Below are 143,446 nucleotides of genomic sequence, written 5' to 3'. Positions count from 1 at the left end.
ATGAGTGGAGAAGCAGTGAAGCATAAGGAGAAGAGGGAGAGCACTTATAGCATACACTCAACTGTCCAACAGGAAGGGGTGGGTGGGTGAAAGCACAAATTCCCTTCTCTCCACTTAACTCATTTATTCATCTGTTTGTACACTCTCCCGTCTTTATCTCACTCCTGCCCTCGTCTCTCTTTCTGCCTCTCAGCATCCCAGGCCTCCTTATATAATTGTTCTGAATGTGTTGAGACAGGGATTCACTGACAGAGGTCCAGACTGCGCCACTCCAGACATTCGACATCAACCAGACAGAATCTTTGACCTGTTACCAAAAACACCAGCACACAAGACACCGTAGGGAAAACGCAATGGGCTCCATTGTGTGCAGTATTACTTGGCTTTACAATTTCAACAAATTAATGTTTGTGAAAGGTAAATTGTGAGGAGGTTTTAGCAAAAATCAGGAAAAGAAAGATTAAACTTGTCACAAACTCTAAGACTAAATGTATAGCAGTTATAGAGAACCTGTATGACAGAAGATAGTCAGATCACATCCAGAAAAATCTCTATTAGTTCAATGTCCAAGAGTTCTCTCCAGGTCGCCTTCTGATTGTGCTCCCTGACCCCAGCTAGCATGCAGCCATCACTGGTTTCATGGTTGATTACAGCTATTCCTGGATTACTCCTGTGTTGTTTTTGGGGCTAAAGGTAAAACCAGATTAACTCGACTTTGGATCTGTGAACTCAGCTGGAAGGCCAGAGGGCTGGTTCTCATGGAGAGAGCATGGACACACACATACATAGAGCAAGAGTGCACACACTTCAATAAACAGACAGACGCACACAGGCACAGGATTTATGTTTCCATTGCTTCAGAGGACAATCAGTCAACAGAAATCGATTAAAGAATCGTCCCTTTTTAATCAAAGCCTAATCTTGATAAACAAATATCTGCATGTGAATTTTAAGGATGTGGGCAGATAGTATCCTCTTGTGCACCACACAAATTAACTGGTTTTCATAAAATGCAGTTTCAAAATTTCCAGTCTGAAAATTCTTTTTGTGTGTGTGTATTTGAAAATGTTGATAGTCACAGAATAGAATGGCTTTAACAAGTCAACTGCTGACTGGATATTCCACTATGTGGATAAAATTGTACCCACAGGCCTGAAGTCTGAAGACTAATCAACTGGTTCCAATCAAGTCTTCATCCACAAAACATTTGTGCATTTGTTTATTAGTCCAAAAAAACAAAGACTAAAAATTATACTCCCACACTACATGTACAAGTAGACAACAGACATTCATACACACAGACACAAAGTAAGTTAAGGAAAAATAATGGACACATGAAACCACCAAAATGATGGGAGGAGGAACAGAAAAGGAACAGCTCATGAGCCGAAGGCAAAATAATACAGAGAAATCAACCCATGAGTTTCACAAGGCAATTTTCAATGGGGTATTTTCAGTGACCAAGTCAGTCACCTGATCTCAGCCCAACAGAGAATGGATTTCACTTATAAAATATAAAACTAAATGAAGAAAGACCCACAAACAAGCGGCAACAAGAATGGGGTACATTAAAGCCCCGGGGAGAATATTTTGCAAGAGCACATGGGGACAAGACATGAGACAACAGGCATTCATTAATTGCAAAGGATTTCTAAGTATTAAAAACAATCTTTACATCTAAAATTATGTTAGTTTGTCCAGTTACAATGTGATAGGCTGGCTACCTGTCCAGGCTGTACCCCGCCTCTCGCCCTATGGTAGGATAGGATCCGCTCCAGCCCCTCGCTAGCCGGGTAAGGATAAGCAAGCCTATACTGAGCCTCTGAAAGTGGGTGTCTATGTATAAAAACGTGTAATTAACCCAGAAAGTCTTCATTTCAAACATGTCTTGATTAAAATGTATTATGTTAGAACCAAAATGACAAGCAGTTGCTCTTTTAAAACTTGGGAAAACATTCAACTTGCTACCAATTAAACTAATTTTGGAGGTTTTTGGTGCACAGTGTTTGGCAGATGGTCATACTTGTTAGAAGGTTTGACATTATTATAATTAAATCTAAATAAATCATTATCTTTACCATATACTGGACTTTTTTGAGGCTAACTTTACTCATGTTTTGGAACTAGCTTATCCAAAACCTACTGCTATGCAGGGTTGATACTACTGTAGCATTAGCTGTATTATTAGCATCTATTATGTACTAATCATACGTTGCCTCTGTTATTTCTTTTACTTTTCTGATTGAGACCACATCTCAATTTTATTATATTTTGTCAGATTTTTTTAATTAAACAAAATTATTTTTATGATACAGACAACCCTGGAAAAAATTAACACATTTAACTTTTATGGATCTCTGCAGGTAATTTTGATATCAAGTTGTGACTTCCAGTTTTTCCCCTTTTTACTTACCAATCATCAGCAAAGCTTAATGATTACACTATGTTTCATAAGGAGTCTTTGGTCCTCAGATCTGAACCCTTCTGCATCACACTGACAGGTTACCTCTGCTGCGATGCTCAGTGGAGCCAGCGAGTCCTGGGTCTTTTCTGGTTGACAATGTCCATGGCTGGCTGCAGCTGTTGACATTTCCTAATACTGACAGCAAAGCAGTCTGCAACTAGAGTCCTAGATTCATCATCTGTATGTGTGTGTTGTACATGCATGTGTGTGCATTTAACTCAGTCAACTGACTTTTAATTTTCAATCTCCATCTTTCTGTGTGAAGATGTAGAGTTATTTTAACCCCAAGCCCCCACCACTTATATTGGAGCTAGGTTTGTAAAAGGGGTGGTCTAGGGTCTAGGGTCTCAACTAGATCAAGTGCAACTTAAACATACATTTATTGATTTTTTTTTTTGGTGTCATCATCATGCAACATTACGAAAAACAAGTTCAAGTTAAATTTTTAGATTAAACTTAAAATGTTGTTTGAAAAAAAAAAAAAAAAAGGTCAAAATTAGAGATTAGAGTTATCGTTTCAAGCCAAACAACTGCTACAGGTCCTATACCCTCTACAAATTACTTTGTGTAGATGAGTTAGTAAAAAGCAATCTGCTGTCCTATTGTGTATATGCATCCTAATAACTAAAACGGACTCTGAAGTATGATTTCACCATGTCATAAAAATAAGGCATTTTGTAGAGAATGTAGCACCCGTGGCAGTTGTCTCCACATTTTGACTGTTTTCTCAAAAGAGTATTTTGACTTTTACTTGAAATATTTTTTCCAACTTTAATTATTTATTCTCAAAATGATCAATAATATATTGTTTTTCTTAATGTGGCCCTAATACTCCTTTATAGCAGGGCGAATGTAACCTACTCCCAAATAAAGTCTTAGTCTGGCATTATAGACATCCTCATCATTTCTGAGTGTACAAGATGGCCTTTTGGTCACAGAGGACTCATGTGAGTGTGCCATCTTGGCAGTCACAGATGTCATTAACCACTATTTTAGTCTAAGGACAGACAAATAACATAAGATAAAACTGACAGGTTAACCTTTTCAATTATCTCGTACCCATGAGGAAAAACAATGTAGACTGCTAATACAATGTGGCATGGAGGCAATTGAAATATCATTGCTCTCATATCCCGGGGCCTACGCACGCATACAGTGTAGCTCCATGAGATACAACACAAAAATGCTCAAACAAAACAGCTGGAATTCTATTCTGTGCATCTTTCCAAAGTTCAGCTCGCCAGTGTCAGTGGGCTCTCTGTGTCGTATGCCTCAATAAAACAATCGCCCACATAACACGAAGAACACACACAGACACGCACAAATCTGAGTGAGTGGCCTGCTAGACACACAATTTCCCCAATCCTCCCACAGGCACCAGTCCAGCCCATGAGGTCATCGCCTGCCGAGACCCTGGATTATAACTCCAAAGGGACCCTTGGAAGCATGTGGTTATACGTTCTGACAGCCCAGCAGCCTGATTAAGCCCCCTGTTTGCTAATGCTAAGCTAATATTAGCTTTGTTGTCCGCCTAAAGGTGCATTTTTCAATAGCTATGGGCAAAGCAGTGGTAGGCTAAGCTAAATCTATGCTAATTTCACTGGGCACACCTACGTATTTTGTCATCCAAATGACTTAATGCAATGTGAGGGATTCATCACTGTGTAATGAGCTCAATGCACCAAGCTAACACTGGATCACTTTTGTCTAACACAAGATTAAAGGAAGGTCATATGCAGAGGATTTGGCTGCAACTAGTTTGAAGTCTCAAGGGAACAAATCAAGAAAAACTTAAGTGGAAGGTTACAATAATAATAATAATAATAATGGATTGGATTTATATAGCGCTTTTCAAGGCACCCAAAGCGCTTTACAATACCACTATTCATTCAAGCATAATACTGTTAGCTGCATTCAGTATAATAACTCCTTAACCAACTGAATGAGCTGAACTGTATAGCACCTGTTCTATAGCATAAATATGTAACCTTAAATCCAGTAAGTAAGATAATAACAGCAACTCTCAGAAAATTACTGTTTTTACTGTAGTCCGGTTCTAATTGAAGCCCATATGTGACAACTGACCTACATGAGAAGACAATCATAGTTTTCAGTTTTAGTCCGAGTTGTTTATTTGCACAATTGTTTTTCAGTCAAAATCTAGAGGCACACTACACTAAACTCTTTTGTTATCAGATTCCTAAACATTCCATGGTAGAACTTGTTTGGTTTTTCCATAAAAAGAACTTTACTGACTTCATCTAATATGTGAATCAATTGTGTGATGGCATGTCTTCCAAGTACAGCTGAATACAAACAGATTGAGAGTTTCTAGATATTTAATAGTATTATAATATCAAGACAGACATTCACATATTTGGGATATTAAATGTTATAATACCTTGCTCATTTTAACTTCTGAAAAGCGATAATCAGTTAAAAGTAAATAGTGACTATCAATATATTCTATTAAAACTTCTGTAAAAGAAAGAAAAAAGTATTTTCATCTTAACAACAAAAAACCCCCGATCAATTAAGATTTTTTCTGTCTGCTTTAAAAGAATCCTGCCCTCAAGTAACATAACTCATCAGCGCTTCAAGTACTGGTTTTAACATCAATTAAAATCCCAGCACCACTTGCTGAGCTGCACTGTGCACTGTCACATCGTGTTGTGTGATCCCGCCGGGTGATGATCTGTGACAAAAAGCTCCATCATGTTTGGCTGCACCACACAGATACAGAAAAAAAATACTCTCTTCTTAATCTCGTATATGCAACTTTCAAACATGTGTCTTGTTCCAATAAATGCACTTGTCTACAATTACACTTAAACTGAATATTCACACATGCCTGCACAAGCAAACACAGCTACCAGATAATAAGAGCTGGCTGCAAAAACAAACAGATAGTGTCATTGAATACAATGAGAAAGAGACACGCTTGTGTGTGAGAAATCGCCCATTATCATCTCCACCCATACGAGTTCTCCGCTTCATTCTCCCTGTCCTAACACATTGCCCAGTAAACAGGCTGAGGCCAACGGCTCAACTCAATGCCACCACGTGTTATCCCACAGTGCCTACTTTTTCCTCCATGAGTGTAATCAGCTCAGACAAACCAAATATCTGTGGAGTTTAAACCACTTTGACTCATTGGTTGACTTCTAACTATGCAACAAATTACAGTTGCTTTCTAACAGCCTTGTGATACTGAATTAAATTATAACAATAATAAATGAAGCTGGAAAAAGGCAAATAAAATAAAAAAAGATTTGTTTGTCTTTGTTGTAACAACATTTCTTGGCAGTACAGTTTGGCAGTAAACTGCTGGAAAGCCTTAAATGGTGACCTATTTGTATGGGAAATGCATTCGTGGGTTAAGCAGCAGAGTTGAGTATTTGGGTTACCAAATCTTCTCTGCCTATCCCAAACACCTTATTATGTGACCAACACAGCACTGGTTGAAGAATGGAATGCCATCCCACAGCAGTGATTGACCAAGCTGGTGATCGGCAGTGTATGTTTCTTCAACATACTACTAAGGCCCATGTTTGTTGAGTGAATAAAATGTTAAATTGCCACTATGTCTTGTATTTTTAGACTTCAATAATCCAATCCAATAAACTACAACAATCAAAAGTAAATTCCAGAATAAGCCATTTGGCATTGGCATTGAAGATTTGGCAAGTTGTTAGTGAGCACAACTCATGTACTCAACCGTGCTGCTCAACCCACAAATGCAGGGGAACTCCACTTCCTCTCAAAGGGGAAATAAAAAGGCAGTGGGGTATAAGAATTATTCCCAATAAAGCAAAAAGAAATAACTGACCAAACACAAATTTCCTTTGTTCTTCTGCGAAGTTTATTTGTGTGTTCATATATCCTGAACTCTTAAATGAGGACAGCCTTGTAGATGTTATTTTTGGGACTCTACCTACACAAATGAACTCTGGATAGACAAAACATATTACACATTTGTGTAGGAAGAGGAAATGGTCACTGAAAATCAGTGCAAGGTTGTTCTAAGTGATGGGAGTGGTATCTTGATGGGAGTGGTATCTTCCAGGATGATACTGTCCTATCCATAGGGAATTAAGGTTTACTGAATGGTTTCATTAGTATCAAAATTGTGTCAATTGCATGCTGTAGCTGTACAGTTATCAAATCCCAACCCTAATGAACACTTTCAGGAGATTTTGAACCAATGCGTGATGGTGCACACACTAAATGAGTGACTATACTTTGGAAAAACTATTTTTAAAAGTTTGGAAGATCTCCAGAGACTTGAAGGATCCAAAGAAACACTGTGGCCCAAGACTTTGCAAACCAATTTAATTTTTTTTATTTAATTTGTCATCTGTCTAGATCTTCAAACATACTTCTAGAGGATCTATAACAGGTAACGTTAAAAGTGTAAAGGTTTAACCTCCTGGGACCCGAACTCTTCCACAGCATGCATTTTTAATTTCTCTTTGATATTTGGGCATATTGGGGCCCGATGAATGTTAAAACAAAGAATTACCAGATTTTTTTTTTACCTTATTTTTGTTTTTAAGAAAAATAAGAGCCACATATGAGGATATTCGTTTAAAATTGTGATAGAACAGTAGCAGTATAATGTCCTCGTAAGTGGATATCAGGCCCTTGTAGAGCAAAATTGAGTATTTTGGTCTAAATAACCCAAAATGTGATGTTCCCATATGTGGACGCCAGGTCCTAGGAGGTTAAAGCTGATTTGATAAACTGTACACTGGATAAGCCCAGCTGCACATTTTATTTTTATTTGTGCAACTCCTTTTCTTTTCGATACGTTTTAAATAGCGTCGTAGCGTAGTATAGTAGTAGGTTTATTCTAAGTGTAATAAAGCTAATTTAAACATAGGAAATAGCTTGGCATCATCACCGCCACCAGGGCTATTTGTGTGCTCAGTGATGCTGACTCTGTGCGTTCAGTGGTGCGTTCACATACTCTTGCATGACAGCTAAAGTAGCTCCGTCTAACGGCACTGATGTTTCCTGCCATTTGCCTTTAGGGCTTTTCCTCTTTCTCTGCCTCTTTCTAGCTGACTTTTAAAGTGTTTTTCTGTTTTGTTCTCCCCGAGGAAATATGATCAACAAAGCCTAGCTTTAGAGAGAGCAAGGACAATGATCTTAGTGTCTGTTTAGTGCGTTATCATGGCCCTGCCAAAGGCTTTGGCCAGTTTACATGTCATTCAGTAAAAGTCAGGTTGGGTTGAGAATAAGTGAGGCAGAGGTTTAAACCATTATACCCCGAGTTCCTTTTGTGAAATAAGGCAAAAAAAAGCTGCATAGATGTGAAAAAGAAAGTCGAAAAAAATCGAAATTCTGAATTAATCAGGACATTCACAAGTGGAAAACCAATCAAGACAGCTACCAATCTTCCCAGGAGTGGACGTCCCAGCAAATACACCTCAAGGTCAGACTGTGCAGTGCTCAGAGAAATCTCCCAAAAGCTACGTCTCAGACTTTATAGGCCTCAGTTTGTGTGTTAAATATTCAAATCCATGACAACACAATTAGAAAATCTGCAAGAAGGTATGGTTTGTTGAAAGCTTTGCCAGGAGAAAGCCTATTCTCTCTAAAAAGAGCATTGCAGAATAGCATAAATTTATGAAGTTGGATATGTACACACCACAACACTTCTGGTACTTCTTTTCTTTGGATGGAGAAGATCAAAGTGGAGATGTTTAGCTATAAATGCCGAGCAGAAACAAGGTGTTGTGATGGTTCAGTCAAAGTTTAGACTTTAATCTGACTGAATAAATGCCTGCAAACCTCAACAAACTAAAGTAACGTTATAAACGAAAGTGGAACAGGATTCTTCTACAACGATATTAGAGACAAATAAAGCTAGAAAAGTTCTATTTCAAGTCATTGCAGCTAAAGATGGTTCTTGAATGATGGGGGCACTTAGTTGTTCAAACAGTGCTTTTGCGCTGGCATAGATTTTATTAAATAAATAACAATTCAGTGTAATATGTGTTTAAACTGATGTATTTAAATAATATCAGAGATGTATTGTTTAAATACATATGTGGTTGCATTTAAATAATTTTAGAAACTTGGCAAAGACCAGATTAGGGTCTTTACCAGGTTCTAACGATTTTGTTACACTGTTGATTGTATTAAATCAAATGCTTTTTCAGTAAACACGCTTGGGTTTACTATTTTACAGCAATGTATAATAATAGCAAAAAATACCGCATGGTCTACATCTCAACATTGCATAAGGAATAAATGGGACAACCACTTGAGCAGAGGAAGAAAAGGAACACCAGAGGCCTCGGGTTAACAACCACTTAATTCAACTGCATTTTACTTCACTACTTCCCACAAAACCAAAAACTAAAGGTTACAGAAAAGATGAAAGAGGAAAAAAAAACTGTTTTACCTGAATGGTGCAAAGGCCAGTTCTCAGCACTCCCTGAAAGGAGAGATACAAAAGATGTCTCTGCACACTGAACAGTCTCAAATGTTTAGTTCAAGTACTGACATTAATTTTGAATGACATTTCAACTTTAGCATTTGACTTCATCGCCCCGATTCAACATCAGACAGTGAATCAGACATATTTTAAAATATCTCGAGTGAATCTTTTGACTGATCATCCATGAGGACATTTTAGACACTGTAAGAACTCCACAATAAATAATCCCATTAGCCGGATGAATGGTCAGACAATTTTACCTCCATAAACTCTCAAATACACAAAAAAAATCACCTTGATTTTGAATGCATTGAAGTGAAAAATAATTGCATTGACCTTTTTTTCTCCTCATTAGCTTTGCTCACTTCTACCCTGAATCATGATGAGTAATTCTAAAAATGCAGCTTTCCATAGGGTTGCATCTTCCGCTTTTATATTTGTCTCTGTGTTTGTGTAGCTTTAGGGCATTTTCCTGACAGAGAAACAGTTAGAGTAGGAATAGTTTGGGGAAATTCTGTCTTCACATCTGTCTTATCTTCTGCCCAGCATCCTTTGGTAATGGTAAGTGTAATGGTATGTGTTGCAGAGGTGTGGACTCGAGTCACATGACTTGGACTCGAGTCAGACTCGAGTCATTAATTTTATGACTTTAGACTTGACTTGAAAAAATGTTCTAAGACTTGTGACTTGACTTGGACTTTTACACCAATGACTTGGGACTTGAATTGGACTTGAACCGGTTTACTTGAAAAGACTTGATATTTTACCCCAAATATAAAATTTAACATGCATATTATATAGAGATTGAAAATGTGACGTCATTCACGGGTAGAACCGCAAAGGATTCTGGGAACTCGTGGCAAGCGGTACTAGCGCACGCAGGCTTTCAATTAAAATCAGTTATACAGCGATAAAAAGAAACACAAAAATGGCAAGAAGCTGTTGTATTATTAACTGCAATAGCCGGTCGCATGACAGCCACGGGAAGCCGACGGGTAAAGAGATCGGTTGTTATCGGATTACGTCGTTGAAGAGAAATTGTTCGAGCCATGTTTCCGAAGTAACAAAGACGCGACTGGATTGCAGCCATTCAAAGACCAAATATAACGTCCTAGAACACTCCAGCTCACAGGTTAGTCTGCTCCAAGCATTTACACAAAGGTCAGTGTTTTTTAGTAGTTAATACGTCATTTTCATAACATAATTAGTGATATAGGTTACAAGCAAGTCTGGCACTGAACAGAAATGGTCGCGCTATGCTCCTTTATTTATTGTGCATAAATAGTGAATTGTCCTGACACAATATTGCGTTTCGCTTCTGTTATTATGGTACATTGACAAAAACATATACTTTTATTCACAGGATAAAACAGGTTTTTTGTATCACTAATTGCCCAGTACGATTACAGCATACAGTATTATTGTCACTGCTACATTTCTGTGATGGGTACCAGAAATTATTTCCACTACTAATTAATTACCGTTGAGCTCAAAGGTCCTATTAATAAACGGTTAAGGAATGTGTATTTATGACGACAATTTGTGAGACTGGTAAACTTATGATACGTACGATGGTCTTTCGTTCTACACGGTGCATTTCAAGGTCCTGCACCCATCCGTCGGTAAACTGTACCTGGGCTTGTTGCAGTGACCTGAAGTTACTAAACTTCATGAGTGTATGCACTCACTCCAAGAACCGTATGATTATAAATATGCATATAAATATGCTACAATGAGATAGCTGACTTCATCTAACTAGCAAATGTTGTCCAGGCTACGTTGGTGATACAGTTTTTTTTAATGTGTATGATATTTTTGTCATGCGATTTTAAAGCTGGTCCTACAACCGCATCCAAGAATGACATGCAGCTTATCTCAGAACTGTCGGTGAAAATTATTCTTGGAGCTCGGTTTAATTGAGCTGCATTTTAAAGAGGTGCAATTTCACAATTTGTGTATATTTTCTAAGTTCACTATTTTGTCATGTGTTGAGAAAAACACAGATTTAAAATTACATGGTCTAATATTTACATTTAGCATAACTGCAACATTATTTTTTCGTTGTTTTTTTTTTTAAAGACTCGAAAGGACTTGAAATTCAAAGTTTCAGACTTGTGACTTGACTCGGACTTTTACACCAGTGACTTGAGACTCGACTCTGACTTGCCTGACATTACTTGAGACTTGACTTGAGACTTGAGGATAAAGACTTGAGACTTACTTGAGACTTGCAAAACAATGACTTGGTCCCACCTCTGATGTGTTGTTCCTCAACACTTCAGAGCAGGGCATTGTGTTTAGTTCATGGCCCAGTTTAGTAAACCTTCTAATTTGTTAAAGTTCTGCAAATGAACATTCTTTTACATCAGCAATGGATCAGATGACCTCTTGTAGTGTGAAAGTTATCACTCAGGAGTTAAACGGCAGAGAATTCAGAGAATTACCACCCTGCCATAAAGTTTCACTTTTTACTGTAAGCCACTTTCAGCTCTGATTAACAAACTTGCACTGCCTGTCCAGCATCAAAAAGCAGATTAATGTAATGTAACTCCCAACCCCCACACTATTTCATTTTGGGCTGGAAAATGAAGTCAAAGGAGACTTGGCCACAGCTAGAGACCCGGCTCTTATCACCAAGGTAATAATAGCTATAAGCTGAATTTCTGGAATTACTTCTAACTAAAAGTTTGAGTATCTTTAATTTTACAGCATGAAAAACCTAGTCGTCACAACAAATATTTATCTATTTCATAGTATAAAGTCAGATGTGAGCACACAGCTTTTTCTCACATCATAAATTCGTAATTGTGCATGCTATCGGTCTGTGAGAAGTTGCCGACAGAAGTTGCCCTAGGAAATCGACATAATCACAAACAAATGGTGCATAGCTGTGTCATGTTTCACACATATTGTTGCTGCTTACGGCTACACCGCCCCAACCTCTGACCCCTGAGAAACAAGACACTGGTTGTTATGGTATAATTCTACAACAAAAGTATTATAGGAAAATGAAAAGCAGATACTGTCTCTTAACAAATCTTGAGCAATGAAAGCCAAGTTTCCGAGGAACACGCGAGATTTTTACAAGGAAAACCAACGTCTCAATTTACTAAATGAATGTACAATACTGGAATTGTCACAATCATACACTGTAATTTTTATCTTGTCATATTAATGGTTTGAAATCACAGGAAGGTTTAAGATATAATCTCAACTTCCAAATACAGGACAGATTTAATGAGAGTGGTTTGAGAAAGCAGATGATGGGGGAAGCCCAGAAACTTTTTGTTTTTTTTAATTCCATCCTTTTAGCTTTTCCCTTTTATAGCTGTGTTCATAACAGTGAACAAAATCATAACATATAAAGAGAAGAATGAGGGGTAAACAAACTGACTAGTACTGAAACTGCCACTTGTTCAGCGAGCGTAAGCTGGCAAATTAGTTTTGGGGTCAGACCCCGAGTCTGTTCTATTGTCTGCCACAACACCAACTCGTCATGCTTCTGTGGAAAAAATCAAATAAAATAATAGCAGTCCAACAGGAAAGATCAGTTGATGTTTTAGTAAATCCGTGTGACGGGCATTGTTGAGGTCACAGATGGGTAGCCATGAGAGTGTTTTGTAAAGGAAGTGACTCAGAGAAATCTCTAAACGAGTGCTGCTCAAACAAGGTCTTGGTTGTCACACAAAACAGGTTTTGACTTGAGGGAGAAAACAGACACGTTAATAGGATGTTTCAGTTAATACCACTACAGCAGTTTCCTTTCACTGCAAGACATGGATAAGTCCTGCCGTGTAATTTTTATGGCATCAGGTGATACAGTAATCTTGAATAGAATGGAAAATGACAGTCACAGCAACAGCAAATGCTGTGAGCATATTTATGCATTACACTTGGATTCAACAAAGAATGAATCACTTACTAACACTTCCTATTACATCATCGCTGTTTTTGTAAACTGAGGAGCTGCCAGTTCAAGTCTGAACTGTTTTTTCAAAGTTTGTAATAATTTATGCAGCTTTTAATTCGAGCTTCTCTGTAACCTACCACACACACACACACACACACACACACACACACACACACACACACACTCAACTGTTCCTCTTCCCTTGCAGTGTGCAGTGGCAGGCCCGAGTCTGTAATTGCTGCCTCTGTGGCGTGGACAGACAGGCGAACTGGGGATTGGAGATGACACGCACCCATTATTAGTGGACCAAGTGCTGTTTTTGCAATTACTGAGGATTTGGCTGAACACGCTGAATCAGACTCTGGGATTCTCTATTCAGAAGCCATTTCAACTCCAACTGGCTGCACAGCTTCTGTTGGCCCCGGCCTAAACAGCACTGGGCTGGGCCTCTGTGCGGGCCTGAAAATCTGTTCTGGGGAAACACATTTTGAAGAATATGAACTTGAATTTGTTTTACATTGTGTTTATTTGGTTATCCTATTGGATCTACCCTTTGACTGGAAAGCACTTATGGGTGAACTCCTGTAGTTGTTTTGTTTATTTGCTTTAGTGTGACTTGATCTGAGTTTTCTTACATTTTTATCTATGAGATAGCACCAAAAGGGCAGGCAGGCAGAACCACACAGAATTATGAAAAATACTTCAGAATAGGAGCACTGAACCTCTATTCTACCCATCTACCAACCTCTTATTTGCACTAAAGTGTTGTTTATATGTTGGGCAATAACTGATGTAACAGAAGAAAAACTACACAATAATAAATAAATCTTCTTCTTTATTTATTTATTTTTTTTGCTTTGCCTTTTATTTGTCAATTAAAAATACTTTTGGCTTTTGGAAAATGACTTGGAAAATGTAGTAAATAGATGCCCAGCACCTCTGAAGGTCACTTTAATCAGTCACTCCCTACAAGAAGTGGGAAGTAACTAAGTACAAAAATACTTTGTTACTGTACTTGAGTAGAATTTCCAGGTCTCTATAACATGTGACATCTATGTTTCATACATTTCATTATTTTTCATATTGTGAAATGTGCTGCAAAACAATCTGAGGTAGACTAACTGTGTTAAAGGTTGCATGAAGAATACTCTGCAGGTGAGTGCAGGACAAACAGGTTAGTTTGCTGCACTGTGATGGATTTCGATCAGCTGTTCACAGCCTGTACATTAAGAAAACCTGAAGCTTTCAATAGAAATTATTGTGCATTATGATTATTTTACCCACACTGAGACATTACAACTAATTTTAGGGTTCCCCACCTGCTGACTCTCACTTTGACCTCTTCCCTACACATTTTCCTGTTTAGAGGCAAAGTCACACTCTACAATGTAGGCAACAGAAAAGAGAGCTGTTATTTTATTTTCCTTATTTTTCTCTGCTCATGTTCTACTGATATAAGCCAAATACCTTTATTAAAATAAAAATGTAGGCTAAAATGAAGTTTGTATTTCTATCTACAAATAATATTTTAGTATTACATTAATATAGCACTAGGTTCAGTTGCCTTTGCATATAAATAAGTGGTAGGAATGTTCTTCAAGAAGCTTCTTTTGCTTTCTTACTTTGAATACATTTCAGAGCCGGTACTTTTTGACTTTTACTTAAGTAAAGAAGTCAAATCCGGACTTTAACACTAATATCTGTGCTTCTACTCAAGTACAGAATGTCTGTACTTTTCAAATCAAATCAAATCAAATCAAATCACTTTTTATTGTCACATCACATGTGCAGGCACACTGGCACAGCACATGCGAGTGAAATTCTTGTGTGCGAGCCCCACAAGCAACAGAGATGTGCAAACACAACAACACAAACGAGCAAAATACAAGAATGGCCAACCTGAAACTAATAAATATATGTACAATATATAATAGTGTATGCATTTCTGGATGTGTATACTAAATATTTTTCTACGTGTGTGTGTGTGTGTGTGTGTGTGTGTGTGTGTGTGTGTATACACATTTTTACAAATTAAATAGTAAAAAAATAAAATAAAATAATAATAATAATAATAATAATAATAATAAAATATATAAAATATACAGAGTTGAATATGTGCAAAACAAGTGGCATTTATATACAGTGTGGAGTGCATAATGTTGAAGTTCCAGTAGTGAAGCTGAGGTGTCTATGACGTGTTCAGCAGTCTGATGGCCTGATGGAAAAAGCTGTCTCTCAGTCTGCTGGTACGGGACCGGATGCTGCAGAACCTCCTTCCTGATGGAAGCAGTCTGAACAGTTTATGGCTGGGGTGACTGGAGTCCTTGATGATCCTCCCCGCTTTCCTCAGGCACCGCTTCCTGTAGATGTCTTGGAGGGAGGGAAGCTCACCTCCAATTATCCGTTCAGAGCACCGCACTACTCGCTGGAGAGCTTTGCAGTTGTAGGCGGTGCTGTTGCCATACCAGGTGGTGATGCATCCAGTGAGGATGCTCTCAATGGCACAGTGATAGAAGGTCCTGAGGATGCGGGGGCTCATGCCGAATCTTTTCAGTCTCCTGAGAAAGAAGAGGCGCTGCTGCGCCTTCTTCACTGTTTTGTTTGTGTGTACTGACCACGTAAGATCCTCAGCCAGATGTACACCAAGGAACCGGAAGCTGCTCACTCTCTCCACAGCAGCGCCGTTGATGGTGATGGGGGTGTGTACTTCTCTGCACCTCCGGAAGTCCACTATCAACTCCTTTGTCTTTGCGACGTTGAGGGTGAGATGGTTGTCTTGACACCAGTGGGTCAGGGCGCTGACCTCCTCCCTGTAAGCCGTCTCATCACCGTTGGTGATAAGACCCACCACTGTAGTGTCGTCCGCAAACTTCACAATGATGTTGGAGCTGTTAGTGGCTGTGCAGTCGTAGGTGTAGAGTGAGTACAGGAGAGGGCTCAGTACACACCCCTGTGGAGCACCAGTGTTCAGTGTGATGGGGGATGAGGTGATGCTGCCCAGTCTGACCACCTGGCGTCTGTCAGACAGGAAGCTAAGGATCCAGCTGCAGAGGGAGCTGCTCAGTCCTAGATCCTGCAGTTTCCTGTCCAGCTTCGAGGGAACGATGGTATTGAATGCTGAGCTGTAATCTACAAACAGCATCCTCACATACGTGTCTCTCTTCTCCAGCTGTGACAGGGCAGTGTGTAGTGTCAGGGCTATGGCATCATTTTGCCACCTCTGCTCCCTACGATACAGTATAATTCATCATTACTGATTTGGTAGAGACATCAAGCTACAAAACACCTGTCCCTTGATCCACTCATGAGCAGAAAGCACAAAATACAGGCGTAAACAATCACGATGATGGATGGTGAACCAGAACGATGTGTTCTGATGCATCTGCGACAAGTTCGTAACAGGTAATGTGTCCCGCATTGCAGCAAATAACCGTTTCCTGTCAATCTGAAAGGATAGTAAAACTGGGACATGTATTTTTGTTCTCAAAACCTTTAAGCAAATGTGGTACTTGACTGCTGACAGACAGATGTTATAACACTGCAGACTTAGTAGCACAAGTGAAAGTGTTAAACTAGAAACCCTGGAGATACTTGATATAAAACTAACTATACTAGAAGATTTTCTTCAAGGCACAAATCTGCACAAGCCACAATGCAGCACAAAAGTAAGCCTATCAGCAAAGCTAGCCAAAACAATTTGGTAGAGGGGTCCTAGACATACATATTAGTTCTGCCCAGCAGATCAGTAAGTGAGGGGGAACGACTAGAAGCCAGCCAGCCATTCAGGCATAAGGACAGCTTGAACTTGGCTAAGTCTATATGGCCTGGTTCTAGGGCTGACGTTGTGGCGGTTGTGCCAGCAGCCAGTGGCTGCTGCGTACCTGCAATCTCCCTGATGATAATGCAACATGGCAGCCCCGAGGGCAAAGCCCATACAACTTTCTCAGCCCTCTCAGAGTAATTGGTGACCCCTGAACTTGCCCTTCATATAAAAGGAGGGTAAAGGAGAGACAAGAAGAGGAGGGGGGGACAGGACAAGCGATAGTCAACGGAGACACTAGAAAAGGGGAGACAAGGTCATATGAAAGAAAGGAAGACAGAAGGCAAAAGAAAAGAAAACCCAAGAAGACATGAGCTGGGAGGAAAAGGTTAATCTCTTTTACTGTGGATAGTTTGAAAGTTCATCAGACACACAAAAGTCTGCAGCCCAGTTGTGTGTGTCCTATATTGGGGGCATAAGAGGAGACCAAACATTTCCAGTGTATTCTATAACTACATACTGTCTAATAAATAGTTACAGAAATCATGTTTTCTCATTTGTTTATTAGAGCTTTAACAGTGCTAAAGCAAGACTGCCACCAATTTTATTGGCATTTATTCGTATTTTTGGCGTATTTCACCAAGCCAGCAAAATAAAACTCTTCTTTCTGTTGTTTATATATCGCTATGTTATCATTGTTCTGTATGAGCTAAACCTTTTTGGCTATTTAGTCTCATTAAGCAATACAGAACAACAGGCATGTGTTTTCAGACTAACCAAACTGGAAACAATTGCTGGCTACCTGACTTTACAAAGCTACTTCAAGCACGGACTGCTTGATTCTTCACTGAATGTTCAAACTTTACTGTTTACTTAACTGTTGATATTTTACTTTGGGAGAATTGTAGAGATGCTACAACAAAGCTTTGTTGACAATTTTTCTTATTTAACCATGGGTGACCATGGTTAAATAAGAAAATTTTCCCAGTGATGCCTACTGGGAAAATTATTAAGAAGAACTTAAACATCTCTCCCCCCCCCCCCCCAATCCCCATTTTCTTAACTGCTTATCTAGTGAATGCTGGTATACCTCAAAACTTATTTTTTAAAAGTGCTTGTTTTTTCATATTTACATGTTCACAAAAATCAAAAATAAAGAAAAAACATAGATAACAAAATTGATAAAAGATTAAAAGTATTTGAACAGTCTTTGTTTTGTTGAAGAAAGATGTTGAATCTATTTAATATTTCTTGAAAAATAATTGATTTCTGTGCATTTTTTTTCACACTGCATCAAATTAAGGTTGATTACGTTGATTAAGCATCATGAGGTGGCGCGTGAGGGGTGGTTCCCTATTTTTTATTTACTTATTTTTGTTGTTGCTGGGAGTTGGAACCCTATTAGTTAGGTTGCTTAATATTTACGCTAAGTACTCTTTAAAATACCAGAATAGGGAGGATGGTGTAGGTTTAAGTTTATTAGATTGATCAGTATTGCTGAACTATGAAATATTTTTTTGTATACAGGTATAACAGAATAGCTTTAGTGTAGTTGTTGTTTTAAACTTGAGTATGAACTTGCAGACTTGCAAAATGCAGCAAAATATTTTAAAAAACAGTTTTGTTGATTAAAAAACACTATATCGGATTCATATCGGTATCGGCAGATATCCAAATTTATGATATCGGTATCGGTATCGGACATAAAAAAGTGGTATCGTGCCATCTCTACCACTAACCAGTTCTTTCAACCAAGTAAGTAAAGAAATGCGCTACAGGGCCTTTTTGTGTCCAGTGACTTGCAGACTGAGTCTTGTGTGTGTAGCATGGTTACTTGTGTTTCAGCTTGGCTCACTACAGACATTAATCTTCATAAAGTTCAAACTTCATCTGTATCAAAAACAATAATTAGAATCAAATTCATTTGAAATATCACTTAATTCTATGGGGTTTTTTCAACATTTGTAAAAAGATCATCCAGGAGGCATTACTTTTCATTAAAAATTATTTTTAATTGCATATGAGCAGTGCAATAATATATTTTTAACAAAGTTACGTGTAGGTACAAAAGCCTACATTTAAATAAAAAGAGCTTCAATCCAAATTAGTACTGCTAGTAAACTTATATACACATTGCATTTTGGGGTTACAAACTATGATTTAGAATAGCACAGCAACCTGTCACTTTAAAACATTATAGTGCATTTACTTGTTGCGGCTCACAGTTATGCATTTCAACACACAGCACAGTCTTAAGGAAGTGAGATATTTTTGGTCCCTCAATATGTCTATAAAGTTTACCCAAGGATCCCTATACTCCTCATCTCACCTCTTTATCTTTGGGCTATACATATTAGTATGTTCCATGGTATTCGTCACTCCAGCCCCGTCTGCGTGCATTTGTCTATGCAGTATGAATCCATTTGTCTCCACTGACGGAAAATAATTGCAAAGCAAACAAATCATCTCTGCCACATTGAGCAGGCCTCTACTCCTGGGGCATAGCTAGATAGCTATAGGAATGAAAGACTGACTGACGCAGAGGGAAAGGAAGGCGAGGACGAGAGCAGGATAGAGGAAGCTCAGAGCAAAGTGGTTTGGCATTTGCATTATATATGCAGAGTGTTAAAAAGTGTTATGTTGAAGAAACTGATGCAGTCAGATTGAAAGTGACTACATGGTGCACTGGGAAAGCCAGAGAAAGAGAGAGGGCCAGAGACCTTAGTGGAAGACTGCCAGCTGGAAACTCACTCCAGGAACATAAGGAGGAGGCATCTGGGAACACACCGCCTTGGAAAAAGAGAAAAAAAAAGATAATTATAGCATGATGCAAATATGGCCTTTTCAAAAAGAAAACCTACATCTAGTATAACCGTGTTCTTGCTTTAATATCAGCAGCACGGTTCAGTGAGGACTCAGAAGAAGAGTGTTTCTAAAATCTACACAGCCCAACTCAGGTTGCTTCACTGTATTAGTATCACTAGTACTTACTATTTCTACTTTATAGGCTATAGGCCCGAACAGAAGAGCAATGGAGGGGAAGTGCACGCTTAAACAACTCTTCCCACAAAACCCACAATACTTCAACCAAACTACCCAGAGGTGAAAAGCATTTAACCTGGAAAGGGGAGAATTAAATCTGTTTTGAATTAAATATGCCTACAAATTGTTAGGAATTGCGCAACTTACCTCTGTGTGAACATAGCCTATATCACCTTAAAGTTTGCACCTGAAGGAAAGTCATGTGTCAAACTGAAAAATAGCATTGTTGCGCTGGGCTTTTCTCGCAGATACAAGTCAATAACTTGCCAACTGTCAGTTCACATTCTCCTTTCAGAAACGCAAAGAGTAATAATGTACGGAGCAGCTGGCAGCATTAACTGTGGTACTACATATATGACTACGGAGTTTGTTAGCAAAACAACTGTCGTTCAATGCTAAAAATCACAACAGAGCACCTGGATAAGGCGCAAGGATACAGGACGCACTTGCACACCAGCGCTACATGTTCTTCCGCTGGATAGCTTAAAAACATAAGAATAAAAACAACTTCACTGTGACAGCTTATCCTCTCTTCTGGGTATTCCTGAGATTCGCATGGAGCTTTAACTCAACGCAGAAAAATCAGAAAAATCAAAGTGTGGAAATTTAATTGAACTGTGAAATGTTTTTTCTAACATTTAACAAATTACTAAACACTAGGATAAATAAATGTATAAACTCTTTAATGAAGAATACAAATGGACTTTACGCTAATTAGAGAATTCATTGTTGAAGTCGACGAAAATGCCATTATATGTTCTCTTGCGCCCTCTAGTGACATAATGCGAAAACCACTCCCCGAAGTTGATTCATTGAAACAAATGAGTGCCAGAAATATTCACTGTTTATTTGTTATGCTTGTGGGGGAAAAGCAAGGCTTTCTACAGTTTTGAGATGGCACAGTGTTGCTGCTAATCCAAGCTCTATGTCACATGCTGTTACTGATCCAGTGGGCTTACATTTTTGGTGTATTGTATGAAATATGGATAAATGTTACAAGAAATTTACTTGTACATGCCCATAAAAAAATAAACATAACAAATCCCAACTCATTTTTTAATGTACACAAATGTGTGCAGATGCAGTGTTGTAAAACTGTAAGCAAAATATCAAGTCCCATTCCTTCTATTGTGTTCTCTATTGTGATGAGGTTTTAGGGGATGATTGTGGCATCCATATTTCATTCATTATTCAGTAAATGCTGCTTCAAAGCAATGCTGCCCCCAAATCTCACTCACAGCCCAAAATTAAATGTGTTGCCCCTTGGAAAAAATGCTAATTCACATCCTTACAGGAAGTACTGCAATGTGTTCAGTTACTGCTGGTTAGTGTCACAGCTCCTGCTACATAAACGCCTCTGAGAACACCAGTGGGACTGGATGTAAAATGGTCCTTCACCAGTCTCCTTATGTGGTGGAGGTGGTAATCAGGATCTTTATTGTCCCAAATGTGTCTACACATTTCTCAGCAGCCAGGTTGGAGGTGAGATACCAGACTGGGAGAAGTAGTTCCACCACCATGGTTTTTCCTCCCTCTCTCTCCCACTATCACCCACATCTGGATCCCTGTATTGCTCAAACTGGTTGTAGGGGTCAAATCGATCCCATGTGTCTGATGTGGGGAAGAGGTGGTCATCAATATCGGGCTCCACGGGAACCTGGATGCAGGACATGAGTGAAAATGTTAGAGCAGAGGTGAGGAAGGAGGTAATATTTAAAAGAAGGTGGTACAGAGGGTACAGCGGGACTTTGAAGACAAACCTTCTGCAGGACAAAGTCAACACGTCCAGCCTTGCTCATGGTGTGAGGCAAATAAACTCTCTTGCTGACCTTGGAGTATCCTTTGGCTGTGGCTGTCACGATGTGAGTTCCAGGGTTAAGCAACCTCCAATAGTCTCCATCTTCAGCTGGAAGAAAGGCAATAAGTAGACGCAGAACGGTGGGAGGGAAAGTGAAGAAAGTTAAAAGAAGAAAATCAGTAAAATGTGTATTGTCTAAGGTTAATTTACACATTTACAAAAGTAAGACTCCAACACATCAAATACTGACATAGTTATGTATACCTGTGGTGACATCTTTTCTAACACCCCTGATGGAAATTGTTGCATCTTTTATTCCATTACCATTACCATCCTTAACTATTCCCTTTATTCCTCTGTGGACCTGTTTAGAGAAAAGGAATACAATGGCAAGATTTGTCAAGCGTAGTTTTTTCCTGAACAGAGTAATTATCCATGCGTTCAACATTATAATTTAGCAATTCACTTACCATCGATGATTTATAGTATAGTATAGTATAGTATAGTATAGTATATATATATATATATATATATATATATATATATATATATATATATATATATATATATATGACATATAGATTATGAACATGCTACTATATCTTGTTTAACTTTGAAATATTATTATTTGAACAGATATTTCTTTTTATTCACAGTTAAGAAAAAAAAAGTGGCACTTACAGATTCAAGAAAACTGAGGAGAGCTTCTTTATTCCTCTTCCATTCTGGGTAAAGCTCAGCCTCTGAGGGGAATTTGTCGCATCCAAGCTCCACGGTTATCTCAAGACAGTTAGTGTGTAAATAATTAAAGTCTGACATACCTGCAAAAAGTAGGAGAGGTGCACACATTGTGGGAAACTTGGGGGAAAAAAATTTACGCAAAGAAGTTTGATTTATGTCTTTTGCTGTGAGAATTAAGGAGTGGAGTTAAAAGTATCTCACCACCAGCAAAACTGTACCACAGTGCCCCATTGATAATCCCCCGAGTTCGATAAAAGGAGGCACCACACCTCTCTGTGTCATTGTTTGACATAGTGGCATGAGCATCGGCATATGTGCGAGCCAGCTGCTTGAAGACCTGAGCATTGGCAGATTATTGGCCAAGGTAGACATTGATTGTTATTAGAAATCTGCTATCTATAAAATTCCACTCCCCTACCTGTTCATCTGGAGTGGGGGAGAACATCCGCTCCTCAAGAGGATGTCTAGAATAGTCAAATGGATAGGAGATCACCAGATCCCCTCCGTGGAGGCTGGCAGACTGAACAAAAGGCAGAGACCTGACCCACTTCATCACTGCGTAAGTCTCTGGTGCCACCTACAGTAAAAAGAAAAGATTGAATCATTTTTGGAAGCCAATATGAAATAACTGCTGGAGATTATTTCTGGTAATTGTTAGTAAATTAGTACTACCTTCTTAAGTCTTGATGCATGCTCAATCATCCATGTACAGAAATCCTAAAAAGTTGCTTCTGGTCATCTGGATGTAGCATTTTCAGTGTGAGAAACTAAAACTGCTAGTTTCAGTCATTATGCAAATGTTCTGGTAATAAGTTTGGGGAAACCTGCAGTCCGCTGGGACTGAAGAAGTCATTTGGATGACTGACAAAACGTTTCTGCCACTGAAAAATCTCTACGTCCAGAGGAACAGAGTCAACTTTCTGGTACTGCCTTCTTACCTTCCCAAACCAGTATGCGTCGGGAATCGGGATGTGGTCAGTACGGTAGTGCCTGCTGCGTCGATTCCGGTACAAGACAGACGTAAGGTCCGGAAAGTTCCGGTTCAGGTCAATATTCTGGGCATTGGTTCGACCATTGGTCCAACCATTCAACAAGTGACCCTGAAACATTTAGATTCACACTAAAAGCATTAAAATGTGTAAGGCTGCTGAGACTGATGACAACATTAACTGTAACGATGTCATGTCCAGACATTAGTAGGTGCCGTGACTATATTAAGAGCAAGATATTATGATTATTAGTCAGGAATCCAAGAAGGAACATGTTAGACTATGACTGTTAATTCTATTGTTAACATGAAGACAAAATCATATATCCGTCAAGAGAAAGAGTAGCGAATAGAAGCAGAAACCATTAAGTCTTAAACATAAGATGAGATGAGATAAGCATTATTGTCATTGTAAGCACAACCATGCAATAAAATTGGAATGAGCACAACAATTTCTTTATCTCATCCAAATAATCAACAAAGTTATTTTTTTGGATTATTTAAATTGTTACATGCTGTAAACATTTATGTATATGTGTCCATATACAGAACAAATATTTCAACATTCTGTTTTAACTCTCTCTCTCTCTTTTTTAAATAAATACAAATGGAAAGTTACCACACTACATGCAGTACATAACATTTAAAATATGGTCATATTGATATAAAATGTGTGATACACTCTAAACTGTCATTTGTATTTAAATCATGCTCTCTGGATAAATCACTCAGAGCAGTAAATGTGTTTGTGGGTGCTGCTGTATTTAAATTACTGCACAGTACATGCAATGACAATGGCAGTTCTAACAGTGGACTTCATAATCTTTTTATCAATCCTGTATCAAACAGCTGATACACACATTAAAGCATGGAGACAGTCAGTGTATTCTTTTTATGCAGAGGCACAACATCAAGGCTGCATGCCTATGCAACATTTCAAATAAATGTTCCACCACCAGTGTTGTTATTCCGAGTATTCATTAAGAGATGCCAGCACAGAAGTCTCGCCATGTTTGAGAATCCAGCATAATGCATGCCAGAATAAACAGAGCTCAGAGACTTCTACAACTGCTCAACGGGCTAGATAAGTGAAGCAAGGTACATGCAGATTTCCCACTGCCAGCTATGATATGTATGCACACTTAATTTCAGAAATGTTGAAACCCTGGCAAATTCAAATCAAAGTTTATGCATTTGTCTGGGAGTAGGTGGACTTGCCCTGGGCAACAAGACTATGTAGACAGACAAGCAGACAGGCTGACAGAGAAAGAGGTAGGAGGTGGAAGCCTGGAGTCATTTCGTAGAGCTTCTGTGCTTACACGGTTATGTATTAAATAGTTAAAAGTTTCCTCTTAGGTTTCAAATTTCACAGTCCACAATCCACATTGAAAAGCTCTGTGCATTAGCTGTTCTTAGCAGATTGACCCACTCTTCCACCTTCACACCTGAAGCTGAGCAGACTAAATAGACCAAGATCAATTAATAAATTGAGATCGGATAATGACAGTTTGTCTTTTTTCTGTTAACAATATTTACTTCATGGTTGATGAGCTCCGGGTCATTGTTATCCTCTACCTCTGAGGCGGCTAGCTCATAGCCATCGGGGTTCATGGAGGCTAGAATATGGATGCGAGTGGTGTTGATGATGGTCTGAATTCTTTGGTTTCCCAGGATATATTCCGAACACAGGTACTGGGCCAAATAGATGAGCAGCTGGCGGCCCAGCACTTCGTTGCCATGCATGTTGCCCACCAACTTGATCTCTGGCTCTACTACAGTTCGTGGACAGAAGTGCAAATCATTAAATCTGCATTCTCTTATTTATTTTTTTAAACTTTTGCCATTTTGAGCAGAACAAGCAATAAACACAAATCAAATTGTGTATTTAGGTAGTTGTTCTGATGAATTTAATAAATGTGTGTGTATGTTTAAACAACCTAGGAGGGGAGGGGGTCAAAATAACCTTTCAGGTATGTTTGTGTCAATTATCTACTTTTAAAGAAAGCACCTGGCTTGTTAGCTGACACTATATTGAGAATATATATATTTAGTGTAGAAAATCTAAAGCTAGAAACAATTTTAAGAGGGCTAATATAAAGCCAAACGAATAAAGATGAGTAAGGGATCTTGCATTTAAGACATCAAGCTAAATAATGGTAAAACCCTGCAGAGCTGATAGGAGGTGCTATTCGCTGATAAGATCACAAATAGCAATGCTGTATGTAAAATATCTGACCATTTGTTTTCCCCAAGTCTTAGAGAGGTAAAACCTTTTTTTTTTTAAATAACATCATACATTTGCATTAACCTTCCTTACTCACATAGCTCATGTTGTCCTGGGTTGTTGGTGAACTCAATCACCAGTAGATCCCTGCCCTCAGTGCTCCGTCCAATGCTGTAGACGTGGGAGATATGAGAGCACTTGGCTGCTGTTCTCTTCAGGATGCTGTACATCTGTGCATTGGAGGTGTAGGTGAACTGAATGATAGTACTGGGCTCCTGAGGAGAGAGACTGGACAGTGCTTGCTCCTGTCTGGCTGGAGGAGGGACACCAAGATTTAGGGGAAGCCAAGAAGAGTGCTTCAAAAGAGCGTCAGACTTACTCAGGCAGTATACAGTGCATTAACATGACCTTTACCTTTCAGCCCTGCCAGAGGATCAAAGCAGCCTTCTTGGTCACTGGCAAAGAAGCGGTCACAATCCAGGAAATAAGGCCAGGCCATCTCAATGGCCTCAAAGGCATGTGTGCAGTCCTTCCTCAGTGCCTCACATGTGCTCCGGCAGGGTTTGACCATCTTGTCATCTCTGCAGGGTGAGGCCAGTACTGAGCAACCTACAAGACGAATCTCAGGGGAGCACTCCCCATTCAAAAGGCCATGGATGACACTTAGGAGGAGGTACTCTGCCCCTGACTCTGCCTCCAAACGAGTCCGATGACCAAGGATGTTAGGGAATATGGTTCTGGATATAATGTATACATGATTTTTAACAGCATGATTTACATCAACATGTAAAACAATAAAAAAAACAAAAACAAAAAAAAAAAAACAGCACCTTATGAGACCGTTGTGTAGTTACAGTTTTTGTTGGCACAGATTTCTTGGCCAAGCCCTGTTACTTACCTAGAGTATTCCATATCATTACAATAGCCCAGGTTCAGCTCTGTGCATTTAGCTGTTGGAGCAGAATAGATGTAAAGAAAGATAAGGAGTCAAAAAGAGGACACACATGGTTTGACTAAATCATTATTTTTAAGTATTCTTTACATGTTTTTTTCCCCGCCAGTGCTCAAATATAAAGACTATACTGTAAATCACATATTTACAAGTAGTTTGAAGATAATGCCTTATCTCTTTGGATACAGTTCATATGGATTACATGGTTTGAGTTTTTCACCAGCCTTCAGAGCTCTGATGTTGTATGGTTATGTGCCATTAGCCCTGACTTGTTATGACTTGTTCACTGTCTCTTGGATGAGAGTCAATGGGACTCACTTTTTTTTTGGGGGGGGGGGGGGGGGGGGGGAAGCACCATTTGCTTTTATAAGATTTTGTGGGAAAACTGCTAATTTGTCTGATATAGTACCTCATCACAGAATAGACAAGCACAAATCCTCCCATACAGGCTGAGCCTTGGTACTGCATTTTTTTTTCTTTATGTCAGAGATTACAGATCTGTCTCATCTATCTGGAGCAGATGCATGCTGCATCTTCTAGGTACAGCTCTTCTGTTTTACCTGACTCAAAGGTCAGGCCATGCTCCACGGCTAGGTTTACCCAATCGTTATTCAATCCATGCAGTTAAAAATTTGTCCAGTAAAAAAAAAATTCACATACGTTTTTCTTCATATGCACTGTTGCTGCATCTTCCTGTGAAAAAAATAAATAATACAAACTCAAAAATATATAAACATCGCTCATTGAACGCTAGATGGAGACATCGTAACAACAATCCAAAGAAGAAACTCCATTTAAAATCACCGTTTATTCAGAAACAAACAGCAGCTGGCCATGAGTCTGTCACACACATTTATTCTTAAATCTCCCTTACACGTCTCTGCAGAGTCTAATTTGGCTATTATGTAATAAAACTGAGAAATATGCAGACTAAAAAAGCGCCTATTAGCTGTCTCGAAGCAGAGAATTAAAATGAATAGGTAGGCCTTAAAATTATTTGAATTAGTATCCGGGTAACTTAACATCGGAAGTCGAAAGCAGTCTATCAGCTAAACCGTGTGGACGTTAAGTTACATGGTTTAACTCCCACGGACTCTAAGCATGCATCACAGGTTTGGGTTTGCACGGTACGCGTATTTGTTTGGACCAGATGACCTTACCTAAATACTCGTCTCCTGGATGGCAATTCTGCTGCGGGACGCACAACGAAGTTTTCGCCCAGAAAAGAAACATTACCAAAAGTCCTAGCTGCATGTTGGAGTGCTTTGCGCTGCCAGAAAATTCGGTGTGTGATGTGGCAGTGTGTGTTTGAAGCTGCCACTTTTCGTTTTCTATGCTGGATGATAATTACCACCCACAGGACGGAAACCTCCTTCCTTTGTTTTATCGGTGCATCCCTGACCTGTAAAAACTGAGGCGAACCAGGAGCGCGGCTGTGCCGATCATATTTCACTGCACAAAGTGCTGTGCGCGTATGTGTGTGTATGTGGGGTGTGGGCACGAGGAAGAAACGTGGCTTGTGGGGGTGGGAGTAAGAAAAGTTTGTGTCTCTGCCTATTATTTGACATAATAGCGCTGCAGAGGCTGTTCACACACCAGTGTATGGATAGATTTGCACCATTAGGGTAATCTGAAAATCTTCACCGACCTTCGTATTCCCGGCTTTGGTAAGAATAATAAGCCATTACCAAGCTGTAACAGGGATTTAAAGTGCTTAGCAGCAGTTTCCATGGGCTTAAGAGGTAGCAGCAAAAGATTCAAAAATAAGTATGATAGCTTCACAAGATTCTAGATCACAGGTTTCTAATTTTTTCGTTTAACCGTTCAATATTGGATACTTCTTGATTTTTATGCATGAACAGAGACACGTGGAAATATAAGTTTAAAATATGTTCAGTTCATATCAGTTAATAAAAGATCACGATCATAATATTTGACTCACTAGTCTAGACTGATGCAGTATTGCAGTATACACTCACTTTAAGTACTCAAATAGAAGACTCGATTTTCATCTGTGGCAGTGGAGTTTATTTTTGAAAGTGCTCTGATATAACAATTTCACACATCTTCTTTGTATCTATTTTTGCACTCTATTTCAGTCATTAACACAAACAAAATGTAAGCATAAAACAATAATAAATGAGCAAATGGACAAATCCAGTGTTATCACACTTTATAGATACATTTCCACAGTACTAAACATGTTGCAGTTTTCATGTGGTTGTGCATCTCCAGGCAAACTAATGAGCCCTATGGAAACAGCAATCTGTAGAGGCTGAAAAGGCTTCGGCACACATCGGACGTGAGAGGTGCCGTTCAGTATGAATTGTTATGTGTCCTTCACAGCTCTCCCAGTGGAAAATAATGTTCCTTTAACAGTCACATGACACAGTTCTTTGTTAAAAAGTCCTTGAGCAAGGCATTGACTTCTTTCAATCTGCTGACCTTTTTGACTTTAAAGACTGACCTTTTACAAAAAAGATCAAAGCATTAAATCATTTAAAAATGACCACATCAAGCTCAAGTAATCCTGGCAAGACAGCTGTCATCTGTGGTGTCAAATGTGCTGCTTGCACTGGTCACAGACAGTAAGTAGTGATCTTTTCCTACAACTCGGCTGATAATACTAACCAGGACCTTCCTGTACTGCTGCCGCAGAAGACAGTAGACGAATGGGTCACTGGAAGCCTTGGCATAGAACAAGCATTTGGTGGCAATGCCCCAGTAACGAGGGATGCGCACAGAGGGCAACAACTCCACCAACCTGTGGGAGTAAGACAGAAAAAGTAAATTCCACTTCCCCGGATGTGTATTTATAGCATGGAAAGTTATGGAAACAACAAAAGGCATCTGTTGCCTTCATGGGGGTTCTTCCCCTGTTATATTGGTTCAGAGGCAAGTTGTTTTATATTTTTACTGTTCAAATAAAGGGTCTAATGCAATCCACTGCAACATTCATACAATGAATGAAACCTTATTAGGGCTAATTATGATGCTGTGTTACAGAAGTAATGACTCAACTTTAAGGAAGATGTATACATTCTAGATATATTCGCGACTTAATATTATAAAATATAGAAGACATTCACATTTTAAAACAAAGTTCAGTCAAATGTCACAACGGACTTGGTGCCATGCTGCCATTCCACTTAACTACACTGGAAGGCTTACCTGGTGATAACATATGGTGAAAAGCAGAGGATGAAGGAGCCAATGAAGACGCAGATCTTTTTAGTGGCGCGCTGCTTTCTCTTCTTCCGTTGCGCTAGGCACCTCTCCTTCACACTGATAAAAAAAACCACATTAATTTCTGACATTAATAATTAATAAACTCATTAACATGTTACCTAATATTACGCAACCGTTTTTTTCAGTATGGCGTAACTGGTAGAGATTTATTTTATCCAATTAAGCTGTTTTGAAATCAGAGGCATGTCAAACTTTTTTTTTTCAAAGAAAACACTCTACCTGGGGTGGATATCAACCAACAGAAGCAAAGTCTGCACTGTAATTACATCTATCCTCTTGCAGTGTGACTTAGCCACTCTCAAAACTTTCAGGTAAGCGAAGCACAAGACGAGGAGGCAGAGCGCAAAGCTGCTACCGTGGAACAGCGCTGTGAAGGTGGCGTAGATTCCCAGCTGAGACACCTGGTCCAAGTCCAGGTGAACTGTGCATGAGGCGTAAGTGTAGCTGTAGCCTCCCCAGTTCATCATCAGCTGAGTGAGCGAAAAGATGAGAGAGTGAAGCCAGGAGTAGGCCACGATCAGAAAAGCGTCCCTGTAGCGCATCTTGCTGGAGTATCTCAGAGGAAATACTACCGCTATCCACCTGTCCATGCTCAGCGCCGCCATGCTCAGCATGGCATTACTGGTGATAAAAGTCTCGGCAAAGCTGACGACGTGGCAGAACAAGTCCCCCAAGGGGTTTGCGCCACTGACCACCCCCAGAAAAGTGGCAGGCATGTTGATAATACTGAGGAGGATGTTAGATAAAGAGAGATTTATCATAAAGATTCCTGGTACATGGGCTCTTAAATCGCTGCTCTGAACGAAACATAGCAGTACCGACAAGTTGGTCAGCAGAGAAACAACAGCTATTATCACAATGGACACTTCCAGAAGGAACTCCGGTATGCTCATATCTCGTGGTTCGTGTTAGCAGCAGCTGTGGGGAGGATGTTACGGAGAGTCCGCCATGCTCTCTCCTTTTGCCCCCCACCAGCTATGACGGATAGTCATTGCCACGTGCCAGACGCGCACTTGTGAGCCAAGCAGAGAGAAAGCGCTGTCCGGTGCTGAAATGCCTCAACAAACCTTCACGTCAGTGTTGAGATAAATAACTTAAAAGTTGTTTAAGATTTCTAGGAACTCAAATACTACTGATCGCGCCGATTTCTCCACTAATGACAGTAGTTTAGTCCAAATTGAAGAGCTGAGCAAAGGATAACACGAGATTGCCGGGTGGTCTCAGCGCTTACTCGCGATCATGCGCACTATCCGGCGCCTCCTCTCTCACTGGCAATGCCGTGCGCCCTGCACGTGCGGTCGGTGACTGGCTCATGTGACGCTTGAACAATATCCATGCGGGCAAGAGTTAATGTGAGAGATGAGGATGTTGTGTTTGCATCCAGCTCTAAGTTTTTATCCCAAAAGAAAAGCTCAGCTGTGCTGTCTGTAACTATGGAAGGAGAGCAGAGCTTTTCGTGTGTGTGTGTGCGCGTGTGTGTGTGAAAAGCTTGACTCATCCTAACCACAGCTGCTTCATGCCTTACTCTAACCTTTTATTCTAGATATGAAACACATACTCACCTTATAATCGAATGACCTGCCTCAGCAAACAACCCTTTGTCACCATGATGTAACTGTGAAAGCAGATTTGGGTCCCCATAACATGAGTAATATCGGGACCACACACACATGCACACACACACACACACACACACACATCTCCATAGCAACAGAAGATCTCTGGTGTCTTCATCACTCTTTGAACTTCATCTTACTTAGCACTGATTTGTTTTTGATTTGTCCTCAAATACCTTCAAGAAGTCATTTGCCACCGCATGTTCATTTAAGTACACTTCTTGAAAGCATCATATGCTGTGTTACGGATCATATGGATTACAAAGGCAGGTTGAAAGGACAGAAGAGCTGGCAAATTAAGAGAAGACGGATGGAACCTGAAAAGCTGAAGGGAAACTGGATTGAGGGGGAGGAGGAACACGTGTGGGAGAAATGAAGAAAAAAAGATGCTGGTTGTTGTTTTATATACACAGTGCAGTTTCAGATTGCCTTTACGGGCAGTGTATTTCCATTTGAACTCTTTGATAGATTTTAATCATCAGTAAAAACAGAAAAATATTACCCCTTTAACGAGTTGGTGGAAATAAGCTTGACGTTACATTACTGTGCCTGATGTTAACTTTTCAGTGTTACATATTCCTACTCAGAGGCTGTAACTGGGGCTTAGTTTGTTCTCATTTTGGCAATAATGACATGTCTCCATCTTGACATAGAAAAAAGCCCTTTTCACTTCAGTGAAAACCAATAACAGTGCTTTAAGTGCAGTATTGACAGGTCTGTTGCACTGAACTGCAGTATTCTGTTTTCTGTGCTAACATTGATTTAAGGTTACATGGATAATTCCTGTCACATGTAAAATCTAATGCCTGCACAGTTAGTTCAAACACAATGTGTTTGAAGCCTAAAAACATGCGCGGGCTTGTGAGTGTGACTGATGGACATCTTTTTCCTCATTATGCACACATTATTCAGTTTATGTTATCTTAGGGCATGCAAGTGGGCTGTATTTTATTTCCTATTTTCTTCATGTGTTTCATCCTCTGTGTCCCCAAAGGCTACATTTATATTCAATTATTAACAGGTTTCTAGAAGATCATATTTACAGTATGTGCTGCAATAGCCCCAGTGATGTACTTTTTCTTCTTTTGGTGTTTTGTCATGCTGCTTTCAGTGGTATTATTGTTATTGAGTGTGTAATCGAATGGCTAAACTGCTGTGAAGAAAAACCAGCACCTCTCAGTTGCTAAGAAGAAGGAAGAAATATCGGGAGAAATAGCAGAAGAGAAAGAAGGAGAAATTACCTTCAGAAACAACCCTCTAAGTGATCTCATATTCTCACTGGGCTTCTGTGGATGGCGAAGCTGTTATGCCAGTATCAGAATAGTGATGGGGAAGCACTTAAGAAGTCCCACTGGCAGGCATCCCACTCAACCTTGAGCCACTGCCTCTGGCTGCTATGTATATATATATATATATATATATATATATAGAGAGAGAGAGAGAGAGAGAGAGAGAGAGAGAGAGAGAGATGCTGTGAGTATCTGCGCCATTACGTAACATCACAGTTCCCACAGTCAACAACATAATACAGAGCTCTCTCTTCACCTTAACTTCATCTTTATTAATTCCCCATAAAATATGACAATATTTTTAGTTTCTGTCCATGCATCCATCTGTTAATGTAGCCTTCATTATTACTACTGCACACAAGTCTTTTGTATATATGAGGTATGTATTCCTTTCAATATTTTTTATTCAAGTGTTTGAGAGTTTGTATTTATATTATTTAAGAGTTTTCGCTTTTTTGTTTGAGTACGAGTAAATTTCATTGTGATGCCGTGACAGTGGTTTAAGGACAGTCTCTTATCTCTTATGTTAGGTTCCATCATTCTGATATATGGATCCTTGTAGGTGTACTTGGCCTATTTTAAAATGAAACCCATTGGTTTTTATACATGCTTATTCCATTATGTTTGGTGTAGTACTATAGGCTGCTAGTGACAGAGAGAAGAAGATTGCTCCTTTTTGACAGCTATGACCCTGATCTGTCTGCTCTATTAAAATCAGTTCTACATTAGAAAGACTAAGAGGAAGGCGCTCTGTGGTGGTGTTGGTAGCATGCCCCTGCTTTGTGATAACTTTTCAGCAATGATGCTGATGGTCATGAGAGGAGAAAAAGAGATGGGCTGCCAAGAAGACAAAGACTGTAACCAAATGTCAGGGTGACTGTTTCTGGAGTGTGAGATTCTGGGTGAATGAACAGGTCGTGACCCTTTGAGCTACAGAACAATCACAAACACTAACTCACTCAGACACTCACATGTCCAGATACACACAGGCCATCAGTTTCTCCAAGGTTCTCTGTCAGTCTTCCTGTTCCTTCCTTCTTCTACCTTCCTATTTATTTCACTCTGAGTCACATGTTAACAGTGACTCTACGATACTGTTAAAGGTGTCACTCTTTTTACACTTGTTAATGAAAGGAGGGGACAGGAGTGAAACTACTTCTAATGATGTGTATCCAGGTCAGAGCATACAGACTCAGGTGAAATCTATGATCTATGTATTCATACATAAGTGTAAAAATGATGCAGATATTTATTTATTTGTTGTTTTTAGATTTCACCCAACAGATAGATGATAGACAGATTGATACTTTATTGATTCTACAAGGAAAACTGTTGTGTTGTAGCATCATAATTAAGAGCAAAAAAATAGTACAGTCTACAATAAACAACAAGTCAGTAGCACAGTTAAATAAATGTGCAATCTGGCAACACATCAGCTAATATAGTGATGCAGCCTCAGGGGGCCAAAGGTGATTTTAAAGGCTTCTGGTGCAGCAAGCACATATTCAAGCCAAGCATCCCCATTCAATCTGAAAGCCACTGTTTACAAATAGAGATAAATGAAATAAAACTAATAACAGGCTAAATTTTCATATGACTCTGTATATCATTACAGTAAATAATAAATAAAGTTGTTAGGTGATTGCAATGCAAGTTTTCAGCTTTAATTCAGAAGGTTTTAAAAAACTATTGAATTGCAGTCCTTCTATGTATGGTTCCCCATGTTCAGTGGCTCAAAAGTAATGACAAATGACCAACATGATCATTCATCATTGTATTGTATTGTAAAAAAAATTAAAGAGATTAAAGATCAATCTGGAGTCGATTTTGAGTGTTGAATTAGCATTTTAGAGCAGTTCACTAGAAATATCGATATGAGGTGCAAAAAGATGTCAATGCAAGTGAAAGGGGCCATCATGTCACAGTACTGGGTCTGGGACTCAGTGTTTTTTGATCAATTTATATTCTTGGATTTGTTGTTTCTCATGGTTTTTATTCTCACTATTGTTTTCTGCTTATTTATAATTCAATTCAATTCGATTTGATTTATATAGCGCCAAATCACAACAACAGTCGCCTCAAGGCATTTTATATTGTAAGGTAGACCCTACAATAACACATACAGAGAAAAACCCAACAATCAAATAATCTCCTATGAGCAAGCACTTTGGCGACAGCGAGAAGGAAAAACTCCCTGGTTGGTTCTGAGAGGGGCGGACATCTGCTGCGACCAGTTGCGACTGGTCTTTAGGTTTCTGTCTCTGTGCCTCCCGTGTGTTCCTTGTGTCACGTCTAGTCAAGTTATGTTTTCATGTCTGTGCTTCTCCTTGTTTCAGCGTCAAGTCCGTGTTTCTGTGGCTGTCTACTGTTTCCTGTTTTGCTTTGACGGTCTCATGTCCCATGTTAGTGTTTTCAGTTTTGCTTCTTATCGGTGTCGTTGTGTGTGATTGCTCCCAGCTGTGCTCTCCTCCTGTGTCTCATTCCCTGATTATCCCTCTGTGTATTTAAGCCCTTTGTCTTCCTCTGTTTGTTGCTGAATCATCTGTGTGTCATTTGCGGCATTCCTCACATCTTAGGCGTCTGCTTTCTTTTTTTACTTGTTTCTAGTTTTTCTCCCAGTTTAGTCCTTGCCTTCCTCAATTTTTGTTCATGTTTTGCGCTATCATAATTAAGTTTAAGTCTGTTGTATATTCCTTACTGCAGGGGTGAAGGGAGTGCCAAGCATCGCAAAGACCAAAGTCGCTCATATACTGCTTGATTATATTTGTGGACTGCCAATTGCACTGAGTTCCTGCTGCATTGAGCCTATCAATTTTTCCATTTAGCCCCAGGTTGAAGTCACCCCCAAGAACGATTATGCAATCTAAGTGTTCAGAGAGTGTACTAAAAAATCAGTGGAAGAATGAGGGGTCATCAACATTTGGACCATTTATACTCACAATACATAGCTTTTCGTTAAGTATAGATAGTTTAACGATTAGGAATCCGCCCTCTGGATCTATAACTGTGTCGAGTATTGTGAAATTAATATTTTTATGTATTAAAATTGCTACTCCCCTTTGTCAAGAATTATAACAGGCTGAAAACACATTAGGAAACATCATTCAAACCTGTTACAGGCCCATGAGTCTCTTGTAATAAAACAGTCTGCCTGTAGGTTTTTAAGTTGATTAAGTATTTTTAACCTTTTTTCTCTGGAGCATAGCTCGTTCAGAATAAAAAAGTCAATAGTTTATTTATACAGAAACACCAGGTGAAGACATATACAGTGCGACGGGTCAGGAAGTCCAGGGAAGGAAAGGAAAGGAGTCCACAAAACACACTCCACTCCCACACTCTCCACACTTTGTTCCAAACTCTTCTTCGGGCACTTACGCTCCAATAAACTCCACGCCACACTGCCAGACTCGGGGACAGGACAGGAAACAGGAACAGGTCTGGGAATCTATTCATAAATAGAGCACAATCAGAAACCACTGTAGGGTTGCAGAAACAACGATTACTAAGGTTACTCAATGATCCAGCTAAGAAGCGCACTGAGCCACTGTTTTAAATAGTGGCTCGGCAATCACACAGGTCAGCGGCAGGTTGATTATGCCAGGTGCGTGGGCCAAGGGCCGGAGCCCAACATGAGCTCTGCTCAGGCAGACAGAGGAGAGGAAGGAGAGAGAGAGAGAGAAAACAATAACAATGCAAACATATGGCCCAAAACTAGGTCAGCCAGGAAGACACGGGGACCAAGACAATAACAAAAACTTTAGGAGTGGTCAAATCAACAATATGTTACTTTCTTAAAAAGAAGGAATGCACTGATAAATTCAGTAATGCCAAAAGGTCTGAAAGACCACAGAAGACAACTACAGTAGCTGATAGTGAATTCTTTCCGGGATTAAGAAAAACAGCTTCACAACATCTTGACAAGTCAAAAACACAGTCAAGGAGAAAAGCATATCGCTGTCACAGTCAAGAACATGCGCTGCAAATTCACAACACGGTGGATACGTCTGGTTACACGCAAGAAAAGACCAGATTAGTCATTGCTAGAAAACATTTAAAAGAAGAATCTACTGTGGTGGTTTAGAGAGGCAAAACAAAAGTTGTGCCGTTTTTCAAAGCCCTAATTGTATATATTTTCTCTCTACTGGCACTTTGACTCACTGCCTTTATGTCATTAGATTATTTTTGGGGTATCTTGAGTCATCCCAAGTCATGTTAGAATTCTGTATAATTTTAATGTGTGTACAAAAACTGTTTGTATGCTTATATTTACAGACTTAGTTCCTCGAAAGTGTCATTGAGGAAAGATTTTAATTGCTTTCAATCATTGCCATCTGCACAGTGTTTGCATTTCTTGCCAGGCACCAAAAAACTCTGACAGGAAAACTGACAACTTGATGGGTCTTTCGACTTGGCATCACCCTGTAGGTTTAGGTTGTGATAAAGTCAAACAGTGCTGTTTTGGCTTCCAGAAAACTAAACGTGTCAGGCCCATGGCAGAGATAAAGTCAATTTGTGTCCTCTTGTTGAGTGTACACTGAGCACATTTTCTGATTTCTCTCTGCTAACACTCTGCCAAGGGTTAGCTATGAAAACTCTATTTGAATCCCAGACCATTAGAGAGCATATGTTTCTCTTCTTTGCAGTTATGCAAGATTATAGTTCCCGTTTTCCTTGGCTGACTAGTAGTTTATTTTCACAAAGATACACTCCAGATGTTTCTTATTTGGAAAGGGGATTTCTAGATGCTGCATCCAAAAATTTACTTCATTACTGTGCATCTTGTCAACAACATCAGTGATGCTTCACAGATGATAAACACCTATAACAGAATGACCATGCTAAAAGCTAAACATTCAGTTTAGAGGATTTTATTTTCAAACAGCAGTAAAATGTTGCCTTAGGTATGTACACCAACTTTACCCACTGAACTCTGTGCCCAAACACAGCAGGCATTACTCTCATTAAGCGATTTAACCAACTATCCAGCTACAGCATGACGCAGGAACACAACGACTGATTACACACATAAAGATACCACATGGCATTAACCACCACATACATTGCCAGTATGAAAGCGCACACTCACACCCACACAGAGGATGCAAGATGTGGAAATGTAGCTGAATTATTCAAAATCCAGAGAAATGCTTGTGCAAGAGGAGACAAGGGAAAAGTCCACTGACTAGATTTACAAAGAAACAAAGAAAGACAGATAAACACACAAAAAGAGAACGAGAGGGGGAGATGCATGAGTCAGCAGTCTGCCAGAAAACAGGAGTTGAGAGACATAAAAAGAGCTCAGAGGATTTAGCTCTCACTGGAGTGCTGACAAAACGCTCACTTTACTGTGGCTGTTTTGTTTATGCGTACTTGTATTGCTTATGTTGTGGGGACCTCAGTGTGCTACACGGTCACATTTTGGAGACCAGCCTTCATACTGGGACAATTTCTTTTGATTTTAGGATGAATTTTTGGTTTCAATTAGGGTACAATGAGACAAAGTCAAGTAATAGTATGGTTGGGTTACAAATGAGCGTAACTCAGTGTTTGTGTGTGCGGCAGTCTGTTTATGAGCAAAGTCTATTAAACATAGGCAAATAGTTCCTTCTATATTTCTTTTAAAATATTTTTTCTTACAAGCATGAAGTGAAATTGTAACTTGTAGTAGCCTTAAAGAGACAATTCAACATTGTAGAAAAAAACGCATCGTAGTCACAAATATTCAGCCACACCCAGAAAGCGGGTTAGCCTAGCATAGCATGAAAATGAAGCAGAAAAAGCACAATGTGTAGCTTTTAACACATTCATGTGTGGAAATATAGATATTATAAAAGAGGCAGCTTCACAGTAATGGCAACACTGAAGTGTCTATGTTATTTTTCTTTCTTTAAAAAAAATAACAGTGAATTATAAAGTGAAAACACTGTAACAATGCTATAAGTGTTGGTTTTGATAATAATTATCACCTAAACCTGAACGCTACATGGAAAAAGGCACTGAGTCACACCTCTTTGTCAGGTGTTTTCAGTCCCATTGTTACATGTTTATAAAATCAAGCAACTACCGACACAGTCTGCATTTACTGTTGGGAATACATGTACTGGTGTTATGTATTTAAAATACAAAATATAAGTAACTGTATTCTGTTACAGCTACTGGTTAAATAGGTGATAATTAGAACAAAGTTACTTTGTTGAAATAAATAGATTACACGGTAGCGTTTTCCTGTTTCATATGTTAGGCTATCCCCTCTCTATCCCTTCTCTAATTTTGGAAATTCCACACTGGTGGAAACCCAAATAAAACATGCAATGAGAGGCTCTAATGTTAGTGTCCTGTTAATGTTGGTAGTGTCAGTTACACAATGGACCCGGAGCCAGGACATCAAAACCAGCAACGCACGGGCAGGAATGCATTTCTTACTTAGAAATTCCGACACCACTTTATACTTTAATTGAAAGGAAGGTTGTGTATAGGAAATGAATTACTGCTGTACCATGTGTGAAACTAAATAAATAAATAAATGAATGAATAAATATTTAAAGAAGAAAGGGTTGGGAGAAATCTGACAGTGCAACGCAAACTCTGTTTGCCAGCAACCAATCTGCTCTCAGCGTCAAAAGACTCCACCTCCAACATCTGGAAGTAAGTTCTTTTTTTAAAAAAAACAACAAAAAAACAAACAAACCTAATATTAGCCTGCTGCAACTATCTTGTTTTAGTTGTTGTAGCTACCTGGTTTATTGCCACTTCACACAGTATCTTCAATGTACGATTTGTGATTTATTACTATTACTGAAGGCCACTCAGCACCGAGCTAACATTGTTAGCTGGCGTTAGCTGAGGTTAGTTCATATATGTGCAAACTGTTAGACTTGATGGATAGCATTAACAACCTGCTAGCTGCAAATAATCACGTGCAGTCCTGAAAGCAGACAGAAAGAAACATATTACTGATACAGAAATAGTTTAAAAAGTGGAGCCTTACCTTATGTTCACCCTACTGTTACTCATTTTATATTAAGATTTAAAAATCTAGTAACCATGTAAACCTTTTGGAATACAAGCATGCTGATCCACACAGGTATGCACACAGGTGTACACACGGGTGTTCACAGACGTGGACTACACCTTTCTTGGCGGCTGCCTCAAAGCACATTGTGCGCTGTCTATCTTGCGTGCTGCACAATATCGTTTATTATTTAGTATCTACTGTTATCTACTGCTAGCTAATTTTTTGTGATGGTGCTGTTTTTTTGGGGGTTTTTTTATTATGTTGCTCTTTGTTGTTTGCTTTCTCTTCTGTTTTTTTTCTCCATACAGGTGATCCAGGTGTTTGTTTGTTTTGTTTTTTCTTTCTTCCCCCCCTTCTCACCGTCTCTTCTCCCCTTTGGTTTTCTTTCTCTCCCTCTCTTTCTTTCATTCTTTCTCCCTGTCCTATCCCCCAGTCATGTCTGTCCCGTTTGTAGCAACTGAAAATAAAATAAATTCATAATTATAATAAAGGTCAATCAAATGGACCAATATGGCAAGGCCATGATGATCCACTTGGTAAAATAAATCCGCTTGGCATCTTTCTTGGCCTTAAGACAACAATTCTGATGGCTAAAGATCCTAAAGGGACACAAAAAAAAAAAAAAAAAATCTAGTTGGTATTTGTAGCCTTCAGTAATAGTAATAAATCACACAATAGTACATTCATGTAGTTGTAAAAAGCTTGATAATATATTAAGTAATCCAAAGTATTCAGAATACATTACTCTCATTGAGTAACTCAACAGAATGCATCACGAATTACGTTTGGGGGCATGTATTCTGTAATCTGTAGTTGAATACATTTTAAAAGTAACCTTCCCAACACAGAACATGTGTGGGTAACTGATGACAGAGGATAAAGCAAACTAAAAATAGTGGCCGCAGTCTGAAAACCAGAACAATGAGCAGGAAAGACCATAAAATGTTATAGAGCAGATAAGATGCTGCATACTTGGTTCTTTTACTGTCCATATGTAACTCCTTACTACAAGCTAACCTTTCACATACCAGTTTTGGGAGCTGTTGATAACTTGAAATGTTGACAGTGGGAGTTCAAAATACAGACAATATCAGATCCGCTATCATGAGTGTCTGATATTAAAACAATTCTTGCATAAGTTTTAAGCTTAGTGAATATTTATAAATACTGCAATATCAAACAGTAGGAATGCCAAGCACATTCACAACCAGAAATATTAAATGAGAGGTCTTCCAGAAAAGGGCACCGTGTCTCCTACACAGTTTCCAAGTGTTTTATAAGCTCTGCAGTTAGTGCCTAAGGGCTATGCATCTGAAAAATAGACACTGGTGACTAATTTTCCTTCTGAAAAACAAACTAGAAGTCAAAGAAAGAAGAGTTACAGGGAGGGCATCAGCAGCTCTGGCATATGTGCATATGTTAAATGCATGAAATAATGAAAGTAAATGTGTATTCACTCTTTCCCCTTTAGTATAATCAAAAGCAGCACATCTGTCATTTACTAAACCCACGTGGAACCACTGTTAAAATGGGTTGATAGGACGTATGTGTAGCAAGACAAAGAGAAAAACAAGTGAGAACTCATCTCCTGTCACTCTGAAAAAGCCAACTCTGAAGTGACTGTGGACTATTTCCAAAAAAGATTTCAATAAAAACAGGCCATACTTTGAGAGGAATGCTTGGAATTTAAGCTCTCGTTAAATTTTAGAAAACCGACCTCTGGGAAATATAATCTGAAGTGTCCTGAAGTGCACGTCATTCCAAGAATAGCTTTGCACTTCACTGTGTGATAAACCAACTTAATATGTTTGCAGAAGAGGAAACAAGAAGTCTATTTTCAGCAAAACGCTCAACACAACAGCACATGGGTGTATTTAACTTTTTTCTAACACTAATTGTCCAGTTGTGGAGCATCACTGTGTGAAAAATGTGGTGTATTGCTGTGTTATCATCCATGCTGAGGATGTTTGTGTGCCTGTGTGGGAGGTAGGTCGAAAGACTAACAGATTCACTCTGTAAAAGTCTGGTAGCTTTGTCTTTTTGTCTTTTTAGAGTAAATTGCCCACGTTAGTAGTGATCAGTAAGCCATGAGTCATAGAGAGTAGGATTTGAGACAGATGGGTGTAGTTAGGGCCTGTACTTCTGTAACACCACAATTTAACAGGGTTTCTTTTTTTTAAGCCAGTGCAAGCTGTCTATGCCAAATGCTCCAATCTGTGGTCTTGACCCTTAAACTTCCTCTAAATATAAAAGTTTACTATAAACGCAGTCTCTTGCTAGAGGTTGCCAGTAACACAGGTCAAACCTAATACTGTCAAGTGTTTAGTGTTACGGACGTCTCCAGTTCACTTCCTCGATTGGACGAAAACCCACAGATATGCACAAATCCAAAATCAGAAGGGTTTTCTTTTCTTTTTATTATTAGATCATTAATTAAACAGTTACATTCCCTACGAACAGATAAATTCATCCCTGGATATTCCGAGTGGCACATAAAGGTCCTGTGTGTGTTTTCAAGCATTGAGGAGATGATGTTGCTCAGCTTCCATTAAGTGCTGCTGATGGGACTCAAAATGCCATCAGGTTCTGAGGTCACTGATGACTCACAGTTTGACATTATAAGGGACGTTATGATTAAAGCCTAATATGAATATCTGTTAGCCCTTAACTCACAAAGCATCATAAGCATCATCACCATTTTTCTGTGAACATGTAATTGAGCTGACGGTCCATTTTCCCCCCTGGCTGCCTCTCCTGGACGTCTAAGGTCTCTGTCTCTGGGCCTTTACCCTGGACTCTTACCATAAACTGAACACTGACAGATGGGAGCTAAAGTGTGGGTGGCTTTGAATGAAACCCTGGTGTGGAATGAGCGGAAAGAGAGTAAAAGAGGCAAGGATGAAGATCCCTGAAAAAGTCCTTGAAAATTTAAGAATTTCTCCAAGATGTGAAATATCCCGTGTTAAATGTGCAGCAGTGAGATGGCTGGAAAAAAAAAGAGAGGTTGTTATTTATTTCACTTCAACACCAAGATATCAGATTAGATTGACAGCACCTTGGTAACATTACATCACACGTGTCATCAGACTGTGATTCAAATGCTGATGACGGCTGAGTCATAGAAAACAGAAGACCACAGACAAAAGCACAAATATGGAAATCCATCTATCCTTTGTAAATATCAACACTTCACCGAGTTCTTTTGATTCCTCAGAGGCATCCAATGGAAGACAAAACACTGCTCAGTAGACCATTTAACACTTTATTACTTCTAGAAGGGACATGCGTCCTTCATGACACGTTGCCGCGGATCTCAAAATGGTGGTGTGGCCCTAACAGTTTTATTACAGAAGCTCATTCTAGTCTAAACAACAGTGTCTCAGTAACTTTCCACTAGAGATGGTCCCCTCTTATCTACATTTTCCCAAGCAAGCGTGAGCGAGAGTCTACAGCTTTCTACTCCCTAAGGACACATGGTCTCATGCCTTTATTTTTCAGGGCTGTGTCCACTTAATACTACACTATATAACTTTATAACACTTATTAATAAAAAAGCATAGCATTACTGAGGCACTGTAAATTATTTAATCCCAACACCTTCCATTTTCTTAAAGTGTCACAGGGCGAGAGGTAACATACTACCTAGAGATATCCAGGTTGTATATTATGAAAACCTTATATATATATAAAAAAAATCAATAAATAAAATAGTTCCATCTGTGTACAATTGATCTTATTAAGAAAGTGGTTGAGAAATTATTTAACAACAAATAAAAGTGAAAAGATACAGCAACAGTACAGATCAATACATGAAAGTTTGACGTTTAAGATACAAGGCGTTATAAAGAATATCAAAATCTGGAATAATGCAAGAGTGTTGTGTTTAAAAATCTTCAACATCAACTATTTTTTCCACATCTTAAAAGCACAATCTTTGGATTGGATAGAGGAAAAATGGGATGTTTTACACCCATGTGATGTCTCAGAGTGAATAAAGAATTCTTTTTGTTTATAGCAAATGAGACATTATCCCAAATTGTTTTTAGCACTATGATTAGCACTTGGAATTCATCTATCCTTCCATTTACTTATTTTCTTATCCCTAGCCTATCCCAAGTGTCACAGGGCGAGAGGTAATATACACCTAGAGATATCCAGGTTGTATATTATGAAAACCTTATATATAAAAAATCAATAAATAAAATAGTTCCATCTGTGTAGTTCCACCTGCACGATTGTCTCTCTGACAGTCTTACATGCTGTTGAAATGTTTAACTGTCTCTTCTGCTTTAAGTGCAAAAGGATGCAATCAGAAACCAGAGCTATATATAGACTTCTATAGTGCAGCAGTCCTTTAAGATGAGCGTTTGAGCAATTGCCACGTTGGGAGGAAATTCTTTATTCTCCACCTGCCATCTAGTGGATTCTTTGGGAATCATAAATTGTGTTTATTTCAAACTAAACTATATTTGGCCTCTAGATGGCAACACACTGACTGGGTTGCATAGGGAATGCACTAATCTAAAGTACAAACAGTGTACAGAAGAGTATATGTTGTGCTTTATATGCATGCAGAGATATCTGTAAAACTCTGGCTTTACTGTAAAAACACATGGCCTTTGTTGTTGAGTGAAAGTTTATATTTAGTGTGGGCTTAGATATATTGTTTTAGTGTGGACACAGCTGTGTCCTCTGTCTGCCTTACTGAAGTAGTCTGGCGCTCAGCTATAACAATCTGTCTTGGCAAGACTAGAAAACACCACCCACACTCCAACAACTGCTCCATCAAGTCACACGCTGAGTGCAGCACAGAGAACCATATTAAAATCAGTCTGCGAGGACCGGCTGAAATGGTAGTTATTTGTTCACAGCAGGAGTCACTTATTAGCTACATTTCCTCCCTGTTTTTCCTGTTTGTGAGCCCACTTTCCTTTTTGTTCTTCCAGTTTGTCTTTGCTTCCTTGGCCTCTGCTTGTTCCAGCCAACAGTAACCAGACAGAGTCTATGTTTAAATAAACAGGAAGGGTTTTCTGTCTGGGCTCAGTTTATGATGTGTGGACTTACAGGGAGTTCAAGTGGGTTACAAGGTCATTTCTGAGGTCATTTCAGCATGGAGGAAGGCTTTTAGAATGATAAATAAACCAAAACAACACTATTCAAAAGTATAAGCATATATGTAGTATGTGCAAAATGTCAAGCTACTGAAAGATATTTTTCTGCCATCTTGATTTAATTTGGCTTTTGTATAAGTACTTTCAGGCTACTTCAGGGTGTGCGACTTTAAGATTCAGGTTATGTTATGACTGAAGATTTTTCATTTCCAAAACAGGAAAGAATACAACCAGCTGTTCCCTGTAACAGGATTTTACTCATAGTGCCTGTGTTCCGTATGTGGAGGTGCTGACTTAGGTTTGTTTAAATTAGGAGAAAGTCTTTCCAAGAGAGAGGATGGAGGAGGGATGAAAAGACATAAACAAAGGAATGGAAGCTGCCTTCTGGAAAGCAGCTGCTGAACAGACTAGACAGAAAAACACACAACTGCACAGATCCTTCTTCTAAGCTTTTATTCTAAAGCGCCTTAAATATACAGTGCAATGGATTCTACTGAGCTGTATTTTGAAGTCTGTGTTAAACTACAGTATTTCAAACTCTACCAAAGCATACATCATCAGGCTAGTTGGGAAAGGAACTGCTCTTTTCCGTTCTCTTGTTTTAATAAGAAATCAGTACTGGACATATTGAGTCCTGCCTCTTCACAACTAAAAGATATCAATTCTCCCAGTTTTCAATGTACCAAAAGCTGTGGGTGGATATTGAAGAGTAAGTCATCGTTCCCTCTGCGAATCTCAAGTAGGAGTGGCTGGTCGCTCTGCAACACCTCATGGATGTCTTCAGTGGTCCTGACTGGCTTTGCATTCAACTTCACTATAACGTCACCTTCCCTAATCCCTCCTCTAAGACATGGAAAAGAAAAGAAGCTCGAGTCAACCGTTTACTACAAGTGTGCCAGAAAGAGAAAAAGAAGATTCAGACTTATAATGACATCATTGTCCATAAATCTGCAATCACTTTCTGGAAGTATGAAACAGGGTGATATCATTTGAAATGTGTGTGTGTGTGTGTGTGTGTGTGTGTGTGTACTTTTTGCAGGTGTGTGTGAGCATACTTTTCTGCTGGAGTGTTAGGTATGACCTGCCGCACCAAAACTCCACTACTGATGTCGGGGAAGTCTGGGTTATGAAGTCGCAACTCTTCTACAAGACTGTGGCACACGTAGGACACAATATTAATGCTATTAACACATTTTTACACATTATCATTTCAATTATGTAAAAAAAGGAAGTGCATCACATAAAACTAATTCCCTTTTCGGACATACTCAGACATGCAAACATTTGATTTTCTATGAAACAGCTCCTGCTGACAAATCAAAGGTAAAGTTGTTTGGCTACAGACAAAGTAGACAAGCAGCAATACCAGCTCCTGAAGCCAACTTATGTTTCCCATAGAATAACACAGAATTTGTCGGTTTGTTTGTTAAATGATTTATTCACAAAACAAATGTTGCTCTTAGTATTATTTGGGTATGCCACCTTTATCTGTAGTAGGAAGTGTATTAAAGAACATTAGTGCAAAATTTATTTTCTCCTTACAGTCTAATATGTGTGTGACTTTGTAACAACTTACGCTTTGGTGATGGTGACCATCCAGATGCCTAAAAAATGTCTCTTAACTAGGGACGCGTCTGAAAGCACAACAATATAACCATAATTTAAACACAGCCTCATGCAAAGGCTAAGTTGGGCTGACGGGGAAAGATGAGCTGAGGAGACAGTTAATAACTATTTTATTAAACACATATTAAAATATAAATGTAGCCATTAAAATTATAGTCCAAATCCTGAGGATTTCATTTGTTATTAAAGATCTATTAACTTTTAGTCTACACTCTTAACTGCATGTTTTGCCATATATGTAAATAGTTATAATATTTGCACAAAAACGTCTTGTCTCTCACCTGCATCAGACTGTGGTTTGTCCATTTTTCTTTTCTGCTGTCTCTTTTCTGTCACAACAAAAACCAGTCAGAGTAGTAGGTAATGAAAATTAGAGACATATACTGGGGGGAAATAGTCATTTAAAGATATTTTAGATAATAAGATGATAAACTTCACAAAAAAAAAGTCACCATCTTTCTTGTGTTTAATCTGTGACTCTGAGAGAAAGCGGCTGATGCGGTCTGCCGGTATAGCGAAGGAAATTCCTGCTGTCACTTTAAGAGTGTTGATTCCAATCACCTCACCATCCTGAAGGAAACACAAACACATGTTGAAAGACAAACACAACATGATGGCTGCCAAAAAGGACTTGATGCTGACATAAATATCAGCCAGTAAGAACTGAGAAAAATATGTCAAGATTTCCAGAAAAAAAACTGCATCAGTTGGTATGTAGAGCCGAGCATGTGGCACAACTACAGTTGCTATGATATATTGATAAAAACACAATGCATGTGCCTTTTTAAACGTGCACTCGTTTATGGCGTTATAAATGTGTCATTACACAGAACACTTTAAAGCATGTGACGCATGATGTGTCACGATTGTGTCCCAGTGTTACTGCAGTCAATAAAAATAAACTGCACGTTTCTACTTTGAGCTTTTTTATAATTAATATTAGTAGAACTCCAGAATTGGAGTAACAGCTATAGCCGTTAATCACTGGCCACAAGAAAATATGCTTGAACAAATCTGTAAATCAATTTTGAGCCATTTTGAGTTCATAGTTCATGGGACACAAGAGGGTTTATAAAACAAGCAAAGACTGTATCATATCGCAGGTTTTTGTGCTTTGGTTCTGCATTCTGGTTTCTTAGTATTTTTGAGTCTTAGTCATGTTTTATTTTTCTAATGTTTGAAGTTTAGATTTTTTTTTCAACCATATATATTTAATATGTGTAATATACTGAATTATATTTATGAAATAGAGCCGTTTCTATTTATTAGTGCTCGTTTGCTATATTTTTCAGCCTTGCAATACACTGTATTATTTCACTAGTTTAGATAGTTACTCTTTTTGTTATTTTGGAGCAACTGTGACCACATAATTTTCTTAGGGATTAGTAAAGTGTTTTGATTCTGATTTTGTGTTTGTTGAACATCTGGATTTCCTGTTTTCATTTCTTGTTCTCGTAGAGCGTGAGTTTTATTTTTTTATGATATCTTGTGTTTTGATATTAGCAAGAGTTTCCATGTGTGTTCGTTTGTTAATTGTTAGTGTTTTACTTTGAAGGTTTGCTTTCTTTTGTGTCTTGCGTCAGTTTTGCTTCCTGTGCTCCTCTCCCTACTGTTTTCATCAATAATAATTTTTCCGTAATTATAATCCTGTCGTCCCTTTTTACTGTTGATCTTTGGAATTTCCTGTGTGTGCTCCTCCACTTCCCTTTCATGCTGTCCAGTTTATTTTCTTTGGAATTAACCTGGTTCTTTGTTCTTCTTTCTAGATTCTTTGGGTTTTCGTGACTCTTAACTTTGTGCTTCTTGGAGTACTGTTCAGCTGGTAAAGCTCACATTTTGTTTGCATTCTGTGCCTTGTTATGCACACATCTACAAAGCTATTTGTGACAGTTAATAGTTTCTTTAAATGTGCTGCAATACATACAACAAAATCAGGTATAATGTCTGTAGTGTATATCACACTTAAGCTCCCTCTGTGCTTTGGCGAATAATACGTTTGTGATATTCAGGCTCATATGACAATTTGGTGACTCATAACTGTTTATGCTGCGTTGGTGAAAACTCCGTTCTTTGTTTGAGGCCAAACTGAAAACACTCCAAAATCAAATGGATCATCTACTGTACCTTAGAGAACACCACTTACCAAGTTAACAAGAGGTCCTCCCGAATTGCCGTACTTGACACAAGTATGGAAGATATAAAATAGAAACAAGCACAACAGTAATTCTTACACATATGGGAATATTAAAAGACAATTATGTAGTTCAATAATGCAATCAATGTGTATAGATGGAGATATTTAAAAATGTTTCACGTTAATAATAGCATCAGTTTGGATGTAGTCCATGTCTGAGTCCTTTATGCCCAGCTCTTTGCCATCTCTTTGTGTAGTGCTGACGATGCTGGTGGTGACAGTGTTCTGCAGGGCGAAAGGGCTGCCAATGGCAACCACAAACTCTCCTGGCCTCAGATCAGCCGAACTGCCCAGAGACAGCACGCGAAGTTTCTTCTGCTACAACAAGCACAAAAAAAACCCACTCAAAAAATACCAGCACACAGGCGAAAACGCGAGTATGTCAGAGCAACACAGATGAAAAGAAGAAAAGACATTTAGAGGAAGAGGAATAGTTGAAAGCTTACAAAACTCTCCAGGTATTTCAGACAGGGGTGTGAGATTACACACATCAGCGCTCTGTCTGTGACTCACGGAGCTAGTGTTTATGAAAGTCTTATTAATGTCTAGCAGAAAACTGTCAGATGTTGACAAAGAAATGTGTCAGGATGTGGGCTGTGTGGTTTATGTGGGCTCATTTAAGATTTATGGATGTAAAAAAATCTAAAGATTCATGTGTTTATATTTGAAAAGGAGAAGAGGGTAGAGAAGCTTATGATGATAGCATGTCAGGGCTTGTGCCCTTACCTGTGGATTGACCTTGATTGTAGCAATGTCTGCCTTCCTGTCTATGTCTTTCACCACGGCTTCATATGCATCTCCGTCGTGGAGCTGAACACGCAGCTGTGGCCTGCCTGTCACCAAGGCAGCTGTGGTTACCACATGAGCGTTGGTCACAATCACACCTGAGTGGGACACGATGAACCCAGAGCCACTGGAGAGCCGCATGTGGCGACCTAAAAGAGGATGCCTGGAAACAGAGGGTAAATGAAAAATTATTAAAGCGAACATGATTAATAATAACAATAATAATTAAAATGTGCTTTTCTTGCATATATTTCACATTCTGGTTGCCCTATATAGAAGTAATTTTGGCAGCTTGGAGAGTTTTATGCCTTAATGTGATGTGCTTTGGACTAAATTGTATGCTTAATTTTATGCATGATTTGAATTTTATTTTAATTTTAAGCTTAAATTTGAATGTAATTTTATGCTACTTATAATAGCAGGCAAACAGCCCAATATCCCTAAAACAGCCTGTTGAGGAAACAGGTTGCACTCGTTTTTTCTTACTTGAGATCAAAGCAGACAAATCAAGCCATTATGCTATAAAACAATATAAATAAGCAATTTTTGTTATTTTTATACACATACACAATCCAAACCTTAAGAACAGCTCAATGTGGACGACAGCAGGGGCTATTTTCTCCACGACATCAGCAATGAAGTTGAACTTGTATCGAGGGCTGCTGAGACGAATCAGGGTACGACCTATACTGACAAGAAAACCCCACCAAAACATTAATACAGACAGCAATCAATCTATCTATAGCTACAGTTAGGTCCATAAATATTTGGACAGAGTCAACTTTTGAAACAACTCACACTTTCAGCTTTAATTTAGTGGGTTGAACAAAAAAGATGCATAAAAATGTGAGAAACTAAAGCATTTTTGTAACACAATCCCTTCATCCCAGGGGACTCAAAAGTAATTGGACAAATTAAATTACTGAAAATAAAATGTTAATTTCCCATACTTGGTTGAAAACCCTTTGCTAGCAATGACAGCCTGAAGTCTTGAACTCATGGACATCACCAGATGCTGGGTTTCCTCCTTTTTAATGCTCTGCCAGGCCTTCACTGCAGCAGCTTTCAGTTACTGTTGTGGACCTTTCTGTCCACAGTTTAATCGTGAACAAGTGAAATGCATGCTCAGTTGGGTTAAGATCAGGTGACTGATTTGGCAACACAAGGATATTGCACTTCTTTGCTTTAATAAACTCCTGGTTTGCTTTGGCTGTATGTTTTGGTTCATTGTTTATTTTTATTATGAAACACCGGCCAATCAATGTGACTCAGTTTAGCTGGATTTGAGCAGATACATCTTCAATAAACATTAGTGTCCCTGTCCGCCACTGGCAGCCATGCACGCTCAAGCCATCACACTGCCTCCGCCATGTTTTACAGATGATGTGGTTTGCTTCGCCATACTTTTTTCTTGCCATCTTTCTGGTAGAGGTTGATCTTGGTTTCATCTGTTGAAAGACTGTTCTTCCAGACCTTTGCTGGCTTTTTTAGAATTTTTTTTTTTTTTTTAGCTTGTCCAACCTTTTTATTCTTGAGGTTTATGATTACAACTTCCTCCTGGAGAGTCTTGCTCACTCGGCTGGCTGTTGTGAAGGGGTTTCTCTTCACCATGAAAATGATTCTGCGATCATCCACCACTGCTGTCTTCTCTGGACATCCAGATCTTTTTGCATTGCTGAGTTCAGCAGTGTAGGTTTTGCCACTTCTAATATTGTAGCAATTTCTCTGATGTTTTTTTTTCTGTTTTCACAGCTTACAGATGGCTTGTCTCACCTGCATGGAGCGCTCCTTTGATTGCATGTTGTCTGTTCAAAGAAAAATCTTCCCAATGCAGGCAGCACACCTCAAATCAATTCCAGGACTTTTATCTGCTTAACTAATAATGACATAATGAAGGAATTGCCCACACCTTCCTTTGAATCAATTTTCCAATTACTTTTGGTCCCGTTAAAAAGAGGGTGGCATATGTTAAGGAGCCGAAACTCCTAAAACCCTCATCCAACCTGAATGTGATATCCTCAAACGAAAGCTGAGAGCCTACACATTATGTCCATTATATAACTATAATTGGAATATGTTTCAGTAAACAAAAAATAAAAAACCAACCTTGCCTCAGTGCCCCTAATCTAGATATTTTATACACACGTATGCGCACACGAATGCGCACACGTATGCGCACACAAATATGCGTACACAAATATGCGTACACAAATATGAGTACACAAATATGTGTACACAAATATACACATATACACATATATGTGTATATATACCCATATATAGGGGAGACCGGGGATAGTTGTAACATTTTTGACATTTCTGTCTGTAAATTGAAGCTCTTTTAAGGTAGTGGATTCAAAATGTAATGCAAAGTATTTACATGTCTCTGCTATTAAATAGTGCAGCTATTTTCTCTGCAGCACAATTACCCATTGCATGGTATGGTCTCAAACACAAAGAGTGAAATGTTACAGTTAACCCCATAGTCTGGGTTAGTTAGCAACACAGAGCACCTGTATAAAAAAGCCCAAAGCCGACTGTACTTCCTCAGGAGGCTGAGGTCTTTTAACATCTGCAGGAAGCTCCTGAGGATGTTTTACCAGTCAGTGGTTGCTGGAGTACTTTTCTATGCTGTGGTGTGCTGGGGGAGCAGCACAGCAAAGAAGGACTCATCCAGGCTGGAGAAACTGATCAGGAGGGCTAGCTCTGTGGTCGGCATGAAGCTGGACACTCTGGTGACAGTGGCAGAGAAAAGGACACTAAAGAAACTGATGGACATTATGGACAATGCCAGGCATCCTCTGCACACGGCCATTAACAACCAGAAGAGTCTGTTCAGTGACAGGTTGCTTCTCCCAAAGACAAGAACTAACAGACTTAAAAACTCCTTTGTCCCACACGCCATCAGACTGTTTAACTCCTCTCTGGAGGGGAGAGGGAGGGGAAACAGGAGGACAAAGGAGGGGGGAACAACTAAGCTGTAGTGCCTCTTCACCTCACTGTGCAATACCTTTTGTGCAATACTTTTGTAAATAGTCAACAGTGCAATAGACCTCAATACTTGAAATGTGCAATTCACTTGTATTTTTATTTTTTATTCCTATTTATTCTATTTATCCCCTTCGTATATTTTATTTATATTGTCTCTGTATTTATATATGTGTGTGTGTGTGTGTGTGTGTGTGTGTGTGTGTGTGTGTGTGTGTGTGTGTATATATATATATATATATATATATATATATATAATATTCTGTAACTCTGTAACTTCTGTCGGTGCTGTGCTTTTTTTGGAAATCGAATTTCCCAGAGGAACCCACCCGAGGGATTAATAAAGTTCTATCTAATCTAATCTAATCTAATCTAATCTAATCTAATCTAATCTAGTTGTAACATATCCTGGGGTAAAATGTAACACAATGAAATAAGGGTACTGACAAAATATTAACATGTAATCTTTGTTTATTCAACACATGAATGCACTTAGAGCCATTTATATAGCTGTGTGTGTGTGTGACAGAATGCAGAAATCTAGCTTTTGAACATATTCCAACCCCCCAAAAAAGACAAATTATGGAATTTTCTGCAACTGAATATTTCATTAATTTTGGTTGGTCTTCCTTGAGTTTGGCCTCATTGGCACAGTGGGCATTATAACCTACAGCTCTTGCACCAATTTTGAACATAACAATGAAGCTGAAAAAATGTAGTTGTTCACCAGCATCGCAATTCCATTACTTTTTATCATGGCTTACCTTGGTGTGGTTTGCAAAGTGCTTCAGAAAGATGAGGAAATCTGTTTCTTGCACCCATCCTGACTTATTTCCACTACCAGTACTTCCTACTGGTCCATCTCTGACACAGTGGTCTGTATAATGTATGTGTGGGAACACAAACAGTGGAGGAATTGTGTTGCCAATGGCATTAACCGCATATACAAAAGCGACCAGTGAACCTCTCTCTGCTGATGTCGTTGCCCCAACTTGTTTAATATAAGTTAAAGTAATAGTGCGGTAAGTTGTAACATCTGCATTATTGTTACAACTAACCCAGACTGTTGCTGTTACAACTGACCCAGACTCCTATAGCCATGAACTAGCTAACATTACAGCCAACGGCTAAAACACTAGCACTAAAGACTTACACAGAATATATCCCCATAGACATACAAATAACATAATTTAAATTTGATGAGTTTAACTGCAAAGCAGATAATGCTATTAAACATTGAAATAAAGTAGAAAAACTTACTTTTTGGTATACAAATTACTTTTTTTCATGTTAAATTGTCTGTGTTTGACAAAATGTGCTGATTTTTCACATGTGATAGCAGAACTGAGTTGGGCATGCACAGGATGAGTCACATCATTTGAAACTTAGCCCTGATTGGAGAAATTGGAAGTGTTACAACTGACCCACGTTACAACTATCCCCGGTCTCTCCTACATACATATACACATATATACCAAATCCGGGGAAAAAAACTATTCTACCCTGTACATTCTAGGTTTGTGGCGACCTTAAAGCAACCCTACCTGCTCCTAAAGGCGAACAGGGTCCTTTGTGCGCTTGGCTGACCGCGGGTCTCCCCTTGAGTAGAGTTTTCCGACTGGCTGCTCTCATCTTACACACATTTCCATACGTTTTCCCGTCGCTCCCACACACTTCATGGTCCATCTTACACCGACAGACCCCTTTGGAGCCTCGCCGCTTCCCCGCAGCGAATAACTTGCACTCCAATCCATCCCCGCAGGGCAGGTCGTCTTTGCGGCCGCAGGGGTCTCCTTCACGCGGGGAACACACCAGGCAGCAGTTACATCTGTCCGGAACGTAGCCACCGGGACAGCTGGGGCTCGGGCACGAGCTCACATCGCACCGGGAGGTGCACTTGTCAGAGCGAACGGCTTCGGTGATTTCGTGCGCAAAGAAAAACGCAGCCACAAATATAAAGAGCTGCATCATGTCAATAGTGCCAGAAAGCTTAAATAAATATGATATAGATATATATATGCCCTCACAAAATCATATTAAATTACTACATTGAAAACATTGGGTTGCTTCTTTAAGAACTAAAAAGTAATCTAAGTACAATCTCCCGTGGCTCTTCTGGCTAAAAAGGACTACAAGCCAAGCCGTCTATGTCTGCATATTTTTACAGCCTTGTGACTTTAGTCGTTCTCAAAAGTGGTGTAAACTCATCGCCTTGAAGTGCACTTCCGACGGCAGGCAACTAAAATAAAACAGATACTGCGCGCCATCTAGTGGAAACAAAAGCTCATAACAGACATAACTGCAGGGAAGCTTGTACACGTCAGAAATTTACATACACTCATCATGGGCATGAATGTCCTGGTAGTTTGGGCTTCTGATTCCTTTGAAACGGTCTTTATCTTCAAAAAACCAAGAACTGGGTGCACTTTATTTTTTTTAATTTTGCATTTTCTCCAGTTCTTGCAAAGTCACAAAGTGTAGATACAGGCTCAGATATAGACGTACATTTATTTAAATATTTTAATAAGCAGTGCTGAAGGTTCTACATTATACTTTTACTTGACAAATGAAAGTCCTGTTAAATTTTCATTAGTGTTCATGATTGATTACTTGGTTGTTTTTCCTTTGCCAGTACTCACTGGATTGAGCAATACTTCGAACAACAGGAAAGCCCAAGAAATTCAGTGACAATTTAAGAAGCGGAATTGTAGATTTACACAACTTAGGAAGGTCTTTCAGGGCCATTACGAAAAAACTGCAGATTACAAAACCATTAGCTCAAGTTACTGTATCTATGTATGAGTTAGTGAGACGTGTCACCGCATTGCCAGGATCTGGAAGAAGATCCAAACTGTCATCCTGGGATGAGAATAAACTGGTTAGGATGTTCTGGAACAGCCCAGGAAGCGTCAGGGTTAAAGCGTGAACTGGAAACTGTTGAAACTCCAACATCACTGTCCACAGTAAAGCAAGTTTTACATCCCCATGGAACGAGAGACTGCCAACCCAGAAAAAAAAGCCCCTGCTTCAAAATCGACACGTCATCACTGATATTTTCACTTTCCCACCACAGGCATGAGCCTAATGCCTTCTAGAGGAAAGTTTTATGTTCAGATGAAACAAAGATTGGGCTGTTTGGTCACTATGACAAGAGGCATGTTTGTAGGGGTAAAGGTGGGGCTTACAAACCTAAGACACTGTACCAACCCTCAAACATGATGGTGGCAGCATCATGCTCCGGGGGGAATTCTTCAAATTCTTCAGCTTCACCTCAAATCAACACTTAGAGAAATCTAACTTGGACAGAGTTGAGTGTTCCAGCAGAAAAATAACCCTGAACAGACATCAAACTAGTTTTAGAATGGATAAAACAGGTGAACATCAAGCTTCTGGGATGGCCCTCCCAAAGCTTCAACTTAAAGCCAATTGAAAATGTATGGATTATGCTTAAACACCAAGTCTATTCCAGGAAACCGACCAAATATCCAGCCAAAATTATGTCAGAAGTTTGTTGATTGCAACCAAGAGCGACTTGCTAAGGAACATTTAACCAAATATTAGTGGGTTGTGTGTATATATTTGACCCAGTATGGATCAGATAAAAATAAAAAATAAACTCAAACTTGACTTTTGAAGTCAGTAAAGGTGTATGCTGTACAATCATTCCACCGTGGATAAAGAGCCGTTTAAAAAAGCCCCAAATTACCAGGACATGCATGCCCATGAAGAGTGTATGTAAACCTTTGACCACAGCTATATATACACACAAGCAGAGTACAGAATCATACGTTTGGTTATTATAGTGTTTTAAAAGACCTGGTACTCTATTTTAGAAGACTGCCTATTTTTTTTGTGGTGACTTGAACCCATTAACCTGAGGTTATAAAGAAAACTTTCCACATGAGGGCACTGTTGTGCAAGGCTCCGTGTCACACTACTGCTAAGATGACGAGACATCCTGGTAGTATTGCAACAGCTCTTTTCACATTTTATTTCCTCTCCAGATGTGTGTCGCTTCTTAGCGAGAATGTGTGGTGACCTTATTCAGCTGTGCTTCACATCTACCACCACCTTGGTGTATATTGGTTTGAAAACCTCTGCTATACAAAGAACACACGCCACAATTTCAAGGCACACCTGTAGGAAATATTCTGTTTCTCGTTTGAATGACATCACTGACATTCTCGATTGGTCAGATGAACCCGGGCACCTTTTTGTTTTTTTGCTTTACAAAAGGCCCCATTAGCTTGTAATCTTAAACCGCTCCCTTTGTCACTTTCACACTATTAAACATTTTCCATGGCTCTGGTTTAGATCTTGTACCTTTGCAATCGGCAAAGTTTCTCTCAGAAAACCTTTAATTGCTGATAACCTTTTTAATAATTTCTCAAGCTAAAAATTCACTGATTTCAATATTTCGCGTGTGAAGATCTGTTGTTTTTGTTTTCATCCTTATTACCTGGATATCTTTGGGCTTTAGCAGGTTGGGTGGGAATTACTGTTGACATCTTTAATCTTAAAGTCAATAGGCATTAATCAGGTGCATGAGAACTGTCATCCTGCAGATAGAGCTCTGCTGAACATACCTTTGTCACTGCTGAACTCCAGCTTGGTGCACTTCATTCTTTATGCCTTCAAATTAGCCTTTTCCTATAAACTAGAACATGTACTAGTGACAACTACAAAATACTTGATTTTGCCAAATTTTATTGTTTTTTTTAATCCGTTAAATATACAACTTATCCCATATAGTTGCAGAGTTGGAATAAAAACTTCAAGATGCATACATAAGAAAACAGAATGGCATCAAGCAAGTCTCCTCAATTTAGTTTTTCCTCTTCACAGAGTACAATATAAAAAGCAAGGAGAGTTGCGACCCCCCCCATGCCAGAAGATTCAAGAGAAAGCTGCTTACCAGCAATTAAATACAAGTCAAACAACAAATACATTCATAGTAATGAGAAGTCTATTTCTTACAGAATTCTCTTGTACTGAAATGTTTAGGAGCAAAATTCTGTGTATAAACGGTAAACAGATTACATTCAAGCGAAGTGTTTATTCGCAGTCCTCCACTTCCTACAAATTCAAGTTTCAACAATTTTCTTGTCTTGAAGCTCTTCAATATTCCTTCAACAAAGACTTTGGCAGCACTGAGAATTGAAGACACTGTCTTTGTTTAACACGTGGTTTTAAAGCTGGGTAAAGTGTGTTTTGGCCCAGCTGGGTGGAACTGGTCAAACACTTCCAGCAGTGTAAGTGCACATCTATATTTCACTAAGTAATCCTATAAGGCAAAGCAAATATTTTGGACTTTATCCCAGATGAGGAATAATGTCGACCAAGAGAAACTTCTTTAAGATTCCCAAACACTACCAGGACCACTGTGCTGTTAGCTTGTGGTATTTAGGTGCTTGCTCTTTGGCCATCAACGCACTATATTATCGAGAGACCTTCAGTAGGTAGCTTGAGTGGTTTGAAAAAAAAAGAAAAAAAAAACAACTTTCAGCTTCCTAACAATAAACAAAGCCCACCTCTGTGAAAAAGCTGATTATCTAATCAAGTTGCCATATAGTAACCACAAACAGCCCCAAGGTCTCTCTAGGAGACGGCGGTATGCTAATCTCTCCAGCTCCCACGGTTCCCTGCACTCTCCTCAAATGAGGAATTGGCCTCAAGTCAATTTCCTCACAAAATATTTCTCATCTTATTTTCCATCATCACCGTATCCTTCTTCACTTCCTTCCTGCCGAGGACAAATATGAACAGTTTCCAGTGTAAGCTTCTCTCTCACTTTCTTTACGTCAGGAGTGATGTGTGGACAAAAAGCAGATGCTTCTCCTCTGCTCCCCTCGTCATCCTTCTCTGACTACCAGGAGGAAAAGAATGGCCGCTTGCAGTGGAAGGTTTGTGTAAACGCATTCCCCAAAGTGACCACACGACCTTGGCCACCTGAGCGGCTGCGCTCCACTACCACCCGAGGCATCTGAACCAGTTGGAGGGGGCTCTTCCCGTCCTTCAACGCCTGGGTCAGGTTCAACACCTGGGAAAAGACGGTGCATTAGTTGTGCAAAAGCAACTCGAAGTTTTTAGAGAATATGCAAACAACTTATTGGAAATATGAAACAGTCTGTGCTTACATATTATGCATGTGACATGGCTTTGATAAAGGACAGTAATACATAAAAACTGCAGTTATTATTAGCTACTTTCTCCACAGCCAGGTCATTTTAATATCTGACAAAAGTTAAATAATTAACTAAAAGTTAAAATAAATAAATAAATTACAAAACAACTGCACTACAGGACAAAGTCTTGAGCCATCCCTCATTTTGTTATATTTTGCTTGGAAAATGGGAAATAAGTGCAGTGATCAGTGAAATGTGCAAACATGTGTGGAAATAGCACATGAAGCAAACACAGAAATGGTGAAATTCTGACAAGCTTGCAAATTTAGTACAAGCACCTTTATTCTTCAAAACAGGCTCTATTTTAGTAGTTTTCAGGAATAATTCTCCAGGCTTCTTAACATTGAAGCTCTAATCTGGACGTTACCTGATTTTCATCCATTTGTTTCCTGCCTCTGTCTCACACTACTTCAATAATATTGAGGTCCAGGCTCTGAGGATACCAATCCATAACTGATAGCATTCTATTATGTGTTTTCTACCCAGGTGTGCTTTCACTGCACTGGCAGTGTGTTTGAGGTCAATGTAATGCTGCAAATAAGCTACTGCCAATCAAGGCGCTTTCCAGATGGTACTGCACAGTACTTTTCTGCGTTTATAATTCCATCAATTCTGACAAGATCCCCCACACCACTGACGGAAATTCAGCACCAAACTATGACAGAGCCTCTACCACATTTAACAGATGCTGCACACATTCACTGCTGTACCTCTCTACTGATGTCCTCCATAACACTCCAACGACACTGACTAGAACTTAAAATGTTAAATTTACATTCAAAATTCACAAGACCCGTTGTTCACAACAGGTTGTTGTACAAAAGTCCAGTTCTTGTGTAACTTGGCATAACTCTGCCTTTTCACCCTCTTTCCCTTCTTTAAGAAGGGCATCTTTACAACAGTAGATGGATCAATTGACGGGTCAGATGTTTATCTCAGGTCCTTGGGTCCTGTGTTATGCCTTTGTTGGATTTATTCATTTTTCTTAAGGACATGACTTTAAGCACTTTAAACCATATTAAAGAATTCCAATAGGGAAGGAGAACAAAAATACAAAGAATTGAGAATGACTCAAATCCTGCACAGTATTGTTCACTAATATAACATGTTTTTATTATTAACTGCTTGCTGAGAGAAGAATAGAAAGACTGAAAGGTGAGACAGGACAGTGGCTGCAGATGCAAAATTAGGGTAAAATGTGTGGTGAAGACGTTACAGAGCATACAAAGTGACAGAAAGTAGGCCATGAGAGGAGAAAGGAGAACAAGGTAGGATATAAAAGGAACAGGCAGAAAAAAATAAAATAGAGGACAGAACAGTACAAAGTTAAAAAAAAATGACTAGAGGAACATTAAAGTACTCATTAAAAATAAAAAATAAATTACAAAAGCTCACCTGTCCTCTCATGACGGACATCTGTCTCTCAAACATGGTTTTGTCAAAGCCTTTATCTGTCTGAAAACAGAAAACGACTGATATTAGCTGATATCCTGCAATTAAGAATTCAAAAATCTAGAAACAGATTAAAAAGGAAAGCTTATGAGAACATCTCATACCTTGAACATCTCATAGAGGTCCTCACAGAGATCCTGAACAAAGTTCATGTCAGAGAGGCGGGACAGCACAAGGTCTCTGGTCTCCTGGGAGAAGGGTACCTTGGCCTGAGGAAGCCATGCCCAGTGGAATGGATCTGTTAGGGGGACAACACAAATGTTTCCGTCTGTATAGCCTTTCACTGTCACTGAACCTATAACTATCATTGTATTTGATAATAAGGCCACATGTAGGATTGTTTAGTGGCCTAATTTTTCTTTACAGTTTATTTTTTTTTATTGTAAAAAATTCTTTAATTCTTGCCAGAACACAGATGACAAGATTCTACCATAAGAAGAAAAGGACTGAAATCATCCAATAGCAATGAGATTATCAGAAAATTAAAGGAACTGTCTGTGGCAGTGTCCAAAGGTAAAAATCATACCATCACATCTACAACTTACTAATTGCAACACTTTATCAAGTTCACAGATTAGTACAATTTTACAAGCTCTTACGTTAGTTTTACATCTGGAAAAAGCCAAGCTAGTAAATTCCTCCTATTTACAACCTTGGTACTAAGATAAGCTAATTGTATTGTCTAATCTGGACAGCGGGTCTAAAAGTAGTATACATCTCAAAAAGTATGCAAATAAATCCCCTTTCAGACATGCAGTCCCCTCCAGTAATTTCATGGTATCTCAATGTTTTGTCTTCAAGTACAATGAAACTTGTGGTGCAATATAAATGCATTTGTGCATCACTCAGTACACAGCACAAGTCTAAACTGCATGCAGTCACAGTGCCTGGTTCTGATTTGTAATGAGAGTAAGACTTTTAGCTGTGACACATTTTGCAAGAGAGATCTCCTAAAGCCCACGTGAACAAAGAGCCGGGTCAACCATCAATCACTGTGGCACAGAAAGATACTTTAAACACTCAAATAAAAGTGCCTTTTCACTTTGTGTTTTTCAGAAGGTTATGTTGACAATACCCTTTCCTACAAGTGCAATGAGTCTTTTTAATGAGTCTTTACATGAAATCGCACATGTAAAGGGGCCCTCTCATTACTGTCACTGACAGAGATGGTGAGCAAAAGTGAAATAAGTGATAAACATACAGGCTCTCCATTCATCCGGGTGTTTAAAGGGGAAGGCCAGGCCGTTGTCAATTGCTGCAATCTTGATGCAGGAGTCCTGAATGTTCTCTGTCCATTCTGCATCCTGCAGCATGAGGGAGAAAAAGATTAAAGACCTCGAATTCATTAAGTGAGTAAATTATTAATGACTGATGACCAAGTTGGTTATTGATTGAGGGGTGATTACTGCCACACATAAATGACAACTTTTGTCATTTATCGGCAAATCGAAAATAATGATTGATGATAGGTAACAAAGACGTACATCAAGTTTGTTCCATGCATTTGTGAGTCTAGTTTGCACATACACAGAAGCAAAACCAACATAAGGTGTGTTCTGGTTTAAAAATATATAAGTGTTCATGTCTGTGAAGGTTCTCAGTCATCCAGGTCATCGTAGTCAAAGGAACTTGCAAAAGAAAAGCGTCTGGACTTCTTTAAGTTGCTTGAAGACGTTTCACCTCTCATCCGAGAAGCTTCTTCAGTTCTAAGGTCAAATGGTGGAGAGAAAATGGGTGTGGGTCCCAGTCAGCCAGAGTTTCGGGTGTGTTCATTGTGAAACATGGCCCCACCTTATCATGCGAATTCCTGAGATCAGATGGCCCAGGATGTGAGTGGGTGTTAAGGCGTCTGGGAAGGGATCTCAAAACTGGATTATAGATGGCAGACAGTTGGTGTCGTAAACCACCGCCTCTGTTCAAAGATGGTCGCTCACAGTGGACATAGATGGCTTCTTTCACTCCTCTTTCAAACCATCTGTCCTCTCTGTCCAAAATGTGAACATCGGCATCCTCGAAAGAGTGTCCTTTATCCTTAAGATGCAGATGGACTGCTGAGTCTTGTCCTGTGGAGGTGGCTCTTCTGTGTTGTGATAAGGTGGGGCCAGGTTTCACAATGAACTCACCCGAAACTCTGGCTGACTGGGACCCACACCCATTTTCACACCTTGGCTCAGGCGATTAGAGGATCATCAGGGGGTCCTTTTGTCCCTCTGTGGGGGGTTACTCCCACTAGGTTTATATCTGGGACTCTCCACCATTTGACCTTAGAACTGAGGAAGCTTCTCGGATGAGAGGTGAAATGTCTTCAAGCAACTTAAAGAAGTCCAGACGCTTTTCTTTTGCAAGCTCCTTTGACTATAAGTGTTCATGTGTTTCAACAGAGTTAAGCGAGGTGAATGCGTGCTTGGTGAACAGTCTGAACACACCTCTGTCATGTGGTAAATTACCTCACCTTTTGTTCTTCTCCCTCTCCTTCTCCTGGTGTCTCGTACTTGATCAACCAGTTGTCATTCCCTCGATCTAACAAGGAAAACAAACATAAACAAGTTTTGATACGCAGAAATGAGAGGGAAGACAGAGCGATGTCAAAGATAGCAAACAGCTGTTGTGCGCAAGCATATACTAACTTAAAATAAATATGAAGATCAAAGGAATTTTTATCATAACCAGTGTATAACTAAATCGAAATAAAGCTGCCAACACTGTAATGAGACTACAATGACTGATCACTTCAATTTAAACCATTTATCGAAATGTTAACACGTGCACGCCTACCTGTGTTTCTGATAACATAGTCCAGCACCACCAGCCGCTCAAACTGCGACTGCAGCTGCTTCCTGATATTCTCTGGCAGTGGTTCTGCCTCAAAGCGTCGCAGCCAGTAGTCGGCTTCACGATAACCCTCCACAAACAGCTGAAATGAGCCCACCTGGTAACACACAGAGGCGCATATGGCATGAATGCAACTAACATACCCATTAAAACAAAACACTGTATAGCAATGTTCACTGCTCTGAGAACAGTATGTAGACAGTTTAAATGGAAATGATGTGGTGTGCAGTGATATTACAAGTGAAGCTGTAATGTCGAAAGGCTGAAATGTCAGCTGTGCCTGACAGTTGAAAATATGCAGTCAGTTTCCTCATATTTACTTCCTCGAAGACACTTCAGCTATGTTTTCACATCATCTTAACATCCACATATCTTTAGATCACCCACAAGACTGTCTCACGTAATAAACAGCCAGGAATGAAATACCTGTTATACATGTTTTTGATTAAAAGACAAAACTGATATACGATTACAGTTCACAATACAAGAGATAAATATATCCAGTAAGTATTACAGCTCCTGAAAAAGAACATGGCTTAAAGCAGAAACAACATTTATGGTTCTGATGGCCTTTTATCTAAACACATTGTTCTTCTTCAACACAAAAATAGTGTGGCATGATTCCTTTTACCGTTCTCTACCATCAGTGGCTATTCTCAGCCCTCCACTCACTGATGCAACAACTCTTGTATGTTATAGAGAAGCAGTCAGTGTACATATGAATAGAACAAATCTGACAAAGAACCTATTAACAAATATTGAAACAAGAAGATTAGAATTTGTTTTAACCAGTATGAGTATAGGTTTTCCTGCATGTGGCTGTGTTTTTGCACAAATACAAAGAGAAAGCAAGGAAGCAAGAGGAGGAAACGACACAGGAATGAACAAGAGAAAGGTCAAGATTCCAAGCTCCTCATGAATTGCTTATAGTAAACAAATGGTGACGTTAGACTGTGACGGTTTAAAAGTCTTTGGTACCTTGGGTGGGAGGCCCACTCTGTGGAAGCGTCGCCCCACTTTGGGGACTTTCTCTAGGGCGTACTTCTTCCCCCTGGACTTTGCTCTGTCTATGGCATTGTAGTGGAATGTCTCACTGGCCAAATACACCACCTGATAAAATTTAGATAACACTGGTTTACTTTGAAACTGTGACCACTGCTGAACAGAAAGAAGAGCACAGAGACCCTAATCAAATCCAGATTAATTCAAGTGTTTACTTATACTGGGTTTTGGAGATTACATGTTATTAATTCAAAAACTCTACAGAGAAAAAAAAAAAAAAAAAAAAAGCACACACCTTGGTTTTTGGCACCACACCAAGACAGAGTTTGGTGTCAACCAGTGAAGCAGCAGCCTCTGACAGATAACCCTGGTTAGGTAACAAGCACCCTCGGCCAAAACAACATGGACAGCAAAGCTAACAACAGAGACAGACATGGGGGAAGTTTTACAGATGAGGTGTTAATATTACCCTACTTTTTTTTTTTTTTTAATCTTACTCACTGTGTGCAGCCATTAAAGTAAAATGAATGACAATATATATCTTAATAACTTTTCAGATGTTTAAAAAAGGTGATACATGTGACAGAAAGTACCTTGTGAAAGTATTTGGTCCATTTTGGATTCAGATGACCATAAGGTTCCTCTGACTTTGGTTTAAAAACACCAATGATTTTCTGTAAATAAAAAACAAAACAGAGTGATACATTTGTTTTTTTTCTAAACTTGCAATCTGACATACAGCCCAGGTCAGAAAACAGAAAGAGTGAGAACTAATTTTACCACGCATATTAGTGTTGCTTCAAGCTCCTTACAAACACAATTAAAAAGCCAAAGACTAATAGTGTAACTATAAGCAACAAATGTAAAGCGTGAGGAATGCGTCTGACATCTTGGGCTCACCATCTTCCCAGTAATTACCTGTAGATGCCAGTGATCTGCTGTTATCAGCTGAACCATTGCTTTTTGAATAATTAAACAAGAATCATAATCCTGTGGATTTCCATATTCCTTCTTCCTAATTTACAAACTCTTATGATTAAAGCAATTAATGTTTTGAAAAAAGAAAAGATAAATGTTTGGAAATGTTGCTAAGCTACTGATTTATATTCTTCCTCCAAGTTTAGCCCATGAACCTTCCTTCGCTTGTCATGAATCTGTGTCATTTGTACCAAACGTACCCCTTTTGGGTCTTTGACAAAGTAACTCCCACTTGAGCCCTGGGAAATCCTCTCTGGAAAGACGCCACTCTCAATGGCTTGCTCTGCCCTTTGGATAATATCGGCAAACTCGGGGTCGTCAGGGAAATGGTTGAAATCTCCACTGTTGGTACCTAGAAGGGGAATAACTCAAGATTACTTTGATTTATTTTTACATTGTATACAACCAGAACTTGCTACAATTAAACAAATGTATTTTCTTAAGAACTAGAACAATAAGATTGCATTTACAATTACATGTCCATTGCAAAATATGGCATTAAGTAAACATCAAGAGGTTTCTCTGCATGGGTGTTATGTTTTGGTGTTTAGGACCATCAGATACCTTTGAAATGATCATGAATGAGTTATTTACATTATACATGCTGAAAAATCAGTGGTAAAAAATAATAATTGCAATCTCCCTCACAGAGACTACTGTAAACTGTCCGTTACCTCACCCATCTCACCTCCTGATTATTCTGTTCTAGGCAGTGGGAAACTGGAAGTGTTCCCATTGCACACTGTGCAAAGGGTGGGATAAAACAGGTGGCCAAGTCTATCACAGGAATCACCCACAAAGGAATACACAAACACACATTTAAGAGGAATTCCAAATCGCATGCCCATATTTTGACTGTGTGTACACTATCACAGAGAATTTACCAACTAAACTTAAAAAAAAATTGGTCTAAACCAGTGATTCCGCCACTTGTTAAAATCTGGCATTTTCTACTGCCTTGCAGATCAAACGTCATTCTCTTGAAATCACTGCTCTCTGGTGAATAGTGCCAATTATTATTTTGATAAAGGTCCAAACACATGACATGGCAGATCATAAGTTCTCCTCCTTGCACAGGGCAGAACGATCAGCTGACAGAGACCCATGCTCTGTATCAGTCGCACTAAAGTCACAGTGGGATGCAAGGAGAGATAAAGTCACAGACATGTGGTAGGTGCTATAAAAACAGGGACAGGACAGTCAACATGCCAAGGGTGACCGATAAGGAGTAACAAAGATAGCTTCAAAGCTAGTTTAACTGTAGGGCCCAAGAGAACCTAATTAACACGAGGAAGAAAAGAAAGAGTGATAAGCAAACGTTACATAATTAATCTGGATTGTTTAAAACAGTGAATACTTGTCAAACCTAGTCTGACCTAGTATGGCCCAATTACTCCTGAACAAATACATGAAAAGTACCCAGAATCATATGTTAAAAGTCAAACTCAATTTAACTTAACGGGGAGGTTCAGAAGCAAGCACGGTGGCACGGTGGTTAGCACTGTTGCCGCACAGCAAGAAGGTCCTGAGTTCAATTCCAACATCAGGCCGGGGTCTTTCTGTGTTTGCGTGGGTTCTCTCCGGGTACTCCGGCTTCCTCCCACCATCCAAAGACATACAGCTTGAGAGGATAGGTTAATTGGAAAATCCAAATTGCCATTAGGTGTGAATGTGCGAGTGAATGTGAGTGCGAATGGTTGTCTGTCCCTGTGTGTTGGCCCTGCGACAGACTGGCGACCTGTCCAGGGTGTACCCCGCCTCTCGCCCTATGACAGCTGGGATAGGCTCCAGCGCCCCCCGCGACCCTGAAAAGGATAAGCGAATGGATGGATGGGGAGGTTCAGAAAGTAAAGTGACTAACCAAGACCTCCTCATTACAGCACAGTACTCGCACCCTGCAGCCAATTATCTGTTAATGTTCCGGTAGCATACTATGCATTACTTTGATGCGTCAAAGGTATTTTGGTGATACAGTGGGGAGCTATCCAACATTAAGATGAAGACAATGTTGGATAATTCCTCCCACCCACTCCATGACATGCTGGTCAGTCACAGGAGCACGTTCAGTTAGAGACTGAGATTACCAAAAAGCATTACTAATAAAGTATTCTGATTAGGTAGGTGTTTATCATGTTGTGGCTGTAAGATAACTCAATAATTCAATAATAAGAAGAATTTAGACAGACTGATCTTTTCCTTGTATCTTCTCAATAAATGCTGCAAAGTTTCACTCTGCGTTTATATACCACTCTGCGGGTCATCGGATTCTTGGGGTTTTCTCCGCATTACTGTAGTCTTTACCTTGCAAAATAAAACAACTTGAGACAACTGTTGTTGTGATTTGGTGCTATATAACTAAAACTGAATTATTTGAAACAGAGGTTTAAGCTAGGCTGCACCTGTGTTTCATGCTCCATTTGGTACCTGCAAAGCAAACATCCTACTTTAAAAAGAATTTAAACTGTGCTGCAAATATTAAGCAATTTTATTGGGTAAATACTCCCATAAATTTCTGATCATGCTGTACGTGCACAATCTCTGAAGGCTAAGCTCTGAGTGGTTTTTGTGGATGTGGACCACACTGGGACAAGATGTCTGGCCATAAAGGTAACTCTGATCTCTGGAAAAGCTGTCCAAAAGTAATGACTTAAAAATAGCTCCATTTTGACTTTAGTATAAAAATCTTAACATAGTTTTAGATTGTGCTCTAAAACAGTAAATCTCTGATTTACTGTAAGGAGTTTGTAATCCAGTTCTGTGTGATGCAATATTTTATCTTCATTTAATTCCCAACAACAGATCAAAGTGTGCTCAATCTATCATCTTGTATGATGACAGATCTACGCTTCCTGTGCGCAACCCTGGTGCTTATAGTCTGTGATAAGATCACTGTGGTGTATTGCTGCAGATGGCAGTAATGGGCCTTGTATGTCTTCCACTTCCCATTAGCTTCAACCTGTAGAAAGCCAAAGTAATAGTATATGCGCATATAGTACTTCCTTTCTCTCAATTTCCGTCTTCATCATCTTCAAACACTGTACTGGACTACAAAGTGTGTCTGCTAGCACAGGGGCATTATGCATATTTAATATCAGCCTCTCAGATGTCCTGGTCAACTAATGGGGCACACACAGCAGGAGTGTACCTCACTTATAACTTCAGAGACCTCCAATAGACATGCAGAGCACAAAGTGTGTGACATGGCACAACACTGGACTGTGAAAAGTGTTCTATAACTATATATTTAAGTTACAGCAAGCGCATAAAATTGATACAATTTGTCTTAAACGCTAAAACTGTTTCCCTCGAGTTTTGACAGTTACATGATAAAATGCTTCAACTTACTCAAGTTTATCAAAATGAACTTTACATAAAGACTATAACTATAAATAAACCCTGCGTGCTGTTTCTAGGCTCTTTGGACTGGTGACAAAGAAGGCAGCAAAAGATGGCATACGTGATGAAAAATAGAATACATTTATGGACGCATGCAAATTTTTACCAATTACTTTGTTAAAAAAAAAAAAAGCACTATTGCTATTTGGTTAATATTTCCCATGACACGTAAAGCAGAATTTAAGAGCTACAATTCACAATTAATTTACATGATATTTTTAAATGGCACAAAGTGCAAGAGAAACGGCTCTTAGTCAGTATTCTAACAATAATCTGTAAAACAGTTTTGTAATTTTAGAGGAGAAGATTATTGTTCTACAAAGGCCACAAGTAATGGGATGCCAACACTTGCCATTTAAGGCTCAGACTCTACCTGTGGCCTAGATTTCTGGCCATAATAGGACATGGATCTGAACAATAGATCTCTGTTGGGAGAGGCTGAATAACAGAAATGAATACAAATGCTCAGAATTTGTTTTGCAGAGGGAAAAAAGGAAAAAACAAAAGGTGGGCGGTATGAGGGGGAGTGTTGTTAAATCCAGTGAGCATTTAAGTCAGATTATGCCGCTTCCATAGCGACTAGGTCACCTTTTTCTTGGTCTTTCCCTGCATCCCCCACCCCCCTTCTCATCATCCAAAACAAATCTGACAGAAACTTTAGTTGTTCCTGCTGGACAATCTAGTTCACAGCATAGCCTCAAATAATTTTATCACAACAAACATCTTACAACAGACCAGAATGTTCAAAAACCTCCTAGCTTGAGGAACAAAGATAATTTGGATGAAGGAGGCAATGATGTCAACCAGGTGGGCAAGAGTTCAATGGATGAGGCAGACTTATTTATTATCCTGGAAGTATTATAAACTGTTTGTTTGTTGTTGTTGTTTTAAAAACTTTTTTGTCATCATATTTGTAGCCTTGATTCTGTCTTGATTGTCAGACTAAAATATGGGTGATGACAAATTGAGCAGAAAATACAGACACGATACAGACTGCACACCAAGCCTTCAGTTCACCAAGTGCTGTGGAGAAACCGGGTACTTTTTTATGTAATGTGACACCAAGTTTGTGCTTTTTTAAAATTCTAATAATAACCAAAGTGTTGGTTCTCCAACAGCCTCAACAGACCTTAAGAGAGACCCAAACATTAAAAAGCCGCGTGAAATGCTCACTTCAGAGAGCTTACATAACATATCTATTTGACCACGTTGCATTACCTGTTATCACAACCGTAATCAGCCTGAGTAGGCAGAATTTTTCCAGAGCCATATGCATCAAATAACAAAATGTCAGAAAAGACATAACCCCTATGAGTATCTGAGTGTGGCTGTCTATTTATTAGTTTCATATACAACCATTTCAAAGGCCGTGATTTGAAACACTTACCCGGGGAGGCTAAAGCATCTTTATCCGAAGACGAGCTGTGCCTGTACCGCCTGCTTCGCTTTTCTTTTACACCTCTCGGAGACGACGAGCTTCCTGCTAAGCACGGTAACAGCAGCGCCTCTTCGCCGGAGCCCTCTGTCTCTAGTTCGGTCAACACGCTTTCACAAGAGTCCGAAATACGTATGGCACCACCGGGGTTCGCCCCAGTTGTCAGACCTATCCGGTTCCTGTCAAATAACACCTTTGGAGGGTCTATGGAGTGAAAGTTAGACTCCAGCACTGGCACCGCTCTTTCCCCCGTGTCCAGCACTGGCTCGCCGGTCTCTGTCTCTGTCAGGTCGCATTCTGACATCATTCTGACTCAGGCCCTAATACATACAGTTAAATATATATCGTATTGACTCAACTTCGTTTCGAGCTGTCAGCTTTTCATTGTAAGAACACGGCATGTATCCAAATCAAACAGCTACTGCTTTCACTCAACGATATGTCCACATAATCCATGGAGACCGTCTCCTCTGCTTCCTAGTTAGCTAGATGCGCATGCGCCACACAAAACGACGCTGCTGGCTATGAGTTGCCTTCAAGTACAGCTTGGAAAAGCCGAAGAAATTCAAAGACGTGAGCGAGCCCCCGTGTTTCAAATTCCCGGTTGACAAGTACACTCGAGAGCTTTACATCATTACTTCTGTTATTACCGTGTGACTAACGTAGTTGTCAATTTGCAAAGTCAGAAACAGAAACAAAAAAAATACAAATTAGGCTGTAGAACATGTCGGTCTATAAACACGTACCTTCCTACGCTATTTATTAGAGATTAGCTATGTTAAGTAGACCTGCTATCAAGATATCCTTTTCTGACCTGGCATTTATTTATTTATTTATTTGCAAAACAAATATATTCATAGTTTTGTCCTTTCTGTCTTCTTCTCCGGTGCTTGAAGAATTTCAAATTCATGAACTGAGTTAGAATTATTGGCACATGATAGGGCTACGTTAGTATTTCTTTTGTTTTATTAAAATGCATTTTCTAAGCTATTAATACAAAAATACTCTGGTGGTTACTGTAGTGGTTACTGTGCAGGCTTTTCAACTGACTCGACGCAGTCCAGCAGTTTTATTCACGGCCACTAGATGTCAACAATATTACATAAATGAAAATGGTTGCAACGCATCGCCTCACAAGCAAAAATTGTCTAGTCTTTATACATTTTTTAAAAGTTACTGTAAAATACTTAAATACTATTTTCAAGTCGTCATCAAGTGTCATTGTTTGAAGTGTGGCAAGCATAGTTACTGGTTTAGAATGCCTCTGAAGTTAATATTGGATCCACACATGGGCCTTTCCCGCTGCCACCTCATGGTAAGATAATGACATTTTTTATTTAGCTCAATTTTCCAGTTTCGACCCAAGGTGAATTAATGCAAATTGAATAACCTCTGCATTAACTTAGCAAGGCTTAATATGGTAATTTTTCATCCCTCTGTTTTACTTTCCCCTCTCTCTCTTCCTGTCTCGCCTATAAATTCAAGCTCCCTCTCTTTTCTTTCAGTTCTGTCAGTGCCCCTCAATCACCCAGTGGTCTGCATAGCACCCACTCATCCCTCTGCCCCCCTTCCACCTATAATTCTGCCCTTCCACCACCACCCGTCTCTCTAATAAGGGAGTGTAGCTGAAACACTTGCAAATGAACAGTCAGCCAGCTGGTAACACAGCAGTCATGTGATCTATCAAGGTAGGGGGTTAGAGGGTGAAGGAGACATGGGAGGTGAGAGAGGCTTGGTGTGCTTGGGATAGAATATGGATCTGGAAAAAGGAGAAGGAGATGGACAGTTTTAAAGGCACACTGAAGGCTAGACAGGTATATCTCTGCTTACTCTTTGCTAGATGTCATAATAAACCCTCTCTCCCTTTGTCCATCTCCTCTCTCGATACTATTTCTTTTTCAGCCTCTTCACCCTTTATTTCAATATCCATCTCACCTTCAAGAGCAAACACCTGAAATGTCACTGGAGTGACACATGACACTCAACAGGAAAACGCATCAACCACATCTCTGTTTTGTTTTGTTTTTTCATATGCGTGCCAGTGTGTGTTTGAAAAAAAGAGAGCGAGAGCGTGTGCATCGAAACTGTGCACTTCACCCACCACTGGGTGACAAGCTCCTGCAGCAGTGAAGGCACACTGCAGACGCACTGCTTGCACGTGCACGTGTGTGTGTGTGTGTGTGTGTTTGACAGAGAGAGCCCCATGTTTGCCTCACTGTAGCACCCATTCCAGTAGATTCTGCTGGCAGAAGATCTAGTTTACCCTGCCAACAGCAACCACTCTTATCCATTCCTGCTCCTTTCCCCTGGCGGCTTGATGGGGGAGAGAGGGAGAACCCTCTAGCCCAACTAATTTTTTACATGCATCTGTATTGTTGGTGATTAGAGTTTTTATTAGTTTGTGAGGGAACACAATCATGCCGCATGCCCAGAAATCCTAAAGTGTAAGCCCCTGATTGCAAAGTCTTAAAAACTTAGACATCTACCAGAATTTGATGCTGCAACATTCAAAAAATGTATTTATTTGCACTGACTCACACTTTTCTACATCCAAATTAATTTACATTACAAAAGTGAACAGTCACATATACATAGCATTGCCTAGTTCTACCACATTTATAAATATTTTAATTCGTCAAAAGGGAACAAAGAGAGCTCACTCTGTCCTATAAGGTTTACAGTATATTCCGGTCCTTCATTATTATTTATTCACTCCTTTATCTTTTGCCTTATATAAACCGGATCTTTTAAATGTCAGCATTTGTTCATTTTTGCCTCATCCTGGCTTTTGTTGAGGGGATATACTGTGCCACACCGACGTCAGTTACCTGTTACCTGTTAAGAAAGATTTACACAGAGAAAAGGCATTCAGAAATAGCGTGTGGTTGGCCAGTTGTGCGTGTTTGTGTTTTCATACTGAGATGGCAGTATACCTCTCGGTCCAAACATCTTCAGATAGCAGTGTGTACAGTATGGCTTCTCATCATACTGAAACACAACGAGTAACACATATTTATAGCATCATCCTACTCATTCAGTAAACTGCATTCATATTACTTTCCTTGAATACTTAATTGACTCAGTTGTTGTCCTTATATACCTCAGCATGTTGTCCAGGGGTGAGCTGTCTGTTACACTTCTGACACTTCAGACACAGAGGATGGTAGTCTCTCCCTAAGGACCTCTTCTTCTCACCTGCACCAAAGGAAGAGATGGACTAGCTTAATGAGAGGCAGGATCGGATATTTTTATTAATATTTAATTAAAAAGTCAAAAGGATTTTGCATCTCATACAATTTCTGATAACACAATGTCTGGATTTCATGTGTCTGGTTCAGAAGTTACAGACTATTAGCCTCATCAGTGCAAGTAGGCCAGAGACTGTGATGTTGAACTAAAAGTAGGGCAGGTCACATCAGAGAATTTGAACTTAGCTGGTGCATGAACAGGCGAGAAAAACTAACAGCAAAAATAACAACCAAAGAGGAATCTAACTGGTGGTTTGAGTCATTTTGTGGATCTAATGGCTAGGCCTGAATGTGGAAAAGGACTTGTTTAAAAGAGAGGGGAGGTAGGGAGGAAACCCAAAGAGCAGTGCATGCTCGTTTGGCTAGACCCACATCCTGTTGTTATCATGGATACGAGTGTGTGCATTTGTGTGCATGTGTGGTTCAAATAAAGCCAAAAGCCTTAAAAAGAAAGAGTGAAATGCCTTTTTTTGTCCTCTAAAAAGAAAATAGATAACAATTTTGCATTTAAGGAACATATTGATATCATTGCACTTTGTCTAATGTAGATAATAAGACTTTGCAGAAAGAAAACAAAACACAAGGTGAACCTCAATCTTATGTTAACTCCAAAAAATGCCCTTTATTAATTTTATTACACCTGGTTTCACCTGTTCATTATTTGTGCTTTATTTCAGATTTCAAGTTTTATGACAATGCCAAACTGATCTGCCACAGAGATGGTAGACAGACAGATAAAGAGCGTGTAAAGCAAGTGCCAGACAGAAAGAGGAAGACAATTGCATCGAGTTTAAAAATTAAACAGGTCAGACTTACCAAAGTAGACAGGCTTCCCGCAAATTGGACAGTAGCCTACCATGATAGTATCTAATTATTTATCAGTATATGCGTTTATGTGTGCACCTTTTTAGTCCACAGTGTCCTATGAGCGAAATCGCGTGAATACGGGTGTGAACTGAAAAGTGACAGGAAAACCGTTAAACTGTAGACATCTCAGCATCTTGTGCAGTCAAAACCAGGATGTGGTGAGACGTCACAGGAAGAGAGTAAACTTTGAGATTTGAGCAGTAAATGGTGTCATCAGTGGAAAAACTAGAGACAGGTAGTTTGTCTCTTTCATATATATGTGTGTGTGTGTGTGTGTGTGTGTGTGTATATAATTTGATCATTTTACATATTTTAAATCACATTATTTTACAGTGAACTTTTCATATCTTCATATACTGTTTTGCGCACTCATCTATAACACTGTAAAGAGAGAAAGAAAGAAGGAACAAAAAACATCTGTCACCAGCTCAAATTCCCAGCTACCTTCTCCCTTTTCGTGCTCTTTTCACCCTCTTTTCTAGATTAAAAACAAGGATTTGAGCTCCTGAACTGAAAAGGGAAACTTGACACTTGTGCCTTTCTTTTCTTCTTTCTTTCTGTCTGTCTTCTTTCTCTCTCTCTCTCTCTCCCTCTGTGTGTGTGTCAAATACTCACACACACCTCCCGCTCACTGACTCACACAGACACCATACACCCATTTACACACACACATGCACTCACCAAAAAGGCCATCCTTCTGCTCAGTGACATCACATAAAGAGGCTGCAGCCAAAGTGCGGAGGGAGAGTCAGGGTGAGGCTGGTCTAGTGGAGGGACAGATGGGGCTGGGCAGCGGAGGCAGTTATCCCCTAGGGATAGGTGATGGAAGCAGACCTCGGGAGGGACAGGGGTGAGGAGAGATGAGCGAGACAAGGTTGGAGACAGTAGCCAACTACAGCTCAGCGGGGACAAAGACGATGAACTGTGATGAACTTTGTTGAGTGCAGAACAAGGCCACTGAAGTCACTGTGGAAGACAGGCAAATGTCTGTGTGGTTCGATTGCTATCACTGTCTGGGCTTATACATGGCTGAAATAGATGTTTAGCAGCATCAAGGACCAAAGACCAGACTCTGCAAGAGCTTCTTCCCCCAAGCAGTCCACTCACTACCACCAAAGGACTGATATACACATACACCTCTACAAACACCTTACAATACTCACCAAAAGACTCAAAAACAACAAAAACTTCCGCTAATCCACTACGAACTGGACCTGGGAACAATATGCTTATTTTTACACTCAGTCTCATAGTTGCTGAACACATATCTAAATTATATTATATTTGCACATTTTCCATCTTGCACATGTCTTCGCCCTGTCTTGTCTACAATATCATGACAATAACTTCAACCTGGTATTCAATACCTACTGCACAATACACTTTGTGTTGTCTCTGGACTGTCTTTGTTTATAGTTATCATTATAGCATTGTATAGTTACTACTATAGTATTGTATAGTATTGTATAGTTAGTAATTAGTACCTTTTTATCCCTTAATTTTACCAAAATTTAGCATGTTATTTATTTGTAATTCTTAGTTTTATATCTCTTGGAGATATATCTTTTATATACTTATAAATGCACCATGAGGGGCTTGGGGTGAAACAGCATTTCGCTACGTTGTATACTGTGTATACTGTGTATACTGTGTATACTGTTGTATTGACAATAAAGCTCTTGAATCTTCAATCTTGAACTGAATCAAGGAGTATCCAGGAAACTATGGTGATGGAAGACTTATTCAGATGGTTTAGTTAATTAAGAGTACTTCAGAGCAAAATAACTCCATGTACTTTTTACTTAAGTAAAAGTTAATTAGGAATAATTAAAAGCTAAATGTTTCAGACACGGGGAGCATTATGCCATAAAACTGACTAGTTGTTTCTAATCCTTAAGGGGAATTCCACCAGCATACACATGAAAATCTATTTAAGGTCTTAGGGGGTGCTGCTACATATGAAAAAGTTTAGTGATGCTTTTTGTAGCTCTAGAGTGAGTAACTGAAATGTGACAAATTCTCTCCAGTGATATCTTTAAATTGAAAATTAAAAAGTGCAGGTGCAAAGTCAGAAAAAAGGGTGTTTTGTGCAGCGCACTCCTACTCCCCGTTCAATAATACATACATGTGCAGCTGCTAAAAGGGCCAAATATCACATTCAACTTAACAGTCAACAACTGTTCACTGTTAAGTTGCATTGTAAGATATGTTTGCGGTTGTTCTTCTGCAATAATTTTGACAAAAACACATCTTTTCTACCCTACATTCACAATTTAGATGATAGAAAAATGTTGTGGATTAAAAAAGTCCTATATTTGGAATATAATGCAAGAGTAAATAGTATATAGACACATGCATTCATATGTATTTTCAATACATAGTCAATGTTTTACAGTAAGTGTTTCTTTTTCAGCCTTTAGACGTGCCGAAAACATCTGCAAATCATTACTGCAGCTGATGAACTTCTGAAAACCATGGAATATATGTATTTCATCATTTGCATATTTACCGGCATCCCTCTCCTGTGTGTCATGCTTTGCAGAGGGATGGAATACCAAGTAGGTATTTCATCTGACCAGCTTTCCCTACAGGATAACCTATCATGTCTCTCCATCAGCATTCATTGTGTGTGGACAGCGCTTGGAGAGCTACATCCTGAATTAGAGGCCTGTATGCATGCAGTTTTTTTTTGATGCAAATGATGATGTGCTTTTAATAGAGAGCAGATTTTGAATATGCAGAAAGAAAGAGAGACCGTTGTCATTAAAGCAAGAAGAAGCAAAAGATTTCCACAGGTTGAAATTGCAGAAAATTGAATACTGAAGGAAAGGGGATAGAATTAGGAAGAAAACAGAAGTGGAGCATGGAGAAACAGAAGTAATGTAATTGTGAACTAAGGAAAAGAAAGGAAAGAAGTGGAAAGAAGAGAGGAGGCGTTAAAACCACATTTCCCAGTGGATCTCTTGGTGAGGCTATGCTGAGAAAACTGCCAAAACTCTTAACAGACACATTCCCGTACTGGCAAGCACATATGCATGGTTCACTTCTGCCAAGTCATATGAGATACACCAACACACTGGATGGAGAGATGTGGGAATATGGTGTGTATGAAGTGAAGGATTTACAGTAACATTCAGTGAGTGGTGGAAAGAGACAGAGCTTGGGAAGACACAGAGAGAGAGGTAGAGAAACACTGGCTTCTCTCCTCTGTGTCCTCTGGTGGGTTGGATCTTGTATAGGCCAAACCCTCCGACGCCAGCTTTGAGAATTGTATGCAGAGGGGTGGAGGGGACACAGGAAGAGGCTCAGGAAAGAAAACGGCTGGAAGGATTCCTTCTTCCCACACATAAATGCACTCTTGATCACATGTGCGTACACATGAACGTACAGTCACACATATACACAGCCAAAAAGAGCCTTTGGAAGGATTCCTTTTTCCCCACTCACTCTCACACACCCACTAGTCATCACGTTTCAGCTCTTGGCATCCTTCTTTCTCCTCAAAGCCCAGAATATGACATGGCTTTAGGGTTGCATCTCAACTGCATACACATAGTCAGCCTCACAGTACAAGACATATGGCAAAGAAAATCAAGCAGCATTTCAAACATTTGACAAATGAAGATAACCAAAGGACCACATGGTGATTTAGTTGGTGGTAACTCTTTGAGGTGCAGAGAATGCCTTTTTGTTTTTGAACTTGCCTCTTTTCACTGTTGATGTATAAATATCAGTTTTCAAGATGAATTTTCTTTGCCTCTTTGATAATCACTAGATTGTTAAAGAAAGGGAAACAGCTCACGCCTTTGTAACCAAGCCAAAACTAAGTCTCTCACCCTTTGCTGTTACAAGCCTTTCTGGTGTGCATTTGGAACAGTCAGATGGATATTTTGGTTGCTTGCACTGTGGTGTGGTAAGCCATTCCTGGGGTGTGTTTTTCACAAATATCCCCCTCTGTGACAGTCTTCATGGAGTCAAACAATCTAAAGGCTATAATCCTCTACTAAGGGTACGAGTGGATGGAAAAGTCCGAAAAATAAGTCCTTGTTTTTCACTCATAATCTGGCAAAGCCCATAAGTCCCTTCATGCCTCTATGCAGTGATATGATTATAAATGGCAACTATTACTACATGATTAGTAGATGTGAGTGGCTGGGTCAGTCAGTTTTCATTCTGTTGTTTTTCTTTTTTGTACATGAGTCTTTGTTGTGTGTACATCAGCGACTGACTTATATTATGGTACCATAATGTGTGCACGTTTAAAATCTCCATAATGTAGTTTTAAGGTGAGTATAAAGTGAGTTGAGGATAGGAAAGTAGTAGTTGTGGTTAAGGTTAAAGAAAGTCATTATAATGTCCTCTGAATTCATGGGCTCGTGACAACCTCTGTGTGTGCGTGTGTGTGTGTGTGTGTGTGTGTGTGTGTGTGTGTGTGTGTGTGTGTGTGTGTGTGTGTGTGTGTGTGTGTGTGTGTGTGCATGAACAGTAAATTAAACAGATGCCAGTATTGCTTAGGCTTTCAATTCTCCATAGGGCTTATAAACAATACCAGTCCCCCAAATGTCTAATGTCGTTTCCAAAATGCCATCCCCGCACATGCAACAGACTGAGTACTAACACACACACACTCACCAAAAACTGAACATGATGCACAAGACAGCAAAAACTGTTGTGATAGCAAACTTCAAGAGCTGTTTAACAAACTGGAGTGAACAGATTTTTATGATGTTCTTCTTTGTAAGCGACAAGTTGGTCAGTCAGTTGATTGATCCTCCTCGTTTTGTTTAAATAAACCTAAGATATCCCAATAAATGTTGAATGGCTTATGATTTTGTTTGTGATTACATGTACAACTACAATTTTGTTGTACACGTACAATGACAATAAAGGGCTATTCTATTCTATTTTATTATTTTTCTTTACATATCTTTGCTGGCTTTTTCTCTAGTCCCATCATAGCCTAGCTAAAATAATACAACTGGTCGATGGATTTAGACAAATTTTGGTGCAGATATTTATATCCATCTCAGGGTGAATGGTCAGATTTTTCCTCTGGTCCCATAATAATAATAATAATAATTCAGAAAATTTTCTAATGTGCACCTAAATTTGGTTCATAACTAAATACCTGACACCCCCCCCCCCCCCCCCCCCATCCCCATTCCCAGCAGACTGTGCTGTACTCTCTGCTTAGAATGTTTTCCACTACCATAAAACATTACATTTACCCAGCAAACATACCCATGTTGGCCCACAGTGAGTAGCTGTGGGTGAACTGTAGGGCTTTGTGGACAGGGCAAACCCACACTTATCCCACACAGGCCCAAACTGAGTGTGCCCACATGGGGCCCATGGCAGTTTTGCCTTTGGGACACCAGTATTGGTTATGGGCAAGCCTACTGTGGACTTCCACAATGAAGACCAGTGTGGGGCCACAGAAGTTTTTACCTTTTAGGTCCCCATAAAGGTTTTCTGTGGGTAACCTATTGTAGGCTTGCACAAAAATTCCTCACTGGCCCCTCCATGCCAATGAGGCACATACAGGCACCCACTGTGGGCCATTTAGGTCTGCCCTCAGGGGCCCACACAGGCCTGGAGTGGGCATGTTTGCTGGGTAGTGTCAGGTTAACAGAACTTTTAGCATGCCTAAACTTCTAGTCTTGTATTGTTACAACAACATGACAGTTTGATGAATCATCCAGCATTTGAAACTTTTGTAGTAGCGGTAGTAAAAAAACAAAACAAAAAAACCCACTGTGTCCAGCTTCTGAGCCAGCACTGTGAAACCAAGCTTTGTTCACGATTACAGAATTCAGTTTAAATTATAGTGGGAACTGGATGCTTTTCAAAGTTACAAAATAGGCCAGATTTCATTTAGGAAAATGTCCTCTACAATAATGCAGAAGATATTTTAGATATTTCTTTTCTATTTAATGTTGGAACCATGACAAACATGTTCGTCTTTGCTCTAAACATTTCACATAAAAATATCACCTGGCTGACAAATAAAGACTGTGGATCCAGTCAGAGCAGGTGGCCTAAGATGACTGGCTACCTATTAGCACAAAAAAAGAGGAAAACTGTTAGAAATAGATAGAATAGAGTACCTATATACCCCAAAGGGAAAAGCTGCCATGAGCTCTCAGTCACTAAGTAGGGTTCTGACTGCACAGTGCTTGGTTCTCAAGGCTGGTCCCACCTATTGTTTAGATCTGCTTTAGGAAACAGTAAGGCAGGCAGAAGGAACGAACCTAATGTGTTGCTTCTTGCCTGTGCATTCTTGGCATAGCTTGTTGCCCTTTTCATTTTTTGACTGTGATTTTTTTCCCTCTTGCTTTAATAGTGAAGCCAAGGGTCCACAGCCAGCCAAGTCCCACCGCTCCAGTCTGGCTAAGCCACAGAAAGCCTGGCCTCCTCTACTCTGCTCTCTCTGTCTCCCATTCTCATCATATGTACTACAATATGTACCCCTCTCTCTTTCTATTTGTATGTCAATATACCTCCTCTCTTACGTCTCTTTCCTTCATGTTTGTCTATACTGGTCAGTCTGTCTTTTTGTCTCATTTTCTCCCCTCTTTCTTATCTTGTTCTCTTCAAACACATGCACACAGACACACACACACACACACCACCCTCTCTCCCTGCCTGACAGTCTGTCACAGCCAGCGGACTGGTTTAGCAGGCGGGGTTCAGCTGGGCTCCACAAACACATGGCACTCAATCTGCCTTCTTGTGTGTGCTGGAATGGTATTTCTTTCTCCGTGCTGTTTAAAGCTTTCTGTTTAATCTTCTTTTAATTTTATGGACATGTTTAAAAACAGTCAAGTATCTTTATGTTACACTGTAGACGGGCAAATGCGTACTTTTGTAGTGAAATTTATGTCTAAGGTTGGGGAGTTTCTCATACACAGGTCGTTTTAAATATCGTCGTTGTCACGTCTAACCTTCAAAAGCTGATTGCATAATGCTTAGGTAACACTGATATGATAAATGCAATGACGCGTCATCTAAAATTTAGTTGCTCTACAGAAGACATTTGGTCTTTTTTCAACATGACTGCAAGAGAGTTTGGATGTATCCAAAAGAGGCAGTGTAGACAATTTGCTCCTCTCTGCGTCTCAATTATAGATCAAGAGCCCCTTGTGTGTACAAAAAACAGAATTCGCCAACTCAAACAAAGCCTGCTTCCTCTTCTGCTCTGCTCTGTTCCTATATGATCAGCACCATTCATTCCGCCACTCAGACAGGAATCTAATTAGACCAGAATATCAACATTAAAACCTATCTGCCCCCCTCCATCCTTCTCTCGCTCTCTCTCTTTGTTTCTCTGCTCTTCCCTACAGCTGGTGAGAGTATGGTTTGTGGCTGCCCCTCCCCCAGGTTTTGAACAAGCCAATAAGAGAGCACGTCAGCAAAATACCCCCCCCCCCCCCACACACACACACACAGACACACACACCGACACACACACCATCCCTCGGTTTCCCTTACCACCCTATCCATTTCCAATCCCATCCCCCAGAGCCCTCTCTACACCCCATCCCCCTTTCATACCACCCCTAACCCACTTACTCATCCTGCCTCCACCCTCCCACACACCCATGAGACTTCCCCACCCTCTCCACTTTCTCACCCGTTCTCACCCTCCGTAGTACCTCCATGGTCCTCGTCTTCTCCATTCCTTTCACTTTTCTTCTCACTCACCCTTATTCCTGGACACCCTTCCTTTCTTCTATACTCCCTCCCCGTCATTACACCAACTCGCCATTTTCATTATCCCCATCTCTTCTGTTTCCCTTCTTTCCCCCACCTTTCTCCCTCCCTCTCTTTCTCTTCTCTGTCTACTGTGGCCTTATCTTATGAATATCGGTAGCACACTGGGTGAAAAATTGATCCTCCCCGCCTGTCTGTGGACGCTGCCACAGCGCATTAGCCTGCGTGTGATGTGTGTGTGTGTGTGTAAGCTTGCTGCTTGTGGGAGACACAGAGGGAGGAAGGGAGGAGTGAGAGGAAGGAGGGTAGGAGGGATATTTGCATATCATCAAAGTAGGAAAAGGGAGTGTAATGAGGAGAGAATATGTGTGTGTCTGTTGGGCGTATGTGTGTATTAGGCCTGTTGTTGATGGGTTGGGCTTCAGTATGTGTGAAATGAGAGAACAAGACCAAGGGAATAGGGTATAGGAGGCAAGATAGACTCAGATGGCGTTAGATGTGTGTGTGTGTGTGTGTGTGTGTGTGGGTGTCTGAGAATGAGAGGACAATCAGAAACCACGTACAGTTTTCCTCTCACATATCATTCTTCTTGCTCCCATACCCCCCCCCCCCCCTCCCCCTCCCCAACACACACACAGTAACAGTAGTTTTCATAAATATTTCAAACAGGGCATGTTCTTGACCTTTGACACGGCACCATTGAACATTTTTCAAAAAAAGGTATAATGGTCTCAAGCTTCTGCAGCTGTTTGTTTGTTTGTTTGTTTGTTTGTTTGTTTGTTTGTTTGTTTGTTTGTTTGTTTTAACATTCAATCACATTTTTCTCCAGCTTATGAGAAAACATGCAAAACCCCTTTTTAAACGTGAAAACTTTGGCCCAGATCTGATAAACACAGGCACTTCATTTATCCTAGTGGCCTAATTTATTTTAGATTACGGCTGAATAATCTGCCCTCCCCCCGCCATTTTTCTATGTTTGTCACTATTTAATAACGTTCTAGTTATTTTTTTTCTCGCTACTGTAATTTTGTAGCTCAAGTAACTTCTGCAAACACAGCAAATACTTAATTTTAAAGCGAACTTTCGACTCCAAAGGAAACAGCTGCAATGGGTAGGCTTGGTATTTGTAAATAAATAATTTAAAGCCCCTTTTAGTCTGCCTCTCTGCTATCCACGGCTTCTGATTTAACAGCCCTACTAATAGATTGCCGAGCTTAAACTGGTTCGTTTCACCGGTAAAGTCCGGATTTTAAAATTGTATTTATAAAAACAAACTAACATTAACAGTTTTAGTCATTTGTCTGTGTTTTTTTGCCATCGGTGACTTAACCAGCATTGTGTCTGGGGGAAGCAACTACAAATGCACTCTGTTTTCTGTCGTCGATTGATCCGGTCTGGTGAAATCCGACTTGAGCGTTGACGGTCTGTCACATTTCACGCTGACACCGAGCGAACACTGGGCTCACACACTCGCGTTCATACACTCTCACAGACAGGGCTCGCAATATTATCGACAGATCCGAGTTGGGAGTACAGTCGGGGAGAGCGCGTTGAAGGTAAGTTGTTAAAAAAATACTCAGAGCAGGGGAAATAGACCCGGTTTCAGCGTTAGACACAGAGGCGGGGTCATTCCTTAAGATCCTGTTAATTTTAGCCGTGGTTCTTTCTTTGTAATTTTAGACCGGCCACTTTTAATGTTTCTGTCTGCGCTTTGCTGTTTGCTTCCATACAACCGGGAAAGCTCTACCGGCTCATCCCAACGCAGCGAAATCACACGAATAAGTTTATACACAACACCGTTTTGTTTTCTTACTATTAACCAAATATTTTAAAGCGCTTCGAGGCGTGGGTGGCTAGCTATGGGATTTTTCTCTGTGTTGGTCGGTAGAGGAGGAGGGGTTGGTATGGCTTGCCAAGCTAGCGAACGACATTACGCAGGCTGGCTAAACAAGTTTAAATGTGGGTTAAAGTGGCGAAAGTTGTTTTAAAGTCGGTTCGAGGATAATTGGGATTCCGAGAAAGCGAGCTGGTGTGGTAACACTGTAGTTATATAGTTAGAAGAAGCATCATAACGCCTTTACCACAGCGTGCTATGCGCACTAATGTTAGCATCGCCCCCAAACGCTAGCTTCCCGTCAGCTAGCGAGCCGTGGTCGTTGCTGTTGTGAAGTTAAAGCTGCTGGTGAGCCGGGAGAGGAATCGTATCCCTGTCACATTCTTGTAGATTATTATTATTTTTAATTCCCAAACAGTATAATCGAGTGAAAACTTAAATATTCACAATGTAAGCTGATGAACCAGTTTATGAAATAGCAAAGTTCTAGTACCAAACTACCAGTTAACTCAAAATTACAACACACGTGCATGTCAAAAGAAACTGATGGCTTTGACTTGTTTGTGTAGGTAGTCCAGCTTGGTGAATGTTGTGATGTACAGTGTTAACAGAGTACCTCACAACTCGATTTAACTCTTCCTAACTCATTTAATTTGTCATTTTAACAGTGTGTAAAAGCTGCTTCGGTGAGGGGAACGAGAGGAAAACGCAGGGAACAAAAAAGGAAAAGAAACGAAGGAAATCCCCCGAAAGGAAATGCCAATCGCAGCCGCTGGACAGCCAACGACTCAGGAGCCTCGAGTTTGCCCCCGGCTGCCCTCCACCCCGGAGCCTGTCCCTAAAGGGGCTGATTTATTCGACGAGGCGGGGGCGACAGAGTCTGCGGAGCGAATAGAGTACGGGGGCGCGGAGGGGGGCAGAGGACTCGGGGGCTATAGTTACAGCCAGAGCGGCGCGAGGGGCTTTGTACAGCCCGGATCTACCAACGGCTCTCCGCCGCAGTCCCCAGAAGCGTCCTCCTCTTTTCTTTTCCACCCCCTTCACCCCCACCAAATGACCATGGAACCTCCAAGGACTCGATCTCGCTCACGGTCTGGATATTATCAGTCGTGCGGTGTTGGAAATGGCAATGGAATGACCGGCAGCGCAGTTATGGTATCTAACCACCACCACCACCACCATCTCCACCACCATCAGCAGCAGCAGCAGCAGCAGCAGCAACTACATCCACAGCAGCAGAACGGTGCCGCTTGCGCACCACTTGGAACTCACAGTATCCACTCGGAGAACCAGCAGCGAGCCCCAGGAAGTAACGCCTCTCCCGGCATTCAGAGGCTGTCTTCTGTTCCCGGAGCGCACCGCATCCCAGCAGCAGGTAAACGTCTCCACTTGTCATCGTCAATGGACGTGTATGTGGTTGTGTAGGTTTAGAACAAGAAGGAAAGGCGAGTCACACCTCCACTCAGACTTTTAATTTCACACTGTATGCGAGTTGAAGGGACATAAGCGGAGGTGTTCTAATACCTTTCTTTAGAAGCTAACAGAGAGAGGGAGGGGACTGCCCTGGGCTTGGCATGACTGTAGTGTCTGTGCATGTGTGAACACATTTGATGTATTTTAATTAGATGGGGTGTTTTATGTTCTTGCCACTTAGCTATAGTGTGGATGTGATACACAGTTAGCACATACAGTAGGCAAATGAAAAACAGCAGCCTGTGCTCTGGACTGGGGTAGCCTCAAGCCAGTTGAACTGCTGTGCATAGTTAGTTAACCAGACTGCATTTCTTTAGGCACTGTGGCATGTCTACTTTTAGTCAATTACACAAATATTGATGTAGCTAGGTAACAAGCCTTATAATGTGTACAGGCAAAACCTTTGACTAAACTACGTATGGTCTGTTCTTTTTCAAAGCTTCTTAGAGGGACAATTGTAGCTAGATAACCCAACTTGTTGTGAAGTTGTGAACAAGAGTTAAAATATCCTCATATATTACTCATATATTATGATATTGAATAGATCAATATTTAGTCAGCATTTACTGTTATAAATGCACATACACATACAAAAAACGTGCTTATGACAGAGAATCAGCTGAGCAAAGTGGTAAACAATCTTAGCCATGGCCTCTGTTTTAACAGATATTTGGTTTCCGTCTGAGGTTGTATTCCGTTTCAAATGTTCTTTTCTTTTTAATTCACAGCTACCTGGGTAACCTCTGCTGTGACGTTTTTGCTCCATTGCAAAGCAAACTTGGTTAGAGTATGTGTGGACTGGTGTTGGGTGTTAAATACATGTGAGGGCACTCTCACACAACACAGTGAGTGCAGTGTTGTGAACTTCATAACATAGAAGCAGCACAGCTAGAGTTTCACATTCACTGAGGCTATGGGAAAGTTTTCCTTTCACTAAAGCTAATAGCACACCTAACTGGCTTCACAGGTTTGAAAATGCTTCTGCAGTTGGTAGTATCCACGGGTGTTGTGGAAACATTTTACTAGTTATCATTATTATTATTATTATTATTATTTTAAAGAAACATTGGAACATTCTAAAACAAAATCCCCTTTTTATACAGACGTTATGTAGTGGAACTTTTGCTTTATAAAGTTTTTATTTTGCAAATTAATTTGAGTCATTGACATTAAAATGTAAGGACTCTGGGAAAAGCAGGGTTTAGGTTTGGTCTCATTACAGCAGACAAATTACTCATACCGATTCTACCTCTTGGGATATGTCTAAGACTGCAGTCATTTCTCTCACTAAGCAACTCATATATGACAGACGGCCTAGTTTTTTTTTTTTTTTTTTTTTTTGTGGAGGTACTTACTTCTGCTCACCTCTTCGAAATATGTCCTCACTTGGGTACACCATCGAGATACACAGTGAAATGAAACTATTGAAGTCCATGGCTTGAGTTATATATAAGAGTAATAATGATGAAGATGATGATGACTTAAAAAAACAAAACAAAAAAACTGTCACATTTTAAACAGTAGGTGTTTGCATATCTGTGTACACAAAAAACTGAGCAGGTCTTTAGAGAGACTGGATTTACCTGTTTGGAAGACTGAGAGCAAGAACACAGCTGAACCCACATAAACAAAGAGAGGCCTCTTTTGAACACTCAGTCATTAGGTTGTCAAAGCAGTGTGTGTGTGTTACTTGTATGCCTTTGTGTTGAGTTCCAAGGAAATAAAGTTGTGTCTCTGTATGTTGTTCTTAGGAAGGAACGAAGAACCAAGACAAATTAATATGAATAAGAATAAAAATATAGACTAGTTTGCCAAGTCACAGTGTCTCACCAAACTGCTTCTAGTTATCTTCAGAGTTTATCGACCCACTGAGACTTGCTGCCTGTACTCTATCATAGTAGCTTCGCTGTGAAATGGATAGCTCAAATCAATGAATGGAATGACTTTATTGTATTTCCATCCAAATTGATTTTGATTCAGAGGAGGAGGACCTGGGTAGAAATTATATAAATTTACCAACTTGTTGTTCAGACAAATTTCAACACAACCTGACACCCACAAAAGAACAGATACTCAGAAAGGCTACAGGTGGATGTACACATTTGTGTTTGTACTTTACTCTCTCCTGCATTTGTGTAGGTAGATGATGAGTCTAACAGTAGAACAAATGCACACATATAAAAGTTTCTTTCATTTAGTAGATATTGCAGTTTAAATATAATGTAAGTTATTGTTTTATTTCTATGTATTTTTAATTGAGTGCTGTTTACATTGTTAACTGCAGGAAGCAGGGGGTGGGGTGGGGGTGTACTTTTATAGTTAAACGTACTCCTACAAGAGTAAAGCAGCTGGCTAGCTGGACCTTTCCCACCACTACACACCTCTTATTAAACCCTCTTTCCATTCTCAGAATGGGATTTGCTTGCTGGGAGAGAGGAGGGATACTTAATCCATTCTTCCACTGCTAGTCACCTGCGTTGGACATGAAAGATAATGATATCCTGTACTCTTCAGTCCCCTCCCTACTCTCCTCTCCTCTCCCCTTTTCTCCACTCATCTCCTCTACTCTCCTAGTCCCCCGTTGTAATTATTTTTCTCCCATTTTCCTCTTTATGTGTTGTTCTTTCATACTTGTTTCATATTGTACACAGTGCAAAGGGTATTTTCCTCTTTTTTTTTATCTGTCATAAAGTTCACATGACTTTTTAGGAAATCATTATGTTTTCAGACTTAAGAGAGCTGATGTCTGCAAAACTAAGACTTGAGGTTGCAAAAGAGAAGCACAGAAAAGCTCTCAAAATGTTTAAGACTGCTGCCAATTGGTCAGAGTTGATAAAAACATCCTTTGTAGCAGCTGATATCTTACCCTGATTGCGACCCACCTCTGTCACAGTCTGTCCTGTTACTCACATTCACTTCTCCCTCCTGTCTGAATCAGTCAACCCTTTCTGTACCCCTCCGGTCCATTTTCTTCGGCTTCCTCCTTCACATTTGTCTAATGGAGGGATCGTTTTAATGGATTGCCCAAAGCAGCAGAGAGGCGGACAATCCTGCCACTCTACCTCTACCCCTCCACTCCACTCCTGTCCTCTCCATCCTTCTGTCTGTAACAGAAGTGGAAACATGCACTCTGTTTTTTTTGCTTTCCTTTGTCTTGTCGCCCAGGCAACCCCCTCTAGTTTGAAGAGAAACTCTTTCACTTGGATTGACCAAGTAGCAGGGGTTCCCTGCTACTCTGTCACTCCAAATAAACAACAAAGCAGTCACTTTGGTCAGCAAGAGAGGATCCTTGGAATAGGGGAAAGTGACCTTAAATTAGCTCAGAATCTAAGGGAAAGGGCTCTGATCTGGTTTGGAAAAAAGGTGCTTCTGAGACTAAGTGTAAGAGAGAATGCCAAAGGGTCACTTAACTCCTGAAGAAAGGTCAGTATGAGGAGAGAAGAAGGAAGCCAATGAGTGAGCAAAAACTGCAATAGCTGGTTAAAAAACAAGTCAGTGGTGGGAATTTGTAGTCATAGGACTGCATTAAGCAAGTACAGTGAACGAGTTTTAGGAAGGTCAGTTGCAGGCAGGGGATGAGGAACGGGAAGATGATTAGGCTGAGACCAGGCAGTGATAACAAAAGGAAGATGTGAACAAATATAAGGAAGAGGGCTGTTGAAGAAACGTAGCACGTCAGGGGTGCGGCCATAAGCAAAGCATAGACAGGAAGCATGTCTTTCTTGCACAAAGCAGTTGTGTGCAACCTGAGAGGAGGTGTGGATACTGAAAAAGTGTTGGAGGCATGAAGAGGCCAGAACAGTTGACTGAAGTCAAGACAAGCACTAACTTTGGGAATGTGGGTAAAGGTATGTGTCAGAAAGGAATGGATGGTGAGTGAATTAAGGAGGAGGATGGGAGGGAGGCATACTTTGCTCCTGGTGTTTGCATGTTGGCCTTCTGTTGCTTTCAGTTTAATTGCATATGTCCTCTGGATGTACCTTTTTGTTATATCATGGCTGCAAGCCTGTGTTTCCCCTTTTGTTGCGAGAAATATCCTCTTTTGTAAAATTCTTTTCCTGCTCATGTAACCCTTTCTCAGTAAGCTGCTGGGAAATGGCATATTATGTCAAGTTGTACTTTTTAAGTACTATGATAGGGCCACCATTAACCCTTAGCACAAGTATAAACCCAGCCAACTTCATACAGAATAGAATAATCCTTTAATTGTCCTACAAAGGGAAATTTGGGTGTAATACAACTTCATGATTTATATTTTCTTATTCTCGCCTTTGGAAATTTCTTTTTAATCTCAAATAGCTTCTGTTGCAATTCTGTGCCTCAACAGTTGAGTATCCTTATCTTTGTTGATCATTTCAACACTACCCCTCAATGTGTCCTTCTCCCTTTCCACCTCTGTTTGTCTTTTGTTTTCACTGCTTTAACCAAGACTGCTCATTTACATGAACTGAATATTTTAATCTGCATAGTTGTAGATTGAAGTAGTAAGTTTGCTTTGGATGTTTTGTAAAGTGTAACTGTAAGAAAACCCTTCCCACCCCCAAACCTCATGTGCAGGATAATCCACTTCTCTGCTGTCCACACATATGCTGAGTGTTTTCCAAACATTCATCCTTTTGCCAACATATGGCTAAAAGGCTACATCCATTGAAAATTCAGCGCTTCATGGAGCTGTATTTTGGCAAACAGGAACTGTTTAAACATACTGTGCATACAGATGGGCAGCAGAGAGGTGGAACACGCTGTAGGGATGGTAGAGAAGAGTCATTAAGATATTTCAGTGAACTATAAGCTTCTGTCTGTGTTTGTTTTGATAGCCTTTCCTGCCACCTCTCAAGCTCTCAGGGGTGAAAAAAAAAACTTTAAAAAAATGGGAAATTGGGTTTTGTTTTTGGTATAAATATATATATATTTTAATTGCACTTAGGGTGTTTTATTGGTCAGAATGTGAAGATAATTTCATTTACTTATTTATTTACTCAGTATCTAGTTGGAGGTTTTTTGGGGGCTGTGAGATTTATACCTTCCAGCTTATGAAATAATATTACACTTTCTTTCTTTTCATTTGAGATAAAAGATGTCCAGGAGGCTTAGTTTCACTTAAGTTAGGGATTGGAGCAGATCCCAGCTCTAATAAGTAGAGAGCCAGGGTACACTCTTGATCCTGGCTTATAAATGATGTGTTAGTTGCCCCAAAGACAGAGAGCAAGCACATTTTATTAGTAGCTATTTCCAATGGGCTCTTCAGAATGTAGTTCAAATAGTTGAGAGCTCACTTTGTGGCACTAGTGTCAAAATTTATGATGGAAAGTAGAGAATTAAGACAGTTAGCACTCTCCTTTTCTGCCCATTACTTTCCTTGTCCTAATGCTGTTGCTCAGATGGCTTCTGTCTTTCACTGAGGGGAATGTGGAGAGGAAGACTGAAGACAGAAGGTAGAGTGAGAAAAGAAAACGAGTGTGAAAGAGCGGTTCGCTGTGTGCATTTTGTATTTTTATGAACTCGACTGACTTGGTGCGTCAGTGCACACGCCTTATTTACTTGCTGCCTGGGTGGGCTGGGAGCAGGAATGGGACTGTTAGAAACATGTGCATACAGACAGGATGACATCACAGTCGAGCTAGAGACCAGCTTCATATCAGCCGCAACGCTATTGAGTTCTTAGACCACTATTTCTAACGCATGCGCTTTCTTAAATCAATTATGAAATAAAACTCCTCTGCAAATATTAAAATTTTGAAATTTTTTGTGTCACAAATACATAATAGAAGAGCAGCATACTGGAGCGGTGTGACCAGGTTCATTTCCAGTGAGTCTCGTACCCTGCGAATGGACTCTCAACTCCACTGGATTGAACCTGCTGGCGGTAGTACTGTCCTCTGTTCTGTGGATGTGGTTATATCGACATTATGGCTCCTGAACCAGTACTCAGTCGTGCGGGCTCTGTTTAGAAGAACAAGGGACACGGGGCAAGCTGGTATGAGTACAGGGAGTATTGGTGCTAGTTGGTTAACAGAAAACTTTAAAAGCAAGAGCAAGAAAATTAATGGATGTAATAGTTCAGGGAGACGGATTTAACAAAAAAGAAAAAAAGTGTAGTAGTGGAGCACCACTTTAGCTCAGTAGGTGAGCAGGCGACCACATGCCGCATGGAGTTCAGTGGCTCGGGTTTGAGTCTGACCTGTATTGTAGTATAATGAAATGAAAGTCAGTTGCAAAGTATACTTCAGTGGGTGTTAAGATACCCAAATGGCATAGCACAGTAAAGTTTCTGTGTGTCTGCAGATCCACATTTTGCTATTATGTTGAAAGATGCAGAAGGTCAAAACAATACCAGCCTCGTCATAAAGAATGTACTTTATACATTTACACATCCAGTTTTAAACATTTTGTCATGTCGGAAGAAGCCATAGGCCATTTCTTGGACTGTGCTCATGTTTAAACTTAGCCTGTATTTGAGCTCACGTAGACAGTACTGGGACAGGCATACTCACAAAAATACCAGACTTGGAACTATGTTTACTAGCAATGTACTGGTTTAGAAAGTAGCTGCCATGAAATTAGTCACTTATTATTTAAGGTGAGCATGGAGAAACCTCCCCTTTAGTTAAACAATGCAAAAAAATATCTGTGTGTTAACCTGTATGTAATAAATATGAATAAACAATGTTGATTTTTGAATGGATTACATTAATATTTGAACTCAGTGACTCTTAATTTGAAAGAAACATGCTTCTAAACTTCTAAACTGTTTTGGGCTTTTTTTGTGGCTATTTTGGACTTTTGGTAAAACAAACACACACACACACACACACACACACACACACACACACACACACACACACACACACACACACACACACACGCGCACACACACACACACACAAAGGCATGCAAACTTCACCATGGCAAAAGTTTAAATCCAAAAACATTGAAAGATGCTTCAGCAAACACTATTTATTATACATACACGACATAATATTCTGATGTAGGCATGCAGAGATGAGGTTTCAAAAAAGAACATAGACGTGTGAGTTACTCACTGTTGCCCATATTCACAACAAGTTCGCACTCAAGTATGTTATGTGCAACCACCTGCACACGCTTGCAGACTGTGGGATGTAAATTTTCAGGCTTGAGAAGAAATGCAGGATGGAGGAGCAACCTCAAGGACTGCAGCAGAACACACAAAAAAAGATAATGAGAAAGATAATGAGGAAGGAAATGTAGGAGGACAATGAAGTGGGAGAACGGTAGAATCAGTCCCATTTCTATACGTGACACACTCTTTTGCCATGAAGCGCGTGTGAAGCAGGTAATGGTTGGGCAAGCGTTACATGCCCGCCTATTTTAAGCTTGGATATCAGCTTGTTACTTGACTGCTTTGCGCTAGGGTGTGAAGTGTGCTCTGACATGTGTTCAGGAGGCGGGGTGATGTGAGAGGTGTGTATATGCGTGTGTATGTGTGATATACATATGTTCAGTTTTGCTTACTTTCTGTGAATGCTATGTAAATGCATACAAGTTCTGCAGCAAGCCTTCTGTGGCTGGTTGTTACTGTTGAGCTGGTGATTTGTTAAGTAAACCTTTTGCTTATCTATCATCTATCCTTTCATCTATCATTTCTGTTCACCCACTTTCTCCTGTGTTTTTCCATTTGGACATGAAACGGGAAGATGTAGTTGAATAAAGATAGACGGTAAGAGAGAGGCTGATGGAGATCATGGATAGAGATGGTGCGATAGGGCAAGAAAAGGAAATGTGGGTGCCGTGCGATAAAGCTTCAGGAATATATGGGAGGGAGACAGGCCGGCAGATAGGGAAATAGATCGGTGGCTGGGAGGGATGGTGATGAAGTGATGGAGAGTGTGAGGAGGAGGAGGATGTGTAAGGAGGGTGTCTGAGCTGAGTGCAGGGGGGGGAGGGAGGGATGAGAAGGGGAGGGAGAGGTGAAGGAAATGGATAGAAATAGCTGATGCACTCTGAGGCTTACAGAAAATCAATAGCAGTCAAGAGGGGAAGCCACAACCCCCACCCTGTTCCCTCTCTCTGGCTCTTCTCTCTTTCTCTCTCTCCCTCCACTCGTTTTTCTTCCACTCCGTGTCTGTTCCTGTCTCCCTTTCCTCCTCAGTGGTCTCACCTTTTCATGCATGTTTCCAGCCCTGTCCTCTTCTTCTGCACCTCCCTTTTGCCCTCTTCTTGTCACCCACACTTCTCTCTCTCTCTCGTTCTCTCTCCTCCTTCACCCTCTCCTGCCAACATTGTTGTGCTGGTTTCGTGAAACAAACAACTAAAGTCGATGGCAATTTTCTGCAGCCACGGGGAAGGCGGGGCCTGCAAACTATTCATTCTCCACATAGTTACTTAAGCTGGCATTGCTTGCAATCATTTTTCCTTCATTTAGATAAGACCTTTTTAAATTTCACACAGCAGGAAATGGTTACTGCACACTCAGTTCATTTTTTAAAAGTTTTTTCAAAAGTTTGTTTTGTGACTTTCAAAGAGACAAGAGATGAATTGTGGTGCTCTAAAGCAGTACTTTGTGTCTTTAGTATTATGAGTCATAGTTTTTCATATCATCAGCTTCACACGGCAGATATTTAATTGTCAAAAAAACCCAATTCTCCATCATGATGCAGTGTGTTGACCTTATTATTCTAGCAACAAAATATCTTACTGTGTCCGACTTCCTCTTGTTCAGATAGCTATGCAAAATTCACTTTTAAACACAAAATCACCTGAAAGTTAAGTTTAGAAAACTTTGCAGCCTATTGCTGTTTTCCCACATGTATGTAAATGTTACTTCACAAATACTGGTTCATTATGCTTTTAACCAGGTTAGCTGTTTTTCCAGCTAACCCTAGCCTCTTGTAGTTGTACACTGACTGCTTCATTGGCCAGACTGCTTTTGTTTTAGTCCAAGATATTATTATTCTCCGAAGATGCTCATTGTCACCAACTGACTACCAACTCTGCTATCTTGGACTGGTGCTGTTTTACCCTGGAAAATTGCTGTGAGCTGGGAGGGCCACTCAAACCAGGTGAAGAACTGGTTCATGTGCTGCTGCAACAATCTCATTGAAGTCTCCACAGCAGAATAAGACTAACCATCACCAACTGTAGTCCAAAACAGTAAAATTGGACTTTATCTATATCTTTATTTATAATGGGAGACTTACTTGAGTAGCAGCTGATTATATTACTCATTTCTTTGTCATAGACTTTTTACTTGGTGGGGCAAAGACAGTTTAACGTTCAACCCCACTGCTTCCTCACATGCCAAGAAAAGTTGGGGACTTCATTGGATTTGCGAAAATGACTGAAGACACGGAAAAGGTGATTCAAGAAGGTCACATCCTTTGCAGAGTCCGTGGCTTGCCAATGAAGGTTCATGTGACAAAGTCCTTCGTACAGTAGTTCAGTGTCCATGAAATCCGTTTTGTACTGTCTAAAACGTCCTAGATATTGTCGAAGAATTTGCCATTTCCTCGCACATTGTAATTCATACTGCAAATCCCACTATTCGGCTTTTCTCGGTGCCCTAACAGCAGAACCAAGATTGTGCACAGTCTGTTAGTCCAACAGTGAACACGATGTTACTGCAACATTTTAAACCTGCTCTGTAGCTTCTGTGTTGTGCTCTATAGAGTGACTCTAACTGAATGACTCGTTTCTGAGTCAATTTACAGGATTCTGACAATGTGCAAGTGAGACCACATTCAGGGAGGGAGCTGGATTTTTGCCTATTGTGATCAGTGAATGAGTGTTGCAGAGACGAGCCGCTATGCAGCCGGCGAGCTCCCTGAATATACTTCACCAGTATTCTGTCCCAAATCATCTCAGTGGAAATAGCCTTTTAGCCTGGTTTTCACTACACTAATATAAGCTTTACTTACTTCAACCTTTTCAATCCATTTATTTGTCCTGCTCTAGGGATTGAAGTATGAAAGGAAATGCTTTTTAAGGACTGAGGAATTCAGTTGTGAAAACCTCACTCTGCCTCTTTCTGTCTCTTCCCCCCTTTGTTGTCAGTCATAGCTTCTCTTCAAAGAGGCTGGCTGTAAGCAGGAAAAATCCCACAAACAAACAGCCGATAGGTGAAAAATTCTCTTTTTAAACACCTTTGTAATTTTTTTTTGTGCATCTATTTCTTTTTACTTTTGATTCGTTCATTTTTATTGAAAAGGTAGTCTTGTCTGGAGTGCCCTTGGGAGTGCTTACCCTTGGTGTGTATACCACTGCCACCATCTGTGGTGAGGACGTCTCAGACGAGAGACGTCCCCACGACAAAGGAAAAATAAAAGCCAGAATAAATAGGAAAGACAATAAAAAGATGAAAGGATTGTTGAAAAACAAAAGAGTAAAAGTCTTAGCTGTGATGGAAGCGGCGGTATCATCAGAAAGCTTCTCTAATCCAGGATTACTGTGTTTATTTTGTGTGTGTGTGTTTTTGCATGTGTGCCTACATCTACTGCCTCTGATGTGAGACAAGAGTATGCCATATGTGTTTCAGTCACTTTTTTGCCGTACACACGGTCAGCAAGCGTTCTCACAAACAAACATGTTGTCATTGTTTTTTGCTGCTGTGTATAAAGCCTTAAGTTGGGTTAGAATAATAACAACAAAGGGATTAAATGGAGATAATAGAGGTCTCCAAACAATGATGGCTATAATGTCAATGACGCCAAAAGGTATTCCTTTTATGTTGTAGTTTATATTGTAAAATGATACACAGTACACCACAGAAAAAAAATAACTTTCATGGCCGTGTACATAAGAAAAACTGATGCCTATTTGCGTTGTATTTTTAGGGAAATGAGCTGCTTCTGTATTTTTGGATGAGAAATACATAGAGAAACTTTTTAGCCTGGCCTGATAATGCTTGTTCAAATACAATTTTGTTAAACTTACCAAGCGGAGATGATGGCGATTTCTGGGCAATTTAAGACTTTTTGCTGTAGTTTTTTTTGCATCCAAGAGGGTCTGAGTGGGGAAAAAGAGTCGTAGGAGTGTAGAGATGGCTTAGTAAGGATGTCTGAGTGCCCTCCATTTGTTGTGACCATGCAGGGGCATCAATTGTGACCTTCAAATGGACTTGAAAGTGGTATAATAAGGAAAAACTACTCATTTCGAAAGGTTTGTAGCAAGCCTTACATGTTCTTTCCTTCTTTGTACAGGAGCCTCTGGCGGGTCCTACCACTGCCACCCAGACCATGCGTATGGAGAGGAGAGCGATAAGGTAAGAAAGACATTTATTAAAGTTTTCACAGAATTTCTGGAAAATGGAAAAACTTTTAAAATGTACTGGTTTAATGACCCCTCTCCCAGAGATGAAGCTTTAGCTCTGAGAAGTGCTTGATGGTGTTTAGTATTCAGCAGCAGGCAATGAGGCTTCTTGTGTAGACATTTGCCTCCAATTGCCTCCTTGAGAAACTCAAACAGCAGTGCCTCTGCTTTACATTTCATAAATGCCAAAGTATGTTAAGAGGTGGTACATAACTGTATGCACATTATACATCTGTGAGAGAGGACTGCAGATTGTTGTTTAAGTTTATTCTTTACAAATAGTTAGGCTGTCATCGTTTCATGTATTTGTTGTTTACTTTTGTGTAATGAAGCATACCATACCATGCTTTTGAATAACCAGCTGATGTCCAGTTGTTTACAGCAGATTAATCTGATTACTGGATATTGCATTTAGCCGCTTTCCGTTATTTGCAGTGTTTTCACTAAAAACAGTTTCCCTTTTCTGCTAAGGGTGCGTATCCTTTTTGTTTCAGAAACTATATGTTTGCGCTACCAGTTTAAAAAAACAAAACAAAAACCTTGTGTGTTTGTGTGTGTGCTACTGATAATATTTCAGTATACAAGTGTACTTGAGTAAATGATAGTCATCATCACAAGTGAAGTTGTGTGTTAAAAGCTAACAGATGAAGTGGAAAACGGGTAAAAAAAGGAGGAGAGGCGAGACAGGATGCTGAGGAAGGTGTTGCAGAAAGCTTGGAGGAAAAGAGGGGAAGGGAGAGAGGCGAGGCCAAAAACAGGGAGGGGGTATTGCTAATGATTTCACCTCCAGCTGTGGAACTTGGTTGGAGTGAGAGAAGCGAAAGGAGGGGAAGGAAGGGAGGAACAGTGGCAGAGGAAACAAAATGGGCTTTGAAATCTTGTTGATGGAAAGAAAATAAGTGGGGGAGGGAGAAGTGTTTGAGTGCTAGTGGGAGCATGTCTGCAAAATATTAATGAATCTGTAAAAGCAAATGACCATATTTGCTCAGTGTGCAAATTCGTGAACAGACTCTCATGGCAGGAAAGAGAAACCCGGTCTCTATTGTATTTTTTTTAGGTTTGTATTTTCATGCAGTCTCTGGGCCTCTCTTTTATTTTGGTTCTCAGCAAAGACAGTGAAGCCATAACAGCTGTTGGCCAGAGTTGCTATGTGTATGTGGGTGAGAGTGGATACATGCATACCCCAAATGTAGACATGGTGAAAGAGAATGTGGAAGGGTGTGTCTGCACTTCTGCTTCAGGATGTCTGTCCACTCTGGTCTGTGAACATGCTGTGGATGCTGTGAGAAGGAATAGGAGGATGTGTGAGCCATAGATGGATTCACATTTTGTCACAGTGTGTCAGTTTGTTTGTGTCAGAATGTTTTCTTCTCATATTAGCTTTTGTTTTTGGACCAGATGTGTGTGTCTGTGTATAAGTTCACAAGTTCGGGCACTCAATTAGAACATGAGGACACATTATAACACATTGCTTTAGGACACACACACACACACACACACACACACACACACACACACACACACACACACACACACACACACACACACACACACACACACACACCTTTGTCTGGCAGTGCTCCCCTCCCTCTAACGTGGGTAGACAGGCCCATCAAACTTTCATAGTAATGGGCAATAGTCTGCATTTGTTAAGATGTGTATGTCCTGTCTAAGAACCTTTTTTGGCCTCATGTTTTAAGCAAGGGTCTTGGACAGGGCAGGCAGACAGGGAAAAAGCAGGGGGCACATGAAGAGGCGATCATAGATTGGTTTAGATTATCTGATGGAAGGAAAGGGGGGATGGTAGGAGGTTATTCGGAAGGGTGGGGAGTAGAGGAGACTGGCTTAGATATGAAAATGGGCACAGTAGATGTCCCTAGGGTTTTGGGGTTGGGGCGAGGCTGGTAGAGAGGTTGTGGGGTGTTGGGTTGGAAGAGAGGAGCTTAGTGTCTCAGAGTGGGGTGGGGGTGGGCCACTAGTGCCCTCCATCCAATGCCGTAATGGGTGTATTGTAGTATCTTCTGCTGGTTTTGATAAAATGAAATGGAGAAAAGCTTATTTTTCATTTCTTATGTAACAAATAACCTATCCTCACTATTTCACTCTGATTCCAACTTGAACTTCAACATATGTTGTGTTGCGTCTCCCGAAAGAATCTGCTGACTTTTAAATGTGATTAAAAACGTGTTTCAAAAGCAAAGCAGTGGGAATAAGTTTAATTTGTTAATGTGTACTTCATATATGCCAAGTGTCCATCCTAAAAAAGAATTTAAAAACACAGATTTTAGTTTCAAAAACAGTCTGGGATTATGTTTTAGCCTGGACAGCAGGCAGAAAAGACTTACGTTTCTGTTTGAGCTTTGTTTGCTAATTAAATTGGGTCAAAACATTATAGCTAGGCATTTCATCCTTCTTGTGTGGGCATTTTTTCCCCCCCATTGCCATTTCTTCCTGTACCAATTTATGATGCTTATGGTACTGCTTTAATAGATTGTCATATTTGCTTTGCGACTCCTCATCTTTGGTCCAGGTCCTTTCTTCTTGTACCTTTTGCTTTTCGTTCATTGTAGTTTTTTCTATAAGCCAAAATCCCTTTTGTCTTGTTTACAGTGTCACAATCATGCCCAGCATGCATGTGTGTCGTCATTTTAATATGCCTTCATAGCCTTGTTAGTACAGACAAGAGATTATTTGTAAAACTCTAAAACACTGCTTGTATGTACAGAGATTTGTTTTAAAATGAAAACATATTTGTGTGACTGAAGTCTTAGTCTTCTCGTCATGTCAAGGCTCATATTTTTATTTGTTTAGTTTGTTTCGAGTTCGCCTGTTTGACGAAAGAAAATTTCGTACTTTGAAGATAAACTGAATTCATTACAGCACCGAATACGAGATGTGTTCTAGAAAACGACTTACAGAGTAGTACGGTAATACAAAAACAAGACTGACGCAAAAGCCATCTCAAAGCACCTTGTCCATTTTATTCATGTATTTATTTTTCAAAATGTTTGGTTCATTCCACCTTACCTGTTGAAGAAAACCCTTAAAAATAGAGTTCTGAATGAATTTTAACAGGGGATAAGGCGGAAAGGATTTGCTCAGCTATCACATGGCTTCAAAAGAAGTTACAACATACTTGCTTGTATTCTGTTTATCTTGGACCCAAATGATAAGGTGTATGGTGAGTCACATGACATATAAAAAATTGAAGAGGCACACCCAAATCCACATTTTTTCACTCATTTGGGGCCCTGATTCTCTCACGTTGCTCTAGTCCTTTGATTGGACAGATTCAAATACCAAAGTCACACTCATTTCTGTATTTCTATTTTTTATTTCTATATTTTTTCATCAAATATCCTTCCTTCCTTCCAGTCCGCTGATATAATATTGTACATGCAATACTAAAGAAACCATAGTTAGTGTTGGGGCTGGGCAGAATAGAAAATTTTGATATATTGGTACCAGTTTATGTAATATTCAAGATGCTTAATGGGGAGATTACACAGGTTACCATCTACATGTGATTTCAATTGACTGCATTTGAACATGACGGTGTGCACAAGTTTACTCTAGCCTGGCTTCTAGCTGCTAACCAGCTTTTACTGTACAGACCAGCCCTCCAGTGATGAAAGGCAGAAACACTGTTGTAAACACTGTTGTAACTAGGGATGGTAAAGAACTAACTTTACCAGGCGTGATTACAGTAAAGTAATCACGCCTGCACACTATTTCATAAAAATTTACTGGCATTTAAATGGTGCTTTTCTAGTCTTATTGATTATAGAAGATGCATTCAAACACACATAAAGACAAGATGTTAGTTTATTCAATTTTAATGAAATTTGCCGATTGTTTCGGTGGAGTTTAATAAACTCAGCCGTCTGCTCCTTGCTATCTAAAATATAACAGGACACCGGAGTATATTCTCGAGCATCTCACACTTCTGATAATCAGTTGTCTGCTTGACGTTTATTCAGCTGTGTAAAAACTATAACTTTAATCTCAGCCAAACCGATTTACTCAGGAACAAATACAATACTGAAAAAAGCCAAACAATAACATTTTTAAGTTATGTAAGTGACTTATATATCATGTTTAACCTGAGTAGCAAAAGACGGCGGTGGGTTTGAAAACGATTTGCCAGGAGTCCGGTGTTCTCACCGGCTCTGATGAACCTTGAACCCCGGCTAGCTATCGTAACAGACGTCTCCGAAAACGTTGGAGCGCTTTTGAAAATATGTGGTGTCTTGATAAACTGAGCAGTTTACACAGCTACATTCTCACCTGAAAATATGTCATACGTTTATTTTGTGACACAGAAAGTATAACAAGAGTAATATTAAAACTAACTAGCTGCCGCCATTGTTGGAAAGTAAGCTGGGCCGTGCTATGAATTCTGGGATAGGTTGGGCCACGAAGTATACACCCGGACCCATCCTTCAAATCTGGGGAAATGAAGGGCTCATTTGTCGGAGTCTTCAAATTTGGACAGTCTTCGTCATGTCGCTGTAACGTAATCGGCCTACAAATGCGGGCACAAGAGGATGCGGTTCCTGACACAGCTACGATACCGGACACCGCTTCTCCTTCTTCGGGGTTTAACGGCAGCTGGCATCCTTGTACATGCAGTGCTGCCATCTTCTGTTTCAGTCTGTTATTACACTCCTAAATCCTGCTACTTATTCCTGCGTCTTTTGGGACCTTACAAAGCTTCAAACGACGTGTCGACTATTAAATTAGTCTTTGACGATTTTGATAGTCCACGTAATCGTGACTAGTTGACTAATCGTGGCAGTCCTAATGCAGACTAGGAGTTGAATCACCAACATTCTGATTAATGAAAGGGAGCTGACCAATAAACTGTTGTTTTTTAAAGGTATTTGTATTTATGGTCAAACTATTTAAGTTCAAAACTGCGGCCTGCATCACCATTTCTGTTAAACATATGGAGATGTATGGAGATGACTCTTTTGTTATTCTTGTTGCCTGGTAGTAGTTATTGTTTGCCTTTCCCATAAACTTGTCAAGCCCAGGTCACATTCAATATTATGGGCAAGCCATTAGTGTATACTCTGTTTGGGCCTGCAGTCAGAATACATTTTGAACATTTTTTTTCTTTCTTGAACAGCAGCGTTTGCCTCTAAAGAACTTCAGAAGCTATTGTTCTTTATAGGCTGTAGAACTCAAACGGTGGCAGCTGCCCATGTGTGAATGTGAATTTGCGCATGTCTGCAGGCGTTTCCATAACTGTGTGCGTGTGTGTGTGTGAGTTTCTGCAGTCTGCTCTCCAGCTGTTTCCTGTTAGCTATCACACTGCTCTCAAGGTTGCTGAGCTGTGTATGTGTGTGTCTGTGTGTATGTGTGCTAAAAAGTCACAGCCGCTGAGTCATTTTTATCACACTTTAACAACGTGTCTCTCCCACGAAGAGGGGAGCTGGAAGCAGGGATCAAATAAGTAGAAAGGGGGGGAGCATTGAGAGGGTAACTATGGGGAAGTGTGTGTGTGTGTGTGTGTGGTGTTTCTTAAAGAATCCATGTGTTCTTCAGAGCACAGCAAAGGTCCTCGTAAAAGAGTGACTAAGAACTGACACATGGATATGTGTGTGTTCTTGCCTCACCAAGTGCTAAGCGTGCGAGTCACTGTTTGACAGTAAGTGAAGTGACTCACAGATGAGTTGGTAGGATTGAAGCGGTGTATAACTTATTAGTCAGTCTAAACCTGGATGACTAATAAACTGAGCTATGTCTCTGTTTTTGTGTATGTATCGTTGACTTTTTTTGACTTCGCAAGAAAGAATTTGTCAAGCTATCCAATTTAGGGAGTGTTCTCGTAATTCTCACATGGGCTTGTGAGTGCTTGTTTTGTTTGCATTTCCTCGCGCCAAGAGGAAGTGACTTTCAACCCTCAGGGCCTTCGAGAGCTGGTGGTGTAATATGCTTTCTTTCACAGATGCACGCATGCAAAGTATGTAAGCTCGCATGGAATATACAGGAAGTACCGTTAGTCACAAAGGAACATAATGTCTAATGTGATGGTATGGATTGTAGGCTAGAGGGACTGAAAAGCATGGTGAAATTGATTTATTTGATATGAGTTCCATGGGTCACTGACCACAATATCCATTCCCTCTCTCCTCTTCTCCCCTCTCCCCTTTCCTCCTCCGTGTTTCACCCCTCCCTCTACAGAGTGAGGAAAGCCCCAGTCCAAAGCGCCAGAGGCTGTCCAGTCAGTCCGTCTTGGAACAGCTAACCTCATCTGCACCCCCACCATCCACCCCTTCTCCTCCCATCCGCCCCTGGGAATCAGGACCCCAAAGTCGGAGACAGTCTCATCCTCACTCACATTACCACCAAGAGAGATGCCTCACTCCAGCCCGGCACAGACGCAGGTAAGGTGGCAGTTTCCAGATTTTTATTTATTTATTTATTTTTACACTTCCACTATTACAACTTACCTCAGGGTCTGTGATATAAAACTGTTATTTATCCCTTTTTTAGTCCACCAGCAAGACGTCAGCGTGGCCGTCTCTCCAGACCCTCTCGCCACCTGCCTCCTCATCACCACCCCCCCACCCAAGGCCCCATATCTCGTCTGTCACCATCCGAGCTCCAGGATGAAAACTACCACCACAACCCCCATCCATCCACTCCGCAGACATACCCAACACACACTCCCAGCGCCTACAGTCAGCCTCCTACGTCTGGGGGTGGAGGAGTAGGTTCAGAGGAACCTCGAGCTTTCCATCCCCCCAGCCTATCATCGCGACTACTGCACCCGGCCACTCACCACCATCACCACCACCATCATCAGCAACAGCATCATTCAACGCAACAGCAACAAGGAGCCATGGTAATGGATTTGCATGAACAGGTCAGTCTGCAAATATTTTATTTTCTGTGGAAAATGATAGAAAGCTGTGTGTGTGTGTGTGTGTGTGTGTGTGTGTGTGTGTGTGTGTGTATGTGTGTGTGTGTGTGTGTGTGTGTGAGAGAGAGAGGCTGTACTTCAACTTTGGTGTGATTTCTCATCAGCTGCAGCAGGGCACTGTACCTGTCTCCTACACGGTGACCCCAGTCCCTACTCACGGTCTCACAGCGCCTTTGTGTAGCAGTCAGCATCTTCCACCTACCTGCTCCTCACAACAACAGGTCCCTGCCTGCAGCGTGGTCTTCAGCACTGGACAACACTACCACCCGGTGAGAGGCATAAAACAGTGTAAAAGTTAGTAGGAGTGTGTGGGTTTCTTTGTTGATTTGAAAAATAAAACACTTTGTTCTGTGCAGTTTCTTTAAAAGAAAACTAAAGTGAGCAACAAAAGTGTGCCAAAACCTTTCCTGTTTGAGGAAACTAGTTAGTTTTCTCAGTTGTGGCTGCCACCTTGTGGTGAGACTACATATTACAGTGACCACCATTTTATTTCTCTCTTCTCTTCCACTCTTCCAGATGATACAGGCATGTTCAGTGCAACATTTGCCGGTGCCCTATGCCTTTCCCTCACTGCTATCCAGTGATCCTCAGTTCCTGCTTCACCCTCCACCTCACATGTCTCACCACCCGCCCCACCTCGCCACACCCGGACAGTTCCTGCCTTTCCAGACACAACAGCCGCGTTCGGTACGTGATCAGCTTTACTGGCAATGACCTATATCGCTGTGTGCAATACATGCAGTGACTTATATCCGGTTTTATAAAGACTTTAAACAGTGTCAGTGCTAGTCAAACACAGGTGTGTTATTTGCCCAAAGTTGCTGTTGCTGTTTGTTATACTAAAGGTAGAATACAAGAAATGTTGCTAAAACTAGACCAGCATATTTGTTTAATTTGTCCAAGTGTTTTATTTAGCTACAGATGAGAAGTTATAGAGTAAATTGGTGTTCTTTTCTGTTTCTTATTCCACATTACAAGACGTGTACATTTTATTTTTTTCTTCAAGTTACAAATATTAAGATTTTACATGTTACATGTCTTAATGTGTCTCTTTAAGAGTAGTCGAATTATTGGAGTTACAACTTTTAATATTAATTAAACTGTCAAGCCATCAGTTATAAATTGTGTTATTAAAATATGCTGTTTTGTGATTTTGCTGAAATCTCCAAAGAAAAAAAAAATAGGACAGCAAACATGTCTAACCCGCCATAACGCCTGGCATGCTTTCGTCATTTAATCACAGCCCTTACAGAGGATTGAAAATGAGGTTGAGCTTCTGGGAGAGCAGCTTTCAGTGGGTGGAGGTTTCAGCTATGCCCACCATCACCATCACCACCATCACCACCAGCCGCCCTCTGCTCTGGCGCCTTCAACACCGCTCCAGTTCCTTTCACACCACGACCCCCTGTCACAGGAGCTTTTTACAGTGGTGAGTAGATTTGTCAAATCAGATGTTCATTTATGTTACAATGTAGGATTTTTGTAACATGAAAATTTTAACCATAGTGTAATACATTTTTTCCATCTCTTTTGCTGTGTCTTAGCCCTATCCTCACTTTATGCCTCGGCGATTCACAAGCCGACGTTACCGTTCTCAACAGGCAGTACCCCCGTCTCCCTACCACCCCAGCTTCCTGCCTTACTTCTTGTAAGTTCCTTCTTAAAAAAAATTCTGTTGGAACTACGTGGCTGAATTTGCAAGAGATTTGAGTGTACCTCAGGATGGTAATGAATGCAGTGTATTAAACTTCTTCATGCTCTTCATCCACCACAGGTCTGTGCTTCCTATGCCTCCAAATGTGGCCCCTGCTATCAGTCTAGAACTGGATGTGGATGATGGAGAGGTGGAGAACTACGAGGTAGAACAAACTGCTGTCGAGCTGTCACATTTTTCATTTTGTTTGAAAATACTGCATCGTAGAATCAAGCGACAGTTAATATGATGACTGTTTTTTTTTGTAAACATGTCCTTTATCTTCGAAATCTTCAGGCCCTGTTGAACCTCGCAGAGCGTCTGGGAGAGGCCAAGCCCAGAGGTCTAACTAAAGCAGATATAGAACAGCTTCCATCATACAGGTTCAACCCCAACAACCATCAATCTGAGCAAACACTGTGAGTACCTTTTTGCGTGGATTTTCTTTTGTTTTGTGAGCAGTTGCAGGTGTTTGCGCAATTTAAAATGTTAGCCCAAGACCATGTGTAAAAAACGCTCCTAACATTTGTCTTTCAGGTGTGTGGTGTGCATGTGTGACTTCGAGTCACGCCAGCTTCTGAGAGTATTACCCTGTAATCACGAGTTCCACACCAAGTGTGTAGACAAGTGGCTTAAGGTGAGTGATGACATTCTTTTATTAGGATAACGGTAATAAATTCCACTGAGGTTGTGAAGCTCAGGCAGGGCAGTCATGGCACAGCAAATAACTGACAACTGAACTTCCAAACAGATATTGCCTCACTCGTGTTTATATCTAGCAGCCTGCATTCTCCTGACTTGTAAATCACTTCAGTAAACAGAAAAATTACACACTTTATTTGCTGCGCTGTTTGTATTTGGTACATTAATAATTTAGGTTCTTTATTTAATTTTCTCCCAGGCTAACAGGACCTGTCCTATCTGTCGAGCCGATGCCTCTGAGGTACAACGGGACTCTGAGTGACCTCCTATAAATATCCACAATCCCTGACTCCCTGTTGGATCCACCAACCAATCAGTGAACTTCCTTACCCCTTTACCACAAGCCTTTGCTTACACATAACTGGGACCAGTGCTCATTAATCCTTCACTCTATCCCACCAGACACTGAATGGTAATTCTCCCCTGGGATCAGCATTTATAGAAGTGTGGAGACTTTTTGCTGACTCGTGCTTACTTCATCACTGGACTTCATAGGCCTTCCGTTTTTGGACTATTAGATCCTGCTACCCTGCCTTCTTCTGATGGTTAACGCTCACTATAAATGGCCTTTAAAAACACACCCACGACACAGTGTCATGTGCAGGTGGACATATATGTATGTATTTAAAAAAAAAAAAAAAGGCATTATGAACCCTTCTGAATTGTGAACTGTTAAGTTCTGGTAGTGGAGAGAAGAACAGGCTTATTTGAAAACCACCTGTATAGTTGTACTAACAAACACTGAGGGGGGAAATTGGCAGTCCAAAGATTATATTTTCGTTATTGTTCTTCTGGTTATAATTAAGCAGTCCCACTTTTGGTGTGCAGAGACTGACCTTTTTAACTAGACTCATTATAATTGTGCAGCAGAATGAGCCAGTTTAATTTCTCTGTGTGTATTCTTGCATTCCTTGGTTTCTGAGCAGTCTGTATAGGGTGAAACAAAGATACTGTACACTGTGTGACAAAGAGTGAGCTACTTTGGAACAGTGAAAAAATACACTTTATTTTCTCTATCCGAGTGTCTGTGCGCGAGTGTTTTTTCAGCAGTGTGAGCCTTTTCACTTGTGGGGATGTGAGTTTTACACCTCCTGTAGAATTTATGCAGCCTATGTGGTACAGTGCATTTACTTCCTAAATTGTTTCCACTCTACTTCAGATTGATTTAGACCCAGTGAAGGTCAAGGGTAACTTCAGATCTTCACAACCAAGGTTCTTGGGAAGCTGACAGTGCGTCTTTCTTTTTTAAACCACACATTAGACCTTTGAATCTACATCTGTTCCTTCTTCTCTAAAACAAGTATAGGTTTAGTTTTTTCCCCTTAAAAAACAGAAAATATATTTATCAACATCTCAACATGCTCAGTAAGCTCCTCCTCCAAGACATATTTGATAAATATGGTTGAATTAATTAAAACTCAACAATTTCATCAATCCTCAGTATATTATAATTTTAATGGGAATATGGTATTTAAAATGTGACTGTCTGTTTTTGGTACCTTTCTATACTTTTGGCAGGTAGCGATTCCAGTGTTTTCCCCATCACTCACGGGGAAGAAGTTTAAAGAGTCTTATAAGGTCACCGTTAAATCTACTTTGGTTCACTGGTGGATTTTTCACTTCAGCACTTTAATATGTAGATTTATGACCTATACACACTCTTTTCTAAGAAAAAGAAGCATTAATGCATAAAAAAATACAGATGTTCTTCAAACATCATTTTCCAGTATTTACTACACCCTCAATATATCAGTTCTTTCAAATTCCCACAGTTTATTTCCAAAGGTGTTCATTCTCGGTATCTTAATAATGATCATCAGTCATGATATAACTAATAAACCTCAAGCACAAATCAGGCTTTCAAATGTAAATCCCGAATGGTCAATATTTTTAAGATGACAAGCTAACATGGGCCATAAAAAGTAAAGAGGAAGTTCAGTGCGGCACCTGCAGTGTCTTCCATCTGACATGCCTTTTTATCCAATCTGATTTTCTCCTGGTAGAACTCGTATTTCTTCACTGTTGCCACATCAGATGGAAACATTAATTCAAAGTGGATTTCTGCTTTCCAGAATCTGGAAAGAACATTGGTTTATCCAAAACACTTCTTTAGTGTTATCAGACGTTTTTAAAAAGACAACAACTCTTATTTAAACAATGGGAATCAATGTTTTTCTTCTTCATTTCTGTACGCATCCCTTTTGTGTCTTAGAATCGTTTTTTGTTGGACAGTTTTTCGTTGCTTGATACACTAGCAATTACCTCAGTCCCACTATTTATGTCTTTTCAGAAAATGGCACAACCAGTATGCTTAGTGTGCATCTGTTCATTTTCCATGCAATTTGTTGGGTTGTTTGATATATATTCCTTTAAACTCTATGAAACTTTCATTAAAGTGGTGTCATAGTAGTTTCATTATGTATTATATCTGTAACCAAAATCGTTTGAAGGTCTGTTGATGATGATAATGAAATTTTTAACAAACATTTGTACATTTTGTATGAGAGTTGTTACTAGTAATACTTTATTAAGTAGTGCAATGATTTTTTTTTTAATCCCTTACCCTGTCTTTTGGATTTCAAAAGCTGGTTCAATAATAAATGTATAACATGCTCTTCTAAAACACTGTGGTATCATTACTCTTTCCTCAGCATTTTGTTTCCTTCATCCTGTAAATTATCATCTCCAATGAACTGTCCACATAAGTGAAGTGCTTTTTACAACAATCCTCTTGGTGGCAGTGCAGTTCTGCAATCCAGGTAATCCTCCTGCCTGAGCCACGTGACTTCTCACATTTACCATAGACGGTGCTTTCTTGGCCTTGGAAATGTTAGTTTCTTTTTTTCAGGGGGTTAATTTAAACCTTTGCTTGGGCAAGGATCTGATCCTAGGGTCCTGGGATTAACAACAAACATTTCTTTTCTTTTTCTACGGTTTTTAAAATTGTATTTCTTTGCTTTTATAAGAGTCTCCCTAGCAGTAGTGGTTTTTGATACGGGCGACACGGGCGGTTGCCCGAGGCGGCATCGTGGTGGGGGGCGGCATCACGGGCATCGGCAAAAAAAAATAAAAAAATTGCTCGTACTCATGCTGCCCCGACATCAGCCAGTGCATATTGGGAATGGCATAGGCGCCGATCGGTTTTCTATTGCCCATTTCCTGAGAGTAAGGGCGCCCTCCGTTTGCGAGGTGCGCCTGCTGCTTTCGGCACAGGGAGGAGAGGGCAGGGCTGCAGGGGATTCTGTGGCTGGCTGGAGCAGCATCTAATAACTAACTCTCAAAATAAAACAAAATAAAAACAAAACAACAAACAAGAAAACACCAGACATTATGATACACACTTACAATTTGGACCGATTTTTTTTTCGAAATTCTATATGCGAAAAGTGAGCGCGAGAGCCCTCGTTGCGCCTGCTTGCTGCTGAAGTCAAAGTAAACTTTATTGTCATCTCCGCTACATACAGTCCAGTATATAGAGAGACGACGAGGCTCCAGTTACAGCAGTGCAAGTAACCAAACAATAAATATAAGAAGAGTAAGAAAATAAATATACACTTTAGGACTCGGGGTAAAGGGATCAATAACAATTTAAAATTTATATTTTGATGATTTAATGTCTCATAGACAACCCGTGGAACGGGTTCTTAATGTTGTAAATCCAAGCCCATTATGTATTCATGATTTGAATCATGGGTTGTGTGAAATCCCAGAAATACACCTAAGACAAAGTGAATCTGTGAACTAAGGTGTAGGTCTATTAGGTTATGTTGTGGTGATCCTCGAGTTGGGGGATTTGTGTTCATACTGGAGTCCAAAATTAAAACCAATGGAAGATGGACAAGAAAAGTTCAAAGCCATCAGGTGCTCAGTTTAGAAAAAATAGAAAAGAAGAGGAGGAGAAACGAGCAAAAGAGGGAGTGTTCCTCTGGCGCCAAACAGGCTAGGACCGCCACTGCTCCCTAGTCACGAGTAATTTGAGGATTTAAAAAACAAAGAAACAACGACAGCAAAAAACAAAAACCTCCGGATCTAATGAACATCTGAACACCTTATAACGGCTATAAGGTCTACATATTTGTGAGCACTAGCTTCAAACTAGCTGCACTAGCTGTACACAGCTTATTTGAAGGGTGGTCAAAGTAACTCAAGTACTTTCACCATCTACGCTCCTGTTTGGTGTGACATCAGTTGACTATTTTGGCTGATTTGTTTCCTCTTTACAAAAAATAAGAAAATGGAGTGCATCCTAAGCTTTTGCGGAAAGTGCTGGCATTCTTGTATCCACAGAAGAAATGTGTTAACCCTTTTAAGTCTGACAGGTGTTTTCCTGGGTAAGTGAAAACGGTTATTTAATTACTGCAATTAATGATAGCGACAGCTGTTGACCATTTATGGCCATAAACTGTACATGGACAAAGCTAATGCTAGCTGGCTATTAATTTTCCTACAGTATGCTAAATCCCGAAGTTTATAATGGGTCTTTGACTTATGATATGAAGTATCTTGAGGTCACTTCTATACACTGGCTTTATAAAATAAATAATTAAAGCCGAACTGAATTTGAACATTCCGGTTGAAGTTATTTTGAGAACACTAGCAAAAAAACTTTAACAGTACTTTTAAATACAAGTAATAAAGCAGTTAGCAATTGGGCTAATATAATGCTAATTTTGGTACTTGTTAAATTTTACTAAAACAGTAATAATGTATAGCCTTAGCAGGAAGAAAACGGGGGCTTAAAAATATTTCAAACAGGCTTTGGGTTTTAATGCACCTTAAATTCTTTTAGAGTGGATTTAGTTCATTCCTTGATTTGAAGTTGATTTTGGAAGTTATGGGTGTTAACTGTTAACTAACAGTGAATTAAGCTAATCAAACTTCAACCCATTAAATGTGGGATGATGAGCAAGATTGTGTGGGCTCTTTATATATGCAGGGGGTTAATGCTATGAGAATTTACGTTTTAATAAGAATATAAAACTTTAAAAAAATGAACACAGGAGACTGCAGATGACAAATGTGGCATTTGGCATGTTAAGGGCTATTTGAGTGCAACGAACACAGTTCCTTTATTGTAAATACCATAATAAGGGTGTAAAACAAAGCTAGAATTCGTTCTTGTGGATTTATGTATTCACCTTTTCTCTCTATCTAATTTTTTCACCTGGTGTTCTATCTTGCAATCATAGGTTTAGTAAGGAGGCTTACATAAATGATCACATTTTGTTTTGTAGCCACACATTTCTTGTGAAACTCAAAAGATCTACATAGCTTAGGATTTGGTTGTGACCACCAAATCAGTGTAAGCAGCAAAAATTGTGACACTTTAACGTGCACATAGCCCATGATGACATTATTCTGTTTTCTTCAGTCATTGAATAAAACCCAAGCTTTATGAACCTGTATGAGCTACATTGATGACTTTAGAAAACTAGAGCCATTATGTGGATGATCAATAAACTGAAAACTGTAGAAGTGGAGGGGAAAAGATAGTTGGTGCAGCTATTTACAGCAAATTAACAGCATCTGAACATTATGTTCTGAAGAAGCAAAAATACTGTGTGCCAAGGTCTCTTCAGAAATGGTGGTTGTAAACAACTCATTATTAAGGGAAGGAACATGGGACAAAAAGTTAATTTATGCCAAATTACACAAGAACTGAACAGAAACTTTGTGACAACAGGTTGTATGGTGGTATGAATCAAAATGTGAGGTTTTGGATTAATTTTTGTCAGTATGTATGATAGAGGCCAGGAGAGAGGTACAACAATGTGTGTCTACCTGCTAGCTTTAAAGTACAGCGGAGGTTCGGACATTCAAATTGATGAAATCGTGGATTGTGCCTGATTTTTATCCATCATATTATACCAAAGACTGAAAAAGTCTGATTTGTAACAAACAAACAGCTTTTAGAAAAGCTTTAACTATTTAGGAATTACAGGCAGTTTTAAAGAAAATCTCTTATTCTCAGAGCATCAGAAGTAAAATAAAAAGTTGGAAAAACTAACACCACTTCATTCTCTTCCACTTATCCTTATCAGGGTCACAGGGGTTGGAGCCTTCCCCAGCTACCATAGGACAAAATGCAGCATAAACCCTGCCAATCTGATGCAATGCTAACACAGAGAGGCGGGAAACAATTTACACTGAGATCCACACCTATGGGCAATTTAGAATCACCAGTTAACCTAACCCCACAAACAGCAAGTTTTTTGGAAGAAACTGGGGTACCTGGAGAGGACCCACACAAACATAGGGAGAGCATGCAAACTCCATACAGATACTGGCGTCGAACTCAGCGCTTTTGTGCTATAAGGCAACAGTGCTAACCCCCACAACACCATGCTGTCCACAAATGAACATAACTACAAATATAAAGACTTTTTTTTTTACTTGGATGATGTAGCTAATGTATCCCTGAGGTCTGCCAGGCCTTTACTGCAGGCCTTTCAGTTGCTGCTTGTTTGTGGATCTCTCTCCCTTTAGTTTTGCCTTCATTAACTGGGTGGGTGGAGATTGGCTGACTGACTTGGCCATTAAAGAATAAACAGTTTCTTTATCTCACTTTATAAAGTTTTTGCTACCTCTTTAATTTCATTTGGGTTATAAACCTAGTGATGACCTCCTTCACTTGCATCGGCATCTCTTTGGACCTTGTATTGAGAGTTCAAGTGAAAAAATACCAAATACAAAGTAACCACTTGGAATCAACTCCAGATCTTTTATATGATTAATTTTTCATGGGATAATATGGGAACAGGCCTCACCTGACCATGAAAACAGCTTTTCAGTCAAATATTCAATTATGTTTGAGCCTCTGAAAATGGGGGCTACGTATAAAACTTACTGTAATTCCTAGTTAATGAATTAAAAAAAAAAAACTTTCTGAAACCTATTGATTTAAATCTGAAACTCTGAATTTTGGTTGTTTGATTTAAAATTCAGTGTTGTGTTATATAAAGAGACAATTACAAAAATTGTGACATTGTCCAATTGCTTATGGATCCAACTGTATTGCTGTATCTCAAAGGTGTGTAGGTATGGGTGCAATTTTGAGGACCTACGCCAAGCTGACAAAGTTTCAAAGAATCTACACTCAACAAAAATATAAATGCAACACCTTTGTTACTGCTCCCATTCCCCATGGGATGGACGTAGAGACCTAAAATTCATTCCAGATACACAATATAACCATCCCTCCCAAACAGTGGTCACAAATCAGTCCAAATGTGTGGTAGTGGGCACATCTGCTATATTGAGATAATCCATCCCACCTCACAGGTGTGCCACATCAGGATGCTGATCTGACATCATGAGTAGTGCACAGGTGTACCTCAGACTGCCCACAACAAAAGGCCACCCTGGAATGTGCAGTTTTTTGCGCTATTGGGGGTCTGGGGACCCAGAACCGGTCAGTATCTGGTGTGGCCACCATTTGCCTCATGCAGTGCAACACATCGTCGCATGGAGTCTATCAGATTGTCAATTGTGGCCTGTGGAATGTTGGTCCACTCCACTTCAATGGCTGTGCGAGGTTGTTGGATATTCGTGGGAACTGGTACACGCTGTCGTATACGCCGGTCAAGCACATCCCGAACATGCTCAATGGGTGACATGTCCGGTGAGTATGCTGGCCATGCAAGAACTGGGACATTCTCAGCTGCCATCTGCCCTGAACAATGTGAACCATGATTCATCCGTGAAGCGCACACCTCTCCAACGTGCCGGACGCCATCGAATGTGAGCATTTGCCCACACAAGTCTGTTACGGCGACGAGCTGGAGTCAGGTCAAGACCCCGATGAGGACGACGGGCATGCAGTCAAGCGTCCCTGAGACGGTTTCTGACAGTTTGTGCAGAAATTGTTTGGTTGTGCAAACCAATTGTTCCAGCAGCTGTCTGGGTGGCTGGTCTCAGACGATCTTGGAGGTGAACCTGCTGGATGTGGAGGTCCTGGGCTGGTGTGGTTACACGAGGTCTGTGGTTGTGAGGCCGGTTGGATGTGCTGCCATATTCTCTGAAACGCCTGTGGAGACGGCTTATGGTTGAGAAATGAACATTCAATGCACGGGCGACAGATCTGGTTGACATTCCTGCTGTCAGCATGCCAATTGCACGCTCCCTCATTGCTTGTGGCATCTGTGGCATTTTGCTGTGAGACAAAACTGCACATTCCAGGGTGGCCTTTTGTTGTGGGCAGTCTGAGGTACACCTGTGCACTACTCATGATGTCAGATCAGCATCCTGATGTGGCACACCTGTGAGGTGGGATGGATTATCTCAATATAGCAGATGTGCCCACTACCACACATTTGGACTGATTTGTGACCACTGTTTGGGAGGGATGGTTATATTGTGTATCTGGAATGAATTTTAGGTCTCTACGTCCATCCCATGGGGAATGGGAGCAGTAACAAAGGTGTTGCGTTTATATTTTTGTTGAGTGTATATCGGTTTCTCAGGAGAAATACTGATGCGGATGCTTCAGTTGGTCACTGTTCCTCTCATTGTGTCAAGTGTGATTATGGATAAGCCATGAGTACTTTTCCTACCAACTATTACATTAACTCCCACATTTTCTACACCTGGATTTTAAATGACCAAAGTGGTTGTTCGTCAAATGTCTGATAAAAATCAATAATAAATATATCTAAGAATAATTCTCCTTGCGGTTTTAAATTTAACAATGAATACTGACATAATGACAATCCTATATGAAATTTTTAACAAAGCTACATTTTGACAGTTGTCTGAGACACATCACTCCACAGCTCACTGATCAAACAAACTGCAGTGGTTTCAATGTGGACGCAACACAGAAAGATTTATGATCAGGAAAATGTATTATTTTTCTTCTTTTAGGTATTATATGGTTTGTATTTTCTTTAGCCGTATTGTAAAGTAATTTGACTGTTTTTTTTCTTTGTATTATTTTTATACCATGTCTTTAACAGGAGTTTGTGGTGTAAGTGTTGGCATATCCAGAAGAATCACTGCACGAGCGATAATATACTTTGTCTCAACCACTGTTTTGTCTGTAGGTGTAGGTAAGAGAAATTTTGTTTTAGCTTCAGGAATCTTTGCTTATCTTTTAAGACCTTTGTTTTTCTATGTTAAAGCATTAGACTTCCCAAAAATATTATCTGTATATCTGTGCACTCCATAATGTTTGGGACAATGACACATTTTTTTTGCCTCTGTTCACCACCACAGGGGATTATAAATCAAACAATCAATTTTACAAAAGGTAAAAAGTTATATCTGTTTTTGTACATGGTCATGGAAGAGCATGGTCTTTTGGGTTGAGATAAGGTAATTGATCACCATATTGATTGTTTCATTTACAATCCACTATGATAGTCTACAGAGGCAAAACTAATAAATTTAGACCTGCTTAAGCAGAGTGCGTTGTTTTTGTTGCTGCAGAATATTTATTTCTCTGTTAAAACTCTTATTATATATTGTAGGAATATTGTTGGTAGTGGTGATCAAGCCTGGGATGACACTGTTTTTGATGATGACGATGATGAAGCCTTCTCAACAGTGGATGTCTTGTTGGATCTAATAAGGTAAGAAGAAAATTTGTTTTCTCAGAATCCTTCCTAACTCTTACTTTTCTTGCATTTATTTAGGTGTCATTTTCCAGTTTAGCATGATTTAGATCAGTCAGTCAAATCCTTTAATCTGAGAAAAACTTCTTTAACTTTATAAAAACAAACAAATATAAATTTTCTCTTAATGTGCATTGCTGCAGCTCTCATTTTCACCCTCTGTCTGAAACAACTGGTTTTTGCTCATCTTTGATGAAATGGGGAGTCTGTTGTGATTGGTCAGCTGGCCTAGCTATAATGGAAATAAAAAATCAAATTTAATCTGTGTTTCGTGGCGCACAATAGATCCAGGAACAGAAACGGAAGAAACTGCTACATTATATAATTCCACATTATATTGGTGTAATGGAATGTTGTTACCATTTCTAACATTATTTGCGTTGTGTGTGTAGCGTCAGACAATCCTAAGAAAGTTGAGCTGCACTGTCGCACAGGAGATGGAATGAAAACACAGCATCACACAACAACACATCTCTCTTCTCTTTTCTTTCTTCTGACCCCCCAAACAGTTTAGGCAGACAACTCACCCTCCTTGAGCCTGGTTTTGCTGCAGGCCTATTAAAAGGGAGTTCTTTTTTTCCCACCATTGCCAAGTCTTTGCTTATAGGGGATTTTCTCTAATGTTGCTAATATTATAAGGTCTTTATAAAGCAATTTAAGATTACTCTTGCTCTGAGTTGGTGATTTATAAATAAAATTACATTGACATTGTACCTCAGCATTGAGTTTTAGCAGAATCTATGGAAATACTATCAAATCTGCTGATTAGAAATGTTAGTCACATTTCTTCTCTAATATGTTAACATTAGTAATAGTTTTCATATTGTTTTGGTAGCATTGCCACTAAGAATAAAAGCCCATATTTTTCTCAGATGCTGTAAGGGTTTGAGACTCCTGAAAGTTAACTCCTGACTCTGAAATGTCTCAGTCCTAAAGTTTGTCATGCTTTGCTTGTGCCTGAGACATTTCAGAGTTAAAATTTGAAGCAGTTTCTGTTTTCTGTTGGAGAAAACTACTCTCGCGGACTTTTGCCCTTTCTCCCTTCGCATAGTTTTATATAAACATTATATGCAGTATTGTTAAAAAAAACAACAACAAAAAAAACTCATGGCAATAATCCAATAATAAATGGCAGTTTATTATTGGCAATAATAAATTTGTTTGGCTCCAACCTGCAGTGACTCTAAGTTGCATAAGCAGCTATATGTGAGGCTTTCTTTTAAGTAACATATGTGTTAATGTTTAACAAAGGTTTAGATTATAACTTTAAAGCACCACTTTTCTCTTTTAAGTGCTTCAACACTAAACACCAACTAATAGCTTTTATCTTCTATGATGGTTGTTTTCTTGACTCTTTTTCAGAAATATGGTGCCAAAAAACCTGGTTCTGTCAAGCTTTAAACATGTATGTTTTATTACTTACACCAAGCAGACAATCAGATATTCATGGTTATTTATTAATTATGTTAATTATTCTTATTTATATATATATATATATATATATATATATAAATAAAAAATAATAATAATCTATACATTTTAAGAACATCCCTTAAAAAAAATATATATATATAGATATATAGATAGATAGATAGATAGATAGATAGATAGATAGATAGATAGATAGATAGAGATAGATATATGCGCATATTGGCATTTATTTCTTATAGAAGGTGTTGTCTTGATTTACTATAGTTTTCAGCTGATCTCAATAAATATCTATATAAAAATTTAAAAAACAAAAGGATTGTTCTCTGATTACATTGATATATTAGGACATTTATGAATTTTAAAATAACTTTTAAAAACGTTTTTTCCCTTGCAAACCATCTGGAACAACAAATGTGTGAAATGTCATAATATGCCAACAAATAATGATATAATAATGATGAATCGGATAATAAAACAAACAGGTTGTGTGTTTTTGGAACAAACTTGCAATAATTTTAAATCTCTAATCTAATGGCCTCTGAAAGTCCACTCTGTGATCTCTGGTGGTATACCTGTAGAAGTTACTACCTTTCTTGTACCACAGCATGGACTGCACAGTAAAGCAGGTTAATCTTAACATGAGCCTCCATATAAATTAGTAGACTTGTTATGGGTAACACTGTTGTTATGGGAAACTCAGAAATAAATGTTTATTATTGACTCATTTGTCACATGACACGATTTCCCTTTACACTACAGGATTTCCACGTTAAATGTTTTTGTAGTATCTATTGAGTCTCTATTGCCATCTAGTGGTGGTAAAAATTGCAAGCTTCCGAACAGGACACTGGAGCCACACCTAGAAAATACTGTGTGATGTTCGCTGGTTTAGATTGTGTGGCAATGCAAATTATTTTAAGGAAAACAGAAGTATTGTTTTTTAAGAAAAAGTTCCACATATGATATGACAGATATTCCAAAACAAACAAAAAAATTGGGCCTAACTAAAGCTTACAATTAAAGTTTTATAGTTTGATGTCCATTTACTCCATTAAACTTACTGTTTTACAATGGCTGGTTATGGAAGTTTCTATCAAAGGTGCATAATGACGTTTTGCTGATGTGGCAAATAAAGAATGCTTGATGTTTTCTTTGAGCACACATCATTTGGGTTCTCTATTTTTACAGTTACTTTCAACTAAAGTGAGATAATTTAAAATGTATAGGTATTTACCCCTAAGTCCCAGGTGTAGCTCATTACATCAATAATACAAATATCCCACTCAAAACAAGCATGCAAATTTGTATGCCTATTTTCAACACTCTCTTTTTTGATGAATGTTTTCTTTTATCTTTAATAGATGTTTTATGAAATAGCTTAACAAACCTCTTGTTTATTTTCTCATATTTGAACTGTTGGGATCTTCTTCTTCTTCTTCGCCTTCTCTTTCATGCCAGTAAAGAAAATAGATACATTTTAAGAATGTGCCTTTAAATCTCATCAAATACAAATGGGCTGATTACATTTTGTGGGATCAGGTTTAACGTAAGCACATATTTAAAAAGGACAAAAACAAAAGCATCTGATGTCCTTCTTTACACCAAAGCTGTGTGATATTTGTTACATATCAGGGCTTTCACTCTTATTGTGTTCATAGTTGTGCTTGCCCATAATTTATACCATAACGTCTAAGCATGCTGTGCATTATTAGCATATTAATGCATGTATAATGCATGTCTCTTTGGATTTTTAAATGTTCACATAACATTAGTATTTCTCTATTTTATTGCTTTTTTAAAAATATTGATTTAAACATCAAGAATCTGGACACCATGTAGAAATTTAGTGACAAAACAGCAAGACACCAATAACATCTTCCTCACAATTGAGAACTGAACTCTAAAACTACCAGTCCAGTAATATTCAGACACAACATTTGTGTTAGTAGACATAAAAATTACAAAATCATCAAGAAACAATGGTCTAATGTTTTGACCGTGAACCAGACAACCACACCCTACTTTCCTCAGACCTCAGTCCCAGACTCATTGGCTTTTCACCTTTGTTTGATTATTGTTATTTCAGCAAATCTACTTTTCTCTTCCATCCAAGGCTCTCAGACGCACTTTTATGAAAATGGATTCTTTCCTGAACACAACATTCATAGTACTACAACACATTCCCACAGCCACTTTATTTTAGGATCTTGTCAGTGTTATATACTTGGAAACACCTCTGGAGGTATTTACAGTCCCCTTTCTGCTTGTTCTCTTGTTATCATAACCACAATATAGGCTCCCTTTGATCACTGGTCCAGTTTAGAGTCTCATATGTTCTGAGGCGCCAAGGGATATTTAACATGGGCCAGAAGGTGTCATTACAGGAAAAAAGCTTATTGGTTAATAAATAATTATAAACCTATTAATCAGTGGTTAAAACTGATGGTCTGACTAGTTTCTTCACTGGCTAACTTCGCCGTCACTCAGATGTCTGTTTACGAAGATCCTTTCCCAGTGCACTCATACAGTAACCAAGAATAAAAATGTAAAACTAACAGTGTAACTCATTCTTTGTGTAATATTTTGATTTATTTTTGCCTCTAATAAATATTGTGCTTTTACTGTAAATACATCATTTTTTTCAGATATCTTATTAGCACTTTTATGACCCTAAAATCTGCCTGTGTAAGACAGAAGCAGTGATGGAGCAGCAGAGCATGGGAGGAAGGATGTTATGAATTGCTGTAAAACGTGGCACTCTTGTGCCAGTTAACTTGACTGAAGCAGACAGTCACCTCCATTATAGCAGATTGAAATCTCCACTGGGCCGTGTAAGGGAGTAATGTGTTAGTTATATGGCCTGTGCTGTGATGGATTTATGCACATGCTAACTGCATCAATGATAGACCTTGGATAAATCTCTCCATTTTATTTTTAACGTGAATATTTCTGGATTGTGGGAAGGACTATGGACTCAGAAAATCATATGCTTTGTATCAAACTTAGCTGAAAATTCGAGATTATAAAAAGATACAAAAAGGAAAAAAACTACCAGAATCGCCACGACAAGTCAGTGATTAACAATCATAACGTTGTTAATCACTGAATCTGCAGTGGTTTATTTATGAGACACAAGCATACATTTCTAAAGGAGGAGCAGAATGTTAATGACTTCTTCATATGATTGTTTTCCCACCCCGGGCTTTCATTGTTTTAAATATTGCTGCAACGTGATTCTTCTTTTACTGTGATAGCCACATGAACAATACATGAACAATAAAAATACATTCACGTATACTAAACTAACATGTGAGTATTATCTGAGGTCAGACATTAAGGTTAACCACAGACATGGGCTCCCATTTGAGCAAGCACTTGTTTAAATAGTGGGAAGAAAAAAAACATCCTTTTTAACAGGAAGAAACCTCCGGCAAAACCTGAGTGTGAGAGTACCAGAAATACCAGTCTTTAATTTTCTAATGCAGAAGTCTAAATTCAAAATGTCAGTCCAAAAGTCAAATTAAATGTGGCACACAGGGACAAAGCAACAAAACAGTAAAACAAGCAAGCAAACAAAGGAAAAAAAATAACCATTCACCATCAGCCTGAATTATTGATAGAATTAAACACAATTGTATTTATCTAGCAGCTTTCAATCGAAATATCACAAAGTGCTTCATAACAAAAATGCTAGAATATCAAATTTTTTAAAAAGACGGGGAGGATTCCAGAGTCTGGCGACCACTGTTGCAAAAGGTCCGTCTCCTTTAGTTCTCAACCTTGTATGATGCCCAGCAGATCCTGACCACATGACCTCAGGACCTGCTGGGGATGTATCAGTGTAAAAGCTTGCTGATGCATGCTGGTGCTTGTCCATGCAGAGCTCAAAAAGTCAAATCCAGAATCTTAAAAGTAGAGCCTTAAGTTAATGGGGAGCCAGTGCAACTAAATTAGCAACAGTGTGACATGTGAGTAGAAGACTTTTAAAAACCTTGCAGGATCGTTATGAATATCTTGCAGATGCTCCAAAGAGGTTTTGTTAAGAAAAGTAAATGATGAAGCAAAAGCATGACTAATAATGTTTCTTATAAAAGCAAGAATCACAAGTCTAACGTGATCATGCAATGTGAGAGCTGAGTCAAAAGTTATCCCAAGGTTCCTGACATAAGATTTAGAAAATGTGGCAAGGGGACCTAGAGTTTCCATCATCCTACCTGTCAAAACTGTCAGAGGGAACATGCTTGTTTACTCCACGTGTTTCTTTCGATCTATCATCTGAATGTCACAGCAGAAATCAAGATGTGGTGTAGTCACACTGGTGTGCTGTCAGCTGGAATGGCTTATCTCCTCTTTGAGTTACAAAATCAGCTTGAATCATCAGGTTATATTACTCTCCTCATTATATCCCATATTATTTTTTAAAAATGTCACATTCATCCATCAAACAAATGATTATGGTCTGTTTAACACCAGAACATTGTAACTCATGGTAACCCCTTTTGGACAGGCAAAATTAAAGTAAAATAATGTTAACTTGAATTTATGAGTCGATAAGAAAGTCTTCACACAGCCATATGTCAAAGCTGCAGTGAGAAATAATTTGCAGCGCTAATGTGTTTCTGCTGCAGACTATACTGACACGTTTTAGTAACACATTATCATGGTTATAAAACCCTAACATGTATATTGTCTTAGATTAAAAGGACCAGGATCTCCATGTCTACACTATTATATACATTACAGACCACCTAAAGAGGAAGCTTAAATGCTGGATTATCTGCAACACTAGGTTCGTTACATGTAGACTGTCTTCTTCCATCAGTCTGACCTATATCAGGTTGTGAGTTTAGTCTACACTCTGACTGTGTGCCAGTACAAAACAATGACAGAGCTCATCTGACTTGAATGGCATTTTCTCATTTAAATTTGCATCTTTGATTCTTTAACATGGGGTCTACAGTCGCCACTTTGCGGTGATTTACGGTTTTAAACGCTTTAAGTTTAGTTAGTCACAGTGTTGTGAAAAGTAGGCTGTGGAAGCGCCACTGGCTGAAAAAGAGCCCATCTAGATGAGACTGGCAGATGCACAAAAGTCCACGCCGTGACGTGTGTATCTGCTCCGGTCCGAGGCGCGAGGAGCACACAAGCAGAGAGACACGCACCTCCCCCTCCGAGCCCCGACCTCCTGCTTTTTCATCGTAGCTTCTCCTCCAAGTTTGATGGAAAAAACGCTCTTGATTTTTTTGTGGACTTTGACTGCAAGGTTTAACCCCGAGGAGTCAATGTAGCGCAAGCGTCCCGCCTGCATGCGCGCTAGTCTCATCAACTGCGCCAATTTCAAGTTATCGGCGCTTCATCAAAAGAAACTTAAGGCAAATATTGGTGATTAAGTTAAAAAAGAAAACAAGTTTAATGTGGATTTTTTTTGGACACCATCGTGGACTAGTCTACTGGATTTGGATCGAGAGTTGCTTGCTGAGGCGGCTGCGCAAAATGGGCTGCCCAACTCCCGCAGGATGCTGTGAAGTAAAGGACCATCATGTTGCCTTTGGCAAATAGACACTTTTTACACGTGATATATATATATTTTTAAACCATAACAGCCAAAGTTTCTGCGTGTTTTCCAGCAAAGGAGAAAACACCTGAAGCACCTGTGTGGACAAAAGTAATAGGGAAAGCCGCGAGGTTGGGCTAAATTGTCACTTTTGACATTCAAGATATTTCTGGTCTTTTTTTATTTGATTTAAAACATTTTTTAGAGGACAGGCATTACAAAGAAGCAACTTAGCGTAGTGAAGCGGAAAGGAGATGACTACCAGCACTGCTCTTGTGCTCCTCATTCTCTCTCTAACAAGTAAGTTATTATCTTTTAAATATCCCAAACTGGTACGAATATGGAAACATTTCCTGTGAGAAGTTTACTGCTAAGAACAGATGTCCAAGTCTATGGTGTTGATCTCTCTCTCTCTCTCTCTCTCTCTCTCTCTCTCACACACACACACACACACACACACACACACACACACACACACACACACACACACACACCCTCTTAGGTAGTGATTATGGCCTGAAAATAGGCGCGATACTCTTCCAGAGAAGTCGATTTAATCACGTTTCATTGAACTGCAGAGGAGATAACTGACCTGATTGAAGACTCAGGTGTCCTGTAGCAAAGGATAACATTAATGGTGCCACAAGAGAATCTTATATTAACTGTAAATCAAATCTCAGGGGTACAATCCAAATGATTGTGCTTCAAAGTGTGGAAAATCTTTTAAAAGACAAATTAAAAGAAGAGATGCTTTTCTAGTTGATACTTCTCTATTTATTATCATGTAATTAGTGCAATACCACTACTCACCTATATTAAATGTAACATTTTGGTAGTTGTGAGAGTTATCTACATGTTTTTTTTTTATTCAAAGGGATTCATAAAATAAAATCCTGAAGAACTAAACTTCATATTTCTGTATTTCACTTCAGCTTAATCAAATAAATGCTATTATTTCACTTTATAGTAATGTATTCAAAGCTTTTAGACTTTTATATATTACCAAAGTCAGTATTTGGAAGTCCATAGTCTTTGCAAATATTAAAATAATATTTCAAACCATTCTTCACATGACAGAATTTTTTTCTTCTTCATTTAATAAAAAAAATCCCAAATAATCCAGATCAGACTTGACTAACGTCATTTTTCTAATTTGTATGTATTTGTATGATTTAAACTCTTCCTCAAACTGCTACCCCCACCTCCCCACTCTTAAAGGTAGAATATTAATAGTAGTAGTAGTAGAGTAGTAGCTGCAACCCAAAGTATAGGGTTTTCTACTTATATTGTCCATATACTGTATCTATAATCAACAGATCATCCTCCCTGGAAAGGTACAGTTACAATTATCTTACATTATCTGTCTTTTCTGTATTTGGATTCTATAAAACTGAAGAAGAAGAAGAAGTGTATTTGATGTGTATTTGTGTTTCTGAGTACAGGAATTTAAAGCAACCACAACAGCACTCTGCAAGAACGTCCTGAGAAAGTGTGGGTGGTGTTCATACTCTTAAAATACCCATAAGTAAAAGCAGATGTGCCCTTGAATAATTAAATAAGAGCCATGTTTTGTCTACCACCAAGAAAGCACCATCTACTGTTTTTTAGGCAAAATGTGGATCTCTCACTGCCTTAAAAGAAAAACTTCCTCTTACTTACCTGACCTTGATTTTAGCTTTTATTTCAGAGAGTGGTGCATTGGATACATGTAAAACTGGTTAAGCTTGTAGGTTACGCTTTACCGTTTAAGCTAGACCTAAAATACAATAATGTTTTCCAAAAAGAATGAAGACAACCAAAAAGCTGAGCCATCAATCTGTAGATTTTCTCTTACAAACTCTGACAAAGATCAGCTGTGGCATGTAACATAGTCAAGGATTAGTCTGCAGCATCCATCAAGAGAAGGCAGGAGACCCTGGAATTGAGCTTTAAATGATTTAAAGGCTGTAAAACATCGAGAAGCGGCATAGCACTTCTCTGTGTCTTCCACCATGTTGTTGTGAGTGGTTGCATTTCTCAGAAGGCCTCAAGATTTGACTTGGACTTGTACTATGCAATGATATGTGGCACCAGTCTTCCATCACAGCGTCAGTGTTTTAATCTTAATGAGTCTCATCACTGCAGATTACTGGTAGCTAAGCTGTTCTTAATATAAAAGGTATCAACAAAGGGGAGGGGGGGGTTACTCTTGAGTGATAAGTCACTGCTACCCCCTTGAAGTAAAGCCTTCCATACTTGTGAATGTGAAAACTCTAATGCTGCCATAATCGCAAGTCTAATTTCACGAGTCAGTCCCACTTTTAACATACTAGATGTTTGAAATATTTTTTATAAAAGGAAACTGAGAAGAGTTTATTGCTCCATAATAGGTTTGAGGCTTTAGTCACTTACATCTAGTATCATCCTCTTGATCTGCCATCCTTTGACAGGAAAGTGAAACGTCTTGAAACAAAGAATATCTCTGTTGCTTCAGTTTGAATAGCAATGTTGCACAAGTACAGTACCACAGTAAATACTAGTGAATGCAGCAGCTATTATCTCACTCTTATTACCCCAACAATTGATCGTGCATGCATAAAAAAATGCATGTTGCCCACTAAATCCTGTCAGAGACTCCAGGAAGTTAATGATCCTGGTGAGACCCCATCCGTGGAGAGCCTTTTCACTTCCTACTTATGTCATTATGCTGAAATTGGCTGCAATTTGGCCAGAGAGTGCTTGTGAGTTCCTCAACTAATTAGATTCAGTGAATCTAAATTACTAAAAATGATTAGCACCTGTTTCAAAACAAATGCTCATATCCTGTTACAGTTTTAGCAGACATACGTTTTCTTTTAGTGAAACCCATTTTGCCCATACAACACTAGCATTCCGCTAATGTGTGTCAATTTAGGATTTACAATAAGTCATCCTACCTCAATGGTTCCCGTTCCAAATGATAGTAACTACAACAGATGTTGGGAATATGGTTAAATCAAGACAGAAGCATCTGTAACAAATTCCAGCTGGTTTCGGTGGTCGATTATGAATGCTATCAGTTTGCCACGGCAAGAAATTCTCTGCTACTTGTTAGATGCATGAAATCAAAATGCCAGCACCATAAAGTGGATCATGATGCATAACATCTCCAGTACTTACAGAGAGGTATTCCATTGCAATCGTGCAAAAAAAAAAAAAATCTGAAAATTGAGCTATATCGCTTGCCAGAGGTTCAAAGAGTAGGAGTTTTCCATTTTTGAAATATCCATAAAACAGTCAGGGAATACCTTGTAAAACAGATTAAACAAAATGAGCTTCAGGGTGCTGCTGCATTTTGGTGTCTTTTGATAGACGTTTTCCTTTGTTTTCCCTTTTCTTCATGCAAACCTGAGCAAGGTGACCTTTTGTTAAAGCTCCATATTTATTGTTGAGATTTACATGTGGTAACTTTTGACAATAAGTTGTTAAATAATACCAGAGCAGCACTGCAATATTAATACATTTACTGCTTTTTTCCTATTAAACTTCTATTCAAATCTTCTGTTAAAATGAAAAACTTGGTATCGACTTGATTTATATTTACATACAGTATTTGTTCTCGTATAGCTACTTTAATGACAGCCTGATTTGCTGGGCGTATAATCTAAACATTTCTATGCACGTTCATACATTTAACACATCGTATTGAACTCTGCTGGGGCCACTTCAGAAGAAATATAAATGTGATTAAGCGGTTTAGCTTTCATTTTAACAAATAGCTTTCCTCTTACATAAAGAGATACTTGAGGTTCTTACTTGATGGCAGACCATTTATCCTCTGAAGTTAAAATAAACTGAGAGCTAAAGATTTCTCATTTAGTTCTAAGAGACTCACTTGCCTCTCTTCAGCTGAAACCACTGATGTTCACTCTGACATGAAAACTTGAAGCAGCAGGGTGCTGCTAAAAAAAAGAACATCCATGCTCACACAGCCTGCACTGCATGCAATCTTGCAAAAACAGACAACTCATGTGCTACAGGGAGGGAAGCGGTCCAGATAACCAATCCTCACTGCGCTGTTGTCAGTTTGTTTGACAATGTGGATATAATGGCAGCTGGAGCATTTTGCTTCTGATTTATTCATACAATTACTTTTATATAACCAATAATTTAGGGCTCAGGAAACATAAAGCTTCAGGGCTGTCTCACCGGGATGCTTGACTGGAGCCTTGTGTGTTTCTGTGCTCTAAAACCCTGCAGTAAAGTGTCAGACTGCAAGATGTACACATGCTCACACTTAACCGATAACACGTGATTCAGCTGTAATGCCCTCTGGTAAATTTACTTTGTTAACAGACATTGTTTTCAGAAACAGACACTTGCACACGCAGGATACAAAGATACACTACACACCTACCAGTGGCTGTGAATCGCCACAGGGCAAACACATGGCCTTTATGAATGACATTAGTTATTGCCTCTGCCTTTTCAGGCAGTGGAGTTCCATGTAATCATGTCTATAATATTACATATTTTAAACAGATTCATTTTATGTTTAAAGCACTTTGATTAATTGGATTTCTTTCAATATTCTGTATTTTCTCTGCAGGCAGCTGGGCAGAGAATGCAGAGGAGCGCCTGGTAAACTACCTTTTAGGTCCAGAGCACTACAATAAACTAATCAGACCTGCTGTCAATAAGAGCCAGCAGGTCACCGTCTCCATACAGGTGTCTTTGTCTCAGCTCATCAGTGTGGTGAGTACACACAAACTGCATCCAGATTATCATGCATCAGAGTGTACTGGGCTCAAACACCGTTACCTGAAATAAATGAAAAATTGGGCTTGTGACGATTTAATTTGACGCAATCAAAACCCATTACTGGCAGTTCGTATTTGATGTGATTCAAGTGAAGTGTTAACATGGGGATTGACTCACTTCTGGATTATTTGAATTGAGGAGTTTGCATTTCACCATATCCCTGCTACGGAGGTGGCAGCTTGATTACGGCATGATCTTTATTAGTTTGTAGAGCTTTGTGACATCATATGTTCCCACGTATTGATTCAGTAGGGCTTTTCACAGGGGATCATTTACACAGGTGCTTGCTAAAGACATAAAGGCTAATAAAGCATCTGTTCTATTTATATGTCTCAAGAAGCTATGAATATGAGTCTGTATGTACACAGTACCAGGACTCTGAATCCAAAATCAGCCGTCATGCATCCCTTTATATACATGTGTCACAAAAAAGGATTATTCTAAACTATTTATGTCTTGAAATCAGCTAGAGCACCTGTATGGATGTGCAGTCTTTTGTTTCTCTCCTCTTTTCTCTTTTAGGAGTATTCATCTTTTTGTTTAAACACCAAACTCTACCTTTAATTGCATTACAGAAGTTTTTATAATTATTATGTGGTGACTATGTAACCATTAAGTAGTGCTTTAATGCTCCGTTAGTCTCCTTTAAGAAGGAAAATAGCGACATAAATATTAAAGAAAAGAGCAGAATTAATTTGACATTATAATGTAATAATAATAACTTAATAATAATTCATGACACTGTCACAGTTCAGAGGCTTCTAGGTTGTAGAAGAGAAGTGGCAACTTTAAATTGCCTGTAATTGTGAAGGTCTGAATCAATTTATCTGTCTCTTTGAGTTAGCCCTGTGCTCGACAAGTGATGTTTTATGCTTCTCTTCTCCAAACTATTTGTTTTACCATTTGGATATATTTCTTTATGGTTGGATTGTAAAATGTTAATAAGTGACCTGAATAATTCATTTCTGGATTATTTCAGTTTTTAGAATTTTTGATCACCTGTTGTTCTGTTTCACAGAACTATTATTATAAGTCACTGCAACTAAGCTTTACTTAAGGTCTTCACCTCGTGACATGGGCTTCTAAAAGCTTCTTATTCACATTACTTAATGCACTACTTTCTGCTCCTCGGCTTGAACAACACCTAAGCCACTGAAGTGTTGCAGAATATGGTTTTAAAGCCATTATTTTCATCATATTCACTAATGATCATGTTAGGCTCCATGGCTGCGTGCGCCTCACCAGAGGGTTTAAAACACCATTTGTCTCAGACAACTTTGATTCTAACCTTTCCATTCATCTCAAGACAAGCCAGTAAACAGGCTAACCTTAGTATCACAGTAAGTCCTTCCTTTGAGGCATTTGTAAAACAGGCTTTAAAAATAAATGTTTTTTTGCTCCAAAATGTTAGTGTTATTTCATGCACTCATTAAAGGTGTGTATTGATTTATTGCTTTGACCTTTACTCAAAATAAAAATAGCATTATGGAAAGTATTATGTAGTTTTAACAGCTGACTGATCTTTGTTTTTAGAATGAGAGAGAACAGATAATGACGACCAACCTGTGGCTGTTTCAGGTACCTACAGTCTTTTCTCTGCTGCCCAGTTCTTATACAGTACCTTGTATGGTCAGTATTTGGTCTTTTTGGTCATAGCTACAGTTACAATAACAAAGGCTCCTCTGCAGGAATGGAATGACTACAGGTTGAGATGGGATCCTGAGAAATATGAAGGCATCAAGAAATTGCGAATACCCTCCAAACTTATCTGGCTTCCTGATATAGTGCTCTATAACAAGTAAGTATGCAAATTTGATCCCAACCGAGAGAGACTTGGCTGCTTTTCTGAGTTTAATTTATGTGATTTGTACATTTTTTTTACTATAAAAAAATCAATTTAAAGCAGGAAAACTAATTCCTGTGGAGGCCTTGTATGAATGGACTAAACCATTATTTTATTAAACCGTTCTTAATATTATGAGGTTTTTGATCATTACCACTCATGTTTTACACGTTGTTACTAAAATGCTAAGTATTTCAGTGGGAGCTGTGTAATTAACAATTTCCACAAACCCAGTTTCTCTTTATTATTAGTGTTTTATATTAACATTCCCATATGGTCTAGTGGCTAGGATTCCTGGTTTTCACCCAGGCGGCCCGGGTTTGACTCTCGTTGTGGGAAGTTAGCAATTTCATGTGTATAGTTATGATTGCTAGTAGGATAGAGTTATGTGAATAATTCCAGTGCTGATGACAATAATAGCATGACCTGTGCTATCATAGAACTCTTCTACCACATGCCAAGCAACATTTAATAATTTGAGCCCAACTAATTTACTGTCTGGGCAAATATTTGCTATTTTTTGATATACAAGTATCGCAAACAATATTAATTTATTAGGAAATTAATGAAAATGAAACAAGTAAAGAATAAATGGAAGAAGCACCCCAGGAACCATCTTACAAGAATTGACATTTTACAGTTATTTGGCACTCCTAAATAACTACACATAACAAATGCTAGAAAGTACAAATAAATGTTGTCCCATTTATTAGATTTTTAAATATTAGTATTAGTATTGGTTTAAAAAAAATCCTGTATTGGTCAGACTCTAATTTTTCTTTCCTCTTCATTTGATGTGCTTAACGCTCTTTAATCCTTTATTTCTAAACCTCCTATAGTGCTGACGGTGTGTACGAGGTTTCCTTCTATTGCAATGCTGTGGTCTCAAGCACCGGGGACATCTTCTGGCTCCCTCCAGCAATCTACAAGTCAGCCTGTGCCATCGAGGTGCAGAACTTCCCCTTTGACCAGCAGAACTGCACTCTCAAGTTCCGCTCTTGGACCTACGACCACACAGAAGTAGATCTTATCCTCACCAGTGATTTCGCCAGCCGTGACGACTTTACTCCAAGTGGAGAGTGGGACATCGTCTCGCTCCCAGCACGCAAAAACGAGGACCCCAACGACATAACCTATCTGGACATCACCTATGATTTTGTCATCAAGAGGAAGCCTCTTTTCTATACCATCAATCTGATTATCCCCTGTGTGCTGATCACATCATTAGCTATCCTGGTGTTCTACCTGCCGTCAGACTGTGGGGAGAAAATGACGCTTTGCATCTCAGTGCTGCTGGCACTCACTGTGTTCCTGCTGCTCATATCAAAGATAGTGCCACCTACCTCTCTAGCAGTGCCACTCATAGGTTAGTCATATCCATATTTGTCTATTTGCAACAGTTTGTAGCCTAGGGCAACGAATATTTGGGTTTTTACTATATGTACAGACACTTTATATAAATATAATAGTTTGGTGATGTGTGTAAGAAAACATAAAACAAGAAAAAAGTAGTTTTTCAATTATGGATTAATGCCATTTATTTACAACTGAAAGCGCTACACCGCATTTGAAATAGTCTTATATAAATGATGGGTCTTCACATTTCATTTTTCATATATGATTTGTAAATGTGCTTTATGACAGGTCAGTCCTTTTTCTGCTTGCCCTTCACCTAATTTTTTATTATGCTGTTTACAACCTCAGCACAAAATCAACACAAGGAAATTAAAAAAAAAGTGAAAAATATTATAGCTGCCTGAAGAGGCAGCTGCTCAGATTATGGACAGTTTCACTCCGGTGAACACGAAGACTCACCAGATAATAAATGTTTAAGTTCAACCCATTAAATTACTAGTGTTATACGTGTACCTGCGCTTAACATTAATATACTGCTTTTGGAGATTTCAGTAGGAACACTAATGGAACAGTATAAGGGAAACCAAACAGCTGAAAGTGATGAAATATACTTCATTCTAGCAGAGTACTGCGCCATTCAAAAAAATGAAGGAAATGGTTAATTGTAATAGTATAACACGATCTGGGAAGCACACCCCAGTGTCATGCAAATGTATTTCACCTGCTTTGGTGCAAATGAAAGTGAAAGCTATCACCACTCTTTGTTTTAAATAATATCTACTTTTATAACCATTTTAAAATTGTAGTTTTTTACTTAGCATTACATTATTTAATTTATTTGTTTTCAATGACTGGACTGATCAAACCTTACTATTTTTAAATTGGTTTTATTATTCTATTTTCTCTTTTTCTTAAATTATATTTGATGTACTTTTATTCTAGCTATAAACCATTTTAATTTCTAATATATTCTTTCATCATTTTGAATTTAAAATTGCTTAGTATTGCATATTAACACCTTCCAGTTAGCCTTTTAAAACAGTCTTTATTAAAAACGTGTTAGAGATGCTGCTGGTTGTTATTTGAGACCCAGCTATTATTTGATTATTGAATAACACATGACTGACATGAAGTAGTGTTGGTAAATGACAACATCTGATCATTTTTCTGTGTCTCATTCTGTTAAAGGTAAATACTTAATGTTCACCATGGTGCTGGTCACGTTCTCGATTGTAAGCACCGTCTGCGTCCTCAACGTGCACCATCGCTCACCGTCCACTCACTACATGCCTGACTGGGTCAAACGGCTCTTCTTAGTCCGTCTACCTACCTTCCTCCTCATGAGGCGTCCAGGCTCTTCCAATGTTCGTGATAAACTGCGCCGGAAATACACCAGTCGGAGTATTGTCTGTAAAAATAACACCCAAAGCAGCACAAACAAAAAGCAGTACTCAAACATCAGACTCGGTGGGATCAGAACCGACGCCGACGCTTTCTACGTGAATGAGGATTTGGCGCAGCGGTGTTGCTGGACGGCTGGTGACATCCCGGATGGTGGCGGTGGCTTTTCAGATTTCCAGAGGCCTTTGGCCAATCAGTTAGATGCAGATCTGGAGGAGGCAGTGGATGGAGTGAGATACATAGCTGAGCACATGAAGACAGAAGACGATGATGAAGGGGTAAGAAAAAAATTGATAGGTAATGATGAATAGGGGAGATAGGGCGACACCAAAAAATTGAAAGGAATAGAAGATAAAATATATTCTTGCAGAGACATAAAGAGGAAAGGAAAGCCATACAAAAACAGATTATGGAGATGCATGATGTCAGACAAGCGACAAGGTGGAAAGGAAAGATTACCAGGGCAAAATCAGATGTGAGACGAGCCATATCTCAGTGTTTGCTTTTGTTCTCTTGTCATACAATTGGAATCTGTCAGCTATATATTTTACTATAGACATTTCTAATGTCATCAGAAAGCTCTCCACATACTTTTGTGTAAAACACACACTGACTGAAGCACAAATCATAAACCTCACAGATTTAATAAATATTACAAACATGCTTAGCATCTGTAATTGTACTCTTTCTGAATGACATGCTAACCCATAGCTCCAGGGGGTGTCAAACATAAGGCCCGGGGGCCAGAATCGGCCAGTCAAAGACTCCAATCCAGCCCACTAGATGTCTAGTGATGTGAAGGAGAGCATAGGTTTTATTTCCACACATTTTACAGTCCTAGTGATAAAAACCACCCCACAGCCATTCATACTACACCAAAGTAATGAAGTAAAAGACAAATAAATGACAGAAAAGTTCTTGTTTTTTCAACTAGCTACCATAGAAACTTTGTTTTTTTACACACCATGTCAATGGTAAAATAATGAAATAAAATAGGAAATTAACAAAAACATTCTGCTTTATAATTACAGGACAGTCTGTGTCATGAGCTACCAGAACGTCTTCTGTCATTTTACATTTATTTTTTACAATTTAAGCACAAAGAGTTGTGGTGAAAGATTTCTTTCATGAAAGAGAACAGCATTTCTTTATTGTGTAGTTGAAGTTGCACTTCTTTTTCCTGCATTGAAATATTTCAGGGATTAAAAGTTTACACTGACGGAAATGGGAGTTTCACTGGCCTTAAGTGGTCTGTATGTGGCTTAAATGTAAAATGAGTTTGACATTCCTGCTTTACAGTGTTTAGGTGTGACAAACACTGAACTGCCAAAAGGTAGATTTAACAAGCTGATTTTCTTTTGACCCAAACATACAAACCTTAACCGCAAAGGTCTGAATCTGTTAATGTGGTTCTAGATCATAGAAGACTGGAAGTACGTAGCAATGGTGATAGACCGTCTGTTTCTGTGGATCTTCATCTTGGTGTGTGTGGTGGGAACTCTGGGACTCTTCATGCAGCCACTGTTCCAGAGCTATAACACGCCCACTGCTGATGAGACAGAGTGAGTCATACACACTGTGAAATACACATTAACATACAGAGCAACACATGTTTGAGCCTGGCATGGGCTCGTATTTAAAATTCTAAAAATAAAAGAAACTGTCAGTTTTCTTTACATACCAGAAATGTCCCATCCCCCCCCTTTTTTTATTTGTGTGACATGCTTTTTTCTATCACACACACACTCATTGACACACACACATGTCTGGTTTCCTATTCTCATGGGGACATCCCATTGACATAACAATTTCGTGACACTAAAACCACATTTTGAGTGTGAAAAATGCCTTCAACCCCGTGGGCACCTGGATTTTGGTCCCCATCAGTATAGTAAATTTCACATTTGGTCTCCACCAAGATAGTAAGAACCCATACACACACACACACAAACATAAAGGATAGTTCACGCACAGCACAGCATTCATGCACCGGGTGATTTGTAGGATTCAGGTATATCTTCATCTACACTTGCTTTACTTTGTGTGTTTTTCTCCCTGTAGATATGGAGATTTCTAGGTTTTCTGTGACTGCAACTTTGAGAAGCATTACAATGTCTGGCTGTGATCTACTCCTAATGATTAAATCTGACACATAACCATCCGGTGATGAACTTCAAATGAACATGGAATCAAACCAGTTGCTTAACGTTTGCCTGTGCGTTTCCCCACCTTCATCGAAGAAACTCTACCCCTCAAAGTCGAGCAGTTTCTGCCAAGATGATGAAGACAGTGCCTGTGGACAGTTGTTCCAGAAAATTGTACAATGTAAAAAACACAAAGGTGATGAAAATGATAGATGATTTGCAGTCCCTGTTTCATTTTGGACTGACTGCACTGCTGATGAAAGTGTTTAAGGTTTTAACTGTGACTGTTTTTCTCCCATGTTGCTGCTCCAATGAGGCCTCTCCTCTCCAGCATCGCTGATATGAAAATTGTATGAACATTTATAACAGTGGTACAAAAGCGGAACATAATTTCTTTTTTCTCTACATCAGCCTTTACTGTAATAGGAAGAGGATTTTGTTCTGCCCACCTTTTGTCTTTGTGGAAGTATTAACGCACCATTTCTCTTTCTGTCTTTTTCCTGTTCCACTTCAGAGCACTGTGTTTCATTTCCACAATCCACCTCCCAAGTAACGTTGTAACTCTAATGCAGTGTCTTATTTTGAGAAATGTGTGTTCTGCTCTTGGTTCTCTCATTGTGTTTTTTCTCACATGCTTGTGTATTCTCTTCTTGTCTGTCTTTCTATTCCACAATCACAAGGCCTGACAGAGTTTGAGAAATATTGATAGAAGTCTTGAAAATATGGATGAAATTTCAAATAGATGTGACAGATGGAGCGAGTGCTGTACACATCACGCATTTTATTTCATATGAAAAGACAACATTAATTCTAGTTGTGTGTCTGTTTCCCTGTCCAACAGCTCATTTCCACCCTTCACTTTTTAACTGCCTTAAACCTTTGTTGGACACCAGAAGATTAAAAACCTGTAGCTGCACCATGTTATATGTTAATGATCTGACACTGACTGTATTCAAATTCAATATGTTGAATAAAAAATGCTGTCAACTTTAGTTTGACCTGTGCTGTTTCCTCATCCATTTGCTAGAAGGTCACTTCTTAGATTGGCTTTTCTAGTAGAAGACATTTCAAAATGTGATGGTTAGAAGTCAAAATACATTGGATGCAAATATAGTAAGTATGACTTTCATTTTCGGTTATTATTCATATTTGGTTTATTTTCTGTAAGTCACTCACATTGGTCAGATCTCACACGAGAACAATGATATTTACACTTAATTGGGATAAGTTTTCCACTCTCACTTCATCAGATATTTACTGTAGTTTGGTTAAATTTACTGATAAAAACTGTAATTTGGTTTAGGAGATTTCAGATTTCATTCTTTCCTTGTCATGGTGTCAGGGAAGGAAATGTCAGAGAATAAAAAATACAAACAAATAAAAATCTGTATGGACTTGGTTTGTTGTTAAAGCCAGTAGTCTAATGTATGCTGTTAGAAATGTCATCAGAACTTAAACTAAAATCACACCGCCTTCACGCTGTGATTGACGAGCTCTGGGAATTTTGAGCTGGATTTGAGCTGTACTTCCATGTTCACAACAGAGTACAACAATATACAAACCCTTACAGGAGACACTCTCTCTGTGCCTGCTGACATTTCACCCCTACTTGCACATTGGCCTATCAAATCACGTGTAACACCATGTTTGCCTGCTGAATTAGTTGGGCAACACAAAACACAAAGTACCTTTTTTCTATTATGACCCCACCTGCAGTTTAAATAATGTAAAATGCCTTCATGCCTGACAGTAACTCATTTACACAAATATTATTTACACCCATGTACATTAGTATGTCATATGTTACCTTGCAGGTAAAGGTATAATATAACCACAAGCTGTGAAAATATGTCCAAACATCATTTTACACTGAGTCTTTCATAACCTTCATATCATAACCAAGGCTTTACTTTACAGAACAGGATTCAGCTGCCTGTCCAGACTTCTTCTGAGCTGAAAACTGACAGCAGGAGCTTTGCACTTCAGGGTAAAAGTAATAGAAGCACTCAACGTAAGAGAGCGGAGGTGAAAAACAGTGGGTTTTCTTTGCTTTTGTAGATGGGATGGCTGACATTCTCAAGCAGAGCCCTGACAGTATAACATAAAAGGAGGTTTTCTGTACTCAGAAAGGGGGCAGGCAAGGTTGACAGAAAGTGGCCCAAGTATTTTTATACATTTCAAAAGTTGCTACAGTGACACTAATGTGGTGAACATTTTCTCAAACTTGTTTTCTTCATGTTTTGATCAAACAGTGCCAGAGGACAGCAGTCTTCTGTGTCTCTGTGAAAAATACATATTCAGACCAATTTTCTCTTTAAGACTTGATTATTTTTATTCTGTATCACTGCTGATATAAAGCAAACCACTGTGACATTTTTTGTGCATATCCACACACAAATACACAATTACTTGAGTTAAAACCCTTTTTAAAACTTAGCTCAAACCGTAAGTGAATCCACATGCAGGATCACATCCTGTTAATGGACATTCTGATTGTTGTGTATTAGAGTGCACCTCCTTCCTCAGCCTGAAAAAAGAGAAAAGCTGCTTTGCTAATACACTAATGTGCTTTTGTTCTGCTGAGGGTGTGCGTGTATGTGTGTGTTGCTGACAGCATATGCCTAAATTTGTGAACAACATCTGGCAACAAAAAGGTAATATCAGGTAAAAATAACATAACCAGCTAACAACCAGGAGCCTCTGAAGACAGCGTGCGCAGTCACTCTTAGTGCGCTACAACATGAATGAACACACACACTGACACACACACACATAATAGACAACGATAAGATTTAACTGGCCCAAATTCTTTATCTCAGCAAAAGTGAAGCACTGAAGTCCTGAAGTCAGCACATCAGCAATGCTGTGAGTCTGCTCTGGTGGACAGTTATCGACAAAACACATATTTACTCTGCCTCTCTGGTTTGTGTGTTTTTGTGCGTGCGCCTATGTGTGTTTAAGCAATACCTATATGTGGTTGACTGGAGCATGACGGTGACAGACGTGTGATAAACAAAAACAAGGATGGAGCAGGCCAGCAGTCATTCTATAGATTTCGACTGTGTAATGTAATGATGCTCAGTGCAATTTAATAAATGTGCTGTAAATGGAAATGTAATGAAGTGGTCATGTTTTAGGATTTTATTAGTGAATATGAAAACTTTTACTCTTCAGTATGTTTAAGTATTGTGTGTTGTTGCCCAGCGTGGAACTCAGTCAGAGTAGAGCTTCTACTCCTCAATAACAAAAGGCCCTTGAGGCCTGGAGTTGCATACCCACACACTAGAGCAGGAGTGTCGAACTCCAGACCTCGAGGGACGGTGTCCTGCAGGTTTTAGATGTGTCCTTGATCCAGCACAGCTGATTTAAATGGTTAAATGACCTCCTCAACATGTCTTGAAGTTCTCCAAAGGCCTGGTTATGAACTAATCATTTAATTCAGGTGTTCTGACCCAAGGTGAGATCTAAAACCTGCAGGACACTGGCCCTCGAGACCTGGAGTTCAACACCCCTGCACTAGAGGAAGTTTTGGAACATAACTAGGATGCCTCTTGGATGCCTCCTCGGTTAGGTCTTCTGGGCATGTCCAACTGGGAATATACTCTGGGGTAGGCTCAGGACACACTTGAGAGATTATGTCTCTTGGCTGGCTTGGGAATGCCTTACTGTCCCTCGGAGGAGTGGCTGGGGACAAGGAGGTCACGGTATCACTGCTTAGACCAGGGGTAGGCAACTTCAGGCCTCGAATGTCGGTGTCTTGCAGGTTTTAGATCTCACTCTGGGTCAATACACCTGAATCAAATGATTAGTTCATTACCAGGCCTCTGGAGAACTCCAAGACATGTTGAGGAGGTCATTTAGCCATTTAAATCATCTGTCATCTGGATCAAGGACACATCTAAAACCTGCAGGACACTGGCCCTCGAGGCCTGGAGTTGCCTACCTCTGGATTAGACTGTTGCCCCTGCAACCTGGATCTGGATAAGTGGCAGAAAATGGAAACAAATCAATAGAAAAGAAGAGGGTATTGTATTGTGGTTAAAAAGCAACAACCAAACAAATAGATGAATTCAGTGTAATTTTGTATTCTTACTTAATATTTAACTTTGGGTTTCTGTTTCACTGGTGTTTTAAACTTTAGATGTTTTTCTTTGTGGAGCCTTTGAATCCCTGTTTTTTTTTATTCCAGTGTATTGTGAGTTTATGTGATTGTGATTGCCATTCCTGAAACCTGTCTTCTCCTCTTGTTTATTGCAGCATCTCTTATCCTCTCTGGTACAGTTCCTTTGTGTAGCCCTGTGGATTTTGTGGTTTTATTTCGTTTTGACTTTGTTTTGGATTTTGTGTTTTTGATCCTTCAGCCTAAATGAAATGGCTTGCCTTTCAAAAGATTTTATCATTTACACAGTCTGCAAAACCATTACAGCAAGAGTAAAAAGCACGTTAGGCTACATATTTCATAAGAAAGCAGACAAGTCTTGCCTACACAAATCTGAGGGCTGTAAGTGCCATTTAAAAGTTCATTGTGGATTTTGAGGTTGCAGAGATGCTCTTTTTAGCTCCACATTAACTGACTGCATGACATTTGCATCCAGATTTAGTGGAATCCTGTCTACTCTCTATCCCCGTAGATGTTCCTGTACCACTGGTAATAACACAACACCACATGCAAACATCTTTTCAACACACTTCTTTTTTTCTTTTTTTTTTTAAAGATTTTATTACCTTTTTCCTAAATATGCCTTAATGCTTACATAAATTTGTCCACACCTATTTTTTTTTCCAGAACATCTGTGGCTTATCCAGATGATTGGCATGAAATGCAGTAACTGTGTAAACTGTGCCTGGGAGACTGGTGCTGTTTCATTTTTATAGTTTTTCTGGAGTTTTAGTGTTTGGTCGGCTGTGCTTCCTTCTTTGTCTTTGTTTTTGGTTCCTTTTTATGACTTTTTTTCACATTTCTTGAGGGCTAAACTATGATGCAAGATTCGTAGTTTAGTGAGCTATGTCAAACTTAAAGCCAGAGCCTTCAGTATCATGAAAGCATCTCTCATTTCTGGCTAAATAACCGTAGTAGCCTATGCTGATGCTGGAAGGGTCACATTTTTACTGATTCTTTTATTTCCAGCATGTTTTAAGCAATATAAATTCTCTGTCAGGGGAATGAGTTTTATATGTGCAATTTGTTAGACTGTACCTCGCTAACATCACAAATGATGCCCAGCCGTAAAGTTACAGCACTGCTAACTGTGAATCTCTTTTAGACTGCTGGAACTGCAGCTTCTAAAGCGCAGAACACACACCAAGAACACCGCTTCAGTCAGGATAACTATTATCATGTTGGTTTGGCAACAGACCAAAACTAATCTGAAATAAAGACAGGACTCTGAGCATGTGATCTAACATCTGGATCAGGCAAAAATAGGATAGGGCTAAGATAGTTAAGAATACGTCTTTGAAAACAATAAAGAATTGCAGAGATTTCCATTGCGTTATACACCAGCATATCTTCAGCTGTTATGGCGCCTGATTTTTGTGTTTCCCTTAATATAACTAAACATTTCTTTCATGAAATGATGCAGAAGAGAAACAAACTGATGCACAACGAGTCACCAGAATGCAGGAAATGAAGGGTCTGATGCTCAAAATTTCCCTGGGGGAGGAACCGTAGATGTCATTTATACAAAAACATCTATTTGTAGAAATTTAAATATGAAAACAGTTCAGATGAATGAATTTCATTTGATGTAACTACTCTGGAGCTTAATAAGGCCAACACGCAATGTTGACATACATATTTTATGTATTTTATGTATTAGAAAAGAAATTATACAGAATGAGACATTTTTAACTGTAATTATGAATTATTATACATACATGACATGGATGATATGAGCTGAATTCTTCCTTGAACTTCACTTCCTGCTATTGCTCTGACTTCTTAACAGAATCACTATTTTTAACAGACCAGCACTTTCCCAGGACAGTGCCTTTTATCCGAACTGATTCCATGTCTTTCGTTTCATGCCATTCTCCATCAGCCACTGCTCACCCTATCCCATCTTCGCTGGCAGAGCTGGCCTGAGCTGTCCTGAGCTAGCCCACAGCAGATTTAAGTGAAGCCAGCTTTTCAGATCAGCAGTTTTTTTTTGTCCAGCACACACACCCATACACGCCAAGCCTTTTGTCCATTTTTTTATTTGGTAAGATGCATTTCTCACAACAGCAACAGCTGTCCGTCAACATAAAATTGCAACAATATTTTCAGTATTTAAACATGCAAGGAATTTACTTTATGGTATCTTATACAAATCACACCTGTGGCTACCTGAAGGATCTGTTGACTGTTACTGGCAGCTTACTATTACTACTTACTTAGTACCTATTACTTAACACAAACTTTAAGCAATGCTGTTATTCTATAGTTAAAATTTAAATTAATATTTTTTTGTATATTTTCTCTTTCCGCCTTTCTTATCCAGGACATCTCTTGAAAAAAAATCTCCAGCATTTACTTTTACCTGCTTCATCATCTCATCTATGATGAGGTGTCTCAAAGCATGCAGTGACCAGCATATTTCCACTTCTATGCCGTGTGATGTTTGGCAGTATTAGCTGAGGTCTACATCACGGTGGAAAATCTGTCTCCCTCTGTTGCCAAAGTTTCCTCCGGTTGCTCTCCTAAATAAGCACGGTTTGTCAGGCCCCCTTGTAGTCATGCAGAGGGCTTGTTCTGCTCTGTCTACCTGCACTAGTGCCTGTAGGCGGAAACGCCGCTGCTCCTTTACACACACTCCACCAAACTTGGACACATGCCAGACTCCATCTTTGTGGCCAATTCCTTCTCTCTGTTTTCTCCCTGTCTCTTCTACTTCCATTTATTAACCTCCATTCCTCTTCTCCCCCTCCTCCTTATCCTCCCCTCTCTCTATTTCTGCTCTGAGCCCTCCTCCACCCTTTTTCATTCTTTTGTAAATTGCGTGTGGAGAAATAGGAACTAAAAATACACCGGTGATAAACCCAATTATCTGTCCTTTTTCATGCTACACGCCCAAATCGCTAAGAACATGGGACAAGCTGTGTGCCAGAAACCAGCCTTCAGCGTGAATTCCTGTGTTTGCACGCTTGCACCTGTATGTTGTGCTGTTCAGCAAACTAATTTAACAATTTGGCTTTACTGCTGTGGAGCTGCAAATCAACTGGTCACACTTAAGAAAATGAAACAGTCAGTACTGCTAGAATTATTAATTTTGCAGTACACAAGTGCAGCATATTCTACAATTTAGTGCAAATGTTAGCTGGAGAACAGCCAGCACAATCAACTTGTGCCAGTGCAACAATGGGTCACTCCCAGATGACCCTGCAGTATAATATTTTTAGTGTTTTCTCTGTGTCTTTGTGACTCCACTACATATCGCATCCTAAGCTTGATGGCTTAAGTCAGCTTGTCGCACCGGATAACCCGCTTCCAGCAGCGCACAATATTTGATCGGCCTATGTGTCAGCTTGCATGCTTGTGGTTGTGCATGTGAGTATGGTTGTGCTGGCTGGAGATGACCAAAAGGACACAAACACAGAAAACACCCCACTGAGCAGTAAATTCATGGTGAAAACTGGACGCCCAGTTGTTCTGTGTTAGAACAAATGCCAGAGCATAATCGGAATATTTAAAAGAAATATCCATCGTGATACTTCACAGTCTGCATCTCTGTACTTGGCAGCCAAGTTTTAATTTTAGCTTTCCGGTTCATTTTGGATAACCAGCACATATGAAAACATCCCCAGTGTTGACAGTACATTTGAGCTCTAATTATACTCCTATCCCCTTTTGCAGCCACAGCGATGAATAAAAGATACCCAGCTCTGCAGTTGGTAATGAGTGCCGTGCTGTTAGACAGCACTTATGATGTACTAACAGAGGTTTGAGCTTGTTTAAGCATTCCTCTTGCCTGTGGCTTGAGTACAAGTGAGTGTCAGATACTTTTTTCTTCGCAATCACAAGCTGTAACATTCAAATTGTTGGCCAACTGGTGAGCTGCCACACTTATTTCAAACTTGTTCCAATCAGTTTACATTCTCTGAACTGTTATCCCATCACACAAAGACGTGTGTGTGTGTTTACGCGTGCCCACTTGAAGAGTATCACACTGTGGAAAGAATATCACTTTTAAATTGGAAAGCTCAGTTTTTACATGGATAAACTGGGGCAAAAATGACTGCCCTTAATTTGATTCACTGCAATTACGCTCAGTATATGCAACCCCCTTTTTTTGACATAATGTACCAGACCACATGACATTTTACTGTCCTTGGGGAAATTAGTTTTGCAAAAACAGCACAAAACCACAGGAGTATGAACATGTTTCTGTCCAGCAAACGTTTGGCTCCAGCATACAGTATGACTTCTGCAGATGGCATGAAGTCTCCCTATGCAGGTCTATTACACACCACACAGCTACATAACAGCACACTCACCATGTAAAGCTCTACATCTGTGTAAGTCAATCAAATGACTGAAGACAAATGAACAGATGTTCGTTTGTAGGTATGTGTAGGTGTATGCATTAAGCCTTTAATCTTTTATTCGAATATGAGATTGCTTTCATTGGCACTGGTAGTGAAATTTGATTAAGATGCAGCCAGTTGTTTTGATAGATTACAGGTAAACATCTTCTTAAAACCGCTTGATGTAGTTGAACATTTGTATATTTATTTTATACGTTTCAGATAAAACAGGATGCAAAAGATTGCATGAATAATTTTTTTTTTTAAAAATCGGTTAGAAATAATTAAGGATAACAACCATGAACAAGTTTGTTCACGCGGCCTTTTTTGGTTTTATTTCATTTACACAGCAGCAGTGTGGAAGTCTGTTTCAGCAGTAGGAAATGTTCTGTTTGCACACAAGAAGTAACTTAATTCAGCTTTAACACAATTTCATGGGAAACCGCTAAATAATGGGGCTTTTTAAAAATTGCACAGAATATTTCAGCACTGTGATTTCAGTCTCAACAAAATCTACTTTAGTCTACATTCTGTATCTTTCTATATTCTGATTCTGATTATATAAAGAGATAATTAAGGAATGCAGAAAAAATTGCTGAACATAATATAAAAAAAGGGTTCACTTTCAAGAAATTCTTTTTTAATTCTTATTTAATATTTGTACATACATTTACTGACACTTTATTTGGTACACCTTACTAGTACCAGGTTGGAGCCCCTGCCTTTGCCTTCTGAACTGCCTTTAATTTGAAAAGGTACTGAAATGGTTCCTCAGAGATTTTGTTCGATGTTGACATGATACTATCACACAGTTGCTGCTGATTTGTTTTCTCCACATATAGCTCCACCATATTCCTAAAGTGCTCAATTCGATGGAGGTCTGGTGAATCTGGAGGCTATTTAAATGCACTGTCATGTTCAAGAAACCAGTTTGAGATCATTTGAACTTTATGACCACAGTGTGCCCATCTTCTGATGGTTATTTCCAGAAGGATAATGTGCCATGTCACAAAATGTACCCATCTTCTGAGTATTGAAGCAGGCTGTGGTATTTAAATGACATTAATATGACATTAAGGGAGACAAAGTGTGTCAAGAAAATATCCCCCACACCATTAACATCACTGGCCGCTTGAACCATTGGTACAAACTAGGATAGAGTCAAAATTTCATGTTATTTAGGGCAAATTCTTACCACACCGTCTGAACGTCTCAGCAGAAACTGAGACTCATCAGACCAAGCAATGTTTTTCCAATCTTCTACCATCCAATTTTGGTGAGGCCATGTAAAAACCCTCAATTTCCTTCTCTTAGCTAACATGAGTGGCACATGGCTATACCAAGTGGTTATTTGAGTGAGTGTTGCCTTTCTATAAGGTTGAAGCAGTCTTGCAATTCTCCTCTGATCTCTGACATCAATAAGTAATTTTTGCTCAATAAACTCCACTCACTGGATATTTGTTTTTGTTGGACCATCCTGTATAAACCCTAAAGATGGCAAGAAAAGCCCAGTCGATCAGGAGTTTCTGACATACTACCCCCAGCCCATCAGACAACAACACACAAACCTCATTTAGAGTCACTTACATCTCAT

General features: G+C 39.5%; 7 protein-coding genes across 15 annotated transcripts; 2 read left to right on the top strand and 5 right to left on the bottom strand.

Annotated features, from left to right (window-relative positions):
* Positions 1-20,450: 20,450 nt before the first annotated feature.
* On the bottom strand, positions 20,451-27,824 carry cpz (carboxypeptidase Z). Of its 2 annotated transcripts, none has more exons than XM_082537318.1 (13): positions 27,488-27,824; positions 26,988-27,020; positions 26,274-26,325; positions 25,790-26,112; positions 25,473-25,688; positions 24,727-24,923; positions 23,102-23,263; positions 22,582-22,740; positions 22,365-22,500; positions 22,104-22,243; positions 21,687-21,786; positions 21,385-21,530; positions 20,451-21,281 (listed from the first exon to the last, which is right to left on the bottom strand). In XM_082537318.1, the coding sequence occupies exons 1-13, from the start codon at positions 27,579-27,581 to the stop codon at positions 21,078-21,080; spliced, it is 1,962 nt and encodes a 653-aa protein (XP_082393444.1). In that variant the 5' UTR covers positions 27,582-27,824; the 3' UTR covers positions 20,451-21,077. The 2 variants fall into 2 exon arrangements, with proteins under 2 accessions (XP_082393444.1, XP_082393443.1); XM_082537317.1 differs by having other exon boundaries at positions 24,688-24,923; positions 27,488-27,823.
* A 212-nt stretch (positions 27,825-28,036) lies between these two features.
* Positions 28,037-30,795, bottom strand: LOC309709432 (G-protein coupled receptor 26-like). Its single transcript, XM_082538052.1, has 3 exons — positions 29,796-30,795; positions 29,499-29,612; positions 28,037-29,091 (listed from the first exon to the last, which is right to left on the bottom strand). Exons 1-3 carry the CDS (start codon positions 30,467-30,469, stop codon positions 28,848-28,850), a joined length of 1,032 nt encoding a protein of 343 aa, XP_082394178.1. The 5' UTR covers positions 30,470-30,795; the 3' UTR covers positions 28,037-28,847.
* Positions 30,796-44,061: 13,266 nt separating this feature from the next.
* htra3a (HtrA serine peptidase 3a) lies at positions 44,062-54,446 on the bottom strand. 2 transcript variants are annotated; one of them, XM_082536640.1, is made up of 10 exons: positions 53,746-54,446; positions 49,792-49,897; positions 49,154-49,376; positions 48,548-48,745; positions 48,377-48,409; positions 46,686-46,803; positions 46,515-46,562; positions 46,184-46,241; positions 45,663-45,758; positions 44,062-45,450 (listed from the first exon to the last, which is right to left on the bottom strand). In XM_082536640.1, the coding sequence occupies exons 1-10, from the start codon at positions 54,170-54,172 to the stop codon at positions 45,282-45,284; spliced, it is 1,476 nt and encodes a 491-aa protein (XP_082392766.1). In that variant the 5' UTR covers positions 54,173-54,446; the 3' UTR covers positions 44,062-45,281. The 2 variants fall into 2 exon arrangements, with proteins under 2 accessions (XP_082392766.1, XP_082392767.1); XM_082536641.1 differs by having other exon boundaries at positions 48,548-48,742.
* A 2,445-nt stretch (positions 54,447-56,891) lies between these two features.
* On the bottom strand, positions 56,892-69,980 carry pi4k2b (phosphatidylinositol 4-kinase type 2 beta). Its single transcript, XM_082535845.1, has 11 exons — positions 69,434-69,980; positions 64,851-65,002; positions 64,266-64,346; positions 63,968-64,087; positions 63,649-63,780; positions 62,614-62,767; positions 62,291-62,358; positions 61,040-61,142; positions 59,943-60,076; positions 59,782-59,841; positions 56,892-58,241 (listed from the first exon to the last, which is right to left on the bottom strand). Exons 1-11 carry the CDS (start codon positions 69,786-69,788, stop codon positions 58,068-58,070), a joined length of 1,533 nt encoding a protein of 510 aa, XP_082391971.1. The 5' UTR covers positions 69,789-69,980; the 3' UTR covers positions 56,892-58,067.
* Positions 69,981-71,972: 1,992 nt separating this feature from the next.
* LOC309707627 (cysteine-rich protein 1) lies at positions 71,973-73,819 on the bottom strand. The gene is made up of 4 exons (XM_082535046.1): positions 73,546-73,819; positions 72,582-72,676; positions 72,415-72,469; positions 71,973-72,316 (listed from the first exon to the last, which is right to left on the bottom strand). Exons 1-4 carry the CDS (start codon positions 73,586-73,588, stop codon positions 72,306-72,308), a joined length of 204 nt encoding a protein of 67 aa, XP_082391172.1. The 5' UTR covers positions 73,589-73,819; the 3' UTR covers positions 71,973-72,305.
* Positions 73,820-82,698: 8,879 nt separating this feature from the next.
* Positions 82,699-106,244, top strand: rnf38 (ring finger protein 38). 4 transcript variants are annotated; one of them, XM_082536219.1, is made up of 13 exons: positions 82,699-82,865; positions 83,812-84,518; positions 95,794-95,855; positions 102,092-102,294; positions 102,404-102,776; positions 102,938-103,102; positions 103,350-103,520; positions 104,077-104,262; positions 104,378-104,481; positions 104,608-104,692; positions 104,824-104,945; positions 105,064-105,163; positions 105,428-106,244. In XM_082536219.1, exons 2-13 carry the CDS (start codon positions 83,900-83,902, stop codon positions 105,488-105,490), a joined length of 2,253 nt encoding a protein of 750 aa, XP_082392345.1. In that variant the 5' UTR covers positions 82,699-82,865; positions 83,812-83,899; the 3' UTR covers positions 105,491-106,244. The 4 variants fall into 4 exon arrangements, with proteins under 4 accessions (XP_082392345.1, XP_082392346.1, XP_082392347.1 ...); XM_082536220.1 differs by lacking the exon at positions 82,699-82,865 and adding an exon at positions 82,963-83,491; XM_082536221.1 differs by lacking the exons at positions 82,699-82,865; positions 83,812-84,518 and adding an exon at positions 87,958-88,464.
* A 1,793-nt stretch (positions 106,245-108,037) lies between these two features.
* Positions 108,038-134,288, top strand: LOC309707831 (neuronal acetylcholine receptor subunit beta-2-like). Of its 4 annotated transcripts, none has more exons than XM_082535391.1 (10): positions 108,038-108,057; positions 114,183-114,275; positions 114,696-114,797; positions 126,392-126,537; positions 128,137-128,181; positions 128,292-128,401; positions 129,286-129,812; positions 130,991-131,481; positions 132,620-132,765; positions 133,265-134,288. In XM_082535391.1, the coding sequence occupies exons 5-10, from the start codon at positions 128,155-128,157 to the stop codon at positions 133,278-133,280; spliced, it is 1,317 nt and encodes a 438-aa protein (XP_082391517.1). In that variant the 5' UTR covers positions 108,038-108,057; positions 114,183-114,275; positions 114,696-114,797; positions 126,392-126,537; positions 128,137-128,154; the 3' UTR covers positions 133,281-134,288. The 4 variants fall into 4 exon arrangements, with proteins under 4 accessions (XP_082391517.1, XP_082391516.1, XP_082391515.1 ...); XM_082535390.1 differs by lacking the exon at positions 108,038-108,057 and adding an exon at positions 108,707-108,763; XM_082535389.1 differs by lacking the exon at positions 108,038-108,057 and adding an exon at positions 108,931-109,559.
* Positions 134,289-143,446: the final 9,158 nt, after the last annotated feature.

The sequence above is a fragment of the Aulonocara stuartgranti genome (genome assembly GCF_965226115.1).
Source record: "Aulonocara stuartgranti genome assembly, chromosome: 6".
Classification (NCBI taxonomy): domain Eukaryota; kingdom Metazoa; phylum Chordata; class Actinopteri; order Cichliformes; family Cichlidae; genus Aulonocara; species Aulonocara stuartgranti.
The sequence above is the reverse complement of the archived record's forward strand: the minus strand, read 5'-3'. Positions and strand labels throughout refer to the sequence as shown.

What these genes read in the sequence shown, in the direction of transcription:
- htra3a (XM_082536640.1), bottom strand. Translation starts at nt 54,172, where the DNA reads ATGATGCAGCTCTTTATATTTGTGGCTGCGTTTTTCTTTGCGCACGAA. An exon ending in GAGGACCTCTTGTTAACTTG is followed by an intron (nt 46,804 to 48,376) that starts GTAAGTGGTGTT and finishes TGTTTCCTTCAG; the next exon opens with GATGGTGAGGTGATTGGAAT. An exon ending in CAAACCACAGTCTGATGCAG is followed by an intron (nt 46,242 to 46,514) that starts GTGAGAGACAAG and finishes TTGTGCTTTCAG; the next exon opens with ACGCGTCCCTAGTTAAGAGA.
- cpz (XM_082537317.1), bottom strand. Translation starts at nt 27,581, where the DNA reads ATGCAGCTAGGACTTTTGGTAATGTTTCTTTTCTGGGCGAAAACTTCG. An exon ending in AATGATATGGAATACTCTAG is followed by an intron (nt 26,113 to 26,273) that starts GTAAGTAACAGG and finishes CATTATATCCAG; the next exon opens with AACCATATTCCCTAACATCC. An exon ending in CCCCCACTCCAGATGAACAG is followed by an intron (nt 22,501 to 22,581) that starts GTAGGGGAGTGG and finishes GCCAATGCTCAG; the next exon opens with GTCTTCAAGCAGCTGGCTCG.
- pi4k2b (XM_082535845.1), bottom strand. Translation starts at nt 69,788, where the DNA reads ATGATGTCAGAATGCGACCTGACAGAGACAGAGACCGGCGAGCCAGTG. An exon ending in AGATGCTTTAGCCTCCCCGG is followed by an intron (nt 65,003 to 69,433) that starts GTAAGTGTTTCA and finishes TTCCCCTTCTAG; the next exon opens with GTACCAACAGTGGAGATTTC. An exon ending in GAGAGGGAGAAGAACAAAAG is followed by an intron (nt 61,143 to 62,290) that starts GTGAGGTAATTT and finishes CTCATGCTGCAG; the next exon opens with GATGCAGAATGGACAGAGAA.
- rnf38 (XM_082536219.1), top strand. Translation starts at nt 83,900, where the DNA reads ATGCCAATCGCAGCCGCTGGACAGCCAACGACTCAGGAGCCTCGAGTT. An exon ending in TAATGGATTTGCATGAACAG is followed by an intron (nt 102,777 to 102,937) that starts GTCAGTCTGCAA and finishes ATTTCTCATCAG; the next exon opens with CTGCAGCAGGGCACTGTACC. An exon ending in CATCAATCTGAGCAAACACT is followed by an intron (nt 104,946 to 105,063) that starts GTGAGTACCTTT and finishes TTTGTCTTTCAG; the next exon opens with GTGTGTGGTGTGCATGTGTG.
- LOC309707831 (XM_082535388.1), top strand. Translation starts at nt 122,079, where the DNA reads ATGACTACCAGCACTGCTCTTGTGCTCCTCATTCTCTCTCTAACAA. An exon ending in CCAACCTGTGGCTGTTTCAG is followed by an intron (nt 128,182 to 128,291) that starts GTACCTACAGTC and finishes GCTCCTCTGCAG; the next exon opens with GAATGGAATGACTACAGGTT. An exon ending in CAGAAGACGATGATGAAGGG is followed by an intron (nt 131,482 to 132,619) that starts GTAAGAAAAAAA and finishes ATGTGGTTCTAG; the next exon opens with ATCATAGAAGACTGGAAGTA.
- LOC309709432 (XM_082538052.1), bottom strand. Translation starts at nt 30,469, where the DNA reads ATGAGCATACCGGAGTTCCTTCTGGAAGTGTCCATTGTGATAATAGCT. An exon ending in TTGGTTGATATCCACCCCAG is followed by an intron (nt 29,613 to 29,795) that starts GTAGAGTGTTTT and finishes TTTTTTTATCAG; the next exon opens with TGTGAAGGAGAGGTGCCTAG. An exon ending in TCACCATATGTTATCACCAG is followed by an intron (nt 29,092 to 29,498) that starts GTAAGCCTTCCA and finishes TTACTCCCACAG; the next exon opens with GTTGGTGGAGTTGTTGCCCT.
- LOC309707627 (XM_082535046.1), bottom strand. Translation starts at nt 73,588, where the DNA reads ATGGTAGGCTACTGTCCAATTTGCGGGAAGCCTGTCTACTTTG. An exon ending in CGGGAAGCCTGTCTACTTTG is followed by an intron (nt 72,677 to 73,545) that starts GTAAGTCTGACC and finishes CCTTTGGTGCAG; the next exon opens with GTGAGAAGAAGAGGTCCTTA. An exon ending in CCCCTGGACAACATGCTGAG is followed by an intron (nt 72,470 to 72,581) that starts GTATATAAGGAC and finishes GTTGTGTTTCAG; the next exon opens with TATGATGAGAAGCCATACTG.